At 47.5% G+C, this 144,179-nt stretch overlaps 2 protein-coding genes, 2 non-coding genes and 1 pseudogene across 6 annotated transcripts; all 5 read left to right on the top strand.

The window, feature by feature from the left end:
* Nucleotides 1–561: 561 nt before the first annotated feature.
* Nucleotides 562–22,286, top strand: DUSP19 (dual specificity phosphatase 19). Of its 2 annotated transcripts, none has more exons than XM_063933317.1 (4): nucleotides 562–908; nucleotides 1,938–1,984; nucleotides 3,973–4,125; nucleotides 21,771–22,286. In XM_063933317.1, the coding sequence occupies exons 1-4, from the start codon at nucleotides 683–685 to the stop codon at nucleotides 21,993–21,995; spliced, it is 651 nt and encodes a 216-aa protein (XP_063789387.1). In that variant the 5' UTR covers nucleotides 562–682; the 3' UTR covers nucleotides 21,996–22,286. The 2 variants fall into 2 exon arrangements, with proteins under 2 accessions (XP_063789387.1, XP_063789386.1); XM_063933316.1 differs by having other exon boundaries at nucleotides 562–923.
* A 15,997-nt stretch (nucleotides 22,287–38,283) lies between these two features.
* Nucleotides 38,284–105,095, top strand: NUP35 (nucleoporin 35). Of its 2 annotated transcripts, none has more exons than XM_063933314.1 (9): nucleotides 38,284–38,440; nucleotides 60,635–60,790; nucleotides 60,964–61,088; nucleotides 62,874–62,934; nucleotides 93,325–93,466; nucleotides 94,509–94,578; nucleotides 94,670–94,798; nucleotides 103,150–103,311; nucleotides 104,474–105,095. In XM_063933314.1, the coding sequence occupies exons 1-9, from the start codon at nucleotides 38,413–38,415 to the stop codon at nucleotides 104,549–104,551; spliced, it is 951 nt and encodes a 316-aa protein (XP_063789384.1). In that variant the 5' UTR covers nucleotides 38,284–38,412; the 3' UTR covers nucleotides 104,552–105,095. The 2 variants fall into 2 exon arrangements, with proteins under 2 accessions (XP_063789384.1, XP_063789385.1); XM_063933315.1 differs by lacking the exon at nucleotides 38,284–38,440 and adding an exon at nucleotides 38,522–38,626.
* On the top strand, nucleotides 69,240–69,346 carry LOC134946912 (U5 spliceosomal RNA; annotated as a pseudogene).
* LOC134946947 (U6 spliceosomal RNA) lies at nucleotides 69,951–70,057 on the top strand. The gene has a single exon (XR_010182492.1). It is a non-coding gene; the product is annotated as a U6 spliceosomal RNA (small nuclear RNA).
* On the top strand, nucleotides 96,443–96,555 carry LOC134946891 (U5 spliceosomal RNA). The gene has a single exon (XR_010182464.1). It is a non-coding gene; the product is annotated as a U5 spliceosomal RNA (small nuclear RNA).
* Nucleotides 105,096–144,179: the final 39,084 nt, after the last annotated feature.

Genomic DNA, 144,179 nt, shown 5'->3' with positions numbered 1-144,179 from the left:
CGCATGCGACCTGCGCAATTAGCAACAAATCGCAGCATAGCGAAAATCGGCAACGAGCGAACAACTCGGAATGACCCCCTATGTTACTATGTTACATGCAATATATCACCAGCAACTCTGCTTAATGATAAATGGAGCCCTAGGTATTGAGAGTTGCACCCAGAACAAAAAGAAGCTGTGGGAATGCCCTTGCTTCATTATTATTTTTCTTTCTTTCTTTCTTTTCTTTTTCTTTCTTTCTTTCTTTCTTTCTTTCTTTCTTTCTTTCTTTCTTTCTTTCTTTCTTTCTTTCTTTCTTTCTTTCTTTCTTTCTTTCTTTCTTTCTTTCTTTCTCTGTTCTTGCTATAATTAAAAAGTATTTTTCCTTTAGGCACATCAAATTTAAATCTAAAACGAAAGAGCAATCACTTTTAATTTGACAAAAATGCATTCGAGAAACAAGATCTGTGGTTTCAGCTTTCAGTTTTGTGTGTTGTAAAAGGCAGCCAATGGCAATGGCCAACAGTGTAACCAATGAGATATGGCCTAGCATGTTACAAGTGAACACAACCCTTGCTGAAATGTTTACAGCAGTCTGGGGATCATTGTTACTGTATCTGGGCCTGGCTGCAGGAGTGGAGGGTAGCATCAGTCCCCTCTGCTGCTACTGCTTGCTGCACAGTGTACAGCTCAGGCTGATGTCATGCACTCACTTGGAGATGAAATCAAAGGCTTCTCTAAAAACAAACTCAAAAAGCAGTGTACGAGAGTCACTACCTTATCAGGGAAGAGAATTATAGAGACTTGGAAAGACTCCCTGGTGCATGTTGTGGATGACCCAGATCAGCCGGGTGATACTTCCTGCGGTTACGTAGAAGATCTCAGCCTGGATCTGCAGATCGGAGTCATCAAGCCTTGGCTACTGCTGGGTAATCATATAGACAGTATGTAACAGTGTGTGTGTGCCTGTCTTGACTATTACTTGTGTGAAACATTCGCAAAGCAAGTGGCAGTAATATTTGTACTACAAATCCCAGTATGCCCAGGACTCAAGGTCCAAAAGACGAGCTTGGCAGTCTGTGACTTGTAGTTCAAAAATAATTGTAGAACCGCTAGATCTGAAAATTAATGCTGTAACGCTTTAGGCAAGAACAGAAAACTCACTCTTCAGCATTTAGCATTGTTTGATACATTAGGGCTCCTTTTTTCAGCTGTAAATATGTTTGTGTGTGTGTTGTACAATACACACACGCACACATGTTTTATAAACATTCTTTATTAGCTGTCATTTTCTATCACTGTTATGCTATAAGATTATTTGTTGCAGTGTGTACGCTGTCGTCTTACAGCAACACCACTGGAATGATTGGCAGTGCTCTGTCAGAGATGTTCAGAAGTGGAAGATAAAATGTTGCAACACACACACACACACACACACACACACACACACACACACACACACACACACACACACACACACACACTCTATGGTTAACTTTTTAGTTAGCAGTCGATTAACTCATAACTATGTTTTTGCAAATGCTGGGAGTACATATAAACTCCACAAAGATAAGGCATGCATCTGTGTATTATGGTAATTAGAACATTGTTTACTTTTGCTGACACCTCTATAAAGCCCGAGCAAAAAAATAAGCAATGTTTCCTACCACCATTATCCTGCCAAGTACCGTGGCATAGTTTTTTTCACGCTTAATTGGAATGACTGAAATAGGAACTAGAGACCAATTAATGGTGACTACTTTATCAGGGATAACCAGTGTTTATCTGTATAACAAACATTAGTTCATTCATATCCGATTTCACTGTATAAATAATGTCTAGAAATATGTCAACAAAGCATTATTTATTTTCTCTTGTTAGAATTTCCTCTTTCATCTGTTGCATTTCAAGAATAACGTGTTTCTTTTATTTTATATGCATTCACTGTATCTCACTAGGATCACAAGATGTTGCACAGGATCTGGATGTACTGAAAAAGTATAAGGTAAAAGCAAGGGTTCGCTGTGTTTAGTATACAATGATAGATCTCATATGTATGGGGTAAAAGTCATTGGGTTCTTAGTGGGAGAGAGGCATTACATTCCCACTAAAGGATGTACTATCATCACCTAGAGTGCTCATGTATTATTGAGCATTGCTGTATTGTGTAGATGGATGATCTTTGCTTTTTAAAGACCGGATACTCTCAAATAAATGTCCAGCTCATGTTACATGCTTTATACTGTATACTTTGTATTTCTCTAAAAATGTTTATCTTCTTTTGTACATGGAAACAAAGGTATGGGTCTGTTCAGTTAGATGCGAGTTGACATTGCAACAGCATAGAAGCAACAGCATCTAGACCCGACCCCCTCATAACCCGATCCTATAGAGTGGGGCGACATCTTTAAATATGACATGAACTACTCTGTCGAAATTATTTTTCTAAATAACTTTTTGATTCTTATTTCTTAACATCGATAACACACCACTGTCCACATGGATGTGTATACATCTCTCACCTCTCGGCTTTTGTGTGATTGGGGTGATGACAAATTCAGAGTTATGAAAGGATACATATATAATTGGAAAAGTGCTTAAAATAATGATGTGATTCAATTAGGGTCAAAGTGTGGACGATGCCAGAATTGTGTCTCTGGAATGCCGACAACCTTAGAACACCTTCATTGCCCATAAAGCACACCGATGTTGCCCTAAATTGTACATTTTAGTTTGCAGCCCAAGAGTGATGCGAGTTCTAGGAGCTTCCGTGTGTACCAAATTAATGCATATTGCATTGTGGGCATCATGCATAATTGAATTGACCCCTAGATGTATGTAAGCGTAGCTGCCAAGGGCTGTCTTATATTAGATGGTTGCTGTTCCCCTGTTGTCGACGGACTTCATCTACAGCTACAGTTCTCATTGCACTGGCTGAGCATTACGGCTACAGTTCTCATTGCACTGGCTGAGCATTGCGGCTACAGTTCTCATTGCACTGGCTGAGCATTACGGCTACAGTTCTCATTGCACTGGCTGAGCATTACGGCTACAGTTCTCATTGCACTGGCTGAGTATTACGGCTACAGTTCTCATTGCACTCGCTGAGCATTACGGCTACGGTTCTCATTGCACTGGCTGAGCATTGCGGCTACAGTTCTCATTGCACTGGCTGAGCATTACGGCTACAGTTCTCATTGCACTGGCTGAGCATTACGGCTACAGTTCTCATTGCACTGGCTGAGCATTACGGCTACAGTTCTCATTGCACTGGCTGAGCATTACAGCTACAGTTCTCATTGCACTGGCTGAGCATTACGGCTACGGTTCTCATTGCACTGGCTGAGCATTGCGGCTACAGTTCTCATTGCACTGGCTGAGCATTACGGCTACAGTTCTCATTGCACTGGCTGAGCATTACGGCTACAGTTCTCATTGCACTGGCTGAGCATTACGGCTACAGTTCTCATTGCACTGGCTGAGCATTACGGCTACAGTTCTCATTGCACTGGCTGAGCATTACGGCTACAGTTCTCATTGCACTGGCTGAGCATTACGGCTACGGTTCTCATTGCACTGGCTGAGCATTACGGCTACAGTTCTCATTGCACTAGCTGAGTATTACGGCTACAGTTCTCATTGCACTGGCTGAGCATTACGGCTACGGTTCTCATTGCACTGGCTGAGCATTACGGCTACAGTTCTCATTGCACTGGCTGAGTATTACGGCTACAGTTCTCATTGCACTGGCTGTGCATTACGGCTACAACCTGGAAATAACCCTGCTTTATTCCCGGGTTGAAATACCAGGTCAGGCGACTCGGGAATTCAGGATTTACCCCTTTCACACCGCACATCGACCCGGAAATTTTACGGATTATTTGTGCGGTGTGAAGGGGGTATTAATGTAGGACATGCCACTACCCTGTCTTATTATATATGGCAGAATTCACTTTCAGCACTTAAATTGATGTTTGTATTATTTTGATACAGGTTACACATATCTTGAATGTGGCGTATGGTGTGGAAAATGTTTATCCAGATGAGTTCACTTACAAGAAGCTCTGCATCCTGGATCTACCCGAGACTGACATAGTATCATATTTCCCAGAATGCTTTGATTTTATAGAGCAAGCAAAGAAGGAGGTAGTAACATTTTACTTCATATAATATTGCATATGTTATCTGGACAGCTTCAGCACATGTTAGTTACTTTGTTTTCTTTTTCCTTTACACAGTTGCTAGAGGCAAGGCCACAGTGCCATAGTTCTAGGTGTAGACTGTAGACCCTGGTACACTGGTGTGCATAACTCAGCCAAACAAATTACAGTGTTCTGGAGCATTAGTCTGATTGTCTGTATCGTGATCAGAAGCAGCTTTCAGCTGCTGATGATTTGGCATGTCCAAGTCAGTCCGACAGGCCGATGTTCACTTCTCAGTTGCGGGAATACACTGTTCAGTTGTAGGCCCAAGCAGATGATCACTGACTGACCAATATGATAATTGTACAGTGTGTACCAAGGATAAGGAATATTTCTGCAAATTTTCATCTTTTGATCTAATCCCTAAAAGACCTTAACCATTTAACTGCCGATTTTTTTACCCAAAAACCATAATTTTTTAAAATTACTTAGGGGGTGTTTTGCCCCCCCCCCCCCCCCCCCATTCCGTGTACCTAGGCCCCCATTGTAAAATACTTTCCTCTCCTAAGTAGAAATAGCCCCCCACTGACAAAATAATCCCCAGCATTATCACCCCTGCCCCCTATTGGTAATAGATACCTGGGGCACAGCCGCCAATGTTAATGTGCCCCCACTATTTAGTGACTCCCTCCTCCCCATGTGTCACTATATTGTTGTTTTATATTTTATATATATACCCCTCCCCAGCCAAAAAACTGTGAGGCATCATACACCCTCCACCTCCCCACATCCCCGGCGCCAAAAGATCCTCCACCGATTACCCTCCCCCTGTGATAGGCCCTCCCCCTCACCTCTTTACAGGGCACGGTGGAGCATGGGTGACAGAGGGGACTGATCATCAGCCCCCCCCCCTCCCCCCACTGCAGCTGATCTCTTGCCACACAGAGATCAGCATAGCTGTGCGGGGAGGGGTACGATGTTCCTCTCCTTGCATGTTTCGTTCAAGCACATGCACCCCGGCATGCTGCTTGCAAGGCATTCTGGGGTACGATTTTGGGAGTGTTGTTGGTGGTCAGAGACCACTGTGTCACTCCCAGGGGACCGCTGCAGCAGGAGGAAGTCCGTTCTGCACTTGTACATACAAAGGAGGACACAGCTGGGCAGCACAGACGTATGTGATATGCCCATAGGTAACGCACTCCTGGCTGCAGTTGTATCAGATAAATTTATGCCAGTTAAGTGGTTAATGAATAACCTCATGTATTATATGCACTAATATTGTGGGTATAGCGCATGTATTTATATGGGATTATTTTCTCATCAAACCTAAAGTGGATTATTTATCGTAGACTACCATCTAGGAAGATTAGATTGCACGGTCCTTTGTTATGTGTGGTATCCTGTTGCCTTGGGAAGAATCATTTACAGGACATCTGAATCCTACTTTGCATAATGACCTCACTCAGGTTACATACAGCTGTTGACACCTAAAAGTTTTCCGTTTTGTATACATGTATGGTCTTGCCGACAAGCATCCAGTGATTATATTACTCAGTGCAGCATTATAATAGCACTTACTTGTTATCTCTTCATTTACAGAAGCTTCTACTGTATTTGACGTTAAGTATACAAAGCAATTCATATTTGATGAGCTATGTTATCACATTAAGCCACTAAATAATTAACATAATAAATGACAAACTTATTTCCTTAAAGCATTTACTGTTATGAAATTATCAAAACATTTTACATAGCAAGTTCTCTTTAAAAGACTGGTCAATCTTGTAACATAGATATAGATATAAAAATGAATGAAAAATATAAGCAAGTGATATTGGCCCTCATTCCGAGTTGTTCGCTCGCTAGCTGCTTTTAGCAGCATTGCACACGCTAGGCCGCCGCCCTCTGGGAGTGTATTTTAGCTTAGCAGAATAGCGAACGAAAGATTAGCACAATTGCTACTAATTCTTTGCAGTTTCTGAGTAGCACCAGACCTACTCCTAGACTGTGATCACCTCAGTCCGTTTAGTTCCTGGTTTGACGTCACAAACACGCCCTGTGTTCGGCCAGCCACTCCCCCGTTTCTCCAGACACTCCCGCGATTTTACCTGACACGCCTGCGTTTTTAGCACACTCCCGGAAAACGCTCAGTTACCACCCAGAAATGCCCCTTTCCTGTCAATCATTCACCGATCAGCAGTGCGACTGAAAAGCGCCGCAGGATCCACAGCAAAACGGGTAAGTTTTTAGTTAAATAACTAAGTGCGTGCCTTGCGCATGCGCATTTTGCAACAAATCGCAGCATAGCGAAAATCGGCAACGAGCGAACAACTCGGAATGACCCCCAGTGTGACAAGACTTTTAATTTGTTTCATTTTTATCTTGCACTTTAACGAGCCAGTTTGGTATTTCAGACGCAGGGAAACAAAGTGACTTGTGCAAGATCACTAGGAGCTAGCATTGAGATTCCAACCAACTTCAGTGGCAGCTGCAGAGGTAGGGTGCAGTACAGTCCAAAATTCAAATAGAAGATCCACACCAACTGCCGGTGATGCAATGTTTGGCAGCATTTGGGGATGGGGGGCAGTTGGGGTGGCTACCCTATTTGAATTTTGGACACACCTCTGGAGCCACCAGTGCAACTAGGTGGTTAATTACTCTAGTATATTTAACAATCTCTTTGGACCCGTCATTGGACTCTCTTGGATCTGCCATGAGCTAGGGTCCCTGAATTGTCCGTGTCTTGGCGGTGATAGTTTAGGTACTTGGGGATATATTTATCAAAGCGTGGAGAGAGATAAACTCTCATGTTACAGGCTGTGTTTGAAAAATGACGACAGCAGCTGATTGGTCGCTATCTCTCTCCATGTTTTGATAAACACCCCCTTGGTTGGGTGGGGAAGGCCAGGCGGCTGAATAGTACGTGCTGTGTTGGTTCACTGGAGAGGAGAGCTGTGTGCCCAGCAAGCCAGGGAGAGCTGTGAGGGGAAGGAGGGGGCGGGGCCTCCCTGCTGCTCTTTAGTTGACTTACAGTAGTAGACACAAGGGGGGAAATTTACTAAGGTGGGAGATTTTTAGAACTAGTGATGTTGCCCATAGCAACCAATCAGATTATATCTATTATCTGCTAGAAGCAGCTTGATAAATGGTAAGTAGAATCTGATTGGTTGCTATGGGCAACATCACCAGTTCTAAAAATCTCCCACCTTAGTAAATTTACCCCAAGGCCTTAGATTGTTATATAATAGATTTTGGTTTGTACACTTATTTACCAACGAAGTTTAAACTCTTAAGCTGGCCCACACACAGGACTATTATGCAGGAAACCAGTCGAAAGGTGAAGGGAGGAAACTACTGAGTGCATCCATACACTACCATACCCTCCAACATTTCCTAGCCCACAAAAAGGTACACTTGAACCACCTGAGGAGGTGTCTTTGCCACCTATGGGCGTGTCAGCAAAAGGAGGCGTGTCTTTCCCTACCCTCATTTTCCACTTAAAAAAATAAAAAATAAGATTTTACTTACCGATAAATCTATTTCTCGTAGTCCGTAGTGGATGCTGGGGACTCCGTCAGGACCATGGGGATTAGCGGCTCCGCAGGAGACAGGGCACAAAACTAAAGCTTTAGGATCAGGTGGTGTGTACTGGCTCCTCCCCCTATGACCCTCCTCCAAGCCTCAGTTAGGATACTGTGCCCGGACGAGCGTACACAATAAGGAAGGATATTGAATCCCGGGTAAGACTCATACCAGCCACACCAATCACACCGTATAACTTGTGATCTGAACCCAGTTAACAGTATGACAAACGTAGGAGCCTCTGAACAGACGGCTCACAACAATAACAACCCGAATTTTTCGTAACAACAACTATGTACAAGTATTGCAGACAATCCGCACTTGGGATGGGCGCCCAGCATCCACTACGGACTACGAGAAATAGATTTATCGGTAAGTAAAATCTTATTTTCTCTGACGTCCTAAGTGGATGCTGGGGACTCCGTCAGGACCATGGGGATTATACCAAAGCTCCCAAACGGGCGGGAGAGTGCGGATGACTCTGCAGCACCGAGTGAGAGAACTCCAGGTCCTCCTCAGCCAGGGTGTGCCCCTGACCAAGTAGCAGCTCGGCAAAGTTGTAAAGCCGAGACCCCTCGGGCAGTCGCCCAAGATGAGCCCACCTTCCTTGTGGAATGGGCATTTATATATTTTGGCTGTGGCAGTCCTGCCACAGAATGTGCAAGCTGAATTGTACTACACATTCAACTAGCAATCGTCTGCTTAGAAGCAAGAGCACCCAGTTTTTTGGGTGCATACAGGATAACAGCAAGTCAGTTTTCCTGACTCCAGCCGTCCTGGAAATCTCTATTTTCAGGGCCCTGACAACATCTAGCAACTTGGAGTCCTCCAAGTCTCTAGTAGCCGCAGGTACCACAATAAGCTGGTTCAGATGAAACGCTGACACCAACTTAGGGAGAAACTGGGGACGAGTCCGCAGCTCTGCCCTGTCCGAATGGACAATCAGATATGGGCTTTTGTGAGACAAAGCCGCCAATTCTGACACTCGCCTGGCCGAGGCCAGGGCCAACATCATGGTCACTTTCCATGTGAGATATTTCAAATCCACAGATTTGAGCGGTTTAAACCAACGTGATTTGAGGAATCCCAGGACTACGTTGAGATCCCACAGTGCCACTGGAGGCACAAAAGGGGGTTGTATATGCAGTACTCCCTTGTCAAATTTCTAGACTTCAGGAACTGAAGCCAATTCTTTCTGGAAGAAAATCGACAGGGCCGAAATTTGAACCTTAATGGACCCCAATTTGAGGCCCATAGACACTCCTGTTTGCAGGAAATGCAGGAATCGACCGAGTTGAAATTTCTTCGTGGGGCCTTCCTGGCCTCACACCACGCAACATATTTTCGCCACATGTGGTGATAATGTTGTGCGGTCACCTCCTTCCTGGCTTTGACCAGGGTAGGAATGACCTCTTCCGGAATGCCTTTTTCCCTTAGGATCCGGCGTTCAACCGCCATGCCGTCAAACGCAGCCGCGGTAAGTCTTGGAACAGACATGGTACTTGCTGAAACAAGTCCCTTCTTATCAGCAGAGGCCCTGAGTCCTCTGTGAGCATCTCTTGAAGTTCCGGGTACCAAGTCCTTCTTGGCCCATCCGGAGCCACGAGTATAGTTCTTACTCCTCTACGTCTTATAATTCTCAGTACCTTTGGTATGAGAAGCAGAGGAGGGAACACATACACCGACTGGTACACCCCTGGTGTTACCAGAACGTCCACAGCTATTGCCTGAGGGTCTCTTGACCTGGCGCAATACCTGTCCAGTTTTTTGTTCAGGCGGGACGCCATCATGTCCACCTTTGGTCTTTCCCAACGGTGCACAATCATGTGGAAAAAACTTCTCGATGAAGTCCCCACTGGAGGTCGTGCTGAGGAAGTCTGCTTCCCAGTTGTCCACTCCCGGAATGAAAACTGCTGACAGTGCTATCACATGATTTTCCGCCCAGCGAAGAATCCTTGCAGTTTCTGCCATTGTCCTCCTGCTTCTTGTGCCGCCCTGTCTGTTTACGTGGGCGACTGCCGTGATGTTGTCCCACTGGATCAATACCGGCTGACCTTGAAGCAGAGGTCTTGCTAAGCTTCGAGCATTGTAAATTGCTCTTAGCTCCAGTATATTTATGCGGAGAGAAGTCCCCAGACTTGATCACACTCCCTGGAAATTTTTTCCCTGTGTGACTGCTCCCCAGCCTTTCAAGCTGGAATCCGTGGTCACCAGGACCCAGTCCTGAATGCATAACTGTGGCCCTTTAGTAGATGAGCACTCTGCAGCCACCACAGAAGAGACACCCTTGTCCTTGGAGACAGGGTTATCCGCTGATGCATCTGAAGATGCGATCCGGACCATTTGTCCAGCAGATCCCACTGAAAAGTTCTTGCGTGAAATCTGCCGAATGGAATCGCTTCGTAAGAAGTCACCATTTTTCCCAGGACCCTTGTGCAATGATGCACTGACACTTTTCCTGTTTTTTGGAGGTTCCTGACTAGCTCGGATAACTCCCTGGCTTTCTCCTCCGGGAGAAACACCTTTTTCTGGACTGTGTCCAGAATCATCCCTAGGGACAGCAGACGTGTCGTTGGAGACAGCTGCGATTTTGGAATATTTAGAATCCACCCGTGCTGTCGTAGAACTACTTGAGATAGTGCTACTCCGACCTCCAACTGTTCTCTGGACCTTGCCCTTATCAGGAGATCGTCCAAGTAAGGGATAATTTAAGACGCCTTTTCTTTGAAGAAGAATCATCATTTCGGCCATTACCTTGGTAAAGACCCGGGGTGCCGTGGACAATCCAAACGGCAGCGTCTGAAACTGATAGTGACAGTTTTGTACCACGAACCTGAGGTACCCTTTGTGAGAAGGGCAAATTTGGACATGGAGGTAAGCATCCTTGATGTCCAGGGACACCATATAGTCCCCTTCTTCCTGGTTCGCTATCACTGCTCTGAGTGACTCCATTTAGAATAGGTCTCACCGAGCCGTCTGGCTTCAGTACCACAATATAGTGTGGAATAATACCCCTTTACTTGTTGTAGGAGGGGTACTTTGATTATCACCTGCAGGGAATACAGCTTGTGAATTGTTTCCAATACTGCCTCCCTGTCGGAGGTAGACTTTGGTAAAGCAAACTTCAGGAACTTGCGAGGGGGAGACGTCTCGAATTTCCAATCTGTACCCCTGGGATACTACTTGTAGGATCCAGGGGTCCACTTGCGAGTGAGCCCACTGCGTGCTGAAACTCTTGAGACGACCCCCCACCGCACCTGTTTGTACGGCCCCAGCTTCATGCTGAGGACTTGGCAGAAGCGGTGGAAGGCTTCTGTTCCTGGGAATGGGCTGCCTGCTGCAGTCTTCTTCCCTTACCTCTATCCCTGGGCAGATATTATGGGGACGAAAGGACTGAGGCTGAAAAGACTATGTCTTTTTCTGCTGAGATGTGACTTGGGGTAAAAAAGGTGGATTTTCTAGCTGTTGCCGTGGCCACCAGGTCCGATGGACCGACCCCAAATAACTCCTCCCCTTTATACGGCAATACTTCCATGTGCCGTTTGGAATCTGCATCACCTGACCACTGTCGTGTCCATAAACATCGTCTGGCAGATATGGACATCGCACTTACTCTTGATGCCAGAGTTTCGCATATATAGAAATGCATCTTTTAAATGCTCTATAGTCAATAAAATACTGTCCCTGTCAAGGGTATCAATATTTCCAGTCAGGGAATCCGACCAAGCCACCCCAGCGCTGCCCATCCAGGCTGAGGCGATCGCTGGTCGAGGTATAACACCAGTATGTGTGTATATACTTTTTAGGATATTTTCCAACCTCCTATCAGTTGGCTCCTTGAGGGCGTCCGTATCTGGAGACGGTAACGCCACTTGTTTTTATAAGCGTGTGAGCGCCTTATCCACCCTAAGGTGTGTTTCCCAACGTGCCATAACTTCTGGCGGGAAAGGGTATACCGCCAATAATTTTCTATCGGGGGAAACCCACGCATCATCACACACTTCATTTAATTTATCTGATTCAGGAAAAACCACATGTAGTTTTTTCACACTCCACATAATACCCTTTTTTGTGGTACTTGTAGTATCAGAAATATGTAACATCTCCTTCATTGCCCTTAACAAGTAACGTGTGGCCCTAAAGGAAAATACGTTTGTTTCTTCACCGTCGACACTGGAGTCAGTGTCCGTGTCTGTGTCTGTGTCAACCGACTGAGGTAAAAAGGACGTTTTAACGCCCCTGACGGTGTTTTAGACGCCTGGACAGGTACTAATTGGTTTGCCGGCCGTCTCATGTCGTCAACCGACCTTGCAGCGTGTTGACATTATCACGTAATTCCTTAAATAAGCCATCCATTCCGGTGTCGACTCCCTAGAGAGTGACATCACCATTACCGGCAATTTGCTCCGCCTCCTCACCAACATCGTCCTCATACGTGTCGACACACAAGTACCGACACACAGCACACACACAGGGAATGCTCTGATAGAGGACAGGACCCCACTAGCCCTTTGGGGAGACAGAGGGAGAGTTTGCCAGCACACACCAAAAACGCTATATTATACAGGGACAACCTTTATATAAGTGTTTTTCCCTTATAGCATTTTAATATATATATACATATCGCCAAATAAGTGCCCCCCCTCTCTGTTTTAACCCTGTTTCTGTAGTGCAGTGCAGGGGAGAGCCTGGGAGCCTTCCCACCAGCATTTCTGTGAGGGAAAATGGCGCTGTGTGCTGAGGAGAATAGGCCCCGCCCCCTTTTCGGCGGGCTTCTTCTCCCGTTTTTCTGAGACCTGGCAGGGGTTAAATACATCCATATAGCTCCAGGGGCTATATGTGATGTATTTTTAGCCAGAATAAGGTATTATACATTGCTGCCCAGGGCGCCCCCAGCAACGCCCTGCACCCTCCGTGACCGTTGGTGTGAAGTGTGTGACAACAATGGCGCACAGCTGCAGTGCTGTGCGCTACCTTCATGAAGACTGAAAAGCCTTCTGCCGCCGGTTTCTGGACCTTCAATCTTCAGCATCTGCAAGGGGGGTCGGCGGCGCGGCTCCGGGACGAACCCCAGGGTGAGACCTGTGTTCCGACTCCCTCTGGAGCTAATGGTGTCCAGTAGCCTAAGAAGCCAATCCATCCTGCACGCAGGTGAGTTGAACTTCTCTCCCCTAAGTCCCTCGATGCAGTGAGCCTGTTGCCAGCAGGACTCACTGAAAATAAGAAACCTAAAAACTTTTTCTAAGCAGCTCCTTAAGAGAGCCACCTAGATTGCACCCTGCTCGGACGGGCACAAAAACCTAACTAACTGAGGCTTGGAGGAGGGTCATAGGGGGAGGAGCCAGTACACACCACCTGATCCTAAAGCTTTAGTTTTGTGCCCTGTCTCCTGCGGAGCCGCTAATCCCCATGGTCCTGACGGAGTCCCCAGCATCCACTTAGGACGTCAGAGAAATTATCATTTTTATTTATACATTAAAACTGGAGGTATAGGGTTAATGCAGGAACACCCTGTAAATGCAGTGGTTAACACAGCAGTACAGTACACATACAGAGGTATTGCAGTGTAGAAGTGGCAGCCTGGTGCAAACAGTGTGTGCTGAGTGTTGCAGTGCGCTTGGAGCAGAATGCACCCGCAGGCTGCGCACTTACTGTGATTGGTAGCAGGATGCATTTGTACTTAAGTGTTAGTGATACAGTGGTCTTCTGAAGCCCTTTGGGCTGTTGCATGGTGACTAGTAAAGGTCAGACCGCCGGAATGAGCCACGGTGGGTCCTAGTGCCCACTGGCTCCAGCCAATAGTCAGGGACAGTCGCATATACAGTGATGCAGTTTACTCTCATTCCCGATACAAATTGGTGCAGACAGTTTTGCTGGTACAGTCCGTTAAAAAAACTGTACTGTACCGGCCATAAAGGTACAGTTGGAGGGTATGCACTACAGAATGCATGGGGGTGATCTTGTTTTTTTTCAATTCATCTAATACTGTAGACATAGTTTAACACAGCTGGCTTTGAGCTGAGGGCAGGAAAGAGCTGATTGGAGATGACACCCCAGAAGTACGGAATCCAAGAAAGAGAGAGGGAGTGAGCGAGAAAGACAGTCAATCAATGGAGCAGGAAGGGAGGAAAGTTAAGGAGAGGAGAGATTGTATAATAGGAAGATGTGAATAAGGGAAGTGAAAATGCTGTTATACAAGTAATAAGATAGAGGGTAAGAAAAAAAATCTAGAAGATAGTAAAGACAAAAATAATAAGAGTTAAATACGTGGACTGAGGGACAGGGGAAAAGGAGAGAAAAACAGGCAGCGCAGGGGACAGTAGAGTGTGTATATATATATATATATATATATATATATACACACATGTAATTAGTTTCCGTCCATGGACTTCAGGAGGAAGGTACAGGGCCTCAGGTTATAGGCCACTGGAGTGCAGGGCAGGAGGTCCGTTGGGGTATTCCTCGGGAGTGCTGGGCCATGAGTGGAGGTTGGTGGAGATGTGGCTGATGGGTACCAGCATTGTGAAGGTGGTTGTCTGTCATTATCGTGACATCATCAGGTAGAGTAGGAAGGCTACAAACCAGTGCATGAATCACCTGTGGAAGGATGTCGCAGCCTGTATACACTCACTGCTGTGATAATTGCTGTCTGATGCTCCATGAAGGTAGCGCATAGGAGGCTCAAACTGCACCATAGAGTGCACTACAAACAAATGGGATCCGGTCTGAAGATCGACAGTGTCTAGGTCGACAATGTTTAGGTCGACCACTATAGGTCGACAGTCACTAGGTCGACATGGATGGAAGGTCGACAGGGTTTCTAGGTTGACATGTGCTAGGTCGACAGGTCTAAAGGTCGACATGAGTTTAAAAAAAATAAAATAAGAATTTACTTACCGATAATTCTATTTCTCGGAGTCCGTAGTGGATGCTGGGGTTCCTGAAAGGACCATGGGGAATAGCGGCTCCGCAGGAGACAGGGCACAAAAAGTAAAGCTTTAGGATCAGGTGGTGTGCACTGGCTCCTCCCCCTATGACCCTCCTCCAAGCCTCAGTTAGGTACTGTGCCCGGACGAGCGTACACAATAAGGAAGGATTTATGAATCCCGGGTAAGACTCATACCAGCCACACCAATCACACTGTACAACCTGTGATCTGAACCCAGTTAACAGTATGATAACAGCGGAGCCTCTGAAAAGATGGCTCACAACAATAATAACCCGATTTTTGTAACTATGTACAAGTAATGCAGATAATCCGCACTTGGGATGGGCGCCCAGCATCCACTACGGACTCCGAGAAATAGAATTATCGGTAAGTAAATTCTTATTTTCTCTATCGTCCTAGTGGATGCTGGGGTTCCTGAAAGGACCATGGGGATTATACCAAAGCTCCCAAACGGGCGGGAGAGTGCGGATGACTCTGCAGCACCGAATGAGAGAACTCCAGGTCCTCCTTAGCCAGGGTATCAAATTTGTAGGATTTTACAAACGTGTTTGCCCCTGACTAAATAGCCGCTCGGCAAAGTTGTAAAGCCGAGACCCCTCGGGCAGCTGCCCAAGATGAGCCCACCTTCCTTGTGGAATGGGCATTTACATATTTTGGCTGTGGCAGGCCTGCCACAGAATGTGCAAGCTGAATTGTATTACACATCCAACTAGCAAAAGTCTGCTTAAAAGCAAGAGCACCCAGTTTGTTGGGTGCATACAGGATAACAGCAAGTCAGTTTTCCTGACTCCAGCCGTCCTGGAACCTATATTTTCAGGGCCCTGACCACATCTAGCAACTTGGAGTCCTCCAAGTCCCTAGTAGGCGCAAGACACCACAATAAGCTGGTTCAGGTGAAACACTGACACCACCTTAGGGAGAGAACTGGGGACGAGTCCGCAGCTCTGCCCTGTCCGAATGGACAAACAGATATGGGCTTTTTTGAGAAAAAAAACCCACCAATTTGACACTCGCCTGGTCCAGGCCAGGTCCAAGAGCATGTTCACTTTTCATGTGAGATGCTTCAAATCCACAGATTTGACTGGTTTTAAACCAATGTGTTTTGAGGAATCCCAGAACTACGTTGAGATCCCACAGTGCCACTGGAGGCACAAAAGGGGGTTGTATATGCAATACTCCCTTGACAAACTTCTGGACTTCAGGAACTGAAGCCAATTCTTTCTGGAAGAAAAATCGACAGGGTCGAAATTTGAACCTTAATGGACCCCAATTTGAGGCCCATAGACACTCCTGTTTGCAAGAAATGCAGGAATCGACCGAGTTGAAATTTCTTCGTGGGGCCTTCCTGGCCTCACACCACGCAACATATTTTCGCCACATGTGGTGATAATGTTGTGCGGTCACCTCCTTTCTGGCTTTGACCAGGGTAGGAATGACCTCTTCCTGAATGCCTTTTCCCTTAGGATCCGGCGTTCCACCGCCATGCCGTCAAACGCAGCTGCGGTAAGTCTTGGAACAGACATGGTACTTGCTGAAACAAGTCCCTTCTTAGCGGCAGAGGCCATAAGTCCTCTGCGAGCATCTCTTGAAGTTCCGGGTTCCAGTGCTATCACATGATTTTCCGCCCAGCGAAAAGTCCTTGCAGTTTTTGCCACTGCCCTCCTGCTTCTTGTGCCGCCCTGTCTATTTACGTGGGCGACTGCCGTGATGTTTTATCCCACTGGATCAATACCGGCTGACCTTGAAGCAGAGGTCTTGCTAAGCTTAGAGCATTATAAATTTACCCTTAGCTATATTTATGTGGAGAAAAATCTCCAGACTTGATCACACTCCCTGGAAATTTTTTCCTTGTGTGACTGCTCCCCAGCCTCTCGGGCTGGCCTCCGTGGTCACCAACATCCAAAACTGAATGCCGAATCTGCGGCCCTCTAGAAGATGAGCACTCTGTAACCACCACAGGAGAGACACCCTTGTCCTTGGATATAGGGTTATCCGCTGATGCATCTGAAGATGCGATCCGGACCATTTGTCCAGCAGATCCCACTGAAAAGTTCTTGCATGAAATCTGCCGACTGGAATTGCTTCGAAGGAAGTCACCATTTTTTTTACCATGGCCCTTGTGCAATGATGCACTGATTTTAGGAGGTTCCTGACTAGCTCGGATAACTCCCTGGCTTTCTCTTCCGGGAGAAACACCTTTTTCTGGACTGTGTCCAGAATCATCCCTAAGCACAGGAGACTTGTTGTCGGGATCAGCTGCGATTTTGGAATCTTTAGAATCCACCCCTGCTGTTGTAACAGTATCCGAGATAGTGCTACTCCGACCTCCAACTGTTCCCTGGACTTTGCCCTTATCAGGAGATCGTCCAAGTAAGGGATAATTAAGACGCCTTTTCTTCGAAGAAGAACCATCATTTCGGCCATTACCTTGGTAAAGACCCGGGGTGCCGTAGACAATCCAAACGGCAGCGTCTGAAACTGATAGTGACAGTTCTGTACCACGAACCTGAGGTACCCTTAGTGATAAGGGCAAATTTGGGACATGGAGGTAAGCATCCCTGATGTCTCGGGACACCAGATAGTCCCCTTCTTCCCGGTTCGTTATCACTGCTCTGAGTGACTCCATCTTGATTTGAACCTTTGTAAGTGTTCAAATTTTTTTAGATTTAGAATAGGTCTCACCTAGCCTTCTGGCTTCAGTACCACAATATAGTGTGGAATAATACCCCTTTTCTTGTTGTAGGAGGGGTAATTTAATTATCACCTGCTGGGAATACAGCTCGTGAATTTTTTCCCATACTGCCTCCTTGTCGGAGGGAGACCTTGGTAAAGCAGCCTTCAGGAGCCTGCGCAGGGGAAACGTCTCGACATTCCAAACTGTACCCCTGGGATACTACTTGTAGGATCCAGGGGTCCTGTACGGTCTCAGCGTCATGCTGAGAGCTTGTCAGAAGCGGTGGAACGCTTCTGTTCCTGGGAATGGGCTGCCTGCTGCAGTCTTCTTCCCTTTCCTCTATCCCTGGGCAGATATGACTCTTATAGGGACGAAAGGACTGAAGCTGAAAAGACGGTGTCTTTTTCTGCAGAGATGTGACTTAGGGTAAAAACGGTGGATTTTCCAGCAGTTGCCGTGGCCACCAGGTCCGATGGACCGACCCCAAATAACTCCTCTTCCTTTATACGGCAATACACCTTTGTGCCGTTTGGAATCTGCATCACCTGACCACTGTCGTGTCCATAAACATCTTCTGGCAGATATGGACATTGCACTTACTCTTGATGCCAGAGTGCAAATATCCCTCTGTGCATCTCGCATATATAGAAATACATCCTTTAAATGCTCTATAGTCAATAAAATACTGTCCCTGTCAAGGGTATCAATATTTTTAGTCAGGGAATCCGACCAAGCCACCCCAGCTCTGCACATCCAGGCTGAGGCGATCGCTGGTCGCAGTATAACACCAGTATGTGTGTATATACTTTTTATGATATTTTTCCAGCCTCCTGTCAGCTGGCTCCTTGAGGACGGCCCTATCTATAGACGGTACCGCCACTTGTTCTGATAAGCGTGTGAGCGCCTTATCCACCCTAAGGGGTGTTTCCCAACGCGCCCTAACTTCTGGCGGGAAAGGGTATACCGCCCATATTTTCTATCGGGGGGAACCCACGCATCATCACACACTTCATTTAATTTATCTGATTCAGGAAAAACTACGGTAGTTTTTTCACATCCCACATAATACCCTCTTTTGTGGTACTTGTAGTATCAGAAATATGTAACACCTCCTTCATTGCCCTTAACGTGTGGCCCTAATAAGGAATACGTTTGTTTATTCACCGTCGACACTGGATTCAGTGTCCCTGTCTGTGTCTGTGTCGACCGACTAAAGTAAACGGGCGTTTTAAAACCCCTGACGGTGTTTTTGAGACGTCTGGACCGGTACTAATTGTTTGTCGGCCGTCTCATGTCGTCAACCGACCTTGGCGCGTGTTGACATTATCACGTAATTCCCTAAATAAGCCATCCATTCCGGTGTCGACTCCCTAGAGAGTGACATCACCATTACAGGCAATTGCTCCGCCTCCTCACCAACATCGTCCTCATACATGTCGACACACACGTACCGACACACAGCACACACACAGGGAATGCTCTGATAGAGGACAGGACCCACTAGCCCTTTGGAGAGACAGAGGGAGAGTTTGCCAGCACACACCAAAAACGCTATAATTATATAGGGACAACCTTATTGTTTTCCCTTATAGCATCTTTTTTATATATTTCTAACGCCAAATTAGTGCCCCCCCTCTCTGTTTTAACCCTGTTTCTGTAGTGCAGTGCAGGGGAGAGCCTGGGAGCCTTCCCTCCAGCCTTTCTGTGAGGGAAAATGGCGCTGTGTGCTGAGGAGATAGGCCCCGCCCCTTTTTCGGCGGCCTCGTCTCCCGCTCTTAACGGATTCTGGCAGGGGTTAAATATCTCCATATAGCCCCCGGAGGCTATATGTGAGGTATTTTTAGCCAAAAAAGGTTTTCATTTGCCTCCCAGGGCGCCCCCCTCCCAGCGCCCTGCACCCTCAGTGACTGCCGTGTGAAGTGTGCTGAGAGGAAAATGGCGCACAGCTGCAGTGCTGTGCGCTACCTTAAGAAGACTGAGGAGTCTTCTGCCGCCGATTCTGGACCTCTTCTCGTTTCAGCATCTGCAAGGGGGCCGGCGGCGAGGCTCCGGTGACCATCCAGGCTGTACCTGTGATCGTCCCTCTGGAGCTAATGTCCAGTAGCCAAGAAGCCAATCCATCCTGCACGCAGGTGAGTTCACTTCTTCTCCCCTAAGTCCCTCGTTGCAGTGATCCTGTTGCCAGCAGGACTCACTGTAAAATAAAAAACCTAAGCTAAACTTTTCTAAGCAGCTCTTTAGGAGAGCCACCTAGATTGCACCCTTCTCGGCCGGGCACAAAAATCTAACTGAGGCTTGGAGGAGGGTCATAGGGGGAGGAGCCAGTGCACACCACCTGATCCTAAAGCTTTACTTTTTGTGCCCTGTCTCCTGCGGAGCCGCTATTCCCCATGGTCCTTTCAGGAACCCCAGCATCCACTAGGACAATAGAGAAAAATTGGGATTTTTTCATACTTAACGATCCACGTGGACTACGATTGGAACGGTAAAGTGTGCCGAGCGAAGCGGTAGCGGAGCGAAGGCACCATGCCCGAAGCATGGCGAGCGAAGCGAGCCATGCGAGGGGACGCGGTGTACTAATTTGGGATCCCGGTCACTCTACGAAGAAAACGACACAAATTTCCCCCCCCCCTCATGTCGACCTTTAGACCTGTCGACCTAGCACATGTCGACCTAGAAACCCTGTCGACCTTCCATCCATGTCGACCTAGTGACTGTCGACCTATAGTGGTCGACCTAAACATTGTCGACCTAGATACTGTCGATAAAACTAACCACACCCCAAACAGATGGCCTGTGGAATTATATAAGGGTGAGTACGTGCCCACCCCCACTCCTCCTGGGAGCACGCAAGGAAAGCTGTGAAGTGAACATAACAGTCCTGCAGTGTTCTTCTGTCCGGCAGGCAGAGTAACTGTCTGCAAGGGTGAAGGTGGTCCCTGGAGGCACTCCAAGCCCTGTAGCACCCACTGCACCCATGCTAGCTATACATTTTGGTAGGAGCAAGCCCCCCCCCCCCCCCTGCCTATCCAGTCCCGAGACTCCAGTCCCAGTAGACCCCCCCTTAATGGCGGCCCTCACGAAAGTACCAGGCGAGGCAGCCATCTTGATTAGTAAATCCAAAGTTTTCAAATTGCATTTTCTTTTACATATTTAGAAAGACATTGGGGCTAATAGTGTAAGGGGCACTGGCCTCCCTCACATGGCACTGGCCACACCCACACAGTACTAGCCACATCTCCTTTCCTCACTATAGGCCCTTGATCATTTTCAGCCTCAGGGGGGATATTCAATTAGCAGCGATAACGGACTTTTCGCGTGAAAAGTCTGGTTTTCGCTCGGAAAAACTGACTTTTCTTGCGAAACGCAATTACAGCCTATTCAATTTTCCGGGAAAATTTATCGGTGATAATTTTTTCACTAATTTCACTTCACCTACTCTGAGCAGGTAAAAAGTTGGGAAAAGTCACTAATTTAAGGTAAAAATGTTTGGATATGGTACAGAACTCCTGGGACACCCCCCTTAATGACTAATTAGGCACATTTAAGTTTTTAATTATTTTTAATTGGCCAATAATGACATGACATTTTTGGGGTGAAAAAGTACAAAGTGATGGAAATTAGGGTTCAAGGTATGGGACAGGTATATTGGGGTGCTTTATGAGTGGGACAGGTGTTTTTAGGCTTGCAGGTGGGAGTAATCGATCTGTTTCCACTTTTTTTTTAAAGTACCCTAAAATGACCCAAATATATACTTATACCCATTTTCATGTACCCCAAATTTAATAAGAGCATTTATTTTGCACGAAAAAACTTGCTTTCTATCATTTTTTGGCATTTCTTAAAAAATGCATATAACAGCCATTTCACACAATTTAAGTCCCCAAAAACTCTCTAATGTGATCTCTAATACACTTCTATTCTGTTTTCCTATGTTAGTTTACCATTTTTTCGGGTACAGGCTGATTTTTACATTTTCACCTACACTTTTCACTGCAACAACTTTCACGTGAAACCAATTTGGAATTAAATAAATAGGTCGAAAAACGGGAGCGCGCATACCCGCGAAAAGCCGTTTTCGCAGCAATTTTCGGGCGATTGCCGCAAAAAAAATTTGGGTGAAAAATTGCAGAGAATTTGCGGATAATTGAATAACCTAGTCAGACTCATATTCTGGTCCTAGCAAAAAGGATAGGTAAATGATGCTACAGCTGTAGGCTGTGTATGCTGTGTATTTTCCTTAAAAAAGACATCCACTTTCAATTCTATGACAAACTCCTAATCTCATATTATTCTGTCATATTTGGGATCTTTTCCCTAAACATTTGCTAATGTTAAAAGAAGTATTTTCTAATTATACAAAGCAAACTGATGATGTATTGTGATTGTATAACTGTCATTTTTATATTTTTATTTGCCCATTCTACACTTTATGTCTTGGCAGGACGGTGTGCTGCTCGTCCACTGCAATGCCGGAGTGTCTCGTGCACCAGCAATAATGATTGGTTATTTGATGTACAGTGAAAAACTTAATTTTGCCAGAGCCTTTTCTATAGTAAAAAATGCAAGACCTTCAGCATGTCCAAATCTCGGATTCATGGAGCAGCTCCACAAGTATCAAGACTGCATTAGAAGACAGACAGATGGCATACATGAAAAGACAGACTGATAGGAACCGTTAAGACCTCTATTCTCTTAAATCCAGGTTTTCAGCCTTGTGTCTTAATAATAGTTGCATTTTTATTTTTTTAGCAAGAGGTGTGTTCTCCATGTTGCAGTCATTTTTTCTGTTTCATTTACACGGACTCCATCTTTGCCTATGTTCAATTTCCAGTCCATGTTGTCATAGCAGCACTGTGAAATGTGTCTGACTCAACCAGCCCTAGCTCTACAATGGATATAGGAAGGAAATGTACATTGTATGCAGCAGCCGATTGGATTACACCATACTCTCCTCAAATGTGAATTTGGCTCTATCATGGCCCCGCCCCTTCACAGTATTATGCTGTGTGGGATATTAATGAAGCGATTCTCCCACACCCCACAGTGTTCTCCTGCGTCTCCCCTCTGACACAGTTTCTGGAAAAAAAAGGCAGAACGCTGTTTTGTGTGGATTCCGCGCGATTACTGCCCAATCACCTGCCCTAGAGCAGGAGTTTTAGGGGTATATTTACCAAAGTGCAGGATTGCAAACCTGGAGACTTTGCCCATCGCAACCAATCAGATTCTACTTATTATTTATCTAGCACCTTCTAGAAGATAATAGCTAGAATCTGATTGGTTGCTATGGGCAACATCTCCACTTTTGTAAACCCGCATTTTAATAACTATGGGGTCCAAGATTGGACTGGCCCACCGGCGTGTTGGGGGAAACCCCCGGTGGGCCCCCACCTCCTCCTCTAGGTACAGTATCAGGTTCCAGACTATGCGCTTAATTTATACATTATACACATGATATCTTATACTGCACAGGACTATGGTGTACTTTCTACAGTACATTGCTGTTATTAATCTGTTACATTATCATGCAGGTACTAGCAGTATTTACTGTATATATCAAGAGGCCTAGTCCTCGCACTCTCAGATGGTTAGACAAACCAATCTGGTGGCTGACCACATCCCTTCTGGAGATTGACCACACCCCTAAACATGGGCCCCTACCACTGTTTTCCCTGGTGGGCCCTTCATGCCCCAGTTCGACACTGATGGGGCCTATGTGCTAAGCCCTGGAGAGAGTGGACGGAGCTAAATTACCAGCCAACCAGCTACTGTCATTTTTCAAAGTCAGTCTGTAACATGGCAGTTAGGAGCTGATTGGTTGGTACTGTATCTCTCTACACTTTATCACTCTCCAGGGCCTAGTAAATAGACCCCCTACCCCTTAATGTCCTGCCCAGGGCACACTCTCCCTCAGTATCACTGACATGGGAGCAGAAAGCAGGTAAAACTCAAGGTTCTTGGGTCTATACTTTGTGTTGGAGAATCTAAACCCTCTTAAAGCAACATGATAATGGGGATCATTGTGTTCAAATGAGAAGGGAACTGCCATGTCCCAGCAAATTCCCGGGAATTTAATCTCTTGTGTGAAAGCGGGTACTGAGCTGGGACCAGAATCCAACCCGTGTTCCAAAAGCCAAGTGGTATGAAAACGCACACGTGTATGCAGTGCTTTTTTTGTTGTAGAAAAAAGTGTCAGCGCCTGCCTAAAATTACAATCTGATACAAATCTATAGTAGCTCCCATACTCTACATGTGTTTAGATACTTCTCCTATTCCTTTGTGAAATTATCCATTGTCTTGTTTCTGAAAGTAGTTACAAAAATGAAAGATTATACCACAGAAAAAGTTCCACCACAGTGTATCACTGAGTACACCCACAAAAAAGCACTGTACAGTATATATGCACAAGAAAGTGATCCAAATCATCGATAGGTGGATGTCCACCTCTTACACGTTAGCGCACACACTGGTGAACACCATATTTATAGGCCCTATTAAAAACCTGTCCCCTAACTGTTAAGGAGTAACCTAGGAACGCGACCTGTACCCAGAGAGTGTGCATGTGATGTAAGTCAGGAGACGTTGCTGCTGAGGGTGAATGCTGCGGTGGATGTGATTGCCGTAGATACAAAGTAACACAAAGTAACACTCCTGTACAGAGCAGAGCAGTGTGTAAACCTTACAGGTATCGGAGCAGAACTAAGGGGTCTATTTACTAAGCCCTGAATGGAGATAAAGTACAGCCAACCAGCTCCTGTCATTTTTCAAACCCATTCTGTGACATAGCAGTTAGGAGATGATTGGCTGGTACTTTATCTCCATCCAAGGCTTAGTAAATAGACCTTAATGTGTTAGCCGATAATCACTTATTTTCCAGTCATTAGTTTTTTTACTTGTTTCCATACAGTAACAGTAAATTGCATTAGTTCAATCAGTCCTGCTCATTTTTTAGTTGAATGTGGTTAGGAAAGGCTTTGAAAACTGACATAAAACAACTTTTCATTTCTTTTTCATATTTAAGTTTTTTTTTCCATTTAAGTAATGACATTTTTTCATGTTAGAAAAAAATAAGATTTTACTCACCGGTAAATCTATTTCTCGTAGTCCGTAGTGGATGCTGGGAACTCCGAAAGGACCATGGGGAATAGCGGCTCCGCAGGAGACTGGGCACAACTAAAGAAAGCTTTTAGGTCACCTGGTGTGCACTGGCTCCTCCCACTATGACCCTCCTCCAAGCCTCAGTTAGGATACTGTGCCCGGACGAGCTGACATAATAAGGAAGGATTTTGAATCCCGGGTAAGACTCATACCAGCCACACCAATCACACCGTACAACTCGTGATACTATACCCAGTTAACAGTATGAAAACAACTGAGTCTCTCAACAGATGGCTCAACAATAACCCTTTAGTTAACAATAACTATGTACAAGTATTGCAGACAATCCGCACTTGGGATGAGCGCCCAGCATCCACTACGGACTACGAGAAATAGATTTACCGGTGAGTAAAATCTTATTTTCTCTGACGTCCTAGTGGATGCTGGGAACTCCGAAAGGACCATGGGGATTATACCAAAGCTCCCAAACGGGCGGGAGAGTGCGGATGACTCTGCAGCACCGAATGAGAGAACTCCAGGTCCTCCTCAGCCAGGGTATCAAATTTGTAGAATTTTGCAAACGTGTTTGCCCCTGACCAAGTAGCAGCTCGGCAAAGTTGTAAAGCCGAGACCCCTCGGGCAGCCGCCCAAGATGAGCCCACCTTCCTTGTGGAATGGGCTTTTACTGATTTAGGATGCGGCAGTCCAGCCGCAGAATGCGCCAGCTGAATTGTGCTACAAATCCAGCGAGCAATAGTCTGCTTAGAAGCAGGAGCACCCAGTTTGTTGGGTGCATACAGGATAAATAGCGAGTCAGTTTTCCTGACTCTAGCCGTCCTGGAAACATAAATTTTCAAGGCCCTGACTACGTCCAGTAACTTGGAATCCTCCAAGTCCCTAGTAGCCGCAGGCACCACAATAGGTTGGTTCAAGTGAAAAGCTGATACCACCTTAGGGAGAAACTGGGGACGAGTCCTCAATTCCGCCCTATCCATATGGAAAATCAGATAAGGGCTTTTACATGACAAAGCTGCCAATTCTGACACACGCCTGGCCGAAGCCAAGGCCAATAACATGACCACTTTCCACGTGAGATATTTTAGATCCACGGTTTTAAGTGGCTCAAACCAATGTGATTTTAAGAAACTCAACATCACGTTGAGATCCCAAGGTGCCACTGGAGGCACAAACGGGGGCTGAATATGCAGCACTCCTTTCACAAACGTCTGAACTTCAGGTAGTGAAGCTAGTTCTTTCTGAAAGAAAATCGACAGAGCCGAGATCTGTTCCTTAATGGAGCCTAATTTCAGGCCCATAGTCACTCCTGCTTGTAGGAAATGCAGAAATCGACCTAGTTGAAATTCCTCTGTTGGGGCCTTTTTGGCCTCACACCAAGCAACATATTTCCGCCATATGCGGTGATAATGCTTTGCAGTTACATCTTTCCTGGCTTTAATCAGCGTAGGAATGACTTCCTCCGGAATGCCCTTTTCCTTCAGGATCCGGCGTTCAACCGCCATGCCGTCAAACGCAGCCGCGGTAAGTCTTGGAACAGACAGGGCCCCTGCTGCAGCAGGTCCTGTCTGAGCGGCAGAGGCCATGGGTCCTCTGAGATCATCTCTTGAAGTTCCGGGTACCACGCTCGTCTTGGCCAATCCGGAACCACGAGTATTGTTCTTACTCCTCGTTTTCTTATTATTCTCAGTACCCTTGGTATGAGAGGCAGAGGAGGGAACACATAAACTGACTGGTACACCCACGGTGTCACTAGAGCGACCACAGCTATCGCCTGAGGGTCCCTTGACCTGGCGCAATATCTCTCTAGTTTTTTGTTTAGGCGGGACGCCATCATGTCCACCTGTGGCCGTTCCCATCGATTTACAATCAGCGTGAAGACTTCTGGATGAAGTACCCACTCTCCCGGGTGGAGGTCGTGCCTGCTGAGAAAGTCTGCTTCCCAGTTGTCCACTCCCGGAATGAACACTGCTGACAGTGCTAGTACGTGATTTTCCGCCCATCGGAGAATCCTTGTGGCTTCTGCCATTGCCATCCTGCTTCTTGTGCCGCCCTGTCGATTTACATGGGCGACTGCCGTGATGTTGTCTGACTGGATCAGTACCGGCTGGTGTAGAAGCAGGGATTTTGCCTGACTTAGGGCATTGTAAATGGCCCTTAGTTCCAGAATATTTATGTGTAGGGAAGTCTCCTGACTCGACCATAGTCCTTGGAAGTTTCTTCCCTGTGTGACTGCCCCCCAGCCTCGAAGGCTGGCATCCGTGGTCACCAGGACCCAGTCCTGTATGCCGAATCTGCGGCCCTCTAGAAGATGAGCACTCTGCAGCCACCACAGCAGAGACACCCTGGTTCTTGGAGACAGGGTTATTAGGCGATGCATCTGAAGATGCGATCCGGACCATTGGTCCAACAGGTCCCACTGAAAAATTCTGGCATGGAACCTGCCGAAAGGAATTGCTTCGTAAGAAGCCACCATCTTTCCCAGGACCCGCGTGCAGTGATGCACCGATACCTGTTTTGGTTTCAGGAGGTCTCTGACTAGAGATGACAGCTCCTTGGCTTTCTCCTCCGGGAGAAACACTTTTTTCTGGACTGTATCCAGAATCATACCCAGGAACAGTAGACGTGTCGTCGGAACCAGCTGTGATTTTGGAATATTCAGAATCCAACCGTGCTGGTGTAGCACCTCCTGAGATAGTGCTACTCCCACCAACAACTGCTCCTTGGACCTCGCCTTTATTAGGAGATCGTCCAAGTACGGGATAATAAGAATTTACTTACCGATAATTCTATTTCTCGGAGTCCGTAGTGGATGCTGGGGTTCCTGAAAGGACCATGGGGAATAGCGGCTCCGCAGGAGACAGGGCACAAAAAGTAAAGCTTTACGATCAGGTGGTGTGTACTGGCTCCTCCCCCTATGACCCTCCTCCAAGCCTCAGTTAGGTACTGTGCCCGGACGAGCGTACACAATAAGGAAGGATTTTGAATCCCGGGTAAGACTCATACCAGCCACACCAATCACACTGTACAACCTGTGATCTGAACCCAGTTAACAGTATGATAACAGCGGAGCCTCTGAAAAGATGGCTCACAACAATAATAACCCGATTTTTGTAACTATGTACAAGTATTGCAGACAATCCGAATTATCGGTAAGTAGTGGATGCTGGGGTTCCTGAAAGGACCATGGGGATAATACCAAAGCTCCCAAACGGGCGGGAGAGTGCGGATGACTCTGCAGCACCGAATGAGAGAACTCCAGGTCCTCCTTAGCCAGGGTATCAAATTTGTAGGATTTTACAAACGTGTTTGCCCCTGACTAAATAACCGCTCGGCAAAGTTGTAAAGCCGAGACCCCTCGGGCAGCCGCCCAAGATGAGCCCACCTTCCTTGTGGAATGGGCATTTACATATTTTGGCTGTGGCAGGCCTGCCACAGAATGTGCAAGCTGAATTGTATTACACATCCAACTAGCAATAGTCTGCTTAGAAGCAAGAGCACCCAGTTTGTTGGGTGCATACAGGATAACAGCAAGTCAGTTTTCCTGACTCCAGCCGTCCTGGAACATATTTTCAGGGCCCTGACAACATCTAGCAACTTGGAGTCCTCCAAGTCCCTAGTAGGTGCAAGGCACCACAATAAGCTGGTTCAGGTGAAACACTGACACCACCTTAGGGAGAGAACTGGGGACGAGTCCGCAGCTCTGCCCTGTCCGAATGGACAAACAGATATGGGCTTTTTTGAGAAAAAACCACCAATTTGACACTCGCCTGGTCCAGGCCAGGGCCAAGAGCATGGTCACTTTTCATGTGAGATGCTTCAAATCCACAGATTTGACTGGTTTTAAACCAATGTGATTTGAGGAATCCCAGAACTACGTTGAGATCCCACAGTGCCACTGGAGGCACAAAAGGGGGTTGTATATGCAATACTCCCTTGACAAACTTCTGGACTTCAGGAACTGAAGCCAATTCTTTCTGGAAGAAAATCGACAGGGCCGAAATTTGAACCTTAATGGACCCCAATTTGAGGCCCATAGACACTCCTGTTTGCAGGAAATGCAGGAAACGACCGAGTTGAAATTTCTTTGTGGGGCCTTCCTGGCCTCACACCACGCAACATATTTTCGCCACATGTGGTGATAATGTTGTGCGGTCACCTCCTTTCTGGCTTTGACCAGGGTAGGAATGACCTCTTCCGGAATGCCTTTTTCCCTTAGGATCCGGCGTTCCACCGCCATGCCGACAAACGCAGCTGCGGTAAGTCTTGGAACAGACATGGTACTTGCTGAAGCAAGTCCCTTCTTAGCGGCAGAGGCCATAAGACCTCTGTAAGCATCTCTTGAAGTTCCGGGTACCAAGTCCTTCTTGGCCAATCCGGAGCCATGAGTATAGTTCTTACTCCTCTACGTCTTATAATTCTCAGCACCTTAGGTATGAGAAGCAGAGGAGGGAACACATACACCGACTGGTACACCCACGGTGTTACCAGAACGTCCACAGCTATTGCCTGAGGGTCTCTTGACCTGGCGCAATACCTGTCCCGTTTTTTGTTCAGACGGGACGCCATCATGTCCACCTTTGGTATTTCCCAACGGTTTACAATCATGTGGAAAAAACTTCCCGATGAAGTTTCCACTCTCCCGGGTGGAGGTCGTGCCTGCTGAGGAAGTCTGCTTCCCAGTTTCCATTCCCGGGATGAAACACTGCTGACAGTGCTATCACATGATTTTCCGCCCAGCGAAAAGTCCTTGCAGTTTTTGCCATTGCCCTCCTGCTTCTTGTGTCGCCCTGTCTGTTTACGTGGGCGACTGCCGTGATGTTTTTCCCACTGGATCAATACCGGCTGACCTTGAAGCAGAGGTCTTGCTAAGCTTAGAGCATTATAAATTTACCCTTAGCTCCAGTATATTTATGTGGAGAAAAGTCTCCAGACTTGATCACACTCCCTGGAAATTTTTTCCTTGTGTGACTGCTCCCCAGCCTCTCGGGCTGGGCTCCGTGGTCACCAGCATCCAATCCTGAATGCCGAATCTGCGGCCCTCTAGAAGATGAGCACTCTATAACCACCACAGGAGAGACACCCTTGTCCTTGGATATAGGGTTATCCGCTGATGCATCTGAAGATGCGATCCGGACCATTTGTCCAGCAGATCCCACTGAAAAGTTCTTGCGTGAAATCTGCCGAATGGAATTGCTTCGTAGGAAGCCACCATTTTTACCAGGACCCTTGTGCAATGATGCACTGTTTTTAGGAGGTTCCTGACTAGCTCGGATAACTCCCTGGCTTTCTCTTCCGGGAGAAACACCTTTTTCTGGACTGTGTCCAGAATCATCCCTAGGCACAGCAGACGTGTCGTCGGGATCAGCTGCGATTTTGGAATATTTAGAATCCACCCGTGCTGTTGTAGCAGTATCCGAGATAGTGCTACTCCGACCTCCAACTGTTCCCTGGACTATGCCCTTATCAGGAGATTGTCCAAGTAAGGGATAATTAAGACGCCTTTTCTTCGAAGAAGAATCATCATTTAGGCCATTACCTTGGTAAAGACCCGGGGTGCCGTGGACAATCCAAACGGCAGCGTCTGAAACTGATAGTGACAGTTCTGCACCACGAACCTGAGGTACCCTTAGTGAGAAGGGCAAATTTGGGACATAGAGGTAAGCATCCCTGATGTCCCGGGACACTATATAGTCCCCTTCTTCCTGGTTCGTTATCACTGCTCTGAGTGACTGCATCTTGATTTGAACCTTTGTAAGTGTTCAAAAATTTTTTTTTTTTTTTTAGAATAAGTCTCACCTAGCCTTCTGGCTTCAGTACCACAATATAGTGTGGAATAATACCCCTTTTCTTGTAGTAGGAGGGGTAATTTAATTATCACCTGCTGGGAATACAGCTTGTGAATTTTTTCCCATACTGCCTCCTTGTCGGAGGGAGACCTTGGTAAAGCAGACTTCAGGAGCCTGCGAAGGGGAAACGTCTCGACATTTCAATCTGTACCCCTGGGATACTACTTGTAGGATCCAGGGGTCCTGTACAGTCTCAGCGCCATGCTGAGAACTTGTCAGAAGCGGTGGAACGCTTCTGTTCCTGGGAATGGGCTGCCTGCTGCAGTCTTCTTCCCTTTCCTCTATCCCTGGGCAGATATGATCTTATAGGGACGAAAGGACTGAGGCTGAAAATACGGTGTCTTTTTCTGCAGAGATGTGACTTAGGGTAAAAACGGTGGATTTTCCAGCAGTTGCCGTGGCCACCAGGTCCGATGGACCGACCCCAAATAACTCCTCTTCCTTTATACGGCAATACACCTTTGTGCCGTTTGGAATCTGCATCACCTGACCACTGTCGTGTCCATAACATCTTCTGGCAGATATGGACATCGCATTTACTCTTGATGCCAGAGTGCAAATATCCCTCTGTGCATCTCGCATATATAGAAATGCATCCTTTAAATGCTCTATAGTCAATAAAATACTGTCCCTGTCAAGGGTATCAATATTTTTAGTCAGGGAATCCGACCAAGCCACCCCAGCTCTGCACATCCAGGCTGAGGCGATCGCTGGTCGCAGTATAACACCAGTATGTGTGTATATACTTTTTATGATATTTTCCAGCCTCCTGTCAGCTGGTCCTTGAGGACGGCCCTATCTATAGACGGTACCGCCACTTGTTTTGATAAGCGTGTGAGCGCCTTATCCACCCTAAGGGGTGTTTCCCAACGCGCCCTAACTTCTGGCGGGAAAGGGTACACCGCCCATAATTTTCTATCGGGGGGAACCCACGCATCATCACACACTTTATTTAATTTATCTGATTCAGGAAAAACTACGGTAGTTTTTTCACATCCCACATAATACCCTCTTTTGTGGTACTTGTAGTATCAGAAATATGTAACACCTCCTTCATTGCCTTTAACGTGTGGCCCTAATAAGGAATACGTTTGTTTATTCACCGTCGACACTGGATTCAGTGTCCCTGTCCCTGTCTGTGTCTGTGTCGACCGACTAAAGTAAACGGGCGTTTTAAAACCCCTGACGGTGTTTTTGAGACGTCTGGACCGGTACTAATTGTTTGTCGGCCGTCTCATGTCGTCAACCGACCTTGCAGCGTGTTGACATTATCACGTAATTCCCTAAATAAGCCATCCATTCCGGTGTCGACTCCCTAGAGAGTGACATCACCATTACAGGCAATTGCTCCGCCTCCTCACCAACATCGTCCTCATACATGTCGACACACACGTACCGACACACAGCACACACACAGGGAATGCTCTGATAGAGGACAGGACCCACTAGCCCTTTGGAGAGACAGAGGGAGAGTTTGCCAGCACACACCAAAAACGCTATAATTATATAGGGACAACCTTATATAAGTGTTTTCCCTTATAGCATCTTTTTTATATATTTCTAACGCCAAATTAGTGCCCCCCCTCTCTGTTTTAACCCTGTTTCTGTAGTGCAGTGCAGGGGAGAGCCTGGGAGCCTTCCCTCCAGCCTTTCTGTGAGGGAAAATGGCGCTGTGTGCTGAGGAGATAGGCCCCGCCCCTTTTTCGGCGGCCTCGTCTCCCGCTCTTAACGGATTCTGGCAGGGGTTAAATATCTCCATATAGCCTCCGGAGGCTATATGTGAGGTATTTTTAGCCAAAATAGGTTTTCATTTGCCTCCCAGGGCGCCCCCCTCCCAGCGCCCTGCACCCTCAGTGACTGCCGTGTGAAGTGTGCTGAGAGGAAAATGGCGCACAGCTGCAGTGCTGTGCGCTACCTTTAGAAGACTGAGGAGTCTTCTGCCGCCGATTCTGGACCTCTTCTTACTTCAGCATCTGCAAGGGGGCCGGCGGCAAGGCTCCGGTGACCATCCAGGCTGTACCTGTGATCGTCCCTCTGGAGCTGATGTCCAGTAGCCAAGAAGCCAATCCATCCTGCACGCAGGTGAGTTCACTTCTTCTCCCCTAAGTCCCTCGTTGCAGTGATCCTGTTGCCAGCAGGACTCACTGTAAAATAAAAAACCTAAGCTAAACTTTTCTAAGCAGCTCTTTAGGAGAGCCACCTAGATTGCACCCTTCTCGGCCGGGCACAAAAATCTAACTGAGGCTTGGAGGAGGGTCATAGGGGGAGGAGCCAGTACACACCACCTGATCGTAAAGCTTTACTTTTTGTGCCCTGTCTCCTGCGGAGCCGCTATTCCCCATGGTCCTTTCAGGAACCCCAGCATCCACTAGGACGATAGAGAAAATTAAAACTCCCTTTCTTCGAAGGAGTATCATCATTTCCGCCATTACCTTGGTAAACACCCTCGGTGCCGTGGAGAGTCCAAACGGCCGCGTCTGGAATTGGTAATGGCAATCCTGTACCACAAATCTGAGGTACTCCTGGTGAGGATAGTAAATGGGGACATGCAGGTAAGCATCCTTGATGTCCAGGGATACCATGTAATCCCCCTCGTCCAGGCTTGCAATAACCGCCCTGAGCGATTCCATCTTGAACTTGAATTTTTTTATGTATGTGTTCAAGGATTTCAAATTTAAAATGGGTCTCACCGAACCGTCCGGTTTCGGTACCACAAACAGTGTGGAATAGTAACCCCGTCCTTGTTGAAGTAGGGGCACCTTGATTATCACCTGCTGGGAATACAGCTTGTGAATTGCCGCTAGCACAGCCTCCCTGTCTGAAGGAGTAATCGGCAAGGCAGATTTTAGGAACCGGTGGGGTGGAGACGCCTCGAATTCCAGTTTGTACTGAGATACTATTTGCAGGATCCAGGGATCCACCTGTGAGCGAGCCCACTGATCGCTGAAATTTTTGAGGCGGCCCCCCACCGTCATGCGGCGGACTTGGAAGAAGCGGGGGAGGACTTTTGCTCCTGGGAACCTGCTGTTTGTTGCAGCCTTTTTCCCCTACCTCTGCCTCTGGACAGAAAGGACCCGCCTTTTCCACGCCTGTTTTTCTGAGTCCGAAAGAACTGTACCTGATAAAACTGCGCCTTTTTAGGCTGTGAGGGAACATGGGGTAAAAATGCTGACTTCCCAGCAGTTGCTGTGGAAACTAGGTCCGAGAGACCATCCCCAAATAACTCCTCATCCTTATAAGGCAAAACTTCCATGTGCCTTTTTGAATCTGCATCCCCTGTCCACTGGCGAGTCCATAAGCCTCTCCTAGCAGAAATGGACAATGCACTTATTTTAGATGCCAGCCGGCAGATCTCCCTCTGTGCATCTCTCATGTATAAGACTGAGTCTTTTATATGCTCTATGGTTAGCAGAATAGTGTCCCTGTCTAGGGTGTCAATATTTTCTGACAGGTAATCTGACCACGCAGCGGCAGCACTGCACATCCATGCTGACGCAATAGCTGGTCTAAGTATAATGCCTGAATGTGTATATACAGACTTCAGGATCGCCTCCTGCTTTCTATCAGCAGGTTCCTTGAGGGCGGCCGTATCCGGAGACGGTAGTGCCACCTTTTTAGACAAACGTGTGAGCGCTTTATCCACCCTAGGGGGCGTCTCCCAACGTGACCTATCCTCTGGCGGGAAAGGGAACGCCATTAGTAACTTCTTAGAGATTACCAATCTTTTATCAGGGAAAGCCCACGCTTCTTCACACACTTCATTTAATTCTTCTGATGGGGGAAAAACTACGGGTAGTTTTTTCTCCCCAAACATAATACCCTTTTTAGTGGTACCTGGGTTTATATCAGAAATTTGTAACACCTCTTTCATTGCTTCAATCATGCAACGAATGGCCTTAGTGGACATTAGACTAGACTCATCGTCGTCGACACTGGTGTCAGTATCCGTGTCGACATCCGCGTCTGCCATCTGAGGTAGCGGGCGTTTTAGAGCCCCCCATGGCCTTTGAGACGCCTGGACAGGCACGAGCTGAGAAGCCGGCTGTCCCGCATTTGGCATGTCGTCAAATTTTTTGTGTAAGGAGTCGACACGTGCACGCAATTCCTTCCATAAGTCCATCCACTCTGGTGTCTACCCCGCAGGGGGTGACATCCCTTCTATAGGCATCTGCTCCGCCTCCGCATCATTATCCTCATCAAACATGTCGACACAGCCGTACCGACACACCGCACACACACAGGGAATGCTCTAACAGAGGACAGGACCCACAAAAGCCCTTTGGGGAGACAGAGTGAGAGTATGCCAGCACACACCAGAGCGCTATATAATGCAGGGACTAACTGAATTATGTACCCTATAGCTGCTGTTATATATACTGCGCCTAAATTTAGTGCCCCCCCTCTCTTTTTTACCCTTTTCTGTAGTGTAGACTGCAGGGGAGAGCCAGGGAGCTTCCTTCCAGCAGAGCTGTGAGGGAGAAATGGCGCCAGTGTGCTGAAGGAGATAGCTCCGCCCCTTTTTTGCGGACTTTTCTCCCGCTTTTCTATGGATTCTGGCAGGGGTAATTATCACATATATAGCCTCTGGGGCTATATATTGTGGTATTTTTGCCAGCCAAGGTGTTTTTATTGCTGCTCAGGGCGCCCCCCCCTAGCGCCCTGCACCCTCAGTGACCGGAGTGTGAAGTGTGTATGAGGAGCAATGGTGAAGACTGATGTCTTCTGCCGCCGATTTTCCGGACCTCTTCTTGCTTCTGGCTCTGTAAGGGGGACGGCGGCGCGGCTCCGGGACCGAACACCAAGGCCAGTTCCATGCGGTCGATCCCTCTGGAGCTAATGGTGTCCAGTAGCCTAAGAAGCCCAAGCTAGCTGCAAGCAGGTAGGTTCGCTTCTTCTCCCCTTAGTCCCTCGCTGCAGTGAGCCTGTTGCCAGCAGGTCTCACTGTAAAATAAAAAACCTAATTATATTCTTTCTTTTTAGAAGCCCAGGAGAGCCCCTAGTGTGCATCCAACCTCGGCCGGGCACAAAATCTAACTGAGGCTTGGAGGAGGGTCATAGTGGGAGGAGCCAGTGCACACCAGGTGACCTAAAAGCTTTCTTTAGTTGTGCCCAGTCTCCTGCGGAGCCGCTATTCCCCATGGTCCTTTCGGAGTTCCCAGCATCCACTAGGACGTCAGAGAAACTGATTTTATGCAGTCCGTGGATTTGCTATAGGAGTAAAAAAGTTACCTCTTCATGAAAGATGGCTGGGTTATTTTTTCCCCCCTTTCACCTATAGTTTAGAAAATATTACACTTATTTCCAGTAAACATTCACTTTCAGATCTAAATCACACAGGAGCATTATGGAAGGGGCATTGTAGCACTAGATACTCAGCTGATATCAAGTGAGAATTTAGTTGTACAAGATTGGCTGTGGTAAATGTGAGAAGACACATCCATGTGAACTGGTGTACTTTGTGCAAATCCACAAGTACAGTGGGGGTCATTCCGAGTTGATCGCTCGCTGGCTAGGTTTAGCAGCCGTGCAAACGGTATGCCGCCGCCCACTGGGGAGTGTATTTTAGCTTAGTAGAAGTGCGAACGCATGTGCACCGAGCTCTGCAAAAACAGTTTGTGCAGTTTCAGAGTAGCTCTGAACCTACTCAGCGCTTGCGATCACTTAAGCCTATTCGTGTCCGGATTTGACGTCATACACCCGCCCAGTGAACGCCCAGCCATACCTGCGTTTTTTCAGACACGCCTGCGTTTTTGCAAACACTCCTGCGTTTTTGCAAACACTCCCTGAAAACGGTCAGTTGACACCCAGAAACACCCCCTTCCTGTCAATCTTCTTGCGGCCATCAGTGCGACTGAAAACTTCGCTACAACCTGTGTACAACCACAACGGGCTTTGTACATGTACGAAGCGCGTGCGCATTGCGGCCCATACCTTGCGCTGAAATGCCATTTTTTCACCTGATCGCTGCGCTGCGAAAATTGGCAGCGAGCAATCAACTCAGCCTGACCCCCACTGTGTAGTAAATATTATGTGAAATAACCTTTAGTATCACATTGGATTACCTGTAACACACTGTAAGTAAATAAACACTGAGGAAATTTCTAAATGAGAGAATGGCGATTGGCTGAGCAGAACCTGTCCAATGGATAATATCATGACAGACCATTCGCCATTTTTAGAACATCACTATCTGACTCCCTGGGTGTTCTTAAAGGGCCAGTACTGCAGTAACACCGCAGCATATCCAGGTTCACTGGCGCAGCCTTTCCCAGTGTTCCTGAGGGACTGTTCTGAATACCATCACAGCATTAGATCTTCGCTGATTAATTCAAACCCAGTGTTCTGAAAACCTGCTTCACAGGAAATGCCAAATCCAGTGTTCTGAAAACCTGCTTTGCTGGAAAAGCCAATCCCAGCGTTCTGACAAACCTGCTTTGCTGGTCTTCTCATCCCAGTGACATCCTGATACAGGTGACATCCCAGCTATCTATTGCACTGGTGAATCCCCTTACCAATGTTCCAGTACCCACGTAGCTGGTCACCTTCTGCCTCCCTCTTCAGTCTTCTCTGGCACCTCTGCATGAGGTCTTACATCAAGCCTGCACAATTCTGCCCTAAGCTCTCAAGTCTGAACCCAGTATCTAGTCCTAGTCCAGATTCACAAATAACCACAGCCATGACACCCACACAATCACGGGGAGAAAATACAAACTCCACACAGGGCTATTATGGTTATCATACTCAAGACCTCAGTGCTGTGAGGCAGCAATGATAACCATTACACCGTCCATTCTGTCCCCATCTATTATTCCTTTCACCCACGTATTTCATGTGAAACAGATTCATTGATCCCGAAAAGAAAAAGACTGTTCCCACCACTGGTGTTCCCAGGGGGATGTAGTCATAATGTCGACATTGTTGACATGTCAACAATGAAAATGGCAGAATGTGCTGGGTCATGTTAATGGGAGTGTGTGTCAACATGTTCACAATGTTGACATGTGAAATATCAACGTAAAATGTTACGTGATTGGTGTATATAATATATATTATCTCATTTAGTCAGGTAAAACATCAATGTCGACAAAATATACCACTCCTGCTCCCAGGTGGGTAGTAACAACGTTGTGCAGCTGCTGAATGCTTGGTGACTGGTCTCAGTTGACCAAGCCTGTCTTCCTTTTTGCTGTCCACACAGGGATATTAATAATGCCCCCAAGAATAAGGCCCTCTTAGTTTCCCCAAAAGCCAGTTCTTTACTCAGGCAGTATAGGCCGGGTCACCTCAGTCTGCCCCCACCCACTCCATTCCATACCACCTGTTGCTTGGCCTGGCCCAACCCCCCAGCTGACTGCTGGTCATCCTGTTCCTCCACTACTACCTGGTCCTCTGCTGTATCTTGTCTGTCAGCCCCCTTCCCCATCCACTAGCCCCTCTCTCTTCGGCCCTCTGCTCCCATACTTACCCCTTCCCCGTACCTCTTCTGCAATGTTAGGTCTGCCCTGTTTCTCACACAGTGGGAGCAACTGGAGGGGTGGAAATAATTAGGAAATAATTATATAGAGGATGGTTATGATTTTTCATAAGTGTGTTATAGGGGCACCCAATTTTTCGGCAAAGATTAGCACCTCTACTATCCTGAAAAGGAATAAAACTATTGTACTCCGCGTGACCATCAACCTTTTCTTGGGGTTTTGACCATGTTATTCCAAACAACTCAGAAAGTTGAGGAAAGGATTAAAAAAATATTTTCTTTCTCTCTCTCTCTCTCTCTCTCTCTCTCTCTCTCTATCTATCTATGATTATCTACAAATAAACTGCAGGAGCAGTGCTCTCCTGCGTCCTGATGATGAAAGTGTGACAGACTGACATTCTTCTAATTTCATTCATTTTGCAACCTCAAACTTTTGCATGTTTGCTGACTGTCACCACTAGGTGGCGACCCTTCCCGAATGATTTGAAAAATAACGCAGGCAAGCGTCGCTAGGTAACCAGTGTCTGTGACGCAACCGGACGTGACGCAAGCTGAAAGCTTTCCTGGCGCCCGGCAAACCTCCAGTCATTCCCTGTCTAATTTGAATCGTTCGTGTTCGCACGCTGTGAGGCGGGCAGCGGAGGGTCACCATGGCAGCCTTCTTCCTGGAGCCGCTGGGTGAGTAGCGGCCGCCACACGCGACTTAGGGAGCAGCGTGGCTGGTGCTGGCTGTGGTGTCACGCTCCTGTCACAGTGGTCCAGCGGGCCAGACTGGTGGCCAGAGCGGCCTGTAAGGCTCCTGGGTGGCTCCGGCGCTCCATAGCTATGCACGTGTAGGAGCAGCCGCTCAGACTGCCGCCAGTGGTATGCTTATGCTGTGTTTGTACATAAGTTCTGTATTGGGTGTAGTTCTATGCATGTGACACAGTACTCCTCCATCAGCCCTATTTAATATGACACGTGTATTTCACTTTGACATACCTTTTTAAATATATCTGATATAACTAACATGAAGTTGGCTGTAAACTGTGTTCATGCAGCTGAATGGGATGAGGACAGAGGTAGTAGTTGGGAGTGTCACCATACAGGACACGATTCACAGAGGTGCTCTCCATTCATTGGCTGAAATAGGCTGAGCGATGGTTGGGTGGATTGGACAGGCTTTATCCAGACAGATTTTTGGGCTGTTAACGATTATTCAGCACCATATACAGTGTGGCATTCAGTTGCTGGTGATATAGCAATGCTGGCACATATATTCCAGTTACTGTAGTGCTGACATCGCAAGCTACCCTAATCACCTGTATGGCTTTGTGAGGGGAAACTAGCTATGCTTGTGGATGCTACGTGCCGTATTGGAATAGCTCATTGCATCTAGCTGGCCAAAGTGAGACACTAATTGTTCAAACTAGGGATGGCCATCGTCCATCAATGATTTTAAATAATCAGAGATCAGCCAATGTCAAATAGTTTAATCATCGATGTTGAAGAGGCAAATGGTTCCCCCCTCCATCAGTTTATTTTATTTTTTTGAACAATTGCACTGCAGCGTAGAGCTATTAGCGTTCAGCCAGTAGTAGCCCTGCGCTGCCACTGGCTTCAAGTCAGCTCAGAAGCAGCTGCTGCCTTACTTTCAGACTGGGCACCGTTCACAGTGATACCCCTTTTCCACTTACGAGCACGGGTCGCAGCCGGGAGCCTGACACGGGAGCTGCCCCCTGCTGCGACCCGTGCTCGGCCCCTTTCCCATCAGCAGTCACAACCCGGCATATGCCGTGTTGGTGACGCTTCTAGTGACGCGGCAGGGGCGGCGCAGGGAGATCACATGATCTCCCAGCGCCGCCCTTCCATACAGTGTAAATGGGAGCCGTGTCGCATCGACACGGCTCCCGTTTACACTACAACCCTACCCGGATCAGTCCCGTGTCCTACCCAGGTAAATAGCCGGGTAGGATTCACGGGTCACTTGATCCGGGTTTACCCTTTTCCACTTGCAAAAAACACGGGTAAATGCGCGCCCCCGTGCATTTACCCGTGTTTTTTTAGCTAGTGGAAAAGGGGTATAAGTGTCAGGATGGTTGGTCTGGCCCTCTGCTTTGTAGTGTAGTGCACTGCTGACTTGACAGGCTCAGCTGTCAGTCAGCGGTCCTGCCCAACACACTCATAAATTAAGCTGGTAGTGTTGCTACTAAGGGGTCTATTTACTAAGCTTTGGACGGAGACAAAGTACCAGGCAGCCAACCAGGTCCTAACTCTCATTTTCAAACACAGCCTGTAACATGGCAGTTAGGAGCTGACACTTTCTCTCCATCCAAGCCTTAGTAAATAGTCCCCTAAACTACTGTTACTGTAAGTAATAATAATCCAAAAATATCCTGGTAGGTTAATTGTCTCCTAACAAAAATGAACCCTAGTGTGAATGTGTCTGTGTGTACATGTGATAGGGAATCTAGATTGTAAGTTCCACTGGGGCAGGGACTGATGTGAATGGGCAAATATTCTCTGTAAAGCGCTGCAGAATATGTGTGTGCTATATAAAAAATGACTGGTAAATAACTAGTACAGGTTGAGTATCCCTTATCCAAAATGCTTGGGACCAGAGGTATTTTGGATATCGGATTTTTCCGTATTTTGGAATAATTGCATACCATAATGAGATATCATGGTGATGGGACCTAAAGCTTAGCACAGGATGCATTTACACACAGCCTGAAGGTAATTTTAGACAATATTTTTTATAACTTTGTGCATTAAACAAAGTGTGTGTACATCCACACAATTCATTTATGTTTCATATACACCTTATACACACAGCCTGAAGGTCATTTAATACAATATTTTTAATAACGTTGTTTATTAAACAAAGTTTGTGTACATTGAGCCATCAGAAAACAAAGGTTTCACTATCTCACTCAAAAAAGTCCGTATTTCGGAATATTTGGATATGGGATACTCAACCTGTAATAACTATCCTGCTGCAGAAGAGCTGGTCCACCTGATACCGCAGGTTCAGCGATGCGGCAGCCGTTGCGAGTCTCTTCTGTGTATACGTGATGAACAACGATTGTTTGAATTATCAATGGTATAATAGTCAATAGTTTCATACCATCGATGGTTGCCGTCTTTTTCATTGATAGGGAAACATACCGATGGCCAGCCCTTCTGCAAACCAGTCTTATACCCCGTTCTGATCTCCAATGCCGGATCCCACCTGAGAATTGGAAACTGGTCCTTCCCAGGTGGGATCCGGCATTGGAGATTCTCCTACCCCTTTCGCTGGCTGTCCGACCCGGCAAAATGACGGGTCGGTTGCCATAGCGGCGGGGGTGGAGGCGGCGCTGGGAGAAGAGCTCATCTCCGTGCCGCCTCTCCCTATCTAGTAAATGGGTGACCCGGGAATCCGTTTACGCAGCCACTGACCCGGTATTCAAACCGGGAATAACACTACTTATAACCCGGGTTGAATTACTGGGTCAGGTGACCCGGGAATTCAGACTTGGCGCTTTCACACCGCACACTGACCCGTGTCGAGCCGGAAATATGCCTGGTCGATACCGGGTTATTTGTGCGATGTGAAAGGGATATTGGTAGTCTGGTTTGCACTGTATGGCCTGCTATAGAATCGAAACTGACATTTGTACCCAGCAACTGAAAAACAATAGAATGTTAATTTTCCAAGTAAACTTGTCCCATATGTTTATACTCCCTGGTATTTAATTTATTAATAAATGAGTGCTTGGTAAATTATATTTCTCTAACGTCCTAAGTGGATGCTGGGGACTCCGTAAGGACCATGGGGAATAGCGGCTCCGCAGGAGACTGGGCACATCTAAAGAAAGCTTTAGGACTATCTGGTGTGCACTGGCTCCTCCCCCTATGACCCTCCTCCAAGCCTCAGTTAGATCTTTGTACCCGAACGAGAAGGGTGCACACTAGGGGCTCTCCTGAGCTTCTTAGTGAAAGTTTTAGTTTAGGTTTTTTATTTTCAGTGAGACCTGCTGGCAACAGGCTCACTGCATCGAGGGACTAAGGGGAGAAGAAGCGAACTCACCTGCGTGCAGAGTGGATTGGGCTTCTTAGGCTACTGGACATTAGCTCCAGAGGGACCGAACACAGGCCCAGCCATGGATGGGTCTCAGAGCCGCGCCGCCGGCCCCCTTACAGAGCCAGAAGGCAGAAGAGGTCCGGAAAATCGGCGGCAGAAGACGTCCTGTCTTCAACAAGGTAGCGCACAGCACTGCAGCTGTGCGCCATTGCTCTCGGCACACTTCACACTCCGGTCACTGAGGGTGCAGGGCGCTGGGGGGGGGGGCGCCCTGAGACGCAATAAAAACACCTTGGATGGCAAAAAATGCATCACATATAGCTCCTGGGCTATATGGATGCATTTAACCCCTGCCAGAATACATAGAAAAACGGGAGATAAGGCCGCCGATAAGGGGGCGGAGCCTATCTCCTCAGCACACTGGCGCCATTTTCCCTCACAGCTCCGTTGGAGGGAAGCTCCCTGGCTCTCCCCTGCAGTCACTACACTACAGAAAGGGTTAAAAAAGAGAGGGGGGGCACAAATTACGCGCAGTATTAAAGATACAGCAGCTATAAGGGGAAAAACACTTATATAAGGTTATCCCTGTATATATATAGCGCTCTGGTGTGTGCTGGCAAACTCTCCCTCTGTCTCCCCAAAGGGCTAGTGGGGTCCTGTCCTCTATCAGAGCATTCCCTGTGTGTGTGCTGTATGTCGGTACGTTTGTGTCGACATGTATGAGGAGAAAAATGATGTGGAGACGGAGCAGATTGCCTGTAATAGTGATGTCACCCCCTAGGGGGTCGACACCTGAGTGGATGAACTGTTGGAAGGAATTACGTGACAGTGTCAGCTCTGTATAAAAGACAGTGGTTGACATGAGACAGCCGGCTACTCAGCTTGTGCCTGTCCAGACGTCTCATAGGCCGTCAGGGGCTCTAAAGCGCCCGTTACCTCAGATGGCAGATATAGACGCCGACACGGATACTGACTCCAGTGTCGACGGTGAAGAGACAAATGTGACTTCCAGTAGGGCCACACGTTACATGATTGAGGCAATGAAAAATGTTTTACACATTTCTGATAATACGAGTACCACCAAAAAGGGGTATTATGTTCGGTGAGGAAAAACTACCTGTAGTTTTCCTGAATCTGAGAAATTAAATGAGGTGTGTGATGATGCGTGGTTTTCCCCCGATAACAACTGATAATTTCTAAAATGTTATTGGCATTATATCCTTTCCCGCCAGAGGTTAGGGTGCGTTGGGAAACACCCCCTAGGGTGGATAAAGCGCTCACACGCTTGTAAGTGCTCTACCCTCTCCTGAGATGGCCGCCCTTAAGGATCCTGCTGATAGAAAGCAGGAGGGTATCCTAAAATGTATTTACACACATACTGGTGTTATACTGCGACCAGCAATTGCCTCAGCCTGGATGTGCAGTGCTGGGTTGGCGTGGTCGGATTCCCTGACTGAATGCACAGCGGAATATTTGCCGACTGGCATCAAGTCTAAGTGCGTTGTCCATTTCTACCAGTAGAGGGTTATGGACACGTCAGTGGTCAGGTGATGCGTATTCCAAACGGCATTTGGAAGTATTGCCTTAATAAGGGGAGGAGTTATTTGGGGTCGGTCTTTTAGACCTGGTGGCCACGGCAACAGCTGGGAAATCCACGTTTGTACCCCAGGTCGCCTCTCAACATGAGAAGACGCCGTATTATCAGGCGCAGTCTTTTCGTGGACAAGCGGGCAAAATGTTCCTCATTTCTGCCCCGTGACAGAGAGAGGAAAAAGGCTGCAGAAATCAGCCAGTTCCCAGGAACAGAAACCCTCTCCCGCCTCTGCCAAGCCCTCAGTATGACGCTGGGGCTTTACAAGCAGAATCAGGCACGGTGGGGGGCCCGTCTCAATGAATTTCAGCGCGCAGTGGGCTCACTCGCAAGTAGACCCCTGGATCCTTCAGGTGATATCTCAGGGGTACAAATTAGAATTCGAGACGTCTCCCCCTCGCCGTTTTCCTAAAGTCGGCTTTACCGATGTCTCCTGACAGGGAGACAGTTTTGGAAGCCATTCACAAGCTGTATTCCCAGCAGGTAATAATCAAGGTACCCCTCCTGCAACAGGGAGCGGGGTATTATTCCACACTGTTGTGGTACCGAAGCCGGACGGCTCGGTGAGACCGATTCTAAATCTAAAATCTTTGAACACTTACATACAGAGGTTCAAACTCAAGATTGAGTCACTCAGAGCAGTGATTGCGAACCTGGAAGAAGGGGACTACATGATGTCTCGGGACATCAAGGATGCTTACCTTCATGTCAAAATTTACCCTTCTCACCAAGGGTACCTCAGGTTTATGGTACAGAACTGTCACTATCAGTTCAGACGCTGCCGTATGGATGGTCCACGGCACCCCGGGTCTTTACCAAGGTAATGGCCGAAATGATGATATTCCTTCGAAGGAAGGGAATTTTAGTTATCCCTTACTTGGACGATTCCCTGATAAGGGTAAGATCCAGGGAACAGTTGGAGGTCGGTGTAGCACTATCTCAGGTAGTGTTGCGGCAGCACGATTGGATTCTCAATATTCCAAAATCGCAGCTGGTTCCGACGACTTGTCTTCTGTTCCTAGGGATGATCCTGGACACAGTCCAGAAAAAGGTGTTTCTCCCGGAGGAGAAAGCCAGGGAGTTATCCGAGCTAGTCAGGAACCTCCTAAAACCGAGCCAAGTCTCAGTGCATCAATGCACAAGGGTTCTGGGTAAAATGGTGGCTTCCTACGAAGCAATCCCATTCGGCAGATTCCACGCAAGAACTTTCCAGTGGGACCTGCTGGACAAATGGTCCGGGTCGCATCTTCAGATGCATCAGCGGATAACCCTGTCACCAAGGACAAGGGTGTCCCTCCTGTGGTGGTTGCAGAGTGCTCATCTTCTAGAGGGCCGCAGATTCGGCATTCAGGACTGGGTCCTGGTGACCACGGATGCCAGCCTGCGAGGCTGGGGAGCAGTCACACAGGGAAGGAATATCCAGGGCTTATGGTCAAGCCTGGAGACATCACTTCACATAAATATCCTGAAGCTAAGGGCCATTTACAATGCTCTAAGCTTAGCAAGACCTCTGCTTCAAGGTCAGCCGGTGTTGATCCAGTCGGACAACATCACGGCAGTCACCCACGTAAACAGACAGGGTGGCACAAGAAGCAGGAGGGCAATGGCAGAAGCTGCAAGGATTCTTCGCTGGGCGGAAAATCATGTGATAGCACTGTCAGCAGTATTCATTCCGGGAGTGGACAACTGGGAAGCAGACTTCCTCAGCACGACCTCCACCCGGGAGAGTGGGGACTTCACCCAGAAGTCTTCCACATGATTATAAACCGTTGGGAAAAACTCGACAGGTATTGCGCCAGGTCAAGGGACCCTCAGGCAATAGCTGTAGACGCTCTGGTATGTGTTCCCTCCTCTGCCTCTCATACCCAAGGTACTGAGATTGATAAGATGGAGAGGAGTAAGCACTATATTCGTGGCTCCAGATTGGCCAAGAAGGACTTGGTAACCGGAACTTCAAGAGATGCTCACGGAGGATACGTGGCCTCTACCTCTAAGAAGGGACCTGCTCCAGCAAGGACCCTGTCTGTTCCAAGACTTACCGCGGCTGCGTTTGACGGCATGGCGGTTGAACGCCGGATCCTGAAGGAAAAAAGGCATTCCGGATGAAGTCATCCCTATCCTGATCAAAGCCAGGAAGGATGTAACCGCAAAACATTATCACCGCATTTGGCGAAAATATGTTGCGTGGTGCGAGGCCAGTAAGGCCCGACGGAGGAAATCCAACTGGGTCGATTCCTGCATTTCCTGCCAACAGGAGTGTCTATGGGCCTGAAATTGGGGTCCATTAAGGTTCAAATTTCGGCCCTGTCAATTTTCTTCCAAAAAGAACTAGCTTCAGTCCCTGAAGTTCAGACGTTTGTAAAAGGGGTACTGCATATACAGCCTCCTTTTGTGCCTCCAGTGGCACTTTGGGATCTCAATGTAGTTTTTTGGGTTCCAAAAGTCACATTGGTTTGAACCACTTAAATCTGTGGAGTTAAAATATCTCGCATGGAAAGTGGTCATGCTGTTGGCCCTGGCCTGGGCCAGGCGCATGTCAGAATTGGCGGCTTTATTTTGTAAAAGACCTTATCTGATTTTCCATTCGGACAGGGCGGAATTGAGGACTCGTCCTCCGTTTCTCCCTAAGGTGGTTTCAGTGTTTCACCTGAACCAACCTATTGTGGTGCCTGCGGCTACTAGGGACTTGGAGGACTCCAAGTTGCTAGACGTTGTCAGGGCCCTGAAAATATATGTTTCCAGGACGGCTGGAGTCAGGAAATCTGACTCGCTGTTTATCCTGTATGCACCCAACAAGCTGGGTGCTCCTGCTTCTAAGCAGAATATTGCTCGTTGGATTTGTAGTACAATTCAGCTTGCACATTCTGTGGCAGGAATACAAAAGGGATTTTTCCCACGCACTCTGCTGGCTGTTAGTAAGAAGAGCTATATACTATGTAATAATAGGAAATTTAGAGCTCTTCGTTACATATGTTTTGCAAAAGATATGATAAGCCTCCAGGCCACTTCACGGCTGCTCTATTACTGGAGGTCCCTATCTAAGCATAGGTCCAGGGCTTGGACCCCACAAAGTCGGCTCAGGCCCGACCACCCCAGGGCAGCACACCATTGAAATACTAAAGTGTTAATATGTGTTAAGAAAGAAGCAGAAGCTATGGGTTAGAAAGTGCTACAAAAATAAGGGTGTTAATAAAATACTCAAAAGAGTAATGTTAGTGAAAAAATAGGAGTGTTACATAAGTGCTAAATAAATAATATGGCATGCTACCCCAAGGTGGCCCAGCCCCACCAGACCCGGGGGGTACCACTCCCCAAACCCATACACAGCATAATAATAATAATAACATCCACTATGGGTCATACAATTGCTTAATGTATGGCCACATGATAATGGCACATACAGAACATATCCAGGTTGAGAGCTAGTTTACCTGGAGGCACCCCTGTATCCTCCAAATGGCACCACAGGACCCAGCATGCCCTCCTAATGCTGGCTCCATCTATGCCTCTCTGAACTGCAATAAATAGTGGAAAACTGCTCTAATCAAGCTGGTAACAATCCCCTTGATTAGAGCAGTTTTCCACTATTTATTGCAGTTCAGAGAGGCATAGATGGAGCCAGCATTAGGAGGGCATGCTGGGTGCCTCCAGGTAAACTAGCTCTCAACCTGGATATGTTCTGTATGTGCCATTATCATGTGGCCATACATTAAGCAATTGTATGACCCATAGTGGATGTTATTATTATTATTATGCTGTGTATGGGTTTGGGGAGTGGTACCCCCCGGGTCTGGTGGGGCTGGGCCACCTTGGGGTAGCATGCCATATTATTTATTTAGCACTTATGTAACACTCCTATTTTTTCACTAACATTACTCTTTTGAGTATTTTATTAACACCCTTATTTTTGTAGCACTTTCTAACCCATAGCTTCTGCTTCTTTCTTAACACATATTAACACTTTAGTATTTCAATGGTGTGCTGCCCTGGGGTGGTCGGGCCTGAGCCGACTTTGTGGGGTCCAAGCCCTGGACCTATGCTTAGATAGGGACCTCCAGTAATAGAGCAGCCGTGAAGTGGCCTGGAGGCTTATCATATCTTTTGCAAAACATATGTAACGAAGAGCTCTAAATTTCCTATTATTACATAGTATATAGCTCTTCTTACTAACAGCCAGCAGAGTGCGTGGGAAAAATCCCTTTTGTATTTCTTGTCTAGAGTAACCCCCTCCCGCAGCACCTGGGGATTGTTACCAGCTTGATTAGAGCAGTTTTCCACTATTTATCACATTCTGTGGCAGGCCTGCCACAGCCAAAAATCTGTAAATGCCCACTCCACAAGGAAGGTGGGCTCATCTTGGGCGGCTGCCCGAGGGGTCTCGGCTTTACAACTTTGCAGAGCAGCTACTTGGTCAGGAGCAAATACGTTTGTAAAATTCTACAAAATTGATACCCTGGCTGAGGAGGACCTGGAGTTCTCTCATTCGGTGCTGCAGAGTCATCCGCACTCTCCCGCCCGTTTGGGAGCTTTGGTATAATCCCCATGGTCCTTACGGAGTCCCCAGCATCCACTTAGGACGTTAGAGAAAATAAGAATTTACTTACCGATAATTCTATTTCTCGTAGTCCATAGTGGATGCTGGGCGCCCATCCCAAGTGCGGATTGTCTGCAATACTGGTACATAGTTATTGTTACCAAAAAATCGGGTTATTGCTGTAGTGAGCCATTTTTTCTAGAGGCTCCTCTGTTATCATGCTGTTAACTGGGTTCAGATCACAAGTTGTACGGTGTGATTGGTGTGGCTGGTATGAGTCTTACCCGGGATTCAAAATCCTTCCTTATTGTGTACGCTCGTCCGGGCACAGTATCCTAACTGAGGCTTGGAGGAGGGTCATAGGGGGAGGAGCCAGTGCACACCAGATAGTCCTAAAGCTTTCTTTAGATGTGCCCAGTCTCCTGCGGAGCCGCTATTCCCCATGGTCCTTACGGAGTCCCCAGCATCCACTACGGACTACGAGAAATAGAATTATCGGTAAGTAAATTCTTATTAAAAAATATATATAAACCCAATTATACCTAGAATTCCTATACTGTAATTACAACCCTCTTTTCTCTAACGTCCTAAGTGGATGCTGGGGACTCCGTAAGGACCATGGGGAATAGCGGCTCCGCAGGAGATTGGGCACATCTAAAGAAAGCTTTAGGACTATCTGGTGTGCACTGGCTCCTCCCCCTATGACCCTCCTCCAAGCCTCAGTTAGATCTCTGTGCCCGAACGAGAAGGGTGCACACTAGGGGCTCTCCTGAGCTTCTTAGTGAAAGTTTTAGTTTAGGTTTGTTATTTTCAGTGAGACCTGCTGGCAACAGGCTCACTGCATCGAGGGACTAAGGGGAGAAGAAGCGAACTCACCTGCGTGCAGAGTGGATTGGGCTTCTTAGGCTACTGGACATTAGCTCCTGAGGGACGATCACAGGCCCAGCTTGGATGGGTCCCAGAGCCGCGCCGCCGGCCCCCTTACAGAGCCAGAAGGCAGAAGAGGTCCGGAAAATCGGCGGCAGAAGACGTCCTGTCTTCAACAAGGTAGCGCACAGCACTGCAGCTGTGCGCCATTGCTCTCAGCACACTTCACACTCCGGTCACTGAGGGTGCAGGGCGCTGGGGGGGCGCCCTGAGACGCAATAATAAACACCTTGGATGGCAAAAAATGCATCACATATAGCTCCTGGGCTATATGGATGCATTTAACCCCTGCCAAAATACATAAAAAAAACGGGAGATAAGGCCGCCGATAAGGGGGCGGAGCCTATCTCCTCAGCACACTGGCGCCATTTTCCCTCACAGCTCCGTTGGAGGGAAGCTCCCTGGCTCTCCCCTGCAGTCACTACACTACAGAAAGGGTTAAAAAAGAGAGGGGGGCACAAATTAGGCGCAGTATTAACTATACAGCAGCTATAAGGGGAAAAACACTTATATAAGGTTATCCCTGTATATATATATAGCGCTCTGGTGTGTGCTGGCAAACTCTCCCTCTGTCTCCTCAAAGGGCTAGTGGGGTCCTGTCCTCTATCAGAGCATTCCCTGTGTGTGTGCTGTATGTCGGTACTTTTGTGTCGACATGTATGAGGAGAAAAATGATGTGGAGACGGAGCAGATTGCCTGTAATAGTGATGTCACCCCCTAGGGGGTCGACACCTGAGTGGATGAACTGTTGGAAGGAATTACGTGACAGTGTCAGCTCTGTATAAAAGAGTGGTTGACATGAGACAGCCGGCTACTCAGCTTGTGCCTGTCCAGACGTCTCATAGGCCGTCAGGGGCTCTAAAGCGCCCGTTACCTCAGATGGCAGATATAGACGCCGACACGGATACTGACTCCAGTGTCGACGGTGAAGAGACAAATGTGACTTCCAGTAGGGCCACACGTTACATGATTGAGGCAATGAAAAATGTTTTACACATTTCTGATAATACGAGTACCACCAAAAAGGGGTATTATGTTCGGTGAGGAAAAACTACCTGTAGTTTTCCTGAATCTGAGAAATTAAATGAGGTGTGTGATGATGCGTGGGTTTCCCCCGATAACAACTGATAATTTCTAAAATGTTATTGGCATATCCTTTCCCGCAAGAGGTTAGGGTGCGTTGGGAAACACCCCCTAGGGTGGATAAAGCGCTCACACGCTTGTAAGGGCTCTATCCTCTCCTGAGATGGCCGCCCTTAAGGATCCTGCTGATAGAAAGCAGGAGGGTATCCTAAAATGTATTTACACACATACTGGTGTTATACTGCGACCAGCAATCGCCTCAGCCTGGATGTGCAGTGCTGGGTTGGCGTGGTCGGATTCCCTAACTGAAAATATTGATACCCTAGATAGGGACAGTATATTTTTGCCTATAGAGCATTTGAAAGATGCATTTCTCTATATACGTGATGCACAGCGGAATATTTGCCGACTGGCATCAAGTCTAAGTGCGTTGTCCATTTCTACCAGTAGAGGGTTATGGACACGTCAGTGGTCAGGTGATGCGTATTCCAAACGGCATTTGGAAGTATTGCCTTATTAAGGGGAGGAGTTATTTGGGGTCGGTCTTTCAGACCTGGTGGCCACGGCAACAGCTGGGAAATCCACGTTTGTACCCCAGGTCGCCTCTCAACATGAGAAGACGCCGTATTATCAGGCGCAGTCTTTTCGTGGATAAGCGGGCAAAAGGTTTCTCATTTCTGCCCCGTGACAGAGGGAGAGGAAAAAGGCTGCAGAAATCAGCCAGTTCCCAGGAACAGAAACCCTCTCCCGCCTCTGCCAAGCCCTCAGTATACGCTGGGGCTTTACAAGCAGAATCAGGCACGGTGGGGGGCCCGTCTCAATGAATTTCAGCGCGCAGTGGGCTCACTCGCAAGTAGACCCCTGGATCCTTCAGGTGATATCTCAGGGGTACAAATTAGAATTCGAGACGTCTCCCCCTCGCCGTTTCCTAAAGTCGGCTTTACCAATGTCTCCTTCTGACAGGGAGACAGTTTTGGAAGCCATTCACAAGCTGTATTCCCAGCAGGTGATAATCAAGATACCCCTCCTGCAACAGGGAACGGGGTATTATTCCACACTGTTGTGGTACCGAAGCCGGACGGCTCGGTGAGACCGATTCTAAATCTAAAATCTTTGAACACTTACATACAGAGGTTCAAATTCAAGATTGAGTCACTCAGAGCAGTGATTGCGAACCTGGAAGAAGGGGACTACATGATGTCTCGGGACATCAAGGATGCTTACCTTCATGTCAAAATTTACCCTTCTCACCAAGGGTACCTCAGGTTTATGGTACAGAACTGTCACTATCAGTTCAGACGCTGCCGTATGGATGGTCCACGGCACCCCGGGTCTTTACCAAGGTAATGGCCGAAATGATGATATTCCTTCAAAGGAAGGGAATTTTAGTTATCCCTTGCTTGGACAATTCCCTGATAAGGGTAAGATCCAGGGAACAGTTGGAGGTCGGTGTAGCACTATCTCAGGTAGTGTTGCTGCAGCACGGTTGGATTCTCAATATTCCAAAATCGCAGCTGGTTCCGACGACTTGTCTTCTGTTCCTAGGGATGATCCTGGACACAGTCCAGAAAAAGGTGTTTCTCCCGGAGGAGAAAGCCAGGGAGTTATCCGAGCTAGTCGGGAACCTCCTAAAACCGAGCCAAGTCTCAGTGCATCAATGCACAAGGGTTCTGGGTAAAATGGTGGCTTCCTACGAAGCAATCCCATTCGGCAGATTCCACGCAAGAACTTTCCAGTGGGACCTGCTGGACAAATGGTCCGGGTCGCATCTTCAGATGCATCAGCGGATAACCCTGTCACCAAGGACAAGGGTGTCCCTCCTGTGGTGGTTGCAGAGTGCTCATCTTCTAGAGGGCCGCAGATTCGGCATTCAGGACTGGGTCCTGGTGACCACGGATGCCAGCCTGCGAGGCTGGGGAGCAGTCACACAGGGAAGGAATATCCAGGACTTATGGTCAAGCCTGGAGACATCACTTCACATAAATATCCTGAAGCTAAGGGACATTTTCAATGCTCTAAGCTTAGCAAGACCTCTGCTTCAAGGTCAGCCGGTGTTGATCCAGTCGGACAACATCACGGCAGTCACCCACGTAAACAGACAGGGTGGCACAAGAAGCAGGAGGGCAATGGCAGAAGCTGCAAGGATTCTTCGCTGGGCGGAAAATCATGTGATAGCACTGTCAGCAGTATTCATTCCGGGAGTGGACAACTGGGAAGCAGACTTCCTCAGCACGACCTCCACCCGGGAGAGTGGGGACTTCACCCAGAAGTCTTCCACATGATTATAAACCGTTGGGAAAAACTCGACAGGTATTGCGCCAGGTCCAGGGACCCTCAGGCAATAGCTGTAGACGCTCTGGTAACACCGTGGGTGTTCCAGTCAGGGTATGTGTTCCCTCCTCTGCCTCTCATACCCAAGGTACTGAGATTGATAAGATGGAGAGGAGTAAGCACTATATTCGTGGCTCCAGATTGGCCAAGAAGTATTTGGTAACCGGAACTTCAAGAGATGCTCACGGAGGATCCGTGGCCTCTACCGCTAAGAAGGGACCTGCTCCAGCAAGGACCCTGTCTGTTCCAAGACTTACCGCGGCTGCGTTTGACGGCATGGCGGTTGAACGCCGGATCCTGAAGGAAAAAAAAAAAAAAAAAAGCTTTCCGGATGAAGTCATCCCTATTCTGATCAAAGCCAGGAAGGATGTAACCGCAAAAACATTATCACCGCAATTGGCGAAAATATGTTGCGTGGTGCGAGGCCAGTAAGGCCCGACGGTGGAAATTCAACTTGGTCGATTCCTACATTTCCTGCAAACAGGAGTGTCTATGGGCCTGAAATTGGGGTCCATTAAGGTTCAAATTTCGGCCCTGTCAATTTTCTTCCAAAAAGAACTAGCTTCAGTCCCTGAAGTTCAGACGTTTGTAAAAGGGGTACTGCATATACAGCCTCCTTTTGTGCCTCCAGTGGCACTTTGGGATCTCAATGTAGTTTTGGGTTCCAAAAGTCACATTGGTTTGAACCACTTAAATCTGTGGGGTTAAAATATCTCACATGGAAAGTGGTCATGCTGTTGGCCCTGGCCTGGGCCAGGCGCGTGTCAGAATTGGCGGCTTTATCCTGAAAAAGCCCTTATCTGATGTTCCATTCGGACAGGGCGGAATTGAGGACTCGTCCTCAGTTTCTCCCTAAGGTGGTTTTCAGCGTTTCACCTGAACCAACCTATTTGTGGTGCCTGCAGCTACTAGGGACTTGGAGGACTCCAAGTTGCTAGACGTTGTCAGGGCCCTGAAAATATATGTTTCCAGGAGGGCTGGAGTCAGGAAATCTGACTCGCTGTTTATCCTGTATGCACCCAACAAGCTGGGTGCTCCTGCTTCTAAGCAGACTATTGCTCGTTGGATTTGTAGTACAATTCAGCTTGCACATTCTGTGGCAGGCCTGCCACAGCCAAAAATCTGTAAATGCCCACTCCACAAGGAAGGTGGGCTCATCTTGGGCGGCTGCCCGAGGGGTCTCGGCTTTACAACTTTGCCGAGCAGCTACTTGGTCAGGAGCAAATACGTTTGTAAAATTATACAAAATTGATATCCTGGCTGAGGAGGACCTGGAGTTCTCTCATTTGGTGCTGCAGAGTCATCCGCACTCTCCCGCCCGTTTGGGAGCTTTGGTATAATCCCCATGGTCCTTACGGAGTCCCCAGCATCCACTTAGGACGTTAGAGAAAATAAGAATTTACTTACCGATAATTCTATTTCTCTAACGTCCTAGTGGATGCTGGGGACTCCGTCAGGACCATGGGGGGATAGCGGGCTCCGCAGGAGACAGGGCACATCTAAAAAGCTTTTTAGGTCACATGGTGTGCACTGGCTCCTCCCCCCATGACCCTCCTCCAAGCCTCAGTTAGGTTTTTGTGCCCGTCCGAGAAGGGTGCAATCTGGATGGCTCTCTTAAAGAGCTGTTTGGAAAAGTTTTTTTTTTTTAGGTTTTCACTCAGTGATTCCTGCTGGCAACAGGATCACTGCAACGAGGGACTTAGGGGAGAGACCTCCAACTCACCTGCGTGCAGGATGGATTGGGATCTTAGGCTACTGGACACTGAGCTCCAGAGGGAGTCGGAACACAGGTCAGCCTGGGGTTCGTCCCGGAGCCGCGCCGCCGATCCCCCTTACAGACGCTGAAGACGGCAGAGACGGAGGTCCGGAAACAGGCGGCAGAAGACTTCACAGTCTTCAGAGAGGTAGCGCACAGCACTGCAGCTGTGCGCCATTGTTGTCACACGGCTCACTGACATGGTCACGGAGGGTGCAGGGCGCTGCTGGGGGCGCCCTGGGCAGCAATATAAATACCTATTTGGCAAAATAAATACATCACATATAGCCATTAAGGCTATATGTATGTATTTTAACCCAGGCCAGTTCTTAAAAAACCGGGAGGAAAAGCCCGCCGAGAAAGGGGCGGAGCTTATTCTCCTCAGCACACAGCGCCATTTTCCCTCACAGAAAGGCTGAGGGGAAGGCTCCCATGCTCTCCCCTGCACTGCACTACAGAAACAGGGTTAAAACAGAGAGGGGGGGCACTGATTTGGCGATATAAATATATATTAAATGCTATAAGGGAGGAACACTTATATAAAGGTTGTCCCTGTATAATTATAGCATTTTGGTGTGTGCTGGCAAACTCTCCCTCTGTCTCCCCAAAGGGCTAGTGGGTCCTGTCCTCTATCAGAGCATTCCCTGTGTGTGTGCTGTAAGTCGGTACGTGTGTGTCGACATGTATGAGGAAAATGTTGGTGAGGAGGCGGAGCAAATTGCCTGTAATGGTGATGTCACTCTCTAGGGAGTCGACACCAGAATGGATGGCTTACTTGTGGAAGTACGTGATCATGTCAACACGCTGCAAGCCGGTTGACGACATGAGACGACCGGCAAACAAATTAGTACCTGTCCAGGCGTCTCAGACACCGTCAGGGGCTTGTAAAAACGCCCATTTACCTCACGGACACTGACTCCAGTGTCGACGGTGAAGAAACAAACGTATTTTCCTTTAGGGCCACACGTTACATGTTAAGGGCATGAAGGAGGTGTTACATATTTCTGATACTACAAGTACCACAAATAAGGGTATTTTGTAGGGTGTGAATAAACTACTTGTAGTTTTGCCTGAATCGGATAAATTAAATGAAGTGTGTGGTGATACGTGGGGTTCCTCCGATAGAAAGTTATGGGCGGTATACCCTTTCCCGCCAGAAGTAAGGGCGAGTTGGGAAACACACCTTAGGGTGGATAAGGCCCTCACACGCTTATAAAAACAAGTGGCGTTACCGTCTCCAGATACGGCCGCCCTCAAGGAGCCAGCTGATAAGAAGCTGAAAAATAGCCTAAGAAGTATATACACACATACTGGTGTTATACTACGACCAGCAATCGCCTCAGACTGGATGTGCAGCGCTGAGGGGGCTTGGTCGGATTTCCTGACTGAAAATTTTGATACCCTTGACAGGGACAAGATTTTATTGTCTATAGAGCATTTTAAGGATGCATTTCTATATATGCGTGATGCGCAGAGGGATATTTGCATTCTGGCATCAAGAGTAAATGTGATGTCCATATCTGCCAGACGAAGACACGACAGTGGTCAGGTGAGGCAGATTCCAGACGGCATATGGAAGTATTGCCGTATAAAGGGGCGGTCCATCGGACCTGGTGGCCATGGCAACAGCTGAAAAATCCACCTTTTGTTACCCCGAGTCACATCTCAACAGAAAAGGACACAGTCTTTTCAGTCTCAGTCCTTTCGTCTCCATACGGGCAGGCGGGCAAAGGCCAGTCATATCTGCCCAGGGGTAGAGGAAAGGGAAGAAGACTGCAGCAAGCAGCCCATTCCCAGGAACAGAAGCCCTTCACAGCTTCTGCCAAGTCCGCAGCATGACGCTGGGGCAGTACAAGCGGACTCAGGTGCGGTAGGGGGTCATCTCAAGAGTTTCAGCACGCAGTGGGCTCACTTGCAAGGGGACTCCTGGATCCTACATGTAGTATCCCAGGTGTACATTGGAAATTCGAGATGTCTCCTCCTCACAAGTTCCGGAGGTCTGTTTTACCAACGTCTACCTCCGACAGGGAGGTAGTATTGGAAACAATTCACAGGCTGTATTCCCAGCAGGTGATAATCAAAGTACCCCTCCTACAACAAGGGAGGGGGTATTATTCCACACTATATTGTGGTACTGAAGCCAAACGGCTCGGTGAGATCTGAAATATTTGAACACTTACATACAAGCGTTCAAATCAAGATGGAGTCACTCAGAGCAGTGATAGCGAACCAGGAAGGGGACGATATGGTGTCACTGGATATCAGGGACACTTACCTACATGTCCAAAATTGCCCTTCTCACCAAGGGTACCTCAGGTTCGTGGTACAGAACTGTCACTATCAGTTCAGACGCTGCCGTTTGGATTGTCCACGGCGCCACGGGTCTTTACCAAGGTAATGGCCGAAATGATGATTCTTCTTAAAAGAAACTGGTACGCTTCCCTGATAAGGGCAAGGTCCAGAGAACAGTTGGAGGTCGGAGTAGCACTATCTTTAATAGTTCTACGACAGCACGAGTGGATTCTAAATATTCCAAAATCGCAGCTTTTCCGAGGACACGTCTACTGTTCCTAGGGATGATTCTGGACACAGTCCAGAAAAAGGTGTTTCTCCCAGAGGAGAAAGCCAGGGAGTTATCCGAGCTAATCGGGATCCTCCTAAAACCAGGAAAAGTGTCAGTGCATCATTGCACAAGAGTCCTGGTAAAAATGGTGGCTTATTACGAAGCAATTCCATTCGGCAGATTTCACGCAAGAACTCTTCAGTGGGATCTGCTGGACAAATGGTCCGGATCGCATCTTCAGATGCATCAGCGGATAACCCTATATCTAAGGACAAGGGTGTCTCTCCTGTGGTGATTACAGAGTGCTCATCTTCTAGAGGGCCACAGATTCAGCATTCAGGATTGGATGCTGGTGACCACGGAGGCCAGCCTGAGAGGCTGGGGAGCAGTCACACAGGGAAAAAATTTCCAGGAAAGTGTGATCAAGTCTGGAGAATTCTCTCCACATAGATGGAGTTAAGAGCAAAATTATAATGCTCTAAACTTAGCAAGACCTCTGCTTCAAGGTCAGCCGGTATTGATCCAGTGGGATAACATCACGGCAGTCGCCCACGTAAACAGAAAGGGCGGCACAAGAAGCTGGAGGGCAGTGAAAAAACTGCAAGGATTTTTCGCTAGGCGGAAAATCATGTGATAGCACTGTCAGCAGTGTTCTCTCCGGGAGTGGACGACTGGGAAGCAGACTTCCTCAGCAGGCATGACCTCCACCCGGGAGAGTGGGAACTTCATAGGGAAGTTTTTCCGCATGATTGTGAACCATTGGCAAAGACCAAAGGTGGAAATGATGGCGTCCCGCCCGAACAAAAAACGGGACAGGTATTGCGCATGGTCATGAGACCTTCAGGCGATAGCTGTGGATGTCCTGGTAACACCGTGGGTGTAACAGTCGGTGTATGTGTTCCCTCCTCTGCTTCTCATAACCAAGGTATTGAGAATTATAAGACATAGAGGAGTATGAACTATACTCGTGACTCCGGATTGGCCAAGAGGGACTTGGTACCCGGAACTTCAAGAGATGCTCACAGAGGACTAAGGGCCTGGGGAGCTAAGAAGGGACTTGCTTCAGCAGGTACCATGTCTATTCCAAGACTTACCGCGGCTGCGTTTGACGGCATGGCGGTTGAATGCCGGATCCTGAAGGAAAAAGGCATTCCATAAGAGGTCATACCTACCCTGGTCAAAGCCAGAAAGGAGGTGACCGCACAACGTCATCACCACATGTGGTGAAAATATGTTGCGTGGGTGAGGCCAGGAAGGCCCCACGAAGAAAATTCAACTAGGTCGATTTCTACACTTCCTGAAAACAGGAGTGTTTTGAGCCTAAAATTGGGGTTCTTTAAGGTTTTAAGTTTCGGCCCTGTAGAATTTCTTCCGGAAAGAATTGACTTCAGTTCCTGAAGTACAGATTGTCAAGGGAGTATTGCATATACACCCCTTTTTTGTGCCTTTAGTGGCACCGTGTGATCTCAACATAGTGTTGGGATTCCTTAAAATCATATTGGTTTGAACCGCTCAAATCTGTGGATTTAAAATATCTCACATGGAAAGTGAACATGCTGTTGACCAATATCTCACATGGACAGTGACCATGCTGTTGGTCCTGGCCTCGGCCAGGCGATTGTCAGAATGGGCGGCTTTGTCTTACAAAAGCCATATTTAATTTTCCATTCGGACAGGGCAGAACTGGGACTCGTCTCCAGTTTTCTTCCTAAGGGGGTGTCAGGTTTTCACCTGAAACAACCTATTATGGTGCCTGCGGCTACTAGGGACTTGGAGGACTCCAAGTTACTAGACGTTGTCAGGACCCTAAAAATATATTTATATATATATATATATAGTTTAGGACGGCTGGAGTCAGAAAGTCTGACTTGCTGTTTATATTGTATGCATCCAACAAGATGGGTGCTCCTGCGTCTAAACAGACGATTGCACGTTGGATCTGTAGCACAATCCAACTTGCACATTCTGTGGCAGGCCTGCCACAGCCTAAATCTGTAAAGGCCCACTCCACTAGGAAAGTGGGCGCATCTTGGGCGGCTGCCCGAGGGGTCTCGGCAGTACAACTTTGCCGAGCAACTACGTGGTCAGGGGAGAACACGTTTGTAAAAGTTTACAAATTTGATACTCTGGCTAAGGAGGACCTGGAGTTCTCTCATTCGGTGCTGCAGAGTCATCCGCACTCTCCCGCCCGTTTGGGAGCTTTGGTATAATCCCCATGGTCCTGACGGAGTCCCCAGCATCCACTAGGACGTTAGAGAAAATAAGAATTTACTTACCGATAATTCTATTTCTCGTAGTCCGTAGTGGATGCTGGGCGCCCATCCCAAGTGCGGATTGTCTGCAATGCTTGTACATAGTTATTGTTACAAAAATCGGGTTATTACTATTGTTGTGAGCCATCTTTCAGAGGCTACTTCGTTTTGTTATCATACTGTTAACTGGGTTCAGATCACAAGTTGTACGGTGTGATTGGTGTGGCTGGTATGAGTCTTACCCGGGATTCAAGATCCTTCCTTATTGTGTACGCTCGTCCGGGCACAGTACCTGGCTGAGGCTTGGAGGAGGGTCATGGGGGGAGGAGCCAGTGCACACCATGTGACCTAAAAAGCTTTTTAGATGTGCCCTGTCTCCTGCGGAGCCCGCTATCCCCCCATGGTCCTGACGGAGTCCCCAGCATCCACTACGGACTACGAGAAATAGAATTATCGGTAAGTAAATTCTTATTTTCTCATAGTCCGTAGTGGATGCTGGGCGCCCATCCCAAGTGCGGATTGTCTGCAATACTTGTACATAGTTATTGTTACAAAAATCGGGTTATTATTGTTGTGAGCCATCTTTCAGAGGCTCCTCTGTTATCATGCTGTTAACTGGGTTCAGATCACAGGTTATACGGTGTGGCTGGTATGAGTCTTACCCGGGATTCAAAATCCTTCCTTATTGTGTACTCTCGTCCGGGCACAGTATCCTAACTGAGGCTTGGAGGAGGGTCATAGGGGGAGGAGCCAGTGCACACCAGATAGTCCTAAAGCTTTCTTTAGATGTGCCCAGTCTCCTGCGGAGCCGCTATTCCCCATGGTCCTTACGGAGTCCCCAGCATCCACTACGGACTATGAGAAATAGAATTATCGGTAAGTAAATTCTTATTGTAACAACTAGAACTCTGCTGTACACGTTGCTTGCAAGAATTTTCTGATTCTCCGGTTATTTTACCATTGAAACTTCCTAGACTACTTTGCAGTGACTTGGTTATGCCCCAGCAAATGTTTTCTTTCATATGTGAGTATGTGGTAGTCTGCCCACCTGTCATTCCAGGGATTTGGTTATACAGGTTTGAGTATCCCTTATCCAAAATGCTTGGGACCAGAGGTATTTTGGATATCGGATTTTTTCGTATTTTGGAATAATTGCATACCATAATGAGATATCATGGCGATGGGACCTAAATCTAAGCACATAATGAATTTGTTTCATATGCACCTTATACACACAGCCTGAAGGCCATTTTATCCAATATTTTTTTATAACTTTGTGCATTAAACAAAGTGTGTCTACATTCACACAATTCATTTATGTTTCATATACACCTTATACACACAGCCTGAAGGTCATTCAATACAATATTTTTAATAACTTTGTGTATTAAACAATGTTTGTTTACATTGAGCCATCAAAAAACAAAGGTTTCACTATCTCACTCTCACTCAAAAAAGTCCGTATTTTGGAATATTTGGTATGGGATACTCAACCTGTATTGCATGAACTGGTAGCTCGTTCAATCTCTGGAGATGAGGAGGAGAGAGAGGTCCTGCAACGTTGCAGCAGAGGATCCCTTTGTTACAGCATGTGCACCACTGACTTGCTGAATCGCAAGCTGAAAATATTTTTCCAAAACCTCTACCTCCAGGCCAATCCCATTTATTCACTTAGAATTTTGTAATGTCATGAAGCTAAATTTCCTGCTGATATTTATTGGCTTATCCTAGCTGCCAAGCAGATTTGTGTGTATTGAATATATATATGTATATATTTTGTTATTTTTCAGGTGGAGAACCAATGGCGTTAGGATCACCAACTTCTCCTAAACCTGGTGCCAGTGCCCAGTTTCTGCCTGGTTTCTTAATGGGCGACATACCAACACCAGTAACCCCACAGCCACGTCCGTCAGGAGTTATGGAGATGCGTACCCCGTTAATAGGAAGTAAATATTGGGAAACAATTTTCAATTTAATTTAACTGTACTGGTTAAAGGCGCTTGGATCCAAAACTGGGTCTGATTCAGACTTTATAGTAATAGTAACTTGCACCATGGTGTATCATACGTTTGTTACAGTTTGAGAACTGATAAATAGGTATAAACGTTTCCTTTTTTAGGTGGCACCCCTCAGCCTCTGGTCCCTACTCATAAAGATAAGAGTGGTGCACCCCCAGTTAGAAGTATTTATGACGACCTTTCAAGCCCGGGTCTTGGTTCTACACCTTTAAGTTCCAGAAAGCCGGTAAATGAATGCTACGTTTTTATGTAAGATGAAAGCTGTCTCTGCAGGATGAGGTCTGTCTGTGCAATATTTTTCTCTTGTTAAGGTAAAGAGAATTGACAATACATTTGAAAGTTCTTATACTGAACACAGGTCCTCATTCAGCATGGCTCGCATTTGTAAAGCTGCTCGCACGCAGCTTTCAAATGCGATCCATATTAATGCCAATGCAGTAGGAGGTGTTAAACCCCTCCTTGCTGCATTTGCAATCCCAGCGCTGCAACTGAGTTGCAGCCTGGGATCAACATCGTGACCGAAGTTCCTCGCAGACTGCCAGCTGAGCAAACCTCAGCTTACTGGCCATCACAGGGGGCCTTGAGAGACCAAAAAACCTTGGCCTTGCCACTCCCGGAAAACAGTGGCGAGACGCTGGCCATCTCTACCCCCGCCTCCAAACGCCTCTGCCTGTCAGTCAGGCAAAGGCTGTTGTTAAATTGTGATCCACACGTAGGACCCGCTCTGTACAAGCGCAGAACAGGTCCTGCGCAGTTTCCCGATAATAAGGGCCACAGAGCAATAACCTTACACTTACAGTTACATTTACAGCACTTGCTTCAGCGACTTAATTTTTAAAAAGAAAAGTGCGTTTTACTCACTGCAGCAGAATAAATCTTTGATCTACCTCATCCTGCGGAATATTGGCTTATTGAACAGTCAATTTACTGGTGGCACTTTATAGTCAATCTATTGCTAGATTAAATGATGTGCTTTCATAATGTGGGAGAGTATACGTAACCACAGGTCAGCTAGAATGTGTTGAAAGTGTAAATTGAGACCATCACATAGTTATCCATAAGTGGAATCTTAAATTGTTTAAAAAAAAAAAAAAAAAATACCCACAAGTTTCTCCCATAGGGTCTGAGTCTCTTGCTCTTATGACCTCTTTAGCGGCTTTTGACATACTGTAGTCACGGCTGCATGCTTGGTGTACAGCTGTGGGTCTGAGGGGGGCATTCAGTTAGTGCCGCACTTTTCGCCCGTTTTTATGTCCTATTTACATTCAACCGTTTTTTCAACTGGTTGAAAAATCTGGCACTGGCAAAAACCACGTGTATCTGCAAATTTGCTGCCGATACATGTGTGTTGGCGATTTCGCCCGTTTTTGGTGCAATTTTCGCCCATGCTGATTCAGCAAAAAAAGTGAAACGGCAAGGGCGAAAATGGATTAAAAAACTGGCAAAAATTGAGTATCCTGTGTCTAATTAGTGCCGTTATTTTAACCAGTCGAAAAAACGGCACTTAATTGAATACTCCCCGGAATGTGCAAGGACTGAGATGCCCACTTTCAGCATCTTCAGACGCTGTAATACCACTTGGCACATCTTTAGACATCGCCACCGGTTGCACCAGAAAAAAAATACACTTGGTAGGTGCAGATTTCCTGTCCGAGTATGGCCTCTAATCTGTGCAATTACGCTTCTGTGTACGTAAACTGTTCGGTAGCACACTTGTGCCACTCCCATAGGAGGGTTAGTTTTTGTGCATATGTAGGATATTTGACCCAATAAAGTGTGGCTAAGCTGCAAAGTCCGTGGCGGGTGATTTTGAGGATATGTGTATGTGGACACATCTGTAATAGTGTTTTGATTTGCTTTCTCTCATGTCATGTTTGCATTAAAGCATCCCTTATGACTCTAAGGGTTTTCATGCACATTTACTGATGTAAACCCACTCAACACATTGATTTTATTATTTTATGTGTCTAGGGATGAATAATTATTGAATTTATTTCCCCCTCCTGTACAGACCAGTTTTTCTGGAATGCAGACCTCTCACGCTGGGGTAATGCCATCGACTCCATGTGCATGTAAGTTTGTCTAATAGAGGTATTTACAAAAGCAGACCTTAAAAGGCAGAATTGTGTTGCTACATCATAGACCGTCTTCATAATTAGCTGTTCCCTGGATATAACTGCCCATTACAAAGGAGCCTAATCAGGCTGTATATAACTATACGGGCACTTGCTGTGTGTTACAGGTAGGGTTGCCAGATCATCCCTTTTAATAAAGGACACATGATTTGGGTGGGGTGTATTCAAACTGTGATCTAAATTGCAGTATAAAAATAAAGCAGACAGTATTTACCCTGCACAAAAACAAAATAACCCACCCGAATCTAACTCTTTGCACATGTTATATCTGCCACACCTGCAGTGCACATGGTTTTACCCAACTGCTAACAAATTTGCTGCTACGATCAACTCAAAGTCTTACATGGTAGACAGCTTCCACCTATTCTGTAGTTCCGGATATAGTCTTACATGGCATACAGCCTCCACCTATTCTGTAGTTCCGGATATAGTCTTACATGGCATACAGCCTCCACCTATTCTGTAGTTCCGGATATAGTCTTACATGGCATACAGCCTCCACCTATTCTGTAGCTTCTGACCTAGACTTACATGGTATACAGCCTCCACCTATTCTGTAGCTCCTGGTATAGTCACACACTGTAGACAGCCTCCATCTATTCTGTAGCACTTGACATAGTAGTACATGGTATACAGCCACCTATTCCGTAGCTCCTGATATAGTTGTACGTGGTATACAGCCTCCACCTATTCTGTGGCTCCTGACATAGTCCTCCATAGTATACAGCCTTAACCTATTCTGTAGCTTCTGACCTAGACTTACATGGTATACAGCCTCCACCTATTCTGTAGCTTCCGAACTAGACTTGCATGGTATACAGCCTCCAGCTGTTCTGTAACTTCTGATATAGTCATACATGGTATACAGCCACCTATTCTGTAGCTCCTGACATAGTCGCACATGGCATGCAGCCTCCAATCTATTCTGTAGCTCCTGACATAGTCGCACATGGCATGCAGCCTCCCATCTATTCTGTAGCTCCTGACATAGTCTCACATGGCATGCAGCCTCCAATCTATTCTGTAGCTCCTGACATAGTCGCACATGGCATGCAGCCTCCCATCTGTTCTGTAGTTCCTGACATAGTCTCACATGGTATACAGCCTCCCATCTATTCTGTAGCTCCTGACATAGTCTCACATGGTATACAGCCTCCCATCTATTCTGTAGTTCCTGACATAGTCTCACATGGTATACAGCCTCCACCTATTCTGTAGCTCCTGACATAGTCGCACATGGCATGCAGCCTCCCATCTGTTCTGTAGTTCCTGACATTGTCTCACATGGTATACAGCCTCCCATCTATTCTGTAGCTCCTGACATAGTCTCACATGGTATACAGCCTCCACCTATTCTGTAGCTCTTGACATAGTCGCACATGGCATGCAGCCTCCCATCTGTTCTGTAGTTCCTGACATAGTCTCACATGGTATACAGCCTCCCATCTATTCTGTAGCTCCTGACATAGTCTCACATGGTATACAGCCTCCCATCTATTCTGTAGCTCCTGACATAGTCGCACATGGCATGCAGCCTCCCATCTATTCTGTAGCTCCTGACAGTCTCACATGGCATGCAGCCTCCCATCTGTTCTGTAGCTCCTGACATAGTCGCACATGGCATACAGCCTCCCATCTATTCTGTAGCTCCTGACATAGTCGCACATGGCATGCAGCCTCCCATCTATTCTGTAGCTCCTGACATAGTCTCACATGGTATACAGCCTCCCATCTATTCTGTAGCTCCTGACATAGTCGCACATGGCATGCAGCCTCCCATCTATTCTGTAGCTCCTGACATAGTCTCACATGGCATGCAGCCTCCCATCTATTCTGTAGCTCCTGACATAGTCTCACATGGCATGCAGCCTCCCATCTGTTCTGTAGTTCCTGACATAGTCTCACATGGTATACAGCCTCCCATCTATTCTGTAGCTCCTGACAGTCTCACATGGTATACAGCCTCCCATCTGTTCTGTAGCTCCTGACATAGTCGCACATGGCATACAGCCTCCCATCTATTCTGTAGCTCCTGACATAGTCTCACATGGTATACAGCCTCCCATCTATTCTGTAGCTCCTGACATAGTCGCACATGGCATGCAGCCTCCCATCTATTCTGTAGCTCCTGACATAGTCTCACATGGTATACAGCCTCCCATCTATTCTGTAGCTCCTGACCTAGTCGCACATGGCATGCAGCCTCCCATCTATTCTGTAGCTCCTGACAGTCTCACATGGCATGCAGCCTCCCATCTATTCTGTAGCTCCTGACATAGTCGCACATGGCATGCAGCCTCCCATCTATTCTGTAGCTCCTGACATAGTCGCACATGGCATACAGCCTCCCATCTATTCTGTAGCTCCTGACATAGTCGCACATGGCATACAGCCTCCCATCTATTCTGTAGCTCCTGACATAGTCGCACATGGCATGCAGCCTCCCATCTATTCTGTAGGTTTTGACCTAGTCGTACATGGCATACAGTAAGTAATTAACGGAACAAATTGCATAGCCTATAAAATTAATTAATCATAAGACGTGCCTGGTACAAAGATGGCAGAGTGGACAGGCATAAGACAGGGGAACCTGTTTGTAGCTTATATTTCTTTATCATCCACTAGGGGTCACTGGAGTACTCTTGGGATATGGACGGGCGTAGCCGATCAAAGGCACTGAATATTCAAATTTAGGACTCTCCCCCCCCTCCATATCCCCAAGTACCTCAGTGTACTTTGCCAGTGTTTTTTCGGTGCTCACAGCATGATCATCGGCTTGTGGCAATGGCCACTTTTCAGAAGATTTTTATTTTTAATTTTTACACTTTCCGTCCCAGTTTCTGGAAAAACTTGGGGCCGGGATGGTGCCGCTGCAAGGCAGCGTATGGCGTGTCGGTCCTCACAAAGAGCACCCTCACAGCCACAGGCGCTATAAGGCAGCGCATGGCGTGTCGGTCCTCACAAAGAGCACCCTCACAGCCACAGGCAGCTGGTTACTGCAAGCTGCACGGAAAACAACTGGACGGAGCTTACAAAAAGAAGCTCCGTCACAGCCAAGATGACTGAGAAGCCCGTCACAGCCAGCATGAGAAGTGGTCACAAGCTGGACGGAGCTTGCAGCACAAGGTATGGTGGGTCAGGGCGGTCAGCTCACGCTGCCGCCCTGCAGTGTGGGGAAAGTGTTTATTTTATGTTGACCACAGCTATTACAGCATACCGCTGAATATCTCCCTGCACCCGCTCCAGCCGCCGCACTACCTAGCAGCAGAGCGGCCGCACGTCAATCACAGACGCCGGCCGCTCTCCCAGCACTAATACAGATCAGGCCGCCCGAGAGAACTCCGGAGCACTGCTCAGAGCGGCCGCACGTCAATCAGACGCCGGCCGCTCTCCCAACCCGGCCATCGCTGTACACAGCGCCGCCCGAGCCAGCTACTTGGCAGAACTACGGAGCACTGCTCAAAGCGGCCGCACGTCAATCAGACGCCGGCCGCTCTCCCAGCACTTATACAGTAAGTAAGCTCCGAGACACACGGCGGCCGCTCTCCCATCGCTAAGACGGAACCACAGCTCAGAGCGGCCGCACGTCAAACACAGACGCCGGCCGCTCTCCCAACTCTGGTACCCGGCCACCGCTGTACACAGCGCCGGCCGAGCCAGCTACTCCGGAGCACAGCTCAGAGCGGCCGCACGTCAATCAGACGCCGGCCGCTCTCACAACGCTGGTACCCGGCCACCGCTGTACACAGCGCCGCCCGAGCCAGCTACTCGGCAGACAGCCAACGACGCCATATCCGGTCACTGATGTCTGTAGTCGCCGCAGCTATACTCTGCGTTCTCCTGCTCTCCCGGCACCGCTGCAGGTAACATGGGAAGTTACCTTACAAGCAGCACAGCTGCAAGGGGGGGTGAGGGGGGAGTATATGGCCATAGCAGCAGATATAAAAGGCTGCAGGGGTTAACAAAAGTTTGTTAAGCAGTTAATGGCCTATCATAACCTAAGAGTATCATAACCTAAGAGTATCATAACCTAAGGGTTTCTGTTAAGGCTGCAATATAATACATTCACTGCAGCCTGGATTTATAGTAACTGGAGGTTAACTAAGTGTATGGTTAACTAAGTGTATGTGTTTACTGTATAATAGATCTGTAAGAACATATACGCTATATATATTAACTGTATAAAAGGCTATTAAGGCTATAAATTGCCTGTACTGTGAATTTCAGTGAAAGCAAAACGGCCATTTTAATTATTGCTGTTTTTCCAGTTTATAATTCCTGAACATTCCGGCCATACTCCTTTACTCCACAAGGAGGCGCAGGGGTGTTGGTGGGAATTTTTAGTTCAAGATAATTCCAGAACATTCCTGCCCTACATCTCTAAGCCACCAGAAGGCGCAGGGGTGTTAGTAGAAATTTGGTTCGGGTTTCATATGCAATATGAACTGTTTTTCACATAAAGAATACTTTAGTTTCCTAGGGATTTCCGTACAGAGAAATAACCATACATATAAATATGCAGTTCAGCAATAACATATATATATATATATATATATATATATATATATATATATATATATATATATATATATATATATATATATATATATGCCATATAATAATTTCATTAAGTCGTGCAAGTGTCTGTCTGTTGCCTATTATGGTGTCTGTCTACATAGCAAGTAAGGCTATAGTGCAGACTAAAAATACTTTTATAAAATTGGCAATTCAAATTAAAAGAGCAGTAATCGGAGTCTCGGAATTACTCCGCCAGCTCTAACAAAAGACAGTCTTTCCAAAGGGCTAATTTTCTTTTGGGTACCAAAGTGTTTATTTCACTGGTCTTATAATTTAATGCACGATTCTATGTCAATCTCACACCGATAAATACGAGTGAGAACGGTACAGTAGTCCAGCACTCAGATAGTGCGGGGGTTTGGATAACCATACATATTGGTTGCCAAAAGGACGCGATCCGTCATGGGTTGATGAGTTTCTGTCAAACATTATAAAAACCCAGGATACATTTGGGTCGCTAGAATCTATGTATGAAACCATGCCGATCACTGTTAAAAGAAGCAGCAGAGTATAGCTGGAAAGCTTCTGATAACGCCGGTTATTTTCATTGTCGCTAGTTAAGCGCAACAAGGCCAGAGCTTGTTTGCTCCTAAATTTGATATACTTGTAACGGCAATTTTTATTCCTTTATGATATTCAGCCATTACCGCATACAGTATATTTGTTACGGCGTTTTATCCCTTTATACAAAAACAGTCACGCCTTGTAACGACAGGACGTTACAGTCAGCAAGCCAGTGGTTTGATGACCTCTTTTACAATTGTGGAAGCGCGTTTTTACATGTTACATTTGCGAGGTTTCATGACTTTAACTTATATAGGTCTCAGCTGTTTACAGCTTAAAGACAAAACTGCCTCTGTGGAACGGTTTGGCAGGTTGTCATTTAGTCTTTGCTGGTTTATAAACCAGTCAATAGTACGCTTATTCCCCTCTGTTTGAGCAAAATCAAACACCTCCGTTTCAATATCAAGCAGCAAGTCATTTATTACAGTTAGAAAATGGATTTTCTGCAGTTAGTTTTTGCTTATTGAAGCCACAAAATTGTATGATTGCATTTGATCTTCACAATGCGTAGTTACCCAGTCAGGTTTCTTCATCACAGGTTCTAGCGGTTGCAAGCAACCATTAGCATTTCTTTTCTACCGTTGCTTATCGCTTCCGGTATTTGCTACAGTGATGTTGGAATGATAGCTCATCTCACTATGTATTAACAAAGTTTCTCTAACTTGCGCTACTAAGGTATACTACAGTAGCAGATTAAGTTTGAAAACAATCACATCTAAGTCTGTCTAAACGATGTAAATTCCTAGGTAAGATTATAAATACGGTAAATCAACGACTTTTACCTACTACACCAGCAAGAACAAAAGTACACGCACACTAGCGGTACATTGGTGTATTTACTTATTAAGAAAAAAATGTGTTTTCAATTTAGTTCGCCACCTTTCACTCGCGTGTCCCACAGAGGAACAAGGGTGCGTATACTCTAGACGACAGTCACAGAGAGTCAGGATTTGTAGTTAAAATCAACGCAAAGGTTCTAAACACGACAGATTGCTGTCGATAAATGTACTAGAACTCTGGTCATTTTACAATGCAATAGATAAATGTCCTAGAACATTTTACAATGCAATAAATAATTCGCTTTCAGTCTGACCAACGATAGACTCTGGTTTTCTCTTCAGCACGAATAAATCTTTCACTTTTTACTAAAGATTTCCGTGGAGAGTAACAACCGTGAGTTTCAGGTAATTTAATTTTGTTTTTAATGCCTGGCTCACGCTGCCCTTAAGCAGTCAAACAAAGCAACGGCAGTTGCATACTGAACAACCAGTGAGAACCGATAAGCCGCAAGGCAAGGCGGTAGGTAACTCAAATCTTCAATGGCTCAGAACGCCATTATGGGGAATGTCAACATCAATCCGTGAGTGGACATCTGTTAGACAGACGATCTCACCCGTCAGGGTTTGGATCTTAAAAACTGGACATTAAATACACAGGTGTTTAAGATGTAAGTCCACAGAAGGGGGTTACCCTCAAGTATACATGAGGGCATCTCGCCACAATTACAAAAGCTCAGTATGTGTACATCACATTCATGGGGTCATTCAGCATCGTGTATCTGGCTTCACCAATTTCCGCTTCTTTCTTCGTTGCCAAAACGGATCAGAAGACAGTTCGTCACAGTCATACTGGTGGTATCTCATGGGTTTCAGAGAAGTTTGCTTCTCGAATTTTCAATGAATACTTGCACACGATCTTGGCCCGCTCATAATACGTCCAACCTGTTACATCAGGGAACGTTCTTTTACCCATAGTTACCTATGTACCTATTATCTATGTACCGCAGCTGCGGTTGACGGGGTGAGGGTTCAGTGCTAGCTTCGGCAGCACATATACTAAAATTGGAACGATACAGAGAAGATTAGCATGGCCCCTGCGCTAGGATGACACGCAAATTCGTGAAACGTTCCAGAAGACCGCCCTCTTAAAAAAATAGAGCATTACAGTATCGGTTATACCAACCATGTAACGAAATAGTAAGCCGCTTAAGGCAGCTCATTATTAAAACATTTCGTGTGCTTACATAGGTTGTAAACCTCGGAAGTTTCCAACATCATACTTCAAGTACCCGTATTCTGTTAAACGGGATGGGATGGAAAACTGCGTTCATCTGCACTAACAGTGCAGGTATCTGGGTGGTAAACGTATTTTCAAAGACGTTTGCCTCTATTTGCGTCTGTAAACATCTTTCTACAAGGTGTCACCAAAGTTCAGACTCTATTTATCCTACCTACAGCGCCAGGCGATTTGAGGTTGGGTTCAGATTTATTACAGTTTTCATATTTTGGAACCCTTTCAACAAAGGGGAATTAAGTTTCATATTTTTTGAACCTTTACAACAAATGAGAATTAAGTTTCTCACTTTGGAAAACATTTTTCTTCTAGCCTTGCCTTCGGCAATGGTGCTTCGACAAGGGTTTTGTTTTCATATTTGGGTGCCTTGTATTCCAAGCCACCGTATTTGAGTTTCTCATGACAAAGCAGATCTTCGGACGAAATCCGCTTTCGTATTCTTCACATCAATATACCAATAGTGCTTCCTGTGTGGACAGCACATTCTTGAATTCTGAATGTGGTACACGCGTTACGCGTTTATATATGTACCGAACGTCTACAGTACGTGATATGAATATGTTGTTTGTTCTATATGATACTGCAAACTGGGGTTAGCCAGTTTCTCAGCAGACATTATCCAGTTGGATAATAATGACTACAAATCAGACTTACTTTAAGGCTAAGTTACAATCGCCTACGTCAGTAATAGTTCATCCCACAGGTTCTGTGGGAATGTCAGACCCAACGGGTCGTGCAGCGGCTACGACGCGGCTACATAGCCTTCAGTGCACCACGTTTGTGCACGGTTATACGTTATTAATGGTGGCGCCATCAGCATTTAGCTTTGGCCTGCCTACTGTTACAAGTATCAAACAGCTCTCCCGCCCACGAGGGAAGCTTTGGTACGTCCCAAGAGTACTCCAGTGACCCCTAGTGGATGATAAAGAAAATAGGATTTTGGTACTTACCAGGTAAATCCTTTTCTTTGAATCCATAGGGGGCACTGGACGCCCGCCCAGAGCAGTTTTACCTGGGTTGTTTTAAGCTCAAGGGAGCTTAGTGAACAAATTTAACTTGGATGGTATTAAGCTCAAAGGAGCTTATGGTAACACATTTTCACCAATTGGCTCAAATTATAAAGTTCTATCGGTTAAGGTGTCAACTGTTTAGTTGACAATAAGGTTACGGATCAACTTTGTGGTTGTCCGTTATGTTATAGGGATTCTCCATTGTCAACCTCTCTATATCCTGTTCGCTCAGTAAAAAACACTGGCAAAGTACACTGAGGTACTTGGGGATATGGAGGGGGGGGAGAGTCCTAAATTTGAATATTCAGTGCCTTTGATCGGCTACGCCCGTCCATATCCCAAGAGTACTCCAGTGCCCCCTATGGATTCAAAGAAAAGGATTTACCTGGTAAGTACCAAAATCCTATTTTCTCTGACGTCCTAGTGGATGCTGGGAACTCCGTAAGGACCATGGGGAATAGCGGCTCCGCAGGAGACTGGGCACAAAAGTAAAGCTTTAGGACTACCTGGTGTGCACTGGCTCCTCCCCCCCCATGACCCTCCTCCAAGCCTCAGTTAGATTTTTGTGCCCGGCCGAGAAGGGTGCACACTAGGGGCTCTCCTGAGCTTCTTAGTGAAAGTTTAGTTTTTTAGGTTTTTTATTTTCAGTGAGACCTGCTAGCAACAGGCTCACTGCATCGAGGGACTAAGGGGAGAAGAAGCGAACCTGCCTGCTTGCAGCCAGCTTGGGCTTCTTGGCTACTGGACACCATTAGCTCCAGAGGGACCGAACACAGGCCCAGCCTCGGAGTCCGGTCCCAGAGCCGCGCCGCCGGCCCCCTTACAGAGCCAGAAGCAAGAAGAAGTCCGGAAAATCGGCGGCAGAAGACATCAGTCTTCACCAAGGTAGCGCACAGCACTGCAGCTGTGCGCCATTGCTCCTCATACACACCTCACACTGCAGTCACTGAGGGTGCAGGGCGCTGGGGGGGGGGCGCCCTGAGCAGCAATAAAAACACCTTGGCTGGCAAACATACATCACATATAACCCCCAGGGCTATATGGATGTATTTTAACCCCTGCCAGAATCCATAAAAATGCGGGAGAAAAGTCCGCGAAAAAGGGGCGGAGCCTATCTCCTCAGCACACTGGCGCCATTTTCTCTCACAGCTCCGTTGGAGGGAAGCTCCCTGGCTCTCCCCTGCAGTTACTACACTACAGAAAGGGGTTAAAAAAAGAGAGTGGGGCACTAATTAGGCGCAGTATTAATAAAACAGCAGCTATAAGGGGAAAAACACTTCTATAAGGTTATCCCTGTGTGTATATATATATATATATATAACAGGGGGTACCTTCAATTATTGTCCATAGAGAAGGAAACCAGGCGGCACTCCAAGGGTTTGGTGCAAACAAAAAATCTTTGTATTAAAGTGACAGTGCAAATAAATTAGTACAGCATAGTGCAAGCCACCGACGTTTCAACGCCCATCCGGCGTTTTTTTCAAGGTGCTATGCTTCTAAAGTGCAGCGTGACAAACAGCAATATCAAACATGTCTACAACAACTTTCCATAGGGGTATAAATACCTGAATACATGCGAGGTCCTCCCCGTGCGCTCCCGCCGGCCGGCGTCCCGAGGCCGGAAGCCGCGGCTGCACTAAGTTCCGGTCACGTGAGCCGCAGCTGTGGCGTGAACTCATGCCCCTTGCGTCGTTGCCTAGTAACCGCGATACACCGTAACCAAGGAGACCGGACCTGCCAGACGGAGCCAACACGGGGGTGACATCTGTGCAAAACATAAAGTGCATTGTGTGACAAAAACTACTACTTGTGTGGGCAATCAATTATGATTGCAAGAAACATTAAAATTTAAAGGAATAGAGGAATCTAAGAATTAAAATGCTGAGACTACTGGGCTATCTTATCATTATATCTTATAGTTTTTTGCATAATCAATTAAGGAAAAGGCAGGGTTAAATACTACTCACTGAAGTACAAGCTGCATATTAGGGGACGGGCTTACTGTTATATATATATATATATATATATATATATATATCCTACGGGGCGGTTAAACACTACAGGGCTATCAAAAGACTGACTTAATCTCAAAAGAGCAAAGTAAGGTTAATCATCACAAGAAAGCATTCCACATTGCTTGTTCATTTAGTCCACCGGGGGCCAGGGAGTCTAGCATATGGATCCACTTGGCTTCTTTCTGCGACAGCATCCTGGCTCGATTGCCACCCCTGGTCGGTTTCGGCACATGGTCAAGTATCATATGTCTCAACTGTGGCAGCGTATGGTTGGCTGCTTTAAAATGCCGCGCTACCGGTTGGTCATTGCCTCTTCCCTCCAGTGCTGCTCTGATAGCGGACCTATGTAGCGCCATGCGCTCTCGGAATGTTCTTATGGTTTGACCCACATATATATTTCCACAGGGACATACAATTGCATAAATGACAAACTGGGATGTACAGGAAAGGTGGTGTCTAATATCATATTCCTTGTTGGTTTTAGGGTGTCTGAAACTACTCCCGGTCAGCATATAGTTGCAGGTCTCACATTTTGGGCACTTGAAGCAGCCTCTGCGACTCGGGCCCAAAGCTCTCTTGGTAACGTCTAATTTCACCACTCTGTCCTTCAGATTGCGGCCCCTCTTGTAGCTAGGCATGATTGTGCTACCCTTGAAGCATGGTACTGCTGGATCTGAAGACACCAGTGGCCACAGCGCCCTCGTTGCCCTGGGGAGTACTGAACTAGCCGTTGTGAATTCCGTTATAAGTGGAATCCTCTTCTCATTCTTTCTAGGTGTCGGCCTAAGTAACTCCTCTCTGGGCATGTTCAATACCTCTTCCTTCAAGGACAATAGCGGGCCCTTGTGATAGCCTCTGGCTTGGAACTTATTGACTACAGCATCCAACGCTGGTTCTAATTTATGTCTTTCACTTGTTATTCTAGCCGCCCTCATGAGTTGTGACTTGGGTAGTCCATTCTTAAGGGCCGGCGGGTGGAAGCTGCTATGCAAAAGCAAGGTATTCCGGTCCGTTGGTTTGTTAAAGACCTCTGTAGTTATTACACCCCCTGTGACACTGATGCTGACGTCCAGGAAGTTAATTGTCTGGCTACTACAGGTCAAAGACAATTTCACTGGTGAATCACTCTTGTTATTACCATCCACCAACTCATCCAAGGTTGCTTGTTCCCCTCGCCAGAGCAATAGAAGGTCATCTATGTAGCGTTTGTACAGCAGGATGTTACTGCTAATAGATGTATGGGTCAAAAACAGGTCTCTTTCTATATCAAACATGTACACGTTGGCATACATTGGCGCTACATTCGATCCTATAGCACAACCGGTCAGCTGGAGATAATACCCACCGTTGTGGATAAAATAATTATGTGTGAGGGTAAAGTGCAGCAACTGAAGAAACAGCTGTATATCCAAGGAATCAAATTTATTTTGGACCAAGAATCTCTCCATAGCCTCCATCCCCCTGGCATGAGGGATGATCGTATAGAGGCTTTTGACATCCAGTGTGGCCAGGATTATATCTGGAGGTAGGTACCCCAGATCTTTCAAGCAGTTTAGTAGATGTGTCGTGTCCTTGAGGTACGTGGGCTGGGTTGTTACCAAAGGTTGTAGAAGTGCGTCCAGGTATTGCGATACTGGTTGGGTCAGGGAACCTCTTGCGGAGATTATTGGCCTACCCGGTGGGTTTTCTTTATCTTTGTGGACCTTGGGGACCGTATAGAATATCGGAGTGATAGGAAAAGGTTGCGTGAGGGCCTTCACCGCTTTCTGGTCTATGAGGTTCTTCATGGCCGCTTCCTTCAGGAGGGCATCTAGTTTCTTTTTATAGACATTAGTCGGGTCTCCGGGCAATCTTTTATATGTACCCTGGTCCTTTAGCTGATTGTCAATCTCCTCTATGTACTGGATCTTATCCAAGATTACTATAGCCCCGCCCTTATCTGCGGGGCGTATGACTATGTCCATATATGTTGACAGGTCTTTGATTGCTTTGTCCTCTTCCCTAGATATATTCCTGTGCACTACAGGTTGAGCTTCAGCATACTTCTTTATTGAACCTTCTAGGAGACGTGTAAAGGTTTTTACTGAATCCGTAGAGGACGGGGGGTCAAATGAAGATTTGTTATTGGCTCCAGAGGGGAGAAAGGGATCTTTGGTAGTCGGTGGCTGTCTGGAGAAGTGTTCTTTTAGTCGCAGAGATCTACCAAAACGGTATTCTTCCACCTTCCATTTGAATGGGTCATGGAGATTAGTGGGTATAAAAGATAGACCCTTGCTTAAAATTCTTGTTTCTGCCTCCGTCAGCTGACGTTTTGAGAGATTGAAGATCAGTTCTTCCTTCTGGATGCCCTGGCTGGTGGCTTTGCGGATCCTTTCCCCTTGTCTCCCTCGCCTGGTTTGGTGGGGTTTCTTCCTGCTGCCTGGTCCCGTGCCGCCACTCCTAAAGGGCCACGACCTGGGGTAGTGGTAGCCTCATCTGATTCCACCATATTGAAGTCGCTATCACTGTTAGAGGAATTGGGGTTTCTAAAGTTTCTTCCTCGTTTATCTCTCCAGCTGCTTCTGCCTCTACTCGGTTGCTGATAGTCCCTCTCCAGGCCATACATCCAGCGGTACACCCTATTCTCCTCATAGTCCAGATTAACTGTATGTAATTTACTCTTCTTAAAGTTAATCAGGTCGTATTTATATTTTTTTATTTGTTGCTCCAACTTCTCCCACCTGGCCTGATGTGTGCTATCCTCCAAGGTGGTACGGTACTCAGTGGTACACTCTTGGATTTTCTCTCTATATTCTTTAATTCCTTTCCAGCCTCTTCTATGACAAGGAGCATGAGGTCCATGCTGCACTTGTTCAGGATGGCTATCCATTTGTAGCAGAAGTCTGGACTATTTCGGCCTATTGTCGGGGTGTTCCTGACCCTAAACCCACGTGGGATCCTTTTGGCCCGATAGTAGTCTGAAAGGGACGTCCCATGCAGGAGATAATCTACCTCTTTTTTTCTCAAACGCAGTAGTGTGTGGCTAATCTCCTCTGCTGTGGAGAAGTTGGAGCAACAAATAAAAAAATATAAATACGACCTGATTAACTTTAAGAAGAGTAAATTACATACAGTTAATCTGGACTATGAGGAGAATAGGGTGTACCGCTGGATGTATGGCCTGGAGAGGGACTATCAGCAACCGAGTAGAGGCAGAAGCAGCTGGAGAGATAAACGAGGAAGAAACTTTAGAAACCCCAATTCCTCTAACAGTGATAGCGACTTCAATATGGTGGAATCAGATGAGGCTACCACTACCCCAGGTCGTGGCCCTTTAGGAGTGGCGGCACGGGACCAGGCAGCAGGAAGAAACCCCACCAAACCAGGCGAGGGAGACAAGGGGAAAGGATCCGCAAAGCCACCAGCCAGGGCATCCAGAAGGAAGAACTGATCTTCAATCTCTCAAAACGTCAGCTGACGGAGGCAGAAACAAGAATTTTAAGCAAGGGTCTATCTTTTATACCCACTAATCTCCATGACCCATTCAAATGGAAGGTGGAAGAATACCGTTTTGGTAGATCTCTGCGACTAAAAGAACACTTCTCCAGACAGCCACCGACTACCAAAGATCCCTTTCTCCCCTCTGGAGCCAATAACAAATCTTCATTTGACCCCCCGTCCTCTACTGATTCAGTAAAAACCTTTACACGTCTCCTAGAAGGTTCAATAAAGAAGTATGCTGAAGCTCAACCTGTAGTGCACAGGAATATATCTAGGGAAGAGGACAAAGCAATCAGACCTGTCAACATATATGGACATAGTCATACGCCCCGCAGATAAGGGCGGGGCTATAGTAATCTTGGATAAGATCCAGTACATAGAGGAGATTGACAATCAGCTAAAGGACCAGGGTACATATAAAAGATTGCCCGGAGACCCGACTAATGTCTATAAAAAGAAACTAGATGCCCTCCTGAAGGAAGCGGCCATGAAGAACCTCATAGACCAGAAAGCGGTGAAGGCCCTCACGCAACCTTTTCCTATCACTCCGATATTCTATACGGTCCCCAAGGTCCACAAAGATAAAGAAAACCCACCGGGTAGGCCAATAATCTCCGCAAGAGGTTCCCTGACCCAACCAGTATCGCAATACCTGGACGCACTTCTACAACCTTTGGTAACAACCCAGCCCACGTACCTCAAGGACACGACACATCTACTAAACTGCTTGAAAGATCTGGGGTACCTACCTCCAGATATAATCCTGGCCACACTGGATGTCAAAAGCCTCTATACGATCATCCCTCATGCCAGGGGGATGGAGGCTATGGAGAGATTCTTGGTCCAAAATAAATTTGATTCCTTGGATATACAGCTGTTTCTTCAGTTGCTGCACTTTACCCTCACACACAATTATTTTATCCACAACGGTGGGTATTATCTCCAGCTGACCGGTTGTGCTATAGGATCGAATGTAGCGCCAATGTATGCCAACGTGTACATGTTTGATATAGAAAGAGACCTGTTTTTGACCCATACATCTATTAGCAGTAACATCCTGCTGTACAAACGCTACATAGATGACCTTCTATTGCTCTGGCGAGGGGAACAAGCAACCTTGGATGAGTTGGTGGATGGTAATAACAAGAGTGATTCACCAGTGAAATTGTCTTTGACCTGTAGTAGCCAGACAATTAACTTCCTGGACGTCAGCATCAGTGTCACAGGGGGTGTAATAACTACAGAGGTCTTTAACAAACCAACGGACCGGAATACCTTGCTTTTGCATAGCAGCTTCCACCCGCCGGCCCTTAAGAATGGACTACCCAAGTCACAACTCATGAGGGCGGCTAGAATAACAAGTGAAAGACATAAATTAGAACCAGCGTTGGATGCTGTAGTCCATAAGTTCCAAGCCAGAGGCTATCACAAGGGCCCGCTATTGTCCTTGAAGGAAGAGGTATTGAACATGCCCAGAGTGGAGTTACTTAGGCCGACACCTAGAAAGAATGAGGAGAAGAGGATTCCACTTATAACGGAATTCACAACGGCTAGTTCAGTACTCCCCAGGGCAACGAGGGCGCTGTGGCCACTGGTGTCTTCAGATCCAGCAGTACCATGCTTCAAGGGTAGCACAATCATGCCTAGCTACAAGAGGGGCCGCAATCTGAAGGACAGAGTGGTGAAATTAGACGTTACCAAGAGAGCTTTGGGCCCGAGTCGCAGAGGCTGCTTCAAGTGCCCAAAATGTGAGACCTGCAACTATATGCTGACCGGGAGTAGTTTCAGACACCCTAAAACCAACAAGGAATATGATATTAGACACCACCTTTCCTGTACATCCCAGTTTGTCATTTATGCAATTGTATGTCCCTGTGGAAATATATATGTGGGTCAAACCATAAGAACATTCCGAGAGCGCATGGCGCTACATAGGTCCGCTATCAGAGCAGCACTGGAGGGAAGAGGCAATGACCAACCGGTAGCGCGGCATTTTAAAGCAGCCAACCATACGCTGCCACAGTTGAGACATATGATACTTGACCATGTGCCGAAACCGACCAGGGGTGGCAATCGAGCCAGGATGCTGTCGCAGAAAGAAGCCAAGTGGATCCATATGCTGGACTCCCTGGCCCCCGGTGGACTAAATGAACAAGCAATGTGGAATGCTTTCTTGTGATGATTAACCTTACTTTGCTCTTTTGAGATTAAGTCAGTCTTTTGATAGCCCTGTAGTGTTTAACCGCCCCGTAGGATATATATATATATATAACAGTAAGCCCGTCCCCTAATATGCAGCTTGTACTTCAGTGAGTAGTATTTAACCCTGCCTTTTCCTTAATTGATTATGCAAAAAACTATAAGATATAATGATAAGATAGCCCAGTAGTTGTCTCAGCATTTTAATTCTTAGATTCCTCTATTCCTTTAAATTTTAATGTTTCTTGCAATCATAATTGATTGCCCACACAAGTAGTAGTTTTTGTCACACAATGCACTTTATGTTTTGCACAGATGTCACCCCCGTGTTGGCTCCGTCTGGCAGGTCCGGTCTCCTTGGTTACGGTGTATCGCGGTTACTAGGCAACGACGCAAGGGGCATGAGTTCACGCCACAGCTGCGGCTCACGTGACCGGAACTTAGTGCAGCCGCGGCTTCCGGCCTCGGGACGCCGGCCGGCGGGAGCGCACGGGGAGGACCTCGCATGTATTCAGGTATTTATACCCCTATGGAAAGTTGTTGTAGACATGTTTGATATTGCTGTTTGTCACGCTGCACTTTAGAAGCATAGCACCTTGAAAAAAACGCCGGATGGGCGTTGAAACGTCGGTGGCTTGCACTATGCTGTACTAATTTATTTGCACTGTCACTTTAATACAAAGATTTTTTGTTTGCACCAAATCCTTGGAGTGCCGCCTGGTTTCCTTCTCTATGGACAATAATTGAAGGTACCCCCTGTTGTTCTATAGCGTTCGGAGGAGGGCACCCAGGTGGATGACAGTATGAATGGGAGTGCCATAAAAATATAAGGATATATATATATATATATATATATATATATATATATATAGCTATAGCGCTCTGGTGTGTGCTGGCATACTCTCCCTCTGTCTCCCCAAAGGGCTAGTGGGGTCCTGTCCTCTATCAGAGCATTCCCTGTGTGTGTCGGTACGATTGTGTCGACATGTATGAGGCGGAAAATGGTGTGGAGGCGGAGCAATTGCCTGTAATGGAGATGTCACCCCCTAGGTAGTCGACACCTGAGTGGCTGAGCTTATGGAAGGAATTACGTGACAGTGTCAGCTCTTTACAAAAGATTGATGACATGAGACAGCCGGCTACTCAGCCTGTGCCTGTCCAGGTGTCTCAAAAGCCATCAGGGGCTCTAAAACGCCCGTTACCTCAGATGGCAGATACAGATGCCGACACGGATACTGACTCCAGTGTCGACGATTAAGAGACGAATGTGACTTCCAGTAGGGCCACACGTTACATGATTGAGGCTATGGAAAATGTTTTACATATTTCTGATAATACCAGTACCACTAAAAAGGGTATTATGTTGGGTGAGAAAAAACTGCCTGTAGTTTTTCCTGCATCTGAGGAATTAAATGAAGTGTGTGATGATGCGTGGGTTTCCCCCGATAAAAACTGTTAATTCCTAAAAAGTTTTCTCTATCGTCCTAGTGGATGCTGGGGTTCCTGAAAGGACCATGGGGAATAGCGGCTCCGCAGGAGACAGGGCACAAAAAGTAAAGCTTTAGGATCAGGTGGTGTGCACTGGCTCCTCCCCCTATGACCCTCCTCCAAGCCTCAGTTAGGTTTTTGTGCCCGGCCGAGAAGGGTGCAATCTAGGTGGCTCTCCTAAAGAGCTGCTTAGAAAAGTTTAGCTTAGGTTTTTTATTTTACAGTGAGTCCTGCTGGCAACAGGATCACTGCATCGAGGGACTTAGGGGAGAAGAAGTGAACTCACCTGCGTGCAGGATGGATTGGCTTCTTTGGCTACTGGACATTAGCTCCAGAGGGACGATCACAGGTACAGCCTGGATGGTCACCGGAGCCTCGCCGCCGGCCCCCTTGCAGATGCTGAAAAGAGAAGAAGGTCCAGAATCGGCGGCAGAAGACTCCTCAGTCTTCTTAAGGTAGCGCACAGCACTGCAGCTGTGCGCCATTGCTCTCAGCACACTTCACACGGCAGTCACTGAGGGTGCAGGGCGCTGGGGGGGGGCGCCCTGGGCAGCAATGAAAATCCTTTTTTTGGCAAAAAATACCTCACATATAGCCTCCGGGGCTATATGGAGATATTTAACCCCTGCCAGAATCCATTTTTAAGCGGGAGACGAGCCCGCCGAAAAGGGGGCGGGGCCTATCTCCTCAGCACACAGCGCCATTTCCTCACACAGTTCCGCTGGTCAGGAAGGCTCCCAGGCTCTCCCCTGCACTGCACTACAGAAACAGGGTTAAATCAAGAGAGGGGGGGCAAAATTTGGCGAAATTGTGATTTTATAAAAGCAGCTATAAGGGAGCACTTATTATAAGGCTATCCCTGTAAAATATAGCGCTTTGGTGTGTGCTGGCAAACTCTCCCTCTGTCTCCCCAAGGGGCTAGTGGGGTCCTGTCCTCTATCAGAGCATTCCCTGTGTGTGTGTGCTATATGTCGGTACGTGTGTGTCGACATGTATGAGGACGATGTTGGTGAGGAGGCGGAGCAAATTGCCTGTAATGGTGATGTCACTCTCTAGGGAGTCGACACCGGAATGGATGGCTTATTTATGGAATTACGTGATAATGTCAACACGCTGCAAGGTCGGTTGGCGACATGAGACGGCTGGCAAACAAATTAGTACCTGTCCAGGCGTCTCAAACACCGTCAGGGGCGTTAAAACGTCCTTTTACCTCAGTCGGTCGACAGACACAGACACGGACACTGATTTCAGTGTCGACGGTGAAGAAACAAACGTATTTCCCTTTAGGGCCACACGTTACATGTTAAGGGCAATGAAGGAGGTGTTACATATTTCTGATACTACAAGTACCACAAAAGAGGGTATTATGTGGGATGTGAAAAAAACTACCTGTAGTTTTTCCTGAATCAGATAAATTAAAGGAAGTGTGTGATGATGCGTGGGTTCCCCCCGATAGAAAATTATTGGCGGTATACCCTTTCCCGCCAGAAGTTAGGGCGCGTTGGGAAACACCCCTTAGGGTGGATAAGGCGCTCACACGCTTATCAAAACAAGTGGCGGTACCGTCTATAGATAGGGCCGTCCTCAAGGAGCCAGCTGACAGGAGGCTGGAAAATATCATAAAAAATATATACACACATACTGGTGTTATACTGCGACCAGCGATCGCCTCAGCCTGGATGTGCAGAGCTGGGGTGGCTTGGTCGGATTCCCTGACTAAAAATATTGATACCCTTGACAGGGACAGTATTTTATTGACTATAGAGCATTTAAAGGATGCATTTCTATATATACGAGATGCACAGAGGGATATTTGCACTCTGGCATCAAGAGTAAGTGCGATGTCCATATCTGCCACAAGATGTTTATGGACACGACAGTGGTCAGGTGATGCAGATTCCAAACGGCACAAAGGTGTATTGCCGTATAAAGGAAGAGGAGTTATTTGGGGTCGGTCCATCGGACCTGGTGGCCACGGCAACTGCTGGAAAATCCACCGTTTTTACCCTAAGTCACATCTCTGCAGAAAAAGACACCGTCTTTTCAGCCTCAGTCCTTTCGTCCCTATAAGAGTCATATCTGCCCAGGGATAGAGGAAAGGGAAGAAGACTGCAGCAGGCAGCCCATTCCCAGGAACAGAAGCCTTCCACCGCTTCTGCCAAGCTCTCAGCATGACGCTGGGACCGTACAGGACCCCTGGATCCTACAAGTAGTATCCCAGGGGTACAGATTGGAATGTCGAGACGTTTCCCCCTCGCAGGCTCCTGAAGTCTGCTTTACCAAGGTCTCCCTCCGACAAGGAGGCAGTATGGGAAACAATTCACAAGCTGTATTCCCAGCAGGTGATAATCAAATTACCCCTCCTACAACAAGGAAAGGGGTATTATTCCACACTGTATTGTGGTACTGAAGCCAGAAGGCTAGGTGAGACCTATTCTAAATCTAAAAAAAAATTTTTTGAACACTTACAAAGGTTCAAATCAAGATGGAGTCACTCAGAGCAGTGATAACGAACCAGGAAGAAGGGGACTATATAGTGTCCCGGGACATCAGGGATGCTTACCTCCATGTCCCAAATTTGCCCTTCTCACTAAGGGTACTTCAGGTTCGTGGTACAGAACTGTCACTATCAGTTTCAGACGCTGCCGTTTGGATTGTCCACGGCACCCCGGGTCTTTACCAAGGTAATGGCCGAAATGATGATTCTTCTTCAAAGAAAAGGCGTCTTAATTATCCCTTACTTGGACGATCTCCTGATAAGGGCAAAGTCCAGGGAACAGTTGGAGGTCGGAGTAGCACTATCTCGGATACTGCTACAACAGCACGGGTGGATTCTAAATATTCCAAAATCGCAGCTGTTCCCGACGACACGTCTGCTGTGCCTAGGGATGATTCTGGACACAGTCCAGAAAAAGGTGTTTCTCCCGGAAGAGAAAGCCAGGGAGTTATCCGAGCTAGTCAGGAACCTCCTAAAACCAGGAAAAGAGGCTTCCTACGAAGCAATTCCATTCGGCAGATTTCACGCAAGAACTTTTCAGTGGGATCTGCTGGACAAATGGTCCGGATCGCATCTTCAGATGCATCAGCGGATAACCCTATATCCAAGGACAAGGGTGTCTCTCCTGTGGTGGTTACAGAGTGCTCATCTTCTAGAGGGCCGCAGATTCGGCATTCAGGATTGGATGCTGGTGACCACGGAGGCCAGCCCGAGAGGCTGGGGAGCAGTCACACAAGGAAAAAATTTCCAGGGAGTGTGATCACGTCTGGAGACTTTTCTCCACATAAATATACTGGAGCTAAGGGTAATTTTATAATGCTCTAAGCTTAGCAAGACCTCTGCTTCAAGGTCAGCCGGTATTGATCCAGTGGGAAAAACATCACGGCAGTCGCCCACGTAAACAGACAGGGCGGCACAAGAAGCAGGAGGGCAATGGCAAAAACTGCAAGGACTTTTCGCTGGGCGGAAAATCATGTGATAGCACTGTCAGCAGTGTTTCATTCCGGGAATGGAAACTGGGAAGCAGACTTCCTCAGCAGGCACGACCTCCACCCGGGAGAGTGGAAACTTCATCGGGAAGTTTTTCCACATGATTGTGAACCGTTGGGAAATACCAAAGGTGGACATGATGGCGTCCCGTCTGAACAAAAAAACGGGACAGGTATTGCGCCAGGTCAAGAGACCCTCAGGCAATAGCTGTGGACGTTCTGGTAACACCGTGGGTGTACCAGTCGGTGTATGTGTTCCCTCCTCTGCTTCTCATACCTAAGGTACTGAGAATTATAAGACGTAGAGGAGTAAGAACTATACTCATGGCTCCGGATTGGCCAAGAAGGACTTGGTACCCGGAACTTCAAGAGATGCTCACAGAGGACTTATGGCCTCTGCCGCTAAGAAGGGACTTGCTTCAGCAAGTACCATGTCTGTTCCAAGACTTACCGCAGATGCGTTTGACGGCATGGCGGTGGAACGCCGGATCCTAAGGGAAAAAGGCATTCCGGAAGAGGTCATTCCTACCCTGGTCAAAGCCAGGAAGGAGGTGACCGCACAACATTATCACCACATGGGGCGAAAATGTGTTGCGTGGTGTGAGGCCAGGAAGGCCCCACGAAGAAATTTCAACTCGGTCGATTCCTGCATTTCCTGCAAACAGGAGTGTCTATGGGCCTCAAATTGGGGTCCATTAAGGTTCAAATTTCGGCCCTGTCGATTTTCTTCCAGAAAGAATTGGCTTCAGTTCCTGAAGTCCAGAAGTTTGTCAAGGGAGTATTGCATATACAACCCCCTTTTGTGCCTCCAGTGGCACTGTGGGATCTCAACGTAGTTCTGGGATTCCTCAAATCACATTGGTTTAAAACCAGTCAAATCTGTGGATTTGAAGCATCTCACATGAAAAGTGACCATGCTCTTGGCCCTGGCCTGGGCCAGGCGAGTGTCAAATTGGTGGTTTTTTTTCTCAAAAAAGCCCATATCTGTTTGTCCATTCGGACAGGGCAGAGCTGCGGACTCGTCCCCAGTTCTCTCCCTAAGGTGGTGTCAGTGTTTCACCTGAACCAGCTTATTGTGGTGCCTTGCGCCTACTAGGGACTTGGAGGACTCCAAGTTGCTAGATGTTGTCAGGGCCCTGAAAATATAGGTTCCAGGACGGCTGGAGTCAGGAAAACTGACTTGCTGTTATCCTGTATGCACCCAACAAACTGGGTGCTCTTGCTTCTAAGCAGACTATTGCTAGTTGGATGTGTAATACAATTCAGCTTGCACATTCTGTGGCAGGCCTGCCACAGCCAAAATATGTAAATGCCCATTCCACAAGGAAGGTGGGCTCATCTTGGGCGGCTGCCCGAGGGGTCTCGGCTTTACAACTTTGCCGAGCGGCTACTTAGTCAGGGGCAAACACGTTTGTAAAATCCTACAAATTTGATACCCTGGCTAAGGAGGACCTGGAGTTCTCTCATTCGGTGCTGCAGAGTCATCCGCACTCTCCCGCCCGTTTGGGAGCTTTGGTATAATCCCCATGGTCCTTTCAGGAACCCCAGCATCCACTAGGACGATAGAGAAAATAAGAATTTACTTACCGATAATTCTATTTCTCGGAGTCCGTAGTGGATGCTGGGCGCCCATCCCAAGTGCGGATTATCTGCAATACTTGTACATAGTTACAAAAATCGGGTTATTATTGTTGTGAGCCATCTTTTCAGAGGCTCCGCTGTTATCATACTGTTAACTGGGTTCAGATCACAGGTTGTACAGTGTGATTGGTGTGGCTGGTATGAGTCTTACCCGGGATTCAAAATCCTTCCTTATTGTGTACGCTCGTCCGGGCACAGTATCCTAACTGAGGCTTGGAGGAGGGTCATAGGGGGAGGAGCCAGTGCACACCACCTGATCCTAAAGCTTTACTTTTTGTGCCCTGTCTCCTGCGGAGCCGCTATTCCCCATGGTCCTTTCAGGAACCCCAGCATCCACTACGGACTCCGAGAAATAGAATTATCGGTAAGTAAATTCTTATTATTAGCATCATACCCCTTCCCGCCAGAGGATAGGGCACGTTGGGAAACACCCCCTAGGGTGGATAAAGCGCTCACACGCTTGTCTAAACAGGTGGCACTACCGTCCCCGGATACGGCCGCCCTTAAGGAACCTGCTGACAGAAAGCAGGAAAATATCCTAAAAATGTATATACACTCACACGGGTGTGATACTGCGACCAGCAATCGCCTCAGCCTGGATGTGCAGTGCTGGGGTGGCTTGGTCGGATTCCCTGACTGACAATATTGATACCCTAGATAGGGACAGTATATTACTGACTATAGAGCATTTAAAAGATGCATTTCTATATATGCGTGATGCACAGAGGGATATTTGCCGACTGGCATCAAGAGTAAGTGCGCTGTCCATTTCTGCCAGAAGAGGGTTATGGACAAGACAGTGGTCAGGTGATGCTGATTCCAAAAGGCATATGGAAGTATCGCCTTATAAAAGGGAGGAGTTATTTGGGGTAGGTCTAACAGACCTGGTGGCCACGGCAACGGCTGGGAAATCCAAATTTTTACCCCAGGTAGCCTCTCAACATAAGAAGACGCCGTATTATCAGGCGCAGTCCTTTAGGCCCCATAAGGGCAAGCGGGCAAAAGTCTCCTCATTTCTGCCCCGTGGCAGAGGGAGAGGAAAAAGGCTGCAGCAGAAGCCATTCACAAGCTGTATTCCCAGCAGGTGATAATCAAGGTACCCCTCCTACAACAGGGAAAGGGGTATTATTCCACGCTGTTTGTGGTACCGAAGCCGGACGGCTCGGTGAGACTTATTTTAAATCTGAAATCCTTGAACACTTACATACAAAGGTTCAAATTCAAGATGGAGTCACTCAGAGCGGTGATTGCGAACCTGGAAGAAGGGGATTATATGGTGTCTCTGGACATCAAGGATGCTTATCTCCATGTCCCAATTTACCCTTCTCACCAAGGGTACCTCAGGTTTGTGGTACAGAACTGTCACTATCAGTTTCAGACGCTGCCGTTTGGTTTGTCCACGGCACCCCGGATCTTTACCAAAGTAATGGCCGAAATGATGATACTCCTTCGAAGGAAGGGAGTTTTAGTTATCCCTTACTTGGACGATCTCCTGATGAGGGCAAGATCCAGGGAACAGTTGGTAGTCGGGGTAGCACTATCTCAAGTAGTGTTGCGGCAGCACGGTTGGATTCTCAATATTCCAAAATCGCAGCTGATCCCGACGACACGTCTTCTATTCCTAGGGATGATTCTGGACACAGTCCAGAAAAAGGTGGGAGTTATCCGAACTAGTCAGAAACCTCCTAAAACCAGGCCAAGTGTCAGTGCATCAGTGCACAAGGGTCCTGGGAAAAATGGTGGCTTCCTACGAAGAAATTCCATTCGGCAGATTCCACGCAAGAACTTTCCAGTGGGACCTGCTGGACAAATGGTCCGGATCGCATCTTCAGATGCATCAGCGGATAACCCTGTCACCAAAGACAAGGGTGTCTCTCCTGTGGTGGTTGCAGAGCGCTCATCTTCTAGAGGGCCGCAGATTCGGCATTCAGGACTGGGTCCTGGTGACCACGGATGCCAGCCTGCGAGGCTGGGGAGCAGTCACACAGGGAAGAAATTTCCAGTGCTTGTGGTCAAGCCTGGAGACATCACTTCACATAAATATTTTGGAGCTAAGGGCCATTTACAATGCCCTAAGCCAAGCAAGACCTCTGCTTCAAGGTCAGCCGGTGCTGATCCAGTCGGACAACATCACGGCAGTCGCCCACGTAAACAGACAGGGCGGCACAAGAAGCAGGAGGGCAATGGCAGAAGCTGCAAGGATTTTTCGCTGGGCGGAAAATCATGTGATAGCATTGTCAGCAGTGTTCATTCCGGGAGTGGACAACTGGGAAGCAGACTTCCTCAGCAGGCACGACCTCCACCCGGTAGAGTGGGGACTTCACCCAGAAGTCTTCCACATGATTGTAAACCGTTGGGAAAAACCAAAGGTGGACATGATGGCGTCCCGCCTAAACAAAAAATTGGACAGGTATTGCGCCAGGTCAAGGGACCCTCAGGCAATAGCTGTGGACGCTCTGGTAACACCGTGGGTGTACCAGTCAGTGTATGTGTTCCCTCCTCTTCCTCTCATACCAAAAGTACTGAGAATTATAAGACGGAGGGGAGTAAGAACTATACTCGTGGCTCCGGATTGGCCAAGAAGGACTTGGTACCCGGAACTTCAAGAGATGCTCACGGAGGACCCGTGGCCTCTACCTCTAAGAAGGGACCTGCTCCAGCAAGGACCCTGTCTATTCCAAGACTTACCGCGGCTGCGTTTGACGGCAGGGCGGTTGAACGCCGGATCCTGAAGGAAAAAGGCATTCCGGATGAAGTCATCCCTACCCTGATCAAGCCAGGAAGGATGTAACCGCAAAGCATTATCACCGCATTTGGCGAAAATATGTTGCGTGGTGCGAGGCCAGTAAGGCCCCGATGGAGGAATTTCAATTAGGTCGATTCCTGCATTTCCTGTAAACAGGAGTGTCTATGGGCCTAAAATTGGGGTCCATTAAGGTTCAAATTTCGGCCCTGTCAATTTTCTTCCAGAAAGAACTAGCTTCAGTTCCTGAAGTTCAGACGTTTGTAAAAGGGGTACTGCATATACAGCCTCCTTTTGTGCCTCCAGTGGCACCTTGGGATCTCAATGTAGTTTTGGGGTTCCTAAAGTCACATTGGTTTGAACCACTTGAATCTGTGGAGTTAAAATATCTCACATGGAAAGTGGTCATGTTGTTGGCCCTGGCCTCGGGCAGGCGCGTGTCAGAATTGGCGGGCTTTATCCTGTAAAAGCCCTTATCTGATCTTCCATTCAGACAGGGCGGAATTGAGGACTCGTCCTCATTTTCTCCCTAAGGTGGTTTCAGTGTTTCATCTGAACCAACCTATTGTGGTACCTGCGGCTACTAGTGACTTGGAGGACTCCAAGTTGTTGGACGTAGTCAGGGCCTTGAAAATATGTTTCCAGGACGGCTGGAGTCAGAAAATCTGACTCGCTGTTTATCCTGTATGCACCCAACAAGCTGGGTGCTCCTGCTTCTAAGCAGACTATTGCTCGTTGGATTTGTAATACAATTCAGCTTGCACATTCTGTGGCAGGCCTGCCACAGCCAAAATCTGTAAAAGCCCATTCCACAAGGAAGGTGGGCTCATCTTGGGCGGCTGCCCGAGGGGTCTCGGCTTTACAACTTTGCCGAGCAGCTACTTGGTCAGGGGAAAACACGTTTGCTAAATTCTACAAATTTGATACCCTGGCTGAGGTGGACCTGGAGTTCTCTCATTCGGTGCTGCAGAGTCCTCCGCACTCTCCCGCCCGTTTGGGAGCTTTGGTATAATCCCCATGGTCCTTACGGAGTTCCCAGCATCCACTAGGACGTCAGAGAAAATAAGAATTTACTTAACGATAATTCTATTTCTCGTAGTCCGTAGTGGATGCTGGGCGCCCATCCCAAGTGCGGATTGTCTGCAATACTTGTACATAGTTATTGTTAACTAAATCGGGTTATTGTTGTGAGCCATCTATCCAGAGGCTCCTCTGTTATCATGCTGTTAACTGGGTTCAGATCACAAGTTGTACGGTGTGATTGGTGTGGCTGGTATGAGTCTTACCCGGGATTCATAAATCCTTCCTCCTTGTGTACGCTCGTCCGGGCACAGTATCCTAACTGAGGCTTGGAGGAGGGTCATGGGGGGAGGAGCCAGTGCACACCAGGTAGTCCTAAAGCTTTACTTTTGTGCCCAGTCTCCTGCGGAGCCGCTATTCCCCATGATCCTTACGGAGTTCCCAGCATCCACTACGGACTACGAGAAATAGAATTATCGGTAAGTAAATTCTTATTTTTGAAGGGAGGGGTTAAGGAGTAGGAATAAACATGGGAAGTCAATGGTTGGCAACTTTTCCCATGAAATTGCAGGTATTTGATGGTTGACAGCAATTGGAGGCATTTTTCCGATGCCCAGCCAATGGCTAACTACTTCTTGGCAGCTGTGTACACCTGGAGGTAGTTTCCATAGTTCAGCTACTGTGTGCGAAGCACTGAATGCTTCTGCACCTGTGCACAGTATAACCATCGATGGCTATGTCGGTGGTTCTCAAACGCGGTACTCCAGTTACCCAACAGAGATGTGACAATAGTGTTGAATAACATGGCGATACAGATAGTGCACCTACTTCAAATTTAATGCAGAGCGGTCGGTATATTTACAAAGTGACAGCTTTAGTAAGCTGCCCCTTCCTGGTGGGTTTAAGTTACAACATTTAAAGCAAAACTAATTTTAAGTGCAAAGCCCAGTGTATTTTGCACTTAATGTTAGAGGCACTTTACATTTTGATCTCAAACCCATCAAGAAATAGTGATTTTCATAATCCACCTCTGCTTAGTAAATATAGCCACTGGTAAGTACAGAAGTAATCAGTGGTTCTAGCCATGGAATTCACAGCAGGTTCATGGGGTGGATGGTAACAGAACTCACAGTATAGTGTTGTATTTTGTCCCCCTATTAGACTCCTGCATAATTCTCCAATAACTTGCATAAATGTGAATACAACTCTTTAGCTATGGATCCACACAGCTTGCAGCCTGTACACATTGGGGTCAATTTAATAAGGAACCACTAAGTGGCATCCATGAGTAAGTGCGTCTATGACACACTCGCAGTACTGCTGGACTTGTGGATTTTTGTTCACAGCCCCATAGAGCACAATCCAAAACCCACGAGTCTGGGGTGAGATTGGGCCACAAGGTGGGCGAGTTCAGATGACGTTTCTGCGCCATTCCCCGCCTTGCTCCTAATTGAGTTAGCCTCATTGATTGTTTGGGTAACATGCATGTGATCGGTGACGTTTATCAGGCCCGGTAACCTCCCACCACAAAAGCTAAAGTCTAAACACAAGCCGTGTGAAGGCCTCCATACGCCTAACGGCTGGCTGCCCAAGCCAGATCAGAAATGCCGACCGCCAGCCATTCTCCATGTATAAAAATTACCGCTTTGCTAATCGCACTCATTCACCGGTCCAACAACCCCCGGGATCTGGGGTTCGCTGAATTGCGACAATCCGTCGCTGTTGTATGGTGTCCCTATGGCAGCATATACCCTGTATTCATTCACAATAGCAAAACATTAAAAAACAAAACAAAAAACACTTTAGTTTCATGTGGGGTGTAACCAGCATATTGTCTAATTACTTAATGGTGAAAGAACTGATGAGTCAGTTCTTCTATTCTCAGATATAAAAATAAGCTCAGCCCTTGCATAACTCTGTATTGTTATATAAAATCCTTCATACATATGAAACAATTGCACACTTAGTACAGTCACCCTTATAACACTAAATCACAGCAGTGTCTATATTCTTGGTTGGTTTTATGTTAACAATTCTGTATGTGTTTTTAAGTAGAATAAGAGCGTGGGCTTGCCTTTTCCTTATGTGTATTTATTTGAAGGAAACATTTGTACACAACAATTGTGTTAAATATTTGTATGACGTTTGAGTCTGTGTAAAATGTATTACAATATGAGTGTAAGGAAATGTTAGCGATGATGCCTGGCTACAATGTGTCATCGCATTCAGTTGGATCACCTCCTTAAACTGGGAATACACTATAGCAGTGGTTCTCAAACTGTGTGCCGTGGCACCCTGGGGTGACTGGAGACGCTTGCAGGGGTGACTTGGATTGGTGGCCCAGGACCAATTCAAATTATTTATGGTCAATGTTATAGGCAAAAGCAGTGCTAATGGTGGCTGTCAATCCTAAAATATGTGGACAAACAGAAGCAAATCTTGTGCCTCACCACACAATACAATTTAAGGATGACATATAAACACAATTTGTTTAATATTTCTTACCACATTTCTCAATAAGATACTTTTGGCCTAGGGGTGCTGTGAAAAAAAATTCTGATGCTCTAGGGCGCCGTCATTCAACACAGTTTGAGAACCACTGTACCAGAGGCGGAACTCCCGCCAGTGCGTTGCACTGGGGCCCGCCACTGTCCAGGGGCCCAAAGCATGTAATGAGTCAAACTGACTCATTACATGCCGCTGTGGGCTACCGCTGCCCGCAGCACACAGCCGCCTGGACGGAGAGGAGAGGGAGGAGGGAGCCGCAGCAGCGCTTTGCTACTGGTTGAGGCGCTGCTGCTGTCCCTCTGCTTCACTATAGGCTGTCTTCCGGGAATCTGCCTGACGCAATGTGTAAAAAGGGGGAATCTTTGCCGCAATGTGTAAAAAGGGGGAATCTTTGCCGCAATGTGTAAAAAGGGGGAATCTTTGCCGCAATGTGTAAAAAGGGGGAATCTTTGCCGCAATGTGTAAAAAGGGGGAATCTTTGCCGCAATGTGTAAAAAGGGGGAATCTGCCTGACGTGATGTGTAAAAAGGGGGAATCTGTCGGCCGTAAGGTGTAAAAGGGTCTCTACCTGGTGTAGTGGTGCTACTGTGCGGCGTAATTTGAATAATGGAGACTACTGTGCACCGTTTTATGAATTGGTATTATTTTGTGGCCACACCCCTTCCCCACGAAGCCACGCCACTATGTATTTTTGCGTGCGCCTACGGCGCACACTGCCACTGTTTTGCATGCAGGGGTGGGGCTCCGATGCCTTTCTTGCACACAGTGCTAAAATGTCTAGTTACGGCACTGTTGCTAGGTATCCATTGTTGCTGGGGGGGGTCCCAAAGCATTTTGTCGCACCTGGGCCCACCGCTCGCCAGTTCCGCCACTGCACTGTACTATACCATTATCTGACTGATAATCTGCCAGATTTGGCTGGTTGGAATGAAAATCTGGTAATGGATGAGAGCAAATGACAATTGACTATTTGCTCCCAAACACTGGAAAATGGACAAAACTTGTCCGTGATGTAACCAATTTTTCTGACTGACAGTTTTTGTTAGCTTTCCAGTGTTTGGGAGCAAATGGTCGACTGTCACTTGCTCTAATCCATTACCAGATTTTCATTCCAACCAGCCAGATCTGGCAGATTATATTGCCAGATAATTGTATAGCATATTGCCAGTTTATGTGAGACATTGAAAGAAGGAAAAAGGGAATACTAATTGCACTGTTAATACTTTGTCAGTAGATGTCCTCATTGCACCACAAGCCGCAATCTTTCCCTGTCCTTATCTCAGTGTGTGTGTGTTGTCCGTTAAAATCACCAGAAACTTTTAATCTGCAATATTGGCATTTATTCTTGTGACCGTTCTAGGACCAGTGGTTGGTGGAAACACTACGTTTAGCCCAGAGTGCTTACAGTTGGTCAGGGTACACATTCTGAACCAATCCAGCCTTATGAATAGCTCTAACTATTTGTGATGTCGGCTTTTGTCGTCGCTTGTTATTAATGGGTGAAAACTTTTTGTGTAAACAGCTACAAGTGTATTCAGTCCGGCAAACTTTGGGCAAAGTAGAAAATCAACACTGTCACCTGCTCAGCTGGATCCCTTCTACACACAGGGAGATGCTCTGACGTCTGACGACCAGCTAGATGATACGTGGATAACAGTTTTTGGGTAAGTAAGATTTAGATTTTGGACGAGCTGTTCATTGCTGTACATTGCGTGGAATCGGGCTGGTATCTAAATACCAGCAGTCGGGTTCCTGATGACAATGTTGACTGATCCCTGCGAGTATTCGAAGCCTATCCTTAGCCCTAATGCTAACCCTAACACCAGTACTTCCCATTAGGATTCTGACTGTCTGTATTCCACTGTCAGTATTTTGTCAACAATTTTTACTACATTCCATCGGAAGATAGGTTTAGCCGAAGTCTACTTATTTCTGTTCCTTGTTATGCAGTACACAGACATTATTGGGGGGGTCCTTGTACTGATCGTGAATTGACATATACTATGTAAAGGTAAAGTTTTTGCCTAGCAGTACTTTCTACCAGGAAACTTTCCATGCTATATAGATATAGCCTTTTGTCCTGAAATCTGACAAATAATGTGACCTAAGGCTCCAGGCTCCATTAGATGCAAGAATCGCTGAAGTGTAGGCAGACAGGGACTACTTCTGACCGGTGGCGGTGATTTGGTGTGGGAACCCTTCCCAAATAACTAGGCAGGGTTTAAGGTGGCTTATACCTCTTTCACACCAAGCCTCGGATATTGCTGATCTACCCGGGTCCTGGTTTTGTGTTAAAGGGTGTACCCAAGTTGTGTTACCCGGGAATCTGATCATGGTCGAACCCCGACGCCAACCTGGGTAGCCTGCGGTGGGAACAGTGCAACCCGAGTTGTGCTAAGAGTATGCAGAGAGCTGGATCACTGATGCTTAGAAACAAGGTCTTCTCCAAGCGCCAGCAAAGTGACGACCCGGCAGTAACCCGTGTCCAGCCTGCAGTGTGAACATTGTTTCGAGCAGAGTGTTCAGTGAGCCTGTGTTCTGGTGTGAAAGTGTTGGATAACTCCTTTATAATTCAGTATATTTGTCGCTGGCAATCATCCTTGTTGTACAAATTTGTGACCTCATTTTCTTTGAATGTTTTATTTAAAAAAAAAAATATATATATATTTTATGTATATATGGTAACACTGGAACTTTTGTCTTCAGGTTTCCTCAGGCCTCTGCTTCTTATATTTTGCTGCAGTTCGCTCAGTATGGCAATGTAATAAAACATGTGGTGAGTATTTATTTATTGATTTTTTTTTTTTTTTTTTTTATAGTTTTTCTGTGTCAGAACCTTTCTGTTATCGTTTTGTTTTTTTCTACAGATGTCAAACACTGGAAACTGGATGCACATACAGTACCAATCTAAGTTACAGGCCAGGAAGGCATTAAGTAAAGATGGCAGGATATTTGGTGATTGTATTATGATTGGTGTGAAGCCTTGCATTGATAAGGTAAGGGTAATAGTGCATTGGTGAGAGGGGGGGGGCACAACCTTTTTTTAATATAAACATTAACATTTCTTTTTCATCCACTAGGGGTCACTGGAGTACTCTTGGATATGGGCGGCGTAGCAGAACAAAGGCACTGAATATTTAAATTTAGAACTCTCCACCCCTCCATATCCCTAGAGTACCTCAGTGTACGAACCCAGTGTTTTTTCTGTGCTCAAAGCACTAACATCGGCTTGTGGGATTCCCACACTTGTTGGAAGATTTTATTTTTCATTTTTATTTTTCATTTTTTTTTAAGAGCACATCCCTTCCCAGTTTCAAGAAAGACATGGGTCCGGGATAGTGCCGCTGCACGGGCAGCGCATGGCGTGTCGGTCCTCACAAAGAGCACCCTCACAGCCACAGACAGCCCACTGCTCCTGAAAAGAGCAGCCAGGACTAGAGAGCTGGACGGAGCTTGCACAGAAGAAGCCCCGTCGCAGCCATAGATCACTGGAAGCTGACTGAAAGCTGGACGGAGCTTACACATAGAAGCCCCGTCGCAGCCAGGACTACACAGCTGGACGGGGCTTACACAGAAGAAGCCCCGTCACAGCCATGAGTCACATCACTGAAGCTGGACGGAGCTTACACATAAGAAGCCCCGTCGCAGCCATGATCAGGAGCAAGCAAGGTAGGCTGGGGAACGGGGCGGTCAGCGCAGGCTGCCGCCCCGCTATGTTGGGGTTAATATGCTGCCTCGCCGCTCATACGCCGCCAAGCCCAGCCGCTACGTCTAACACACAGAGACGGTGACATCAAGCCGCCCGTCCCAGCGCTCCGTTCGGCCGCCCAGCTCCGTCCGGCCGCACAGCAGGGGGGAAGCCATACTCAGTCTCAGTATGACCGCCGCTCCGGCACCTTCCATCCACAAGTGCTAGTGCAGGCCTCCCGCAGAGAGTTCGGCCGCCCAGCTACGTCCGGCCGCCCAGCGCCATACAGCCGCAGCTCCCTCAGTCTCAGTACAGAGACGGTGACATGCCAGTGCAGGCTTCCCGCAGACACCGCGTTACAGAGGGGAAGAGGCACGGTGGAAGCTGGCGGATCAAATATATCAACAGCAGGGTATATATATATATATATATATATATATATATATATATATATCACAGGTATTTATAAGGTATTGTACCTGTCCTGGCAGTAATAGGCTATTGAATCTATATTACTGTCTGTGAATAGGCTATTGAGCCTATATATTAATGGCTGTTATTAACACTGTAAATAGGCTAGGGAGCCTATATTAAGGTCGGTGGTATCACTGTATAATAGGCTATTGAGCCTATATTAATGCTGTATAAATATATTAATGTATGTAATTATCATAGGCTATGAGCTTAGATATATTTATTCATAGAGCATGTGTTGTACCCGGCCTGTGATTATACTGTATAATATATTAACACGGAAACAATTGTAATTTGTTCTGTGATTATCAGGGTCAGCATGGCAAAGGGGCCATTTTAACCATGCTTCCTGTTGTTTTCCAGTTTGTAATTCTGGAACATTCCTGCCTTACATCTCTAAGCCACCAGAGGCGCAGGGGTGTTAGTGGGAATTTGGTTCGGGTTTCACATGCCCATGTGAACTGCTTTTCACATTAGAATACTCTTGTTTCTCTTCAGAGCGAATAAATCTTTCGCCTTTTACTAAAGATTTCCGTAGAGAGGAACAACCATGAGTTTCATATACAATAAAATATATATATGACACATAATAACTTCAATAAGTCGTGCAAGTGTCTGTCCGTTGCCTATTGTGGTGTCTGTCTGCATAGCGAGTAAGGCTCTAGCGCAGACTAAAAATAATTTTAAAAATCCTATAAGCATGGGCAATTCAAATTAAAAGAGCGGTAACATCGGAGTCTCGGAAGTACTCCGCCTGCTCTAACAAAAGACAATTTCCCTTTGGGTACCAGGGTGTTTATTTAACTGGTCTTATAATTTAATGCACGATTCTATGTCCGATCTCACACCGATAACTACGAGTGAGAAGGGTACATTAGACCAGCACTCAGATAGTGCGGGGTTGTTGACGTACATTGCTAAATCCCAGTGAGTCAATGTCTCCATTTTTACAAAGACTGAGTAGACTTTGACCACTATTTAATCGTTTCCAAAATGACGCGATCCGCCATTGGTAAATGCGTCTGTGTCAAACATTATAAAGACCCAAGATACATTTGGGTCACTAGACTCTATGTATGCAAACAATGAGATAACTGTTAAAAGAAGCTGCAGAGTATATCTGTAAAGCTTCTACTAACGCCGGTTACTTTGATTCTCACTTTTCACCGTCGCTAGTTTCAGCACGACAAGGCCAGAGCTTGTTTGGTCCTAAATTTGATATTCAGCCATTACCGCATTCAGTATCAAAACGGAAATACTTGTGCCGGCGTTTAGTCCCTTTAGACTTCAGTTTTTTCCAGGCGGTGGTACAAGACAGTCACGCCTTGTAACGACAGGACGCTACAGTCAGCAAGCCAGTGGTTTGATGACCTCTTTTCCAATTGTGGAAGCGCGTCTTTACATGTTACATTTGCGGGGGTTCCAGACTTCAACTCATGGATGTCTCAGCTATTTACAGATTAAAGGACAAGACTGCCTCTGTCGAACGGTTTGGCAGGTTGCCATTTAGTCTCTGCTGGTTTTCAGCTGTCTTTATAATCCAGGCAGTAGTACACCAACAGAGTCAGGGTTACTTATTCCCCTCTGTTTGAGCAAAACCAGACAGCTCCGTCGCAATCTCAATCAGCAAGTCACTTACTGCAGTTTGAAAAAGGAATTTCTGCGGTTAGTATTTTGCTTATTAGAGCCACAAAATTGCATAATTGCATTTGATCTTCACAATGCGTATTTACCCATTCCGGTTTGTTCATCACAGGTTCTAGCGTTTGCAAAACGCCACAACCATTAACCATTTCAGGTCTACCGTTTCTTGTCGCCTCGGGTATTTACCAAAGTGATGTTGGTGATGATAGCTCATCTCAGAACTCTGTCTCAACAGAGTTCCTCTATCTTAGACGATCTGCTCATAAGAACTCTGTCTCAACAAAGTTCCTCTAACTTGCGCTACTAATGTATACTGCGGTGGCAGATCAAGTTCAAAAACAATCGCATCTAATTCCGTCTAAACGACGTCAATTCCTAGGTAAGATTATAAATACGGTAAATCGAAGACATTTACCTACTACACCAGCAAGAACAAATGTACATCTAGTAATTAGTGCCAAACACGCACACTAGCGGTACATTGCTGGATTCGCCAACACGCGCACTAGCGGTACATTGCTGGATTCGCCTGTTAAGAATAATGATGTGTTTCAAAGCGATTTAGTTCGCCGGCCTTCACTCGCGTTTCCCACAGAGGGGCGAGGGTGTATATAATCTGGACGAGAGTCTCAGAGGTTCAGGAGTTCTAGTTAAAAAAGATCAGCGACAGAGGTTCTGAGACGGATCACGACAGATTGCTGTCGATAAATGTCCTGAAACTCCGTGCATTTTACAATGCACTACATGCTTCGCTTTCAGTCTGACCAACAGTCAGACAACGCAACGGGAGTTGCATACACAACAACCAGGGAGAACCAAGAAGCCGCATGGCAATGCGGCAGGTAACTCGAATCCTCAATTGCCCAGAACACCATTATGTGATAATGTCAACGGGGTTCATTCCGTGAGTGGACATCTGTTAGACAGATGATCTCACCCGTCAGGATTTAGATCCTGAAAACTGGACATTAAATCCAGAGGTGTTTCATATGTGAGTCCACAGAAGGGGGTTACCCTCAGGTATACATGATGGCATCTCGCCACAATTACAGCTCAGTATGTGTACAAAACAACAGATCACAAGGGCAGTGGCGGTGGAGTCTCTCACATTCGTGTGGTCATTCAGCATCGTGTATCTGGCTCCACCATTTTCCGCTGCTCTCTCCGTTGCCAAAACGGATCATAAGACAGTTCGTCACAGTCATACTAGTGATATCTCATGGGTTTCGGAGAGCTTGCTTCTCGAATCTCCAAGGAATACTTGCACACGATCTTGGCCCGCTCATAATACGTCCAGCCTGTTACAACAGGGAACGTTCTTTTACCCATAGTTACCTATGTACCTATTACCTATGTACCGCAGCTGCGGTTGACGGGGTGAGGGTTCAGACCGCCCTCTTAAGAAAAGAAATAGGGCATTACAGTATTATACCAACCATGTTACGAGCTAGTAAGCCGCTTAAGGCAGCTTATTATTACAAAATTTGGTGTGCTTACATAGGTGGTAAAGCTCGGAAGTTTCCGACATCATCCTTCAAGTTACCCGTATTCTGTTAAACGGGGTGGGATGGAAAACTGCGTTTATCTGCACTGAGGGTGCAGGTATCTGTGTGGTCAACTTATTTTCAAAGACGTTTGACTCTATTGCGTCTGTACACACCTTTCTACAAGGTGTCATCAAAGTGCAGCCTCCATTTATCCCACCTACAGCGCCAGGTGACTTGAGGTTGGGTTCAGATTTCTTACAGTTTTCATATTTTGAACCCTTACAATAAATGGGGATTAAGTTTCTCACTTGGGAAAACATTTTTCTTCTAGCCTTAGCTTCGGCAAGGGTTTTGTTTTCATATTTGGGTGCCTTGTATTCCAAGCCACCGTATTTGAGTTTTCTCATGACAAAGCAGATCTTCGGACGAATTCCGCTTTATTATTCTTCACATCAATAAACCAATAGTGGTTCCTGTGTTGACAGCACATTCTAGAATTCTGAATGTGGTACACGCATTACGCGTTTATATATGTCCCGAACGTCTACAGTACGTGATACGGATACGTTGTTTGTTCTCTATAATGCTGCCAACTGGGGTTAGCCAGTTTCTCAGTCAGGCTTACTTTAAGGCTAAGTTACAATAATGACTACAAGTCATGCTTACTTTAAGGCTAAGTTACAATCGCCTACGTCAGTAATAGCTCATCCCACAGGTTCTGTGGGAATGTCAGACCCAGCGGGTCGTGGAGCGTCTACGACGCGGCTACATAGCCTTCAGTGCACCACGTTTGTGCACGTTTACACGTTATGAATGGTTGCGGCATCAGCATCTAGCTTTGGCTGCCTACTGTTACAAGTGTCAAACAGCTCTCCCGCCCACGAGGGAAGCTTTGGTACGTCCCAAGAGTACTCCAGTGACCCCTAGTGGATGAAAAAGAAAGTAGGATTTTGGTACTTACCAGGTAAATCCTTTTCTTTGAATCCATAGGGGGCACTGGACGCCCACCCAGAGCAGTTTTACCTGGGTTGTTTTAAGCTCAGAGGAGCTTAGGGTAACACGTTTTACCTGGTTTGTATTAAGCTCAAAGGAGCTTATGGTAACACATTTTCACCGATTGGTTCAAACTATAAAGGTCTATCGGTTATGCTGTCAACTGTTTAGTTGACACTAACGTTATGGGTCAACTTTGTTGTTGTCCGTTATGTTATAGGAATTCTCCATTGTCACCCTCTCTATAGTAGTTCGCTCAGTAAAAACACTGGGTTCGTACACTGAGGTACTCTAGGGATATGGAGGGGTGGAGAGTTCTAAATTTAAATATTCAGTGCCTTTGTTCTGCTACGCCGCCCATATCCAAGAGTACTCCAGTGCCCCCTATGGATTCAAAGAAAAGGATTTACCTGGTAAGTACCAAAATCCTACTTTTCACAAGTGCATATTAGTATTATATACAACTTTATAAATGCAGTTTCTCATACGGACACTGGGACATCTTTAGGACACTGGGGTGTCGACTGCTTTAACTATAACGCAGTGGTTCCCAAACTGTGTGCTGTGGCACTCTGGGGTGCCTCGGGACACATGCAGGGGTGCCTCGGCTTGGTGGTCCAGAACCAATTCAAATTCTGCATGGTCAATTTAAAAAGCAAAACTAGTGTTAATGGCTGACAATCATAAAATATATTGACAATCAGAAGCAAATCTTGTCCCTCACCACATAAGTTACCTTAAGGATGACATATAGAAACAATTTACTTAATTTTAATATTTTTTTCTAAATTTTTCAATATGAAACTATTGGCTTTGGGGTGCCGTAAAAAAAATAATCTGATACTCTAGGGTGCCATGATTCAAAAAAGTTTGGGAACCACTGCTATAACGGATGGTGTAATGGTTAGCATTACTGCCTCACAGAACTGAGGCCATGGGTTCGATTCCCACCATGGTTCTAACTGTGTGGAGTTTGTATATTCTCTCCGTACTTGCGTGGGTTTCCTCCGGGTACTCCGGTTTCCTCCCACAATCCAAAAATATACTAGTAGGTTAATTGGATCCCCTTGCATGAATGTGTGTGTGTGTGTGTGTGTGTGTGTGTGTGTACATGTAGTACGGAACATAGATTGTATACTCCATTGGAGCAGTGACTGATGTGACTGGCCAAGTATTCTCTCTAAAGCGCTGCGGAATATGTGTGCGCTATATAAATAACTGATAAATAAATAAATAAGTGGCATAAATCTGTAAATTGTACAGTATTTGTTGTCCCATCACCGTGAATGCGTCGCTTTTTACGGAAGCAGACCAAGTCGGCCTTTCTGGCACCTCCTAGTAGTCTGTCAGAGTAGGATCCAGACTCCATCATACTGATGTGTACATCCCTTTCCTTTCTTTCCCTAGCACTGGATAGTTTTGCCTTGTAACACATGAATAATTATTGCCCAAGCAAAGGCGATTCTAGCCAGAACGTGGGTGGCCCTGGAGTAACCTTGATTTCTTAAATGGGTAACAGTCTGTCACAAAAATTCACTCCTATGAGCAGAAATTCTATGGCCCAATACTATAAAATATGGTCCGCTGGATGACTTTCTGCTGCACATTTTTCTTGGTGTGTGGTTTTTTTTTTTAAACGATGAACCGCCTCTATTTTTCTGACCTCTACCACCCAACCCCAAACTAACGTGTGTACCATTTTCCCTTCTAACATGGTTCAGTGTCATAGGCAATACTATTTATGGTGATATTTATTATTACCAAATGTAGTCTACTGTAATATGGGCCATCGTAGAATCTGTATCCTTAAATCTGGTGTCTGTTCTAGCAGAAGCTGTGAGTTAGGTTTTATAACTGTCAATAAAAATACTTGATTAAAATACCAATAAAAAAGTTGGTGTTTGAGTACCTATATGTTTAAAATGTAATTTCTCTGTGAATGGAGTATAGTAAATACATGCACTTCTGTTTATTCTCATTATTAGAACACTGTTTGGCAATAAGGTGCATTAGAGATTGTTTGGACTGAGACCTACAGAAGAGTTCTACAGGAGTGCAGCTAATAGGCCCTGTACATAATTTTTTATGTCTGTAAGAAAAGTGAATTAATTCCCAACCTTCAGTAATCCATTTATGTCTTGTACAATTCTCTAAAGGCCCATATAGATGGGAAATGTGTGCTGAGCGAACCGCTCAGCACACATCTCTCCCGCCGCTCAGCACAGCGCGAAGTGTGCTGAGCGATGCAGGGGAGGACGGGGGCCGCTCATTTCACCCAGCGAGTGAAATGAGCGACGTGCTAGAAATCTAGCACCGGCGATAGCGATGTGCGGGGCCTCGCATTGCTATCGCTGAGGGGGGTACACATAAGTGATCTGTGCTTAAAATCTAAGCAATCTAGTCAGATTGCTTAGATTTTAAGCATGGATCTCTCCGTGAGTACCCCCATTAAGACCTGCTTCTGTGGCAAAGGTCTGTTGGTGACTGTCACAGGTTCAGGTGTAGTGGCGGTGATGTCTCTTTAGCTCTCGGCCATGAGATGGGTCTGACGGGGCTTTCTATGTACAACACTGTTCCTCCACATTACCTGGAGAAGGCATAAGGAAGTGATAAACCAGTGATAAGTGCAAGGTGATAAACGCACCAGCCAATCAGCTCCTAACTGTTAATTTACATATTGAAGCTGATTGGCTGGTGCGTTTATCACCTTGCATTATCACTGGTTTATCGCGTCCTTATGCCTTCTCCACCTGGGTCTCCTGAAAGGCAAGCTCTGGCCATAACAGGATAACAGGAACTGTCTGAATGCTGGGTATTGGAAGTTTTAAATAAGGAATAAAGAATATAATTGATATTGGTTTGTTACATAGGGTAGATAGGCAATGCTTTTTAACTGGTGTAGTTAAATGGTCTGCTATTGCAATCCAAACATCCTCATAAATGCCGTTCTTTAACTTCCCTTAGTGGACTTAAGGGGCAGACTAGATGGGCCAAGTGGTTCTTATCTGCCGTCAAATTCTATGTTTCTATGACTTGACGCTCTCCCTCTTTTCCTTTTCAGAGTGTTATGGAAAGCAGCGAGAAATCTTCAGTTTCTTCATACTCTTCAGTTTTTACACCACCAGTTAAAACCATAGGTACTCCCACTCAACAAGTTGGTACTCCAAGATCCGCAATGAGACCTCTTGCTGCGGCTTACAAAGCTTCAACTAGTGACTACCAGGTATGTCTGTGTTGGCTGGAATTGTTTTGAACCAAAAACTCTTGGCAACCAATTTGGATTAATTAATAGATGGTCTTCAGGTGAAACCTGTACTTTCTATTTAAATTGCTCTGCTGTATTAAGACAATTCAAGATATGGGTGCTTGTTTGTATGATCTCAGCCAGGCAACACAAATATAATAACTAGCCATCTCTGCTGTGACATGAACATTTGTGGATTTAAGTGAAGAAATAATGTGCCACCTGGTTTTACTTTCACCAAGCGTTAGTGAGATCAGGTTCCTCTTTAATTCCATTTACAAATATATAAATCTTACAGGTGCCCTTCAGTTTGAGTTCTTTGGTATATATTGGCCTTGGACAGACTTCTTACATTACAAGAATGATTAAATGTGTATTCCACCTTTTTGATCTATTGTTTATTCACTGTGCTATTCAACCTTTCCTGTAATACCACAGGTTGAAGCCAGGCTTTTCTGTACTTAAGCCCCATACACACGTTGCGATATGTCCTTACGATTTTGACTATATAGTAAAAATCGTTAGAAAAGTTAGTGCAAATCGCACCGTGTGTATATGCTCTTGCGATGACGATGGCTAGATCGTAGGTTCATGCCACCTGGCAGTTTCTAGCCGATATCTGCCATAAGCCGAAACCGCCCCTTGTACACGCACCATTACCCCCCATTTACATGTCACCTTTCACACAGGACCTGGGTCTTCCAGTGACCCATGTCTACCAGCTTACAGCGGACTCTTGGAGAGAATCTCATGTCCAAGCGTTACTGTCTTCCCCCACCAATTCATTTGTTTTAGTCCTGACCCAAGTTGCAAGTCTTGGGAATGGCCCTGGTTGGTTGCAGGGTTGTGGACTCGGGACTGTTAACCTTGTCAGACCCTTTCAAACATAAGCGGGACTCGGGTTAATGCATGTGCACAGGGGAAAAAAAACATGGGTGTTTGGCCTATATCTGAAAGGGGTATGCGTAACCTGCCCTATTCATGGTAAATTACAGTTAAGGAGAAAATTTTTAATTTGTATTAGTTTTGCAATTGCGACAGATATACAGGAACCATCTTGACAACAAAAAAACTTCCTTTAGAATCTATGCAACATTTTTTTTTAACTTTTGATTTTTTTTTTTTTGTTTTTTTTTTGTAGGTATTATCTGACAAACAGACGCCAAAAAAGGATGAGAGTATTGTATCTAAAGCAATGGAGTATATCCTTGGATGGTGATTGGCTTCCAGCTGCTATGTGCCATCGCTAGATGAATAAATTCCCTGCCACATTTCTTGGTTAGTTCTATAACCGCGTTTTGGCAGGTTACCTATGGCGAGAGATATATGCCTTTTATACCTAATTTGTACAGATGCAAATACAAACTTCTGACTCTGCTGCCCTGTTATCTGATCTACATACGTAGAAGAATGAATTGCTCTTTTGTACCTCGTTACCTGGCCATCATCTGGTTAAAGAATGTAATCTATATAATATATAGCAGAACATGGATACGTGACCAGCCAATTCCTATGAACCATGGAAAACCTCATGTGCAAAAGTTTAACCGAAGATCATCTTTCTCACCGTCGGACCTGCCAATAATTCACCGTTTTGTATAAGGCAAACACATGCACTACTCATTCAACTAAAATCAAGTGATTGTAATCCTTATTCACCTGTCCTATTATTTTATGTCATTGATTTTAATAATTTGTATCGAGTCTGTTGCTTTAACACATTTTACTGTTTTACTATTCTAATAAATGTTTTGACTGCCAAATCTTATAAAATCCTGTCTCTCGTAAACATTAGTTTGTACTAAAGCTGACTTAATAGTTCTTTGTGATAAACTGATGTTTACTGCATAACATAGCCCTGAAACTGCCCTATGGGCGATAGCCACCTACAGAGAATTAAACTGTCCATGCAGACTAAACCTAGGTACACACCACTTGATGCAACGTAACGATATGTTGCATCCGCCATTCTGCACAATCCGCTGTATGACGCAGCGATGTATCATTCAATGGCTGAGTACGACGTATCTGGGATGCACTCTATACGACTTGTACAATATATTGTTCTGATCCACATTCCTCAGTTTCCTGCACTCTGCCTCTACAGTCCAGGTTTTAAGGATATCCATTATTTGAGCATAGGTGACTGATTAGTACATCAGTAAATTTGACTTAACTATCTGGACTCAAGCATGGATATCTTTAAAACCTGGACTATAATGGCGGAGTTTGGGAAACTTTGTTTTAAGCTGGATACACACTGAGCGATATGTCCAGTCTAACATATTGCTCACAACAGCACACATCGGGCAGTGTGTTGGCCTGATATGCAGGTGCCTGCGGTCGCTAGCTACATTATCAGGTTTGATGTGCTGCACATCAGACCTGATGATATCACTAACGTCCTGCTTATGAAGGACGGAACATGATCGTTCCAGCCATCATTAACATCACTCAATGTGTATACATGTTCCGATATGTCAGCCAGTCACACATCCCTGGGGTGTGTACCCACCTTTTATTGTTGCCTTTGAATACTACAAAAAAATTGTATTAAACTATAACCAAATCACCGTCCTGTCCTTATTTTGCTCCTGACCTAAGGAAACCTCTTACACACTCACTCACACACACACACTCTCTCTCTCTCTCTCTCTCTCTCTCTCTCTCTCTCTCTCTCTCTCTCTCTCTCTATTTATATTTTTTCTCTTACGTCCTAGAGGATGCTGGGGACTCCATAAGGACCATGGGGAATAGATGGACTCCGCAGGAGACATGGGCACTAAAAATAAGATTTTACTTACCGGTAAATCTATTTCTCGTAGTCCGTAGTGGATGCTGGGGGCTCCGTAAGGACCATGGGAATAGACGGGCTCTGCAGGAGACATGGGCACTTTAAGAAAGAATTTAGGTTCTGGTGTGCACTGGCTCCTCCCTCTATGCCCCTCCCCCAGACCTCAGTTAGAGAAACTGTGCCCAGAAGAGCTGACAGTACAAGGAAAGGATTTTGGTAATCCAGGGCAAGAATGCATACCAGCCACACCAATCATACCGTATAACATGTGAAAACAACCAGTTAACAGTATGACAAACGACAGAGCATCAGGTCAAACCCTGATGCAACCATAACATAACCCTTATTGAAGCAATAACTATATACAAGCATTGCAGAAGAAGTCCGCACTTGGGACGGGCGCCCAGCATCCACTACGGACTACGAGAAATAGATTTACCGGTAAGTAAAATCTTATTTTCTCTAACGTCTTAGTGGATGCTGGGGACTCCGTAAGGACCATGGGGATTATACCAAAGCTCCCAAATGGGTGGGAGAGTGCGGATGACTCTGCAGCACCGATTGAGCAAACAAGAGGTCCTCCTCAGCCAGGGTATCAAACTTGTAGAAATTTGCATAAGTGTTTGAACCTGACCAAGTAGCCGCTCTGCAAAGTTGAAATGCCGAGAGCCCTCGGGCAGCCGCCCAAGAAGAGCCCACCTTCCTAGTGGAATGGACCTCAACTGATTTTGGCAGCGGCAATCCAGCCGCAGAATGAGCCTGCTGAATCGTGTTACAGATCCAGCGAGCAATAGTTTGCTTTGAAGCTGGAGCATCAAGCTTGTTGGATGCATACAGGATAAACAACGACTCTGTTTTCCTGACCCTAGCCGTTCTGGCTACATAAACATTCAAAGCCCTGACCACATCAAGCAACTCTGAATCCTCCAAGTCAGTAGTAGCCACAGGCACCAAAATAGGTTGGTTTATATGAAAAGATAAAACCACTTTCGGCAGAAATTGTGGACGGGTCCGCAATTCTGCTCTATCCACATGAAAAACCAGATGGGGGCTTTTATGTGACAAAGCCGCCAACTCTGACACACGCCTAGCCGAAGCCAAGGCTAATAGCATGACCACCTTCCACGTGAGATATTTCAACTCCACCGTTTTAAGTGGTTCAAACCAGTGGGATTTCAGGAAACTTAACACCACGTTAAGATCCAAAGGTGCCACTGGAGGCACAAAAGGAGGCTGAATATGCAGCACTCCCTTTACAAACGTCTGAACTTCAGGTAGAGAAGCCAACTCCTTTTGAAAGAAAATGGATAGGGCCGAAATCTGGACCTTAATGGAACCCAAGTTTAGGCCCAAATTCACTCCGGACTGTAGGAAGTGAAGGAAACGGCCCAGCTGCCGTAGGAGCATTCCTGGCCTCACACCAAGCAACATATTTTCGCCATATATGGTGATAATGTTGAGCTGTCACGTCCTTCCTAGCCTTTATCAGCGTAGGAATGACCTCATCCGGAATGCCTTTCTCTGCTAGGATCCGGCGTTCAACCACGGTAAGTCTTGGAACAGACAGGGCCCCTGTTGCAACAAGTCCTGTCTTAGAGGAAGAGGCCACGGGTCCTCTGTGAGCATTTCTTGCAGATCTGGATACCAAGTCCTTCGTGGCCAATCTGGAACAATGAGGATTGTTCTCACTCCTCTTTTTCTTATTATCCTCACCACCTTGGGTATGAGAGGAAGAGGAGGAAATACATAGACCGACTGGAACACCCACGGTGTCACCAGGGCGTCCACAGCTATTGCCTGAGGGTCTCGACCTGGTGCAATACCTCTGTAGCTTTTTGTTGAGGCGGGATGCCATCATGTCCACCTGTGGCAGTTCCCACCGACTTGTAATCTGTGCGAAGACTTCATCAGGAAGTCCCCACTCTCCCGGGTGGAGGTCGTGTCTGCTGAGGAAGTCTGCTTCCCAGTTGTCCACTCCCGGGATGAACACTGCTGACAGTGCGCTTACGTGATTCTCCGCCCAGCGAAGAATTCTGGTGGCTTCCGCCATCGCCACCCTGCTCCTTGTGCCGCATTCTCGGTTTACATGAGCCACTGCGGTGATGCTGTCCGACTGAATCAGAACCGGTTGGTCGCGAAGCAGTGTCTCCGCTTGACGTAGGGCGTTGTATATGGCCCTTAGTTCCAGGATGTTGATGTGAAGGCAAGTCTCTTGACTTGACCACAGACCTTGGAAATTTCTTCCCTGTGTGACTGCTCCCCAACCTCGGAGGCTTGCGTCCGTGGTCACCAGGACCCAGTCCTGAATGCCGAATCTGCGGCCCTCGAGAAGGTGAGCGCTCTGCAGCCACCACAGGAGTGACGCCCTGGGGGATAGGGTGATTAACTGATGCATCTGAAGATGTGATCCGGACCACTTGTCCAGTAAGTCCCATTGAAAGGTCCTCGCATGGAACCTGCCGAAGGGAATGGCCTCGTATGATGCCACCATCTTTCCCAGGACTCGGGTGCAGTGATGTTCTGACACCTGTTTTGGTTTTAATAGGTTCCTGACCAGTGTCATGAGTTCCTGAGCTTTCTCTATTGGGAGATAAACCCTTTTCTGGTCTGTGTCTAGAATCATGCCCAGGAAAGGCAAACGAGTCGTAGGAACCAACTGCGACTTTGGAATATTCAGAATCCAGCCGTGTTGCCGTAACACTTCCAGAGAGAGTGCGACGCTGTTCAGCAACTGCTCTCTTGATCTCGCTTTTATAAGGAGATCGTCCAAGTACGGGATAATGGTGACCCCTTGCTTCCGCAGGAGTACCATCATTTCCGCCATTACCTTGGTAAATATTCTCGGTGCCGTGGAGAGACCAAACGGCAACGTCTGAAATTGGTAATGACAATCCTGTACCACAAATCTGAGGTACGCCTGATGTGGTGGATAAATGGGGACATGAAGGTATGCATCTTTTATGTCCAGAGACACCATAAAATCCCCCCCTTCCAGGCTTGCGATGACCGCTCTGAGCGATTCCATCTTGAACTTGAACCTTTTCAGGCATATGTTCAGGGATTTTAAATTCAATATGGGTCTGACCGAACCGTCCGGTTTCGGGACTACAAATATGGTCGAATAATAACCCCTTCCCTGTTGAAGGAGGGGAACCTTGACCACCACCTGTTAAAGATACAATTTGTGAATTGCAGTTAACACTATTTCCCTCTCGTGGGGGGAAGCTGGTAGGGCCGATTTGAGGTATCGGTGAGGGGGCATTTCTTCGAATTCCAGCTTGTATCCCTGAGACACAATTTCTATCGCCCAGGGATCCACCTGGGAGTGAACCCACTTGTGGCTGAAATTACGAAGATGTGCCCCCACCGGGCCTAGCTCCGTCTGTGGAGCCCCAGCGTCATGCGGTGGATTTTGTAGAGGCCGGGGAGGACTTCTGTTCCTGGGAACTAGCTGTGTTGTGCAGCTTCTTACCTCTGCCCCTGCCTCTGGCAAGAAAGGACGCACCTCGGACTTTCTTGTTTCTTTGTGATCGAAAGGACTGCATTTGATAATACGGTGCTCTCTTAGGCTGTGAGGGAATAAAAGGCAAAAAATTTGACTTTCTAGCTGTAGCTGTGGAGACCAGGTCCGAGAGACCCTCCCCAAACAATTCCTCACCCTTGTAAGGTAAAACCTCCATATGCCTTTTTGAGTCGGCATCACCTGGCCATGGCCGAGTCCACAGGACCCTTCTGGCAGAAATCGACATAGCATTTATTCTAGAACCCAGTAGACTAATGTCTCTGAGCATCTCTCATATATAGGACAGCGTCTTTAATATGCCCCAGGGTCAACAATACAGTATCCTTGTCTAAGGTATCAATTTCCTCAGATAAGGTATCCGTCCATGCTGCTACAGCACTACACACTCAGGCCGACGCGATTGCCGGCCTTAGTAAGGTACCTGAATGTGTATAAATGGACTTCAGGGTAACCACCTGTTTGCGATCCGCAGCATCTTTGAGGGTAGCTGTATCCTGTGACGGCAGGGCTACCTTCTTGGATAAGCGTGTTAAAGCTTTGTCCACCCTAGGGGAGGATTCCCAGCGTAACCTGTCCGTTGGCGGGAAAGGATACGCCATAAGAATCCTTTTGGAAATCTGCAGTTTTTTATCTGGAGATTCACAAGCCTTTTCACATAACTCATTTAGCTCGTGTGAGGGGGGGGGAAAGGTTACCTCCGGCTTCTTTTCCCCATACATGTGTACCCTCTTGTCAGGGACTGGGGTTTCCTCTGTGATGTGCAACACATCCTTAATTGCTATAATAATATAACGGATGGATTTAGCCAATTTTGGCTGTAACTTTGCATCATCGTAATCGACACTGGAGTAAGAATCCATGTCGGTATCTGTGTCAACAGTTTGGGATAGTGAGCGCTTCTGAGACCCTGACGGCCTCTGTGACATAGGATCAGGCACGGGTTGGGACCCTGACTGTCCCGAGGCTTCAGCTTTTTCTAACTTTTAATGCAAGGAATTAACATTATCATTTAAAACCTTCCACTTAGCCATCCAATCAGGTGTCGGCGCCGTCGGTGGAGACACCACATTCATTTGCTCCCGCTCTGCTTCCACATAGCCTTCCTCATCAGACATGTCGACACAAGTGTACCGACAGCCCGCACACACAGGGAATGCCCTCTCTGAAGACAGTTCCCCCACAAGGCCCTTTGGAGAGACAGAGAGAGAGTATGCCAGCACACAACCCAGCGCTATAAACCCAGGAATAACACAGTAACTTAATGTTAACCCAGTAGCTGCTGTTTATATTGCTTTTTGCGCCTAATTATGTGCCCCCCCTCTCTTTTTACCTTCTTCTACCGTGTATCTGCAGGTGAGAGCCTGGGGAGCTTCCTCTCAGCGGAGCTGTGGAGAAAAAATGGCGCTAGTGAGTGCTGAGGAAGAAGCCCCGCCCCCTCGGCGGCGGGCTTCTGTCCCGCTTAAATATGCAATTTTTTGGTGGGGGCTCATACATATATACAGTGCTCAGCTGTATATATGCTTAACTTTGCCAAAAGAGATCCCAAATGCTGCCAAGGGCGCCCCCCCCCCCGCGCCCTGCACCCTTACAGTGACCGGAGTATGTGTAGGTGTGTGGAGCAATGGCGCACAGCTGCAGTGCTGTGCGTTACCTCAGTGAAGAACACGGAGTCTTCCGCCGCCTGTGAAGTCTTTGCTTCTCATACTCACCCGCCTTCTGGCTCTGCGAGGGGGACGGCGGCGCGGCTCCGGGACTGGACGGTGGAGGTGAGATCCTGCGTACCGATCCCTCTGGAGCTAATGGTGTCCAGTAGCCTAAGAAGCAGGACCTAGCTTCAGAGAGTAGGGCTGCTTCTCTCCCCTCAGTCCCACGATGCAGGGAGTCTGTTGCCAGCAGAGCTCCCTGAAAATAAAAAACCTAACAAAATACTTTCTCTCAGCAAACTCTGGAGAGCTCACTGAAAAGCACCCAGCTAGTCTGGGCACAGTATCAAACTGAGGTCTGGAGGAGGGTCAGAGAGGGAGGAGCCAGTGCACACCAGAACCTAAATTCTTTCTTAAAGTGCCCATGTCTCCTGCGGAGCCCATCTATCCCCATGGTCCTTACGGAGTCCCCAGCATCCACTAGGACTTTAGAGAAAAACTTTAGATATGGGTGTGCACTGGCTCCTCCCTCTATGCCCCTCCTCCAGACCTCAGTTTGATACTGTGCCCAGAGGAGACTGGGTGCATTACAGGGAGCTCTCCTGAGTTTCCTGAAAGAAATAATTTTAATTTGTTTTTTTACTTTCAGGGAGCCTGCTGGCAACAGGCTCCCTGCAGCGAGGGACTGAGGAGAGAGAAGCAGGCCTACTTAAATGCTAGGCTCTGCTTCTTAGGCTACTGGACACCATTAGCTCCAGAGGGAGTTGGAACGCAGGTCTCTCCTAGCTGTTCGTCCCGGAGCCGCGCCGCCGTCTTCCTCACAGAGCCGGAAGATAGAAGCCGGGTGAGTATGAGAAGATAAGAAGACTTCAGAGGTGGCAGAAGACTTTGGATATTCACTGAGGTAACGCGCCATTGCTACCACATAACACACACACGGCAGGCACTGTAAGGGTGCAGGGCGCAGGTGTGGTACCCTGGGCAGCAATTTAAACCTCTGGTCTGGCAAAAACAGTACATATATAGGCTCTGCACTGTATATAAGAGATCCCCCGCCAGTTTTTAAACTAAATCAAGCGGGACCGAAGCCCGCCGCTGAGGGGGCGGAGCTTGATCCTTAGCACTTGCCAGTGCCATTTTCTCCACGGCACACCGCTGAGAGGCTGGCTCCCCGGACTCTCCCCTGCTGAACACGGTGACAGAGGGTTTTAAAGAAGGGGGGGGCACATCATTTGGCGCGGTGATATATTTATATGAAATAAAAGCGCTATCTGGGTATTTTTTTTTTGTCCAGGGTCATTGGCGCTGGGTGTGTGCTTGCATACTCTCTCTTTGTCTCTCCAAAGGGCCTTGTGGGGGAACTGTCTCCAGTTAGAGAATTCCCTGAGTGTGTGGGGTGTCTGAAGCGGAAGGCTCTTCTAGGGAGGAGGTGGAGCAAATGAGTGCGGTGTCGCCGTCGGCAACGCCGACACCTGACTGGTTGGATATGTGGAATGTTTTAAATGCAAATGTGAATTTATTGCACAAAAGGTTGGACAAAGCTGAGTCTAGCCCTGCCTTTCACTATGTCGCAGGGGCCTTCGGGGTCTCAAAAGTGCCCACTATCCCAAATAGTAGACACTGATACCGACACGGATTCTGACTCCAGTGTCGACTACGATGATGCAAAGTTGCAGCCAAAGTTGGCTAAAAGTATTCATTATTGCAATAAAGGTGTTGCATATCATGGATGAACCCTCTGTCCCTGACACAAGGGTGCGCATGTATAAGGAAAAGAAACCTGAGGTAACCTTTCCCCCATCTCATGAGCTGAACAAATTATTTGAAAAGGCTTGGGAATCTCCAGACAAAAAACTGCAGATTCCCAAAAGGATTCTTATGGCGTATCCCTTCCCGACTAAGGACAGGATACGGTGGGAATCCTCCCCAAGGGTGGACAAAGCGTTGACACGCTTATCCAAAAAGGTAGCGCTGCCATCTCAAGATACGGCAACCCTCAAGGATCCTCCTGATCGCAGGCAGGAGACTACCTTGAAGTCTATTTACACACATACTGGTACCTTACTCAGACCGGCGATAGCGTCGGCTTGGGTTTGTAGCACTGTAGCAGCGTGGACAGATACCTTATCTGCTGATTTAGATACGCTGGATAAGGAAACCATTTTATTGACCCTGGGTCATATTAAAGATGCTGTCTCATATATGAGAGATGCTCAGAGAGACGTTGGCCTACTGGGTTCCAGAGCCAACGCTATGGCGATTTCTGCTAAACGAGCCTTATGGACCCGACAATGGACGGGTGATGCCGACTCGAAGAGGCATATGGAGGTTTTACCTTACAAGGGTGATTAATTGTTTGGGGAAGGTCTCACGGACCTAGTTTCCACAGCTACGGCAGGTAAATCAACTTTTTTGCCTTATGTTTCCTCACAGCCTAAGAAAACGCCACATTATCAGATGCAGTCCTTTCGGTCGCATAAAACCAAGAGAGTGTGGGGATCTTCCTTTCTTGCCAGAGGTAAGGGCAGGGGGAAAAAGCTGCCAACCACAGCTAGTTCCCAGGAGCAGAAGTCCTCCCCGGCCTCTACAAAATCCACCGCATGACGCTGGGGCTCCGCTGAGGGAGTCTGCCCCAGTGGGGGCACGTCTTCAACTTTTCAGCCACGTCTTCGTTCACTCAAAGGTGGATCCCTGGGCAATAGAAATTGTTTCCCAGGGTTACAAGCTGGAATTCGAAGAGGTGCCTCCTCGCCGTTTTTTCAAATCGGCCCTACCGGCTTCTTCCCCAGAGAGGGAGATAGTTTTAAATGCAATTCAAAAATCCGCCTCATCAGGCGTTCCTGAGATTTGCTGTACAGGATTGTCATTACCAATTTCAGACGTTGCCGTTTGGGCTTTCCACGGCCCCGAGGATTTTCACCAAGGTAATGGCGGAAATAATGGTGCTCCTGCGCAAGCAGGGTGTCACAATTATCGCGTACTTGGACGATCTCCTAATAAAAGCGAGATCGAGAGAACAGTTGCTGAACAGCGTATCACTCTCCCTGAGGGTGTTGCAACAGCACGGCTGGATTCTCAATATCCCGAAGTCACAGTTGGTTCCAACGACTCGTTTACCTTTCTTAGGCATGATTCTGGATACAGACCAGAAGAGGGTTTATCTTCCGATGGAAAAGGCCCAAGAACTCATGAATTTGGTCAGGGACCTATTGAAGCCAAAAAGGGTGTCGGTGCATCACTGCACTCGAGTTCTGGGAAAGATGGTGGCGTCTTACGAGGCCATTCAATTCGGCAGGTTCCATGCGAGAACTTTTCAATGGGACCTTCTGGACAAGTGGTCCGGGTCACATCTACAGATTCATCAGATGATCACCCTGTCCCCCAGGGCCAGGGTATCTCTCCTGTGGTGGCTGCAGAGTGCTCACCTTCTAGAGGGTCGCAGGTTCGGCATCCAGGACTGGGTTCTGGTAACCACGGACGCGAGCCTCCGGGGTTGGGGAGCAGTCACACAGGGAAGAAACTTCCAAGGTCTCTGGTCAAGCCAGGAGGCTTGTCTTCACATCAACGTACTGGAGTTGAGGGCTATATACAAAACCCTACGTCAAGCAGAGAATTTGCTTCGCGACCTACCGGTTCTGATTCAGTCAGACAACATCACAGCAGTGGCGCATGTAAACCGCCAAGGCGGAACAAAGAGCAGAGTGGCAATGGCAGAAGCCACCAGGATTCTTCGCTGGGTGGAAAATCATGTAAGCGCTCTACATCTACATCCAGGGGAGTGGGGACTTCATCAGGAAGTCTTCGCAGAGATTGCAAGTCAGTGGGGACTGCCTCAGATAGACATGATGGCGTCACGCCTCAACAAGAAACTACCGACGTATTGCGCCAGGTCAAGGGACCCTCAGGCAGTGGCGGTGGACGCCCTGGTGACACCGTGGGTGTTTCAGTCGGTCTATGTGTTCCCTCCTCTTCCGCTCATCTCAAAGATATTAAGAATCATAAGACGAGGAGGAGTACAGACAATTCTCATTGTTCCAGATTGGCCGCGAAGTGCCTGGTATCCGGATCTGCAGGAAATGCTCACAGAAGATCCGTGGCCTCTTCCTCTCAGAGAGGACCTGTTACAACAGGGGCCCTGTCTGTTCCAAGACTTACCGCGGCTGAATGTTTGACGGCATGGCGGTTGAACGCCGGATCCTAGCGGAAAAAGTGCATTCCGGATGAGGTCATTCCTACTCTGATAAAAGCTAGGAAGGACGTGACAGCAAAACATTATCACCGTATATAGCGGAAGTATGTATCTTGGTGTGAGTCCAGGAATGCTCCTCCGGAAGAATTCCATCTGGGCCGTTTCCTTCACTTCCTACAGACTGGAGTGAATTTGGGCCTAAAATTAGGCTCCATTAAAGTTCAGATTTCGGCCCTATCCATTTTCTTTCAGAAGGAATTGGCTTCTATCCCAGAAGTCCAGACTTTTGTGAAGGGAGTGCTGCATATCCAGCCTCCTTTTGTGCATCCAGTGGCACCCTGGGACCTTAACGTGGTGTTGCGGTTCCTCGAGTCTCACTGGTTTGAACCACTTAAAACGGTGGAATTAAAATATCTCACTTGGAAAGTGGTCATGTTGTTGGCCTTGGCGTCGGCAAGGCGAGTGTCGGAGTTGGCGGCTTTATCTCACAAAAGCCCCTATCTGATTTTCCATGTGGATAGAGCAGAGTTGCGGACTCCTCCTCAATTTTTGCCCAAGGTGGTTTCTTCTTTTCATGTGAACCAACCTATTGTGGTGCCTGTGGCTACACGGGACTTGGAGGATTCCGAGTCCCTTGATGTGGTCAGTGCATTGAAAATTTATGTAGCCAGAACGGCTCGGGTTAGGAAAACAGAGGCACTGTTTGTCCTGTATGCAGCCAACAAGGTTGGCGCTCCTGCTTCGAAACAGACTATTGCTCGCTGGATCTGTAACACGATTCAGTAGGCTTATTCTACGGCTGGATTGCCGTTACCAAATTCTGTAAAGGCTCATTCTACTAGGAAGGTGGGCTCTTCTTGGGCGGCTGCCCGAGGTGTCTCCGCATTACAGCTGTGCCGAGCTGCTACTTGGCCGGGTTCAAACACCTTTGCGAAGTTCTACAAGTTTGATACCCTGGCTGATGAGGACCTCATGTTTGCTCAATCGGTGCTGCAGAGTCATCTGCACTCTCCCGCCCGTTTTGGAGCTTTGGTATAATCCCCATGGTTCTTACGGAGTCCCCAGCATCCTCTAGGACGTAAGAGAAAATAAGATTTTAAACCTACCGGTAAATCTTTTTCTCCTAGTCTGTAGAGGATGCTGGGCGCCCGTCCCAGTGCGGACAAAATTCTGCAAGACTTGTATATAGTTATTGCCTACATAAGGGTTATGTTACAGTTTTGATCAGTCTCGGGCTGATGCTGTTTTGTTTCATACTGTTAACTGGTTCGTATATTCCATGTTATACGGTGTGATTGGTGTGGGCTGGCATGAATCTTGCCCTTAGATTAACAAAAATCCTTTCCTCGTACTGTCCGTCTCCTCTGGGCACAGTTTCTCTAACTGAGGTCTGGAGGAGGGGCATAGAGGGAGGAGCCAGTGCACACCCATATCTAAAGTTCTTTTTAGTGCCCATGTCTCCTGCGGGGCCTGTCTATTCCCTATGGTCCTTACGGAGTCCCCAGCATCCTCTACGGACTAGGAGAAAAAGATTTACCGGTAGGTTTAAAATCATATTTTTTTCTCTCTTCGATTATACACAGTACTTACACATGCCTATAAAGGTCTCGACTGTGCTTCAATACAAAACCGTGTCAATCTTTAGTACAAATGATCTTAGCACTCGTCAGAAAGGCAAAATATAATTTGCTCTTACTATAATTTCCCTAGCACATTTTACAGTGTTAATTCGAACTGGGTTAATTATTGACTGTCGGAACGGCAAACCTTCCCCATTGAAGTCTTGCACCCTTGTCTACAGTAGTTTTGACTTGTGACAAACTTAAAGGCAACGTATAATCTAAAAGACATGAAAGGTGAAACTTGGGTTGAAAGTAATTTTTGAATGTAATTGCACAGCAATTCTTAAGTATGATTCACTGTGTAGGAAGAGGGCAAGATTGTAGCATGCCAACCAGTCATCGCAGAAAAGGAGAACAAAGGCCATTGTAAATGCTTATGAGAAAAATAACGATTAAAAAAGCAACAGTATTGAAATCAAGAATTTGAAAGTTCACTATGGTCAAAAACTTTTTTTGTTCTCATGTTATGGGGGAGATGTATAAAAGTTTTGAAGAGGACAGGTGGAGCAGTTTCCTAGGTCCAACCAATCTGCTTACAATTATTTCTCTGACGTCCTAGTGGATGCTGGGAACTCCGTAAGGACCATGGGGAATAGACGGGCTCCGCAGGAGACTGGGCACTCTAAAGAAAGATTAGGTACTATCTGGTGTGCACTGGCTCCTCCCTCTATGCCCCTCCTCCAGACCTCAGTTAGAATCTGTGCCCGGCCAGAGCTAGGTGCTTCTAGTGAGCTCTCCTGAGCTTACTAGAAAGAAAGTATTTGTTAGGTTTTTTGTTTTCAGTGAGATCTGCTGGCAACAGACTCACTGCTACGAGGGACTGAGGGGAGAGAAGCAAACCTACCTGCGTGCAGCTAGCTTGTGCTTCTTAGGCTACTGGACACCATTAGCTCCAGAGGGTTCGAACACAGGGCCTGACCTCGATCGTCCGTTCCCGGAGCCGCGCCGCCGTCCCCCTTGCAGAGCCAGAAGACAGAAGAGAAGGAGATGAAATCAGCGGCAGAAGACTCCGGTCTTCATTAAGGTAGCGCACAGCACTGCAGCTGTGCGCCATTGCTCCCACTGCACACCACACACTCCGGTCACTGTAGGGTGCAGGGGGGGGGGGGGGGGGGGGGGCCCTGGGCAGCAATAAAATACCTTTTGGCATAAAAATACACATAGTACAGTCTGTGACTGTATATGTGTAAAACCCCCGCCATTTTTCAGTCAGAAACTGCAGGGAGAAGCCCGCCGCTGAGAGGGCGGGGCCTTCTTCCTCAGCACACCAGCGCCATTTCTCTAACGTCCTAAGTGGATGCTGGGGACTCCGTCAGGACCATGGGGAATAGCGGCTCCGCAGGAGACGGGGCACAAAAATAAAGCTTTAGGATTAGGTGGTGTGTACTGGCTCCTCCCCCTATGACCCTCCTCCAAGCCTCAGTTAGGTTTTTGTGCCCGTCCGAGCAGGGTGTAATCTAGGTGGCTCTCCTAAAGCTGCTTAGAAAAAGTTTTTAGGTTTTTTATTTTCAGTGAGTCCTGCTGGCAACAGGCTCACTGCATCGAGGGACTTAGGGGAGAGAATTTCAACTCACTTGCGTGCAGGATGGATTGGATTCTTAGGCTACTGGACACCATTAGCTCCAGAGGGAGTCGGAACACAGGTCTCACCCTGGGGTTCGTCCCGGAGCCGCGCCGCCGACCCCCCTTACAGATGCTGAAGATTGAAGGTCCGGAAACAGGCGGCAGAAGGCTCTTCAGTCTTCATGAAGGTAGCGCACAGCACTGCAGCTGTGCGCCATTGTTGTCACACACTTCACACCAAGCGGTCACGGAGGGTGCAGGGCGCTGCTGGGGGCGCCCTGGGCAGCAATATTTAATACCTTTATGGCAAAATAATACATCACATATAGCCATTGAGGCTATATGTATGTATTTAACCCATGCCAGATATCTAAAACTCCGGGAGAAAAGCCCGCCGAAATAGGGGGCGGGGCTTATTCTCCTCAGCACACAGCGCCATTTTCCTGCTCAGCTCCGCTGTGAGGAAGGCTCCCAGGACTCTCCCCTGCACTGCACTACAGAAACAGGGTAAAACAGAGAGGGGGGGCATTTTTTGGCGATATTTTGATATATTTAAGCTGCTATAAGGAACAACACTTATATAAGGTTGTTCCCATATATATTATGGCGCTTGGGTGTGTGCTGGCAAACTCTCCCTCTGTCTCCCCAAAGGGCTAGTGGGGTCCTGTCTTCGATAAGAGCATTCCCTGTGTGTCTGCTGTGTGTCGGTACGTGTGTGTCGACATGTATGAGGACGATGTTGGTGTGGAGGCAGAGCAATTGCCGATAATGGTGATGTCACCCCCCAGGGAGTCGACACCGGAATGGATGGCTTTGTTTATGGAATTACGTGATAATGTCAGCACATTACAAAAATCAGTTGACGACATGAGATGGCCGGCAAACCAGTTAGTACCTGCCCAGGCGTCTCAGACACCGTCAGGGGCTGTAAAGCGCCCTTTACCTCAGTCGGTCGACACAGACCCAGACACAGACACTGAATCTAGTGTCGACGGTGATGAAACAAACGTATTTTCAAGTAGGGCCACACGTTATATGATCACGGCAATGAAGGAGGCTTTGCATATCTCTGATACTGCAAGTACCACAAAAAGGGGTATTATGTGGGGGGTGAAAAAACTACCTGTAGTTTCTCTAACGTCCTAGTGGATGCTGGGAACTCCGTAAGGACCATGGGGAATAGCGGGCTCCGAAGGAGGCTGGGCACTCTAGAAAGATCTTAGACTACCTGGTGTGCACTGGCTCCTCCCACTATGACCCTCCTCCAAGCCTCAGTTAGATTTCGTGCCCGGCCGAGGTTGGATGCACACTAGGGGCTCTCCTGAGCTCTTAGAAAGTTATAGTCTTAGAATTTGTTCTTTTCAGTGAGACCTGCTGGCAACAGGCTCACTGCAGCGAGGGACTAAGGGGAGAAGAAGCGAACTCGCCTGCTTGCAGCCGGATTGGGCTTCTTAGGCTACTGGACACCATTAGCTCCAGAGGGATCGACCGCAGGCCCAGCCTTGATGTTCGGTCCCGGAGCCGCGCCGCCGTCCCCCTTACAGAGCCAGAAGCAAGAAGATGGTCCGGAAAATCGGCGGCATGAAGACATCAGTCTTCACCAAGGTAGCGCACAGCACTGCAGCTGTGCGCCATTGCTCCTCTCACACACTTCATACTCCGGTCACTGAGGGTGCAGGGCGCTGGGGGGGGGCGCCCTGAGGCAGCAATAAAAACACCTTGGCTGGCAAAAATACCTCAATATATAGCCCCAGGGGCTATATATGAGGTAAATACCCCTGCCAGAAGTCCATAAAAAACGGGAGAATAGGCCGCGAAAAAGGGGCGGAGCCTATCTCCTCAGCACACTGGCGCCATTTTCCCTCACAGCTCCGTTGGAGGGAAGCTCCCTGGCTCTCCCCTGCAGTCTACAAGGGTTAAAAAAAGAGAGAGGGGGCACTAAATTTAGGCGCAGTATACATTATATATATAGATATAAAGCTATAGGGGACATAACTCAGTTAGTCCCTGCAGTATATAGCGCTCTGGTGTGTGCTGGCATACTCTCACTCTGTCCCCCCAAAAGGGCTTTTGTGGGTCCTGTCCTCGTTTAGAGCATTCCCTGTGTGTCTGCGGTGTGTCGGTACGGCTGTGTCGACATGTTGAATGAGGAGGCTTATATGGTGACGGAACAGAGGCCGATATATGTGATGTCGCCCCCTGTGGGGCCGACACCAGAGTGGATAGAGAGGTAAAAGGTATTAACCGACAGTGTCAACTCCTTACATAAAAGGGTGGATGACGTAACAGCTGTGGGACAGCCGGCTTCGCAGCCCGCGCCTGCCCAGGCGTCTCAAAGGCCATCAGGGGCTCAAAAACGCCCGCTCTCTCAGATGGCAGACACAGATGTCGACACGGAGTCTGACTCCAGTGTCGACAAGGTGGAGACATATACACAATCCAATCCGTGACTTGATCCCGGCAATAAAAAATGTGTTATACATTTCTGACTTTAACCTCTATAAATGGGTTTTAGGTTTGGGGAGAAAAAACAGGCAGTGTTTTGTTCCCCCATCAGATGAATAAATGAAGTGTGTGAAAAGCGTGGGTTCCCCCGTTAAGAAACTGGTAATTATAAAAAGTTACTGATGGCGTACCCTTTCCCGCCAGGAGGATAAGTTACGCTGGGAGATATCCCCTAGGGTGGATAAGGCGCTCACACGTTTGTCAAAAAAGGTGGCACTGCCGTCTTAGGATACGGCCACTTTAATAGGTACCTGTTGATAAAAAAAAAAAAACAGGAGGCTATCCTGAAGTCTGTATTTACACACTCAGGTACTAGACTGAGACCTGCAGATAGTGCTGCTGCAGCGTGGTTGGTGACCCTGTCAAACAGGGATAATAGTTGGCAAACATAAAAACATATTAAAGACGTTGTCTTATATATGGGAGATGCACAGAGGGATATTTTGCCGGCTGGCATCCAAAATAAATGTAATGTCCATTCTGTCAGGAGGGTATTAGAGACCTGTCACTGGACAGGTGATGCGGACTTAAAAAGCGCATAGAGAGCCTTATAAGAGTGAGGAATTATTTGGGGATGGTCTCTGGGACCTCGTATCCACAGCAACTGCTGGGAAGAAATAATTTTACCTCAGGTTTCCTCACAGAAAAAGGTACAGTCCTTTCGGCTTCAGAAAAGCAAGCGGGTCAAATGGCGCTTCCTTTCTGTACAGAGACAAGGGTAGAGGGAAAAAGCTGCACCAGTCAGCCTGTTCCCAGAATCAAGATTCTTCCCCCGCCTCCTGTGAGTACACACCATGACGCGGGTGCTCCACAGGTGTAGCCAGGTACGGTGGGGGGCCGCCTCAAAAATTTCAGCAATTAGTGGGCTCGCTCACAGGTGGATCCCTGTTTCTTCCAAGTAGTAATTTCAGGGGTACAAGCTGGAATTAGAGAAGTCTCCCCCCAGCCGTTTCCTAAAATATGCCTTGCTGACAACTCCCTCAAGCAGGGAGGCTGTGCTAGAGGCAATTAATAAGCGGTATTCCCAGCAGGTAATACTCAAGGTGCCCCTACTTCAACAAGGACGGGGTTACTATTCCACACGGGTTGGGGTACCGAAACCGCATGGTTCGGTGTGACCCATTTTATATTTAAAATCCTTGAACATAAAAAAATTCAAGTTCAAGATGGAATCGCTCAGGGCGGTTATTGCAAGCCTGGACGAGGGGGATTACATGGTATCCCGGGACATCAAGGATGCTTTCCTGCATGTCCCCATTTACCATCCTCGCCAGGAGTACCTCAGATTTGTGGTACAGGATTACCATTACCAAGTCCAGACACTGCCGTTTGGAATGTACATGGCACCGAGGGTGTTTTATCAAGGTAATGGCCGAAATGATGATACTCCTTCAAAAAAAAAGGGAGTTGTAATTATCCCGTAATTGGACAATCTCGTTATAAGGGCGAGGTCCAAGGAGCAGTTGGTAGTCGGGGTAGCACTATTTTGGAAAGTGCTACAACAGCATAGGTGGATTCTAAACAGTCCAAAGTCACAGCTGGTTCCTATGACACGTCTACTGTTCCTGGGGATGGTTCTGGACATAAACCAGAAATAGTGTTTCTCCCGGAGGAGAAAGCCAAGGAGTTGTCATCTCTAGTCAGAGACCTCCTGAAACCAAAATAGGTAGCGGTGCATCATTGCACGCGAGTCCTGGGAAAAATGGTAGCTTCTTACGAAGCAATCCCATTAGGCAGGTTCCATACAAGAACTTTTCAGAGGGACCTGTTGGACAAGTGGTCCGGATCGCATCTTCCGATGCATAGGCTGATAACCCTGTCTCCAAGGACCAGGGTATCTCTACTGTGGTGGCTGCAGAGTGCCCATCTTCAAGAGGGCCGCAGGTTCGGCATACAGGACTAGGTCCTAGTGACCATGGATTCCAGCCTTTGAGGCTGGGGGGCAGTCACATAGGGAAGAAACTTCCAGGGACTTTGGTCAAGTCAGGTTATTTCCCTACACATAAATATTCTGGATCTGAGGGCCATTTACAATGCCCTGAGGCCAGCAAGGCCTCTGCTTCAAAACCAGCCGGTACTGATCCAATCAGACAACATCACGGCAGTCGCCCATGTAATCAACGGGGCGGCACAAGAAGCAGGATGGCGATGGCAGAAGCCACAAGGATTCTCCGATAGGCGGAAAATCATGTGTTAGCACTGTCAGCAGTGTTCATTCCCGGAGTGGACAACTGGGAAGCAGATCTTCTCAACAGACACGACCTCCACCCGGGAAAATGGGGACTTCCTCCAGAAGTCTTCCAATAGGATTGTACACCATTGGGAAAGGCCACAGGTGGACATGATGGCGTCCCGCCTTAACAAAAAGCTATAAAAGATATTGCTCCAGGTCAAGGGACCCTCAGGCGATAGCTATGGACGCTCTGGTAACACCGTGGGTGTACCAGTCGGTTTAGGTGTTCTCCCCTCTGCCTCTCATACCAAAGGTACTGAGAATAATAAGAAGGCGAGGAGTAAGAACGATACTCGTGGATGGCCAAGAAGAGCTTGGTACCCAGAACTTCAAGAATTTATATCAGAGGACCCATGGCCTCTGCCACTCAGTCAGGACCTGCGGCAGCAGGGGCCCTGTCTGTTCCAAGACTTACCGCGGCTGCGTTTGACGGCATGGCGGTTGAACGCCGGATCCTGAAGGAAAAGGGTATTCCGGAGGAAGTAATTCCTACGCTTACTAAAGCCAGGAAAGAGGTTACAGCAACTCATTATCACCGCATATGGCGAAAATATGTTGCATGGTGTGAGGCCGAAAGGGCCCCAACAGAGGAATTTCAACTAGGTCGATTTCTGCATTTCCTGCAAGCAGGAGTGACTATGGGCCTTAAATTGGGTTCCATTAAGGTACAGATCTCGGCTCTGTCGATTTTCTTTCAAAAAAGAACTAGCTTCAGTACCTGAAGTTCAGACATTTATAAAAGGAGTGCTGCATAGTCAGCCCCCGTTTGTGCCTCCTGTGGCACCTTGGGATCTCAACGTGGTGTTGAGTTTTCTTAAAATCACTTTGGTTTGAACCACTAAAAACCGTGGATCTGAAATATCTCACATGGAAGGTGGTTATGTTATTGGCCTTGGCTTCTGCCAGGCGAGTATCAGAATTGGCGGCTTTGTCTTGTAAAAGCCCTTATTTGATTTTCCATATGGATAGGGCAGAATTGAGGACTCGTCCCCAGTTTCTCCCTAAGGTGGTGTCAGCGTTTCACCTGAACCAGTCTATTGTGGTGCCTGCGGCTACTAAGGATTTGGAGGACTCCAAGTTGCTAGACGTTGTCAGGGCCCTGAAAATATATGTTTCCAGGACGGCTGGAGTCAGAAAATCTGACTCGCTGTTTATCCTATATGCACCCAACAAGCTGGGTGCTCCTGCTTCTAAGCAGACTATTGCTCGTTGGATTTGTAGTACAATTCAGCTTGCACATACTGTGGCAGGCCTGCCACAGCCAAAATCTGTCAATGCCCATTCCACAAGGAAGGTGGGCTCATCTTGGGCGGCTGCCCGAGGGGTCTCGGCTTTACAACTTTGCCGAGCAGCTACTTGGTCAGGGGCAAACACGTTTGCAAAATTCTACAAATTTGATACCCTGGCTGAGGAGGACCTGGAGTTCTCTCATTCGGTGCTGCAGAGTCATCCGCACTCTCCCGCCCGTTTGGGAGCTTTGGTATAATCCCCATGGTCCTTACGGAGTTCCCAGCATCCACTAGGACGTTAGAGAAAATAAGAATTTACTCACCGGTAATTCTATTTCTCGTAGTCCGTAGTGGATGCTGGGCGCCCATCCCAAGTGCGGTTTATCTGCATTACTTGTACATAGTTATTGTTAACTAAATCGGGTTATTGTTGAGCCATCTGTTGAGAGGCTCTATTGTTTCATACTGTTAACTGTGTTTCATATCACGAGTTGTACGGTGTGATTGGTGTGGCTGGTATGAGTCTTACCCGGGATTCAAAATCCTTCCTTATTGTGTACGCTCGTCCGGGCACAGTACCTAACTGAGGCTTGGAGGAGGGTCATAGTGGGAGGAGCCAGTGCACACCAGGTAGTCTAAGATCTTTCTAGAGTGCCCAGCCTCCTTCGGAGCCCGCTATTCCCCATGGTCCTTACGGAGTTCCCAGCATCCACTACGGACTACGAGAAATAGAATTACCGGTGAGTAAATTCTTATTTTTTCCTGAATCAGAGGAATTAAATGATGTATGTGATGAAGCGTGGGTTAACCCAGATAGAAAAGTGCTAATTTCAAAAAAGTTATTAGCATTATACCCTTTCCCGCCAGAGGTTAGGGCGCGCTGGGAAACACCCCCTAGCGTGGATAAGGCGCTCACACGCTTATCAAAACAAGTGGCGTTACCGTCTCCTGATACGGCCGCCCTCAGGGATCCAGCTGATAGGAGACTGGAAACTACCCTAAAAAGTATATACACACATACTGGTGTTATACTGCGACCAGCCATCGCCTCAGCCTGGATGTGCAGTGCTGGGGTCGTCTGGTTGGATTCCCTGACTGAAAATATTGATACCCTGGATAGGGACAGTATTTTATTGACTATAGAGCAATTAAAGGATGCTTTCCTTTATATGCGAGATGCTCAGAGAGATATTTGCACTCTGGCATCGAGAGTAAATGCGATGTCCATATCTGCCAGAAGGAGTTTATGGACGCGACAGTGGTCAGGTGATGCGGATTCCAAACGACATATGGAAGTATTGCCGTATAAAGGGGAGGAATTATTTGGCGTCGGTCTATCGGATCTGGTGGCCACGGCAACGGCCGGAAAATCCACCTTTTTACCTCAGACCCCCTCCCAACAGAAAAAGACACCGTCTTTTCAGCCGCAGTCCTTTCGGTCCTATAAGAACAAGCGGACAAAAGGACAGTCATATCTGCCTCGGGGCAGAGGAAGGGGTAAGAGAGGGCAGCAAGCAGCCCCTGCCCAGGAACAGAAGCCCTCTCAGGGTTCTGCAAAGCCCTCAGCATGACGCTGGGGCCTTACAAGCGGACTCAGGTGCGGTGGGGGGTCGACTCAAGAATTTCAGCGCACAGTGGGCTTGCTCACAGGTGGACCCCTGGATCCTGCAGGTAGTATCTCAGGGTTACAGGTTGGAATTCGAGAAGTCTCCCCCTCGCAGGTTCCTAAAGTCTGCTTTGCCAACGTCTCCCTCAGACAGGGCGACGGTATTGGAAGCCATTCACAAGCTGTTTTCTCAGCAGGTGATAGTCAAGGTACCCCTCCTACAACAGGGAAAGGGGTATTACTCCACGCTATTTGTGGTACCGAAGCCGGACGGCTCGGTAAGACCTATTCTAAATCTGAAATCTTTGAACCTGTACATACAAAAATTCAAGTTCAAGATGGAGTCACTCAGAGCAGTGATAGCGAATCTGGAAGAAGGGGACTTTATGGTGTCCCTGGACATAAAGGATGCTTACCTGCATGTCCCAATTTGCCCTTCACATCAAGGGTACCTCAGGTTCGTGGTGCAAAACTGTCATTATCAGTTTCAGACGCTGCCGTTTGGATTGTCCACGGCACCTCGGGTCTTTACCAAGGTAATGGCCGAAATGATGATTCTTCTGCGAAGAAGAGGCGTATTAATTATCCCTTACTTGGACGATCTCCTGATAAGGGCAAGGTCCAGAGAACAGCTGGAGGACGGAGTAGCACTAACCCGACTAGTGCTGCAACAACACGGGTGGATTCTGAATTTTCCAAAATCTCAGTTGACCCCGACGACACGTCTGCTGTTCCTGGGAATGATTCTGGACACGGTTCAGAAAAAGGTGTTTCTTCCGGAGGAGAAAGCCAGGGAGTTATCCGAACTTGTCAGGAACCTCCTAAAACCAGGGAAAGTGTCTGTGCATCAATGCACAAGAGTCCTGGGAAAGATGGTGGCTTCTTACGAAGCGATTCCATTCGGCAGATTCCACGCACGAACTTTTCAGTGGGATCTGCTGGACAAATGGCCCGGATCACATCTGCAGATGCATCAGCGGATAACCTTATCGCCACGGACAAGGGTGTCTCTTCTGTGGTGGTTGCAGAGTGCTCATCTGTTAGAGGGCCGCAGATTCGGCATACAGGACTGGGTCCTGGTGACCACGGATGCCAGTCTGAGAGGCTGGGGAGCGGTCACACAGGGAAGAAACTTCCAGGGAGTATGGTCAAGCCTGGAGATGTCTCTTCACATAAATATACTGGAGCTAAGAGCGATTTACAATGCTCTAAGTCTGGCAAAACCCCTGCTTCAGGGTCAGCCGGTGTTGATCCAGTCGGACAACATCACGGCAGTCGCCCACGTAAACAGACAGGGCGGCACAAGAAGCAGGACAGCAATGGCAGAAGCTGCAAGGATTCTTCGCTGGGCGGAAGATCATGTGATAGCACTGTCAGCAGTATTCATTCCGGGAGTGGACAACTGGGAAGCAGACTTCCTCAGCAGACACGATCTACACCCGGGAGAGTGGGGACTTCATCCAGAAGTCTTCCACATGATTGTGAACCGTTGGGAAAAACCAATGGTGGATATGATGGCGTCCCGCCTCAACAAAAAACTGGGCAGGTATTGCGCCAGGTCAAGAGACCCTCAGGCAATAGCTGTGGACGCTCTGGTAACACCGTGGGTGTTCCAGTCAGTGTATGTGTTCCCTCCTCTGCCTCTCATACCAAAAGTACTGAGAATTATACGGCAAAAGGGAGTAAGAACGATACTAGTGGCTCCGGATTGGCCAAGAAGAACTTGGTACCCGGAACTTCAAGAGATGCTCACGGAGGATCCGTTGCCTCTACCTCTAAGACGGGACCTGCTTCAGCAGGGACCGTGTCTATTCCAAGACTTACCGCGGCTGCGTTTGACGGCATGGCGGTTGAACGCCGAATTCTAAGGGAAAAAGGCATTCCGGAAGAGGTCATTCCTACACTGGTAAAAGCCAGGAAGGAGGTGACTGCACAACATTATCACCGCATTTGGAGAAAATATGTTGCGTGGTGTGAGGCCAGGAAGGCCCCCACGGAGGAATTTCAACTGGGTCGATTCCTACATTTCCTGCAAACAGGATTGTCTATGGGCCTCAAATTGGGGTCCATTAAGGTTCAAATTTCGGCCCTGTCGATTTTCTTCCAGAAAGAATTGGCTTCAGTTCCTGAAGTCCAGACTTTTGTAAAAGGAGTACTACATATACAGCCCCCGGTTGTGCCCCCAGTGGCACCGTGGGATCTTAATGTAGTCTTGGATTTTCTCAAATCCCATTGGTTTGAGCCGCTCAAATCGGTGGAGTTGAAGTATCTTACATGGAAAGTAACCATGCTACTGGCCCTGGCTTCAGCCAGGAGAGTATCAGAATTGGCGGCTTTATCATATAAGAGCCCATATCTGATTTTCCATACGGACAGGGCAGAACTGCGGACGCGTCCTCATTTTCTGCCTAAGGTGGTGTCAGCGTTTCACCTGAACCAGCCTATTGTGGTGCCTGCGGCTACTAACGATTTGGAGGATTCCAAGTTGTTGGACGTGGTCCGGGCATTGAAAATATATATATTTCAAGAACGGCGGGAGTCAGAAAGTCTGACTCACTGTTTATATTGTATGCACCCAACAAGATGGGTGCTCCTGCTTCTAAGCAGACGATTGCTCGTTGGATTTGTAGCACAATTCAACTTGCACATTCTGTGACAGGCTTGCCACAACCTAAATCTGTCAAGGCCCATTCCACAAGGAAAGTGGGCTCATCCTGGGCGGCTGCCCGGGGGGTCTCGGCATTACAACTCTGCCGAGCTGCTACTTGGTCAGGGGCAAACACGTTTGCAAAATTCTACAAATTTGATACCCTGGCTGAGGAGGACCTTGAGTTCTCTCATTCGGTGCTGCAGAGTCATCCGCACTCTCCCGCCCGTTTGGGAGCTTTGGTATAATCCCCATGGTCCTGACGGAGTCCCCAGCATCCACTTAGGATGTTAGAGAAAATAAGAATTTACTTACCGATAATTCTATTTCTCGTAGTCCGTAGTGGATGCTGGGCGCCCATCCCAAGTGCGGATTGTCTGCAATACTTGTACATAGTTATTGTTACAAACAAATTCGGGTTGTTATTGTTGTGAGCCGTCTGTTCAGAGGCTCCTACGTTTGTCATACTGTTAACTGGGTTCAGATCACAAGTTATACGGTGTGATTGGTGTGGCTGGTATGAGTCTTACCCGGGATTCAATATCCTTCCTTATTGTGTACGCTCGTCCGGGCACAGTATCCTAACTGAGGCTTGGAGGAGGGTCATAGGGGGAGGAGCCAGTACACACCACCTAATCCTAAAGCTTTATTTTTGTGCCCTGTCTCCTGCGGAGCCGCTATTCCCCATGGTCCTGACGGAGTCCCCAGCATCCACTACGGACTACGAGAAATAGAATTATCGGTAAGTAAATTCTTATTTTTTCCTTCACAGTTCCGCTGGAAGCAGCTCCCCAGGCTCTCCCCTGCAGTATTCCTGATACAAGAAGGGTAAAAAAGAGAGGGGGAGCACATAAATTTAGGCGCAAATAATATGTATTAAGCAGCTATTGGGAAAAATCACACATTATAGTGTAAATCCCTGTGTTATATAGCGCTGTGGTGTGTGCTGGCATACTCTCTCTCTGTCTCCCCAAAGGACTTTGTGGGGTCCTGTCCTCAGTCAGAGCATTCCCTGTGTGTGTGCGGTGTGTCGGTACGGCTGTGTCGACCATGTTTGATGAGGGTTACGTGGAGGCGGAGCAAGGGCAGATAAGCGTGGTGTCGCCCCCGACGGGGCCGACACCGGATTGGATGTATATGTGGAAGGTCTTAACAGACAGTGTCAACTCCTTACATAAAAGGTTCGATGACGCAGCAGCCTTGGGACAGTCGGGATCTCAACCCGCGCCTGCCCAGGCATCTCAGAGGCCATCAGGGGCTCATAAACGCCCGCTAGCTCAGATGGTAGACACAGATGTCGACACGGAGTCTGACTCCAGTGTAGATGAGGATGAGACAAATGCACAGTCTACTAAAGCCATCCGATGCATGATTACTGCAATGAAAAATGTATTGCACATTTCTGATATTAACCCGGTTACTACCAAGAAGGGTATTATGTTTGGGGAGAAAAAGCAGCCAGTGACTTTTCCCCCATCTGATGAATTAAATGAATTGTGTGAGGAAGCGTGGAGTTCCCCCGATAAGAAACTAGTGATTTCTAAGAGGTTACTGATGGCGTACCCTTTCCCGCCAACGGATAGGTTACGTTGGGAAACATCCCCTAGGGTGGACAAGGCGCTCACACGCTTATCAAAAAAGGTGGCACTGCCGTCTCAGGATACGGCCGCCTTAAAGGAGCCTGCGGATAGAAAGCAGGAAGCTATCCTGAAGTCTGTGTATACACACTCAGGTACTATACTGAGACCTGCTATTGCTTCAGCATGGATGTGTAGTGCTGCAGCCGCATGGTCTGATACCCTGTCAGACAACATTGATTCCCTCGACAGGGATACTATTTTGCTAACCATAGAACATATAAAAGACGTCGTCTTATATATGCGGGATGCACAGAGGGACATTTGCCTGCTGGCATCTAGAATTAATGCAATGTCTATTTCTCTGACGTCCTAGTGGATGCTGGGGACTCCGTAAGGACCATGGAGAATAGCGGCTCCGCAGGAGACTGGGCACAGCTAAGAAAGATTTAGGACTACCTGGTGTGCACTGGCTCCTCCCACTGTGACCCTCCTCCAGACTTCAGTTAGAATCCTGTGCCCGGCTGAGCTGGATGCACACTAGGGGCTCTCCTGAGCTCCTAGAGAGAAAGTATATTTTAGGTTTTTTATTTACAGTGAGATCTGCTGGCAACAGACTCACTGCAGCGAGGGACTAAGGGGAGAAGAAGCGAACCTACCTAACTGGTGGTAGCTTGGGCTTCTTAGGCTACTGGACACCATTAGCTCCAGAGGGATCGACCGCATGGAACCGGCCATTGGTGTTCGGTCCCGGAGCCGCGCCGCCGGCCCCCTTACAGAGCCAGAAGCAAGAAGAATCCGGAAAATCGGCGGCAGAAGACATCAGTCTTCACCAAGGTAGCGCACAGCACTGCAGCTGTGCGCCATTGCTCCTCATACACACTTCACACTCCGGTCACTGAGGGTGCAGGGCGCTGGGGGGGGGGCGCCCTGAGAAGCAATAAATACACCTTGGCTGGCAAATATATCACAATATATAGCCCCAGAGGCTATATATGTGATAAATACCCCTGCCAGAATCCATAAAAAAGCGGGAGAAAAGGCCGCAGAAAAAGGGGCGGAGCTATCTCCCTCAGCACACTGGCGCCATTTCTCCCTCACAGCTCCGCTGGAAGGAAGCTCCCTGGCTCTCCCCTGCAGTCTACACTACAGAAAAGGGTAAAAAAGAGAGGGGGGGGGGGCACTAAATTTAGGCGCAATATACATATAGCAGCTATAAGGGGATATAATTTAGTTAATCCCTGATTTATATAGCGCTCTGGTGTGTGCTGGCATACTCTCTCTCTGTCTCCCCAAAGGGCTTTGTGGGGTCCTGTCTTCTGTCAGAGCATTCCCTGTGTGTGTGCGGTGTGTCGGTACGGCTGTGTCGACATGTTTGATGAGGAGACTTATGTGGAGGAGGAGCAGGTGCCTATAAATGTGTTGTCACCCCCTGCAGGGGCAGACACCGGAGTGGATGGACTTGTGGAAGGAATTACGCAAAAGTGTCGACTCCTTACATAAAAAATTTGATGACATGCCAAATGCGGGGAAGCCGGCTTCTCAGCCCGTGTCTGCCCAGACGTCTCAAAAGTCATCAGGGGCTCTAAAACGCTCACTACCTCAGATGGCAGACACAGATGTCGACACGGATACTGATACCAGTGTCGACGACGAAGAGACTAATGTAATGTCCAATAGGGCCACTCGTTATATGATTGAGGCAATGAAAAATGTTTTACACTTTTCTGAGGTGACCCCAGGTACCACAAAAAAGGGTATTATGTTTGGGGAGAAAAAACTACCAGTAGTTTTTCCCCCTTCTGAAGAATTGAATGAAGTGTGTGAACTAGCGTGGGCTTCCCCCGATAAAAAATTTGTAATTTCAAAAAAATTACTAATGGCGTACCCTTTCCCGCCAGAGGATAGGTCACGTTGGGAAACACCCCCTAGGGTGGATAAAGCACTTACGCGCTTATCAAAAAAGGTGGCACTGCCGTCCCAGGATACGGCCGCCCTAAAGGAACCTGCTGACAGAAAGCAGGAGGCTCTCCAGAAAGCTATATATACACACACTGGTATTATACTGAGACCAGCTATTGCCTCAGCATGGATGTGCAGTGCTGCAGCTGCATGGTCAGACTCCCTGTCAGAAAACATTGACACCCTAGACAGGGACACTATATTGCTAAACGTAGAGCATATTAAAGACGCTGTCTTTTACATAAGAGATGCACAGAGGGATATTTGCCGGCTGGCATCAAAAATAAGTGCACTGTCCATTTGTGCCAGGAGAGGGTTATGGACCCGGCAGTGGACAGGTGATGCAGATTCTAAAAGGCACATGGAAGTTTTGCCTTATAAGGGTGAGGAGTTGTTCGGGGATGGTCTTTCAGACTTAGTGTCCACAGCAACAGCTGGGAAGTCAGCATTTTTGCCACATGTCCCCTCACAACCAATGAGAGCACCGTATTATCAGGTGCAGTCCTTTCGCCCCCAAAAGAGCAGACGTGGTAGAGGCGCGTCCTTTCTGCCCAGAGGCAGAGGTAGGGGAAAAAAGCTGCAGCATACAGCCACTTCCCAGGAACAAAAGTCCTCCCCCGCTTCTTCTGCTAAGTCCGCCGCATGACGCTGGGGCTCAGCAGGCGGAGCCAGGTACGGTGGGGGGCCGTCTCAAAAACTTCAGCAATCAGTGGGCTCGCTCACAGGTAGATCCCTGGATCCTTCAAGTGGTATCTCAGGGGTACAGGCTGGAATTCGAGACATCCCCCCCCCCGCCGTTTCCTCAAATCTGCCTTACCAACGACTCCTTCAGAAAGGGAGGCTGTGTTAGAGGCAATTCACAAGCTGTATTCCCAGCAGGTGATAGTCAAGGTGCCCCTACTTCAACAAGGACGGGGTTACTATTCCACAATGTTTGTGGTACCGAAACCGGACGGTTCGGTGAGACCCATTTTAAATTTGAAATCCTTGAACACATATTTAAGAAAATTCAAGTTCAAGATGGAATCGCTCAGGGCGGTTATTGCAAGCCTGGAAGAGGGAGATTACATGGTATCTCTGGACATCAAGGATGCTTACCTGCATGTCCCCATTTACCATCCTCACCAGGAGTACCTCAGATTTGTGGTACAGGATTGTCATTACCAATTCCAGACGTTGCCGTTCGGCCTGTCCACGGCACCGAGGGTATTTACCAAGGTAATGGCCGAAATTGTCAGACTTGGTTTTGTCTGTGTCCCCGGAGGGGGCGCTAGTGGGTCAGTGGAGGTAGGAGGGAGAAAGTGAGGAGGCTGGATTAAGTTTCTGCGCATGGGCGCAATGATGTTTATTTAACACAAAGTTCACAAAAGGCAGCAGAAATAAACAATAAGGAATGCAATGTCAATGGTACAGCGTGGAAGCTGAAAGTCTATGGCAACAGAGATATGACAATGGATGAATAATAACTGATGAATGATAACTGATGAATGATGACTGATGAATAATAACTGATGAATAATAACTGATGAATGGTAACGTGATAGATGATAATCTGGTATGGAAACCAGAGCAGTTTAAAACATGGAGCCAGCAGAGATGTTATCATACAGCAAACCTGGTAGCAGAGGCAGGAGACTGACAACGTTCACAGTGCAGGTGATGAGGCACAAGCAGCAAGCAAGCTGCATCACAGGTGGAGAGATGGAATGCACCTGGAGAGAGTCTACTGCTAGGCTGAAGCACACTAGGATGGTGATTGGTGTGAAGCCTGTAAACGGAAGCAGGTGTTGCTGAGGCTTGTAGTTCCACGGAGCTGTGAGAGGATAACCGGGAGCACAGAGTCTCAGGTAGATAGCCAGGAACACGGGGAAACAGGTAGGTATCCAGGAACACGGAGGAACAGGAACCAGATCCAGACACATGGGTCGCAGGAGTGACACAAAGTTCAGGATAACCACAGGCTCACCCTGCAGCTTCTGATATACCCCCTGGTGTGCAGGCATTGGTTGGAGTGGGAAAAGGAGGTGCGGCCAAGCACCGGATTGGCCGCCGTACTCTGACCGATGGAAACTGTCATGGCGGCGCCCATGCCGCGGCCCGGCGGGAACGCGGCGTGCTCACACACCCGCTGTCACAGGAGCGTTCCTAGGCCCAGGATGACGTCTGGCGGCAGAGGTGCGGATGACAGCAGAACGTAGGAACCCCGGACGGAGTCCGCACCGACGGACAGATGTTACTGTGGTGAGTCGATTCCTGACAGTACCCCCTCCTTTATGGGTGGGCACCGAACACCCACGTGGCTTGGAAGGATGAGTGCTGTGGAAGACACGGACCAACCTTGGAGCATGGACATCTGACGAATTCACCCAACATCTTTCCTCCGGACCATAACCGGACCAGTCGATAAGATATTGTAGACGACCGTACCGGCAACGGGAATCCAGAATCTTCTCGATCTCGAACTCCACGCCCCGCTGAGTTCGAACTTTGGGGCCGACTGGAAGAGCTCTTTGGAAGCGATTCAGGACTAATGGTCTGAGGAGAGAGACATGAAAGGCATTAGGTATTCGTAGTGAAGGTGGTAACTTAAGCTTGTAGGCCACAGGACTGATGACTCTGTCAATAGAAAAGGGACCGATGAAACGTGGTGCGAATTTCATCGACGGGACTCTAAGACGGAGGTTCCGAGTAGAAAGCCAAACCTTGTCACCAGGTTTCAGGCCAGGAACTGCACGTCTTTTGCGGTCAGCAAAGAATTTATACCGGCTGGAGGCCTTCTTGAGGGAAGCATGAATCTTCCTCCAGGTTGAAGAAAACTGACTCAGGACAGCAGTGGCAGCAGGAACATCAATGTGAGGGAGTTCCTGGAAATCTGGAACACGAGGATGTTGTCCATATACAGCAAAGAACGGAGTTGTCTCAGTAGCGGTGTGGTAGCGGAAGTTGTGGGCAAATTCAGCCCACGGGAGCAGATCCAACCAGTCATCTTGAGAAGATGAAACATAAAGTCTAAAAAAGGTTTCCAATTCCTGGTTTACCCTCTCTGTCTGCCCATTCGTCTGAGGGTGGTAAGCTGACGAGAACTTCAGTTTAACTTGCATGGCAGAACAGAGGGCTCTCCAAAACCTCGCTACAAACTGAACACCTCGGTCGGATATTATTTCCGAGGGTAGTCCATGTAGACGGAAAATCTCCCGTAGGAAGATTTGGGCGAGTTTTGGGGCAGAAGGGAGACCCTGGAGAGGAACGAAATGGGCCATTTTGGTAAATCTATCCACCACAACCCAGATGGTATTATATCCTTGAGAAGGGGGCAGGTCGGAGATAAAATCCATGGACAGATGTGACCAGGGGCGACTGGGAACAGATAATGGTTGTAACTGACCTGCTGGAGACTGGCGAGGAGTCTTGTGCTGCGCAGACTTAGGACAGGATGCCACGAAATCTTGGATGTCAGCTTTCATCTTCGGCCACCAGTACGTCTCAGAGAGGAACTTGAAGGTTTTCAGGACACCAGGATGTCCAGTGAACTTGGACTGATGAGCCCAAGACAACAACTTGGGACGGAGTTCTGGGGAAACAAAAGTCTTACCCGGAGGAGGAGCAGGAGAAACTTGAGATGCGGCAAATACCACTGGACTCAGGATGGAATGCGGAACTGAGTCAGACGTTTCCTCTTCGAACTCTATAGATCGGGATAAGGCGTCAGCTTTAATATTCTGAGAACCTGGGCGGAAATGAAGCTTAAAGTTAAAACGAGAGAAAAACATAGCCCACCGGCACTGGCGAGGATTAAGGCACTGGGCTGCCTTTAAATAAAGCAGATTCTTATGATCCGTATAGATGTTGAACGGATGTTTGGCCCCTTCCAGGAGATACCTCCATTCCTCAAGGGCCAGCTTGATCGCCAGTAGTTCTTGATCTCTAATGGAATAGTTAGCTTCAGCAGGGAGGAATTTACGAGAATAGAATCCACAAGGGTGAATCTTCCCATCAGTTCCCTTCTGGGAGAGAACAGCTCCAACTCCTACTGTAGAGGCATCCACCTCCAACTCGAACGGTTTGTTTACATCTGGTTGAGACAGAACTGGAGCAGACATAAAGGCCAGCTTGATCTTTTGAAATGCCGCTAAAGCTTCTTCTGACCAGTTGGAATGATCTGCCCCTTTCCGAGTTAAGTTGGTAATAGGAGCGATGAGAGTTGAGAATCCTCGGATAAACTTCCTATAGTAATTGGCGAATCCCAGGAATCGCTGAATAGACTTGAGAGAATTTGGAATGGACCAATTGGCAATGGCTTCCAACTTTGTCGGGTCCATTTGGAGATCCGATCTGGAAATTATATACCCCAGGAAGGGTATAGAGGAAACTTCAAAGGTGCACTTGGAAAGTTTACCGTAGAGCCGGTTCTCACGAAGACGTCGGAGGACTTCACGGACTTGTAGACGATGAGAGGAAAGGTCTTGGGAGAAGATGAGGATATCATCCAGATAAACCACAAGATATTTATACAGAACGTCACGGAAGATTTCGTTCACATAGTGCTGGAACACTGCTGGGGCATTACTCAACCCGAATGGCATTACCAGGTACTCGTAATGACCATCTCGAGTGTTAAAAGCTGTCTTCCCATTCGTCACCACTCCGGATTCTGATGAGGTTGTAGGCACCGCGGAGATCTAACTTAGTGAAGATGCGGGCTCCCTTAACCCTGTCAAACAATTCGGTGATGAGTGGTAATGGATAGCTATTTTTGATGGTAATGTCATTGAGACCCCGGTAGTCGATGCATGGACGTAATCCTCCATCCTTTTTCTTAACAAAGAAGAAGCCCGCACCAGCGGGTGAAGATGAGGGACGGATAAATCCTTTCTGTAAGTTCTCCCTGATGTAGTTGCTCATCGCTTAAGTTTCTGGAACGGACAACGGATAGGTACGCCCCCTAGGTGGTTTCTTGCCGGGAATGAGGTCAATGGGGCAATCCCACTCTCTATGGGGCGGCAGAACGTCAGCGGCTTTTTCACTGAAGACGTCAGAGAAATCTTGGTAAGCCGCAGGAAGACTTGACTGGGTTTTAACTTCAGTAGACTTGATGGGACAAACTTGGGCTAAACAGGACTGGCGGCAATGTGAACCCCAGGAAGTAAGTTGCAACGTAGACCAATCAATCTGTGGATTATGTAGTTGGAGCCAGGGCATACCCAAAACGACCTCTTGGGTTGCCTGAGGAATAACTAAGAACTTTATTAATTCTGAGTGCAGGAACCCAACTCCCAGAACTACTGGTACAGTTTGGTGAGAGATATTCCCCTTGGAGATTCGGCTACCATCTACAGCGGTAATGTAGACTGGGTATGAGAGTTCACAGACAGGCAAACAAAACTTATCTACCGCAGCTTGGGTGATGAAGTTTCCTGCGGCTCCACAGTCCACTAACGCAGATGCAGATTGAAGACCAACCGAAGTTTCAAAAGTCACGGGAAGGATAAGGTCTTGATTTGAAGGAGCTTGTCTAGAAGATCCCAACTTGACTCCTCCTTTACAAGTCAGGATCTGGCGTTTCCCGAACGCACTGTACAAGAATTAATCTGGTGACCTGCAGCCGCACAATAAAGACACAGTCTCTCACGAAGTCTTCTTGACCGCTCCTCAGGAGTTAGGCGGGACCTATTTATTTGCATAGGCTCATCAGAAGGTGGAGGCTGAAATTGTACAGAAGGTACCATTCTTGACCTGCGCGGCTCACTACGAGCACGTTCACTGTTGCGTTCGCGAATGCGAGAGTCCAACTTGATGCACAGGGAAATTAAATCAGACAATTGCTCAGGGAGATCGCGGGTTGCCAGTTCATCCTTGATCCGATCTGAAAGTCCATGCCAGAAGGCTGCTACCAGGGCTTGATTGTTCCACTGAATCTCTGCGGCTAACGTCTGGAACTGAATGACATACTGTCCCATACTACGGGTACCTTGACGAAGTTGAATAAGATCTGCAGAGGCTGACGTTGCACGACCCGGCTCGTCAAAGATTTGTTTGAAGGTTGACACGAATTCAGCGTAGTTGTTCATCAGAGGATCAGCACGTTCCCACAGAGGAGACACCCAACTCAAGGCAGAACCAGAGAGCAATGAGATGATGTAGGCAACCTTGGATCTTGGCGTGGGGAAATTGTGTGATAATAATTCGAACTGGATTTCACATTGGTTAAGAAACCCGCGACATGACTTTGGGCTGCCATCATACTTGCTAGGCACGGGCAGGTGCAAGCGTGACACTGGAGTTGATGCAGCCGGCATGGAAGAACTCACAGCACTTGCAGGTGCTGGAGTAACTGGAACTGTAGTAGTAAGTACACTAGGCAGGGTTTGCTGTAGTGTATCAATCCGGGAGGACATCCCTTGCAGGAACTGAAACATCTGCTGCTGCACAGCCTCTTGACCATCCAAGCGGGAGACCAGATTTTGTAAGGCCTCTGACCCCACACTCCGACCACCGTCCGAGTCCATCGATCCTGAACTTACTGTCAGACTTGGTTTTGTCTGTGTCCCCGGAGGGGGCGCTAGTGGGTCAGTGGAGGTAGGAGGGAGAAAGTGAGGAGGCTGGATTAAGTTTCTGCGCATGGGCGCAATGATGTTTATTTAACACAAAGTTCACAAAAGGCAGCAGAAATAAACAATAAGGAATGCAATGTCAATGGTACAGCGTGGAAGCTGAAAGTCTATGGCAACAGAGATATGACAATGGATGAATAATAACTGATGAATGATAACTGATGAATGATGACTGATGAATAATAACTGATGAATAATAACTGATGAATGGTAACGTGATAGATGATAATCTGGTATGGAAACCAGAGCAGTTTAAAACATGGAGCCAGCAGAGATGTTATCATACAGCAAACCTGGTAGCAGAGGCAGGAGACTGACAACGTTCACAGTGCAGGTGATGAGGCACAAGCAGCAAGCAAGCTGCATCACAGGTGGAGAGATGGAATGCACCTGGAGAGAGTCTCTACTGCTAGGCTGAAGCACACTAGGATGGTGATTGGTGTGAAGCCTGTAAACGGAAGCAGGTGTTGCTGAGGCTTGTAGTTCCACGGAGCTGTGAGAGGATAACCGGGAGCACAGAGTCTCAGGTAGATAGCCAGGAACACGGGGGAACAGGTAGGTATCCAGGAACACGGAGGAACAGGAACCAGATCCAGACACATGGGTCGCAGGAGTGACACAAAGTTCAGGATAACCACAGGCTCACCCTGCAGCTTCTGATATACCCCCTGGTGTGCAGGCATTGGTTGGAGTGGGAAAAGGAGGTGCGGCCAAGCACCGGATTGGCCGCCGTACTCTGACCGATGGAGACTGTCATGGCGGCGCCCATGCCGCGGCCCGGAGGGAACGCGGCGTGCTTACACACCCGCTGTCACAGGAGCGTTCCTAGGCCCAGGATGACGTCTGGCGGCAGAGGTGCGGATGACAGCAGAACGTAGGAACCCCGGACGGAGTCCGCACCGACGGACAGATGTTACTGTGGTGAGTCGATTCCTGACAGAAATGATGATACTCCTTTGGAAAAAGGGAGTTTTAATTATCCCATACTTGGACGATCTCCTGATAAGGGCGAGGTCCAGAGAGCAGTTGTTGGTCGGCGTAGCATTATCTCAGGAGGTGCTACACCAGCACGGTTGGATTCTGAATATTCCAAAGTCTCAGCTGGTTCCGGCGACACGTCTACTGTTCCTGGGGATGATTCTGGACACAGTCCAAAAAAAAAAAAAAAGTGTTTCTCCCAGAGGAGAAAGCCAAGGAGCTGTCATCTCTAGTGAGAGGCCTCCTGAAACCAAAACAGGTGTCGGTGCATCATTGCACGCGAGTCCTGGGAAAGATGGTAGCTTCCTACGAAGCGATTCCATTCGGCAGGTTCCATGCCAGAACCTTTCAGTGGGACCTGTTGGACCAATGGTCCGGATCGCATCTTCAAATGCATCGGTTGATAACCCTGTCTCCAAGGACCAGGGTGTCTCTGCTGTGGTGGCTGCAGAGTGCTCATCTCAGAGAGGGCCGCAGATTCGGCATACAGGACTGGGTCCTGGTGACCACGGATGCCAGCCTTCGGGGCTGGGGTGCAGTCACACGGGGAAGAAACTTCCAAGGACTTTGGTCAAGTCAGGAGACTTCCCTACACATAAATGTTCTGGAACTGAGGGCCATTTACAATGCCCTAAGTCAAGCAAAGCCCCTGCTTCAAAACCAGCCGGTTCTGATCCAGTCAGACAACATCACGGCAGTCGCCCATGTAAATCGACAGGGCGGCACAAGAAGCAGGACGGCGATGGCAGAAGCCACAAGGATTCTCCGATGGGCGGAAAATCACGTGCTAGCACTGTCAGCAGTGTTCATTCCGGGAGTGGACAACTGGGAAGCAGACTTCCTCAGCAGGCACGACCTCCACCCGGGAGAGTGGGGACTTCATCCAGAAGTCTTCCAACTGATTGTAAACCGTTGGGAAAAGCCACAGGTGGACATGATGGCGTCCCGCTTAAACAAAAAGCTAGAAAAATATTGCGCCAGGTCAAGAGACCCTCAGGCGATAGCTGTGGATGCTCTAGTGACACCGTGGGTGTACCGGTCGGTTTATGTGTTCCCTCCTCTTCCCCTCATACCCAAGGTACTGAGGATAATAAAGAAAAGAGGAGTAAGAACTATTCTCATTGTTCCAGATTGGCCAAGAAGGTCTTGGTACCCGGAACTTCAAGAATTAATCTCAGAGGACCCATGGCCTCTGCCGCTCAAACAGGACCTGCTGCTGCAGGGGCCCTGTCTGTTCCAAGACTTACCGCGGCTGCGTTTAACGGCATGGCGGTTGAACACCGGATCCTAAAAGAAAAGGGTATTCCGGAGGAAGTCATTCCTACGCTTATTAAAGCTAGAAAAGATGTAACCGTACAACATTATCACCGCATATGGTGAAAATATGTTGCGTGGTGTGAGGCCAGGAAGGCCCCAACGGAGGAATTCCAGCTAGGTCGATTTCTGCACTTCCTACAGTCAGGGGTGACTATGGGCCTAAAACTGGGTTCCATTAAGGTCCAGATTTCGGCTCGGTCGATTTTCTTCCAAAAAGAACTGGCTTCACTGCCTGAAGTTCAGACATTTGTCAAGGGAGTGCTGCATATTCAGCCTCCTTTTGTGCCTCCAGTGGCACCGTGGGACCTCAACGTGGTGTTGGGTTTCCTAAAGTCACATTGGTTTGAGCCACTCAAAACCGTGGATTTAAAATATCTCACGTGGAAAGTGGTCATGCTTTTGGCCTTGGCTTCGGCAAGGCGTGTGTCAGAATTGGCGGCTTTGTCATGTAAAAGCCCCTATTTGATTTTCCATATGGATAGGGCAGAATTGAGGACTCGTCCCCAGTTTCTTCCTAAGGTGGTATCAGCTTTTCACTTGAACCAACCTATCGTGGTGCCTGCGGCTACTAAGGACTTGGAGGACCCCAAGTTACTGGACGTAGTCAGGGCCTTGAAAATTTATGTTTCCAGGACGGCTGGAGTCAGGAAGACTGACTCGCTATTTATCCTGTATGCACCAAACAAGATGGGTGCTCCTGCTTCCAAGCAGACTATTGCTCGCTGGATTTGTAGCACAATTCAGCTTGCGCATTCTGTGGCTGGCCTGCCGCAGCCTAAATCTGTAAAAGCCCATTCCACGAGGAAAGTGGGCTCTTCTTGGGCGGCTGCCCGAGGGGTCTCGGCTTTACAACTTTGCCGAGCTGCTACTTGGTCAGGGGCAAACACGTTTGCAAAATTCTACAAATTTGATACCCTGGCTGAGGAGGACCTTGAGTTCTCTCATTCGGTGCTGCAGAGTCATCCGCACTCTCCCGCCCGTTTGGGAGCTTTGGTATAATCCCCATGGTCCTTACGGAGTCCCCAGCATCCACTAGGACGTCAGAGAAAATAAGATTTTACTCACCGGTAAATCTATTTCTCGTAGTCCGTAGTGGATGCTGGGCGCCCGTCCCAAGTGCGGACTGTCTGCAATACTTGTATATAGTTATTGTTAACTACAAGGGTTATTGTTGAGCCATCTTTTGAGAGGCTCTGTTGTGTTCATACTGTTAACTGGGTATATTATCACGAGTAATACGGTGTAAATGGTGTGGCTGGTATGAGTCTTACCCGGGATTCAAAATCCTTCCTTATTGTGTCAGCTCTTCCGGGCACAGTATCCTTACTGAAGTCTGGAGGAGGGTCATAGTGGGAGGAGCCAGTGCACACCAGGTAGTCCTAAATCTTTCTTAGCTGTGCCCAGTCTCCTGCGGAGCCGCTATTCCCCATGGTCCTTACGGAGTCCCCAGCATCCACTACGGACTACGAGAAATAGATTTACCGGTGAGTAAAATCTTATTTTCTGCCAGGAGAGTATTATGGACTCGGCAGTGGACAGGTGATGCTGATTCTAAAAGACACATGGAGGTTTTGCCTTATAAGGGTGAGGAATTGTTTGGGGACGGTCTCTCGGACCTCGTATTCACGGCAACAGCCGGGAAGTCAACTTTTTTACCTCAGGTTCCCTCACAGCCTAAGAAAGCACCGTATTATCATGTACAGTCCTTTCGGCCTCAGAAAGGCAAGCGGATCAGAGGCGCATCCTTTCTGCCCAGAGGCAGGGGTAGAGGAAAGAAGCTGCACCAGGCAGCCAGTTCCCAGGAACAAAAATCCTCCCCCGCTTCCTCTAAGTCCACCGCATGACGCTGGGGCTCCACAGGCGGAGCCGGTTGCGGTGGGGGCGCGTCTCCGAAACTTCAGCAACCAGTGGGTTTGCTCACAAGTGGATCTCTGGGCTGTACAAATTGTATCTCAGGGATACAAGCTGGAGTTCGAGGCGACTCCCCCTCGCCGTTACCTCAAATCAGCCTTGCCAGCTGCTCCCAGGGAAAGGGAGGTAGTACTGGCGGCAATTCACAAGCTGTACCTCCAGCAGGTGATAATCAAGGTTCCCCTCCTTCAACAGGGACGCGGTTACTATTCCACAATGTTTGTGGTACCGAAACCAGACGGTTCGGGGAGACCCATTCTGAATTTAAAATCCTTGAACACTTATATAAGGAAGTTCAAGTTCAAAATGGAATCGCTCAGGGCGGTTATTGCAAGCCTGGAAGAGGGGGATTTTATGGTGTCGCTGGACATCAAGGATGCTTACTTGCATGTCCCCGTTTACCCACCTCACCAGGAGTACCTCAGGTTTGTGGTACAGGATTGTCATTACCAATTCCAGACGTTGCCGTTTGGTCTGTCCACGGCACCGAGAGTATTTACCAAGGTAATGGCCGAAATGATGATACTCCTTCGGAAGAAGGGAGTTATAATTATCCCGTACTTGGACGATCTCCTTATAAAGGCGAGGTCCAGAGAGCAGTTGTTAGTCAGCGTAGCACTTTCTCGGGAAGTGTTGCAACAGCACGGCTGGATTCTGAATATCCCAAAGTCGCAGCTGATTCCTGCGACACGTCTGCTCTTCCTGGGCATGATTCTGGACACAGAACAGAAGATGGTGTTTCTTCCGGTGGAGAAGGCCCAGGAATTGTCATCTCTGGTCAGGGACCTCCTGAAACCAAAACAGATGTCGGTGCATCACTGCACGCGAGTCCTGGGAAAGATGGTGGCTTCTTACGAAGCAATTCCCTTCGGCAGGTTCCATGCAAGGATCTTTCAGTGGGATCTGATAGACAAATGGTCCGGATCGCATCTTCAGA

This window comes from Pseudophryne corroboree, chromosome 7, assembly GCF_028390025.1.
Source record: "Pseudophryne corroboree isolate aPseCor3 chromosome 7, aPseCor3.hap2, whole genome shotgun sequence".
Classification (NCBI taxonomy): domain Eukaryota; kingdom Metazoa; phylum Chordata; class Amphibia; order Anura; family Myobatrachidae; genus Pseudophryne; species Pseudophryne corroboree.
The sequence above is the reverse complement of the archived record's forward strand: the minus strand, read 5'-3'. Positions and strand labels throughout refer to the sequence as shown.

Bases quoted from the DNA above. Each gene is read 5' to 3' on its own strand.
- NUP35 (XM_063933314.1), top strand. From the start codon at position 38,413: ATGGCAGCCTTCTTCCTGGAGCCGCTGG. The intron at 38,441-60,634 runs GTGAGTAGCGGC...GTTATTTTTCAG, and splicing joins CTTCTTCCTGGAGCCGCTGG to GTGGAGAACCAATGGCGTTA. The intron at 61,089-62,873 runs GTAAATGAATGC...CCTCCTGTACAG, and splicing joins CTTTAAGTTCCAGAAAGCCG to ACCAGTTTTTCTGGAATGCA.
- DUSP19 (XM_063933316.1), top strand. From the start codon at position 683: ATGCACTCACTTGGAGATGAAATCAAAGGCTTCTCTAAAAACAAACTC. The intron at 924-1,937 runs GTATGTAACAGT...GTATCTCACTAG, and splicing joins GCTGGGTAATCATATAGACA to GATCACAAGATGTTGCACAG. The intron at 1,985-3,972 runs GTAAAAGCAAGG...ATTTTGATACAG, and splicing joins ATGTACTGAAAAAGTATAAG to GTTACACATATCTTGAATGT.